The sequence below is a fragment of the Myotis nattereri genome (genome assembly GCF_964212035.1).
Source record: "Myotis nattereri genome assembly, chromosome: 18".
Lineage (NCBI taxonomy): Eukaryota > Metazoa > Chordata > Mammalia > Chiroptera > Vespertilionidae > Myotis > Myotis nattereri.
The window spans coordinates 13,996,049-14,133,076 of record NC_138093.1 but is presented as its reverse complement, the minus strand read 5'-3'; the positions used below and the strand labels follow the sequence as shown (position 1 = coordinate 14,133,076).

At 50.7% G+C, this 137,028-nt stretch overlaps 12 protein-coding genes across 27 annotated transcripts in view; 10 read left to right on the top strand and 2 right to left on the bottom strand.

Annotated features, from left to right (window-relative positions):
• Positions 1-5,165, bottom strand: part of CHTOP (chromatin target of PRMT1) — a 9,588-nt gene extending 4,423 nt beyond the window's left edge. For 4 of the 7 annotated variants that reach the window (XM_081112468.1, XM_081112471.1, XM_081112472.1 and 1 more), the window contains exons 1-3: positions 4,875-5,161; positions 3,789-3,870; positions 2,333-2,486 (exon numbers count right to left, since the gene is read on the bottom strand). In XM_081112468.1, the coding sequence (XP_080968594.1) occupies positions 2,333-2,486; positions 3,789-3,853 (219 nt within the window). In that variant the 5' untranslated portion in view covers positions 3,854-3,870; positions 4,875-5,161. Of the gene's footprint in view, positions 1-1,655; positions 1,740-2,332; positions 2,487-3,788; positions 3,871-4,874 lie in introns of all 7 variants that reach the window. The other 3 variants (XM_081112467.1, XM_081112469.1, XM_081112470.1) reach the window with 3 other exon arrangements.
• A 1,303-nt stretch (positions 5,166-6,468) lies between these two features.
• S100A1 (S100 calcium binding protein A1) lies at positions 6,469-11,374 on the bottom strand. Of its 6 annotated transcripts, none has more exons than XM_081113050.1 (4): positions 11,237-11,374; positions 10,268-10,340; positions 7,907-8,059; positions 6,469-6,794 (listed from the first exon to the last, which is right to left on the bottom strand). In XM_081113050.1, exons 3-4 carry the CDS (start codon positions 8,045-8,047, stop codon positions 6,651-6,653), a joined length of 285 nt encoding a protein of 94 aa, XP_080969176.1. In that variant the 5' UTR covers positions 8,048-8,059; positions 10,268-10,340; positions 11,237-11,374; the 3' UTR covers positions 6,469-6,650. The 6 variants fall into 6 exon arrangements, with proteins under 6 accessions (XP_080969176.1, XP_080969179.1, XP_080969177.1 ...); XM_081113053.1 differs by having other exon boundaries at positions 10,272-10,340; XM_081113051.1 differs by lacking the exon at positions 11,237-11,374 and adding an exon at positions 10,620-11,225.
• S100A13 (S100 calcium binding protein A13) lies at positions 11,201-18,440 on the top strand. Of its 3 annotated transcripts, none has more exons than XM_081113046.1 (3): positions 11,201-11,340; positions 12,597-12,794; positions 18,226-18,440. In XM_081113046.1, exons 2-3 carry the CDS (start codon positions 12,642-12,644, stop codon positions 18,376-18,378), a joined length of 306 nt encoding a protein of 101 aa, XP_080969172.1. In that variant the 5' UTR covers positions 11,201-11,340; positions 12,597-12,641; the 3' UTR covers positions 18,379-18,440. The 3 variants fall into 3 exon arrangements, with proteins under 3 accessions (XP_080969172.1, XP_080969173.1, XP_080969174.1); XM_081113047.1 differs by having other exon boundaries at positions 11,204-11,340; positions 12,600-12,794; XM_081113048.1 differs by lacking the exon at positions 11,201-11,340 and adding an exon at positions 11,402-11,513 and having other exon boundaries at positions 12,600-12,794.
• A 3,517-nt stretch (positions 18,441-21,957) lies between these two features.
• Positions 21,958-24,196, top strand: S100A14 (S100 calcium binding protein A14). 2 transcript variants are annotated; one of them, XM_081112886.1, is made up of 4 exons: positions 21,958-22,089; positions 22,479-22,590; positions 23,051-23,197; positions 23,404-24,165. In XM_081112886.1, the coding sequence occupies exons 2-4, from the start codon at positions 22,561-22,563 to the stop codon at positions 23,539-23,541; spliced, it is 315 nt and encodes a 104-aa protein (XP_080969012.1). In that variant the 5' UTR covers positions 21,958-22,089; positions 22,479-22,560; the 3' UTR covers positions 23,542-24,165. The 2 variants fall into 2 exon arrangements, with proteins under 2 accessions (XP_080969012.1, XP_080969011.1); XM_081112885.1 differs by lacking the exon at positions 21,958-22,089 and having other exon boundaries at positions 22,283-22,590; positions 23,404-24,196.
• A 1,177-nt stretch (positions 24,197-25,373) lies between these two features.
• S100A16 (S100 calcium binding protein A16) lies at positions 25,374-31,863 on the top strand. Its single transcript, XM_081112864.1, has 3 exons — positions 25,374-25,569; positions 30,755-30,930; positions 31,156-31,863. Exons 2-3 carry the CDS (start codon positions 30,778-30,780, stop codon positions 31,312-31,314), a joined length of 312 nt encoding a protein of 103 aa, XP_080968990.1. The 5' UTR covers positions 25,374-25,569; positions 30,755-30,777; the 3' UTR covers positions 31,315-31,863.
• Positions 31,864-56,139: 24,276 nt separating this feature from the next.
• S100A2 (S100 calcium binding protein A2) lies at positions 56,140-60,206 on the top strand. 2 transcript variants are annotated; one of them, XM_081111862.1, is made up of 4 exons: positions 56,219-56,266; positions 56,420-56,868; positions 58,860-59,013; positions 59,947-60,206. In XM_081111862.1, exons 3-4 carry the CDS (start codon positions 58,873-58,875, stop codon positions 60,097-60,099), a joined length of 294 nt encoding a protein of 97 aa, XP_080967988.1. In that variant the 5' UTR covers positions 56,219-56,266; positions 56,420-56,868; positions 58,860-58,872; the 3' UTR covers positions 60,100-60,206. The 2 variants fall into 2 exon arrangements, with proteins under 2 accessions (XP_080967989.1, XP_080967988.1); XM_081111863.1 differs by lacking the exon at positions 56,420-56,868 and having other exon boundaries at positions 56,140-56,266.
• A 10,760-nt stretch (positions 60,207-70,966) lies between these two features.
• On the top strand, positions 70,967-72,066 carry S100A3 (S100 calcium binding protein A3; the record flags this gene model as incomplete). Its single annotated transcript, XM_081111861.1, has 2 exons — positions 70,967-71,107; positions 71,532-72,066. 2 exons carry the CDS (start codon positions 70,967-70,969, stop codon positions 71,694-71,696), a joined length of 306 nt encoding a protein of 101 aa, XP_080967987.1. The 3' UTR covers positions 71,697-72,066.
• An 844-nt stretch (positions 72,067-72,910) lies between these two features.
• S100A4 (S100 calcium binding protein A4) lies at positions 72,911-75,742 on the top strand. Its single transcript, XM_081111860.1, has 3 exons — positions 72,911-73,432; positions 74,298-74,453; positions 75,447-75,742. The coding sequence occupies exons 2-3, from the start codon at positions 74,313-74,315 to the stop codon at positions 75,609-75,611; spliced, it is 306 nt and encodes a 101-aa protein (XP_080967986.1). The 5' UTR covers positions 72,911-73,432; positions 74,298-74,312; the 3' UTR covers positions 75,612-75,742.
• Positions 75,743-78,350: 2,608 nt separating this feature from the next.
• Positions 78,351-81,861, top strand: S100A5 (S100 calcium binding protein A5). The gene is made up of 3 exons (XM_081111865.1): positions 78,351-78,370; positions 79,813-79,964; positions 81,643-81,861. Exons 2-3 carry the CDS (start codon positions 79,827-79,829, stop codon positions 81,784-81,786), a joined length of 282 nt encoding a protein of 93 aa, XP_080967991.1. The 5' UTR covers positions 78,351-78,370; positions 79,813-79,826; the 3' UTR covers positions 81,787-81,861.
• A 20,922-nt stretch (positions 81,862-102,783) lies between these two features.
• Positions 102,784-104,030, top strand: LOC308533779 (protein S100-A7-like; the record flags this gene model as incomplete). The annotated part of the gene is made up of 2 exons (XM_081111892.1): positions 102,784-102,924; positions 103,848-104,030. The coding sequence occupies 2 exons, from the start codon at positions 102,784-102,786 to the stop codon at positions 104,028-104,030; spliced, it is 324 nt and encodes a 107-aa protein (XP_080968018.1).
• A 10,755-nt stretch (positions 104,031-114,785) lies between these two features.
• LOC308534604 (protein S100-A15A-like) lies at positions 114,786-116,979 on the top strand (the record flags this gene model as incomplete). The annotated part of the gene is made up of 2 exons (XM_081113152.1): positions 114,786-114,956; positions 116,803-116,979. 2 exons carry the CDS (start codon positions 114,786-114,788, stop codon positions 116,977-116,979), a joined length of 348 nt encoding a protein of 115 aa, XP_080969278.1.
• A 10,077-nt stretch (positions 116,980-127,056) lies between these two features.
• FCGR1A (Fc gamma receptor Ia) lies at positions 127,057-136,790 on the top strand. Its single transcript, XM_081111799.1, has 6 exons — positions 127,057-127,156; positions 127,792-127,812; positions 128,561-128,815; positions 133,794-134,039; positions 135,061-135,345; positions 136,102-136,790. The coding sequence occupies exons 1-6, from the start codon at positions 127,126-127,128 to the stop codon at positions 136,281-136,283; spliced, it is 1,020 nt and encodes a 339-aa protein (XP_080967925.1). The 5' UTR covers positions 127,057-127,125; the 3' UTR covers positions 136,284-136,790.
• Positions 136,791-137,028: the final 238 nt, after the last annotated feature.

The window sequence follows — 137,028 nt, the reverse complement described above, 5'->3', positions numbered from 1 at the left end:
GGCAAAATTCTGATCCAGAGCTTCTAAGAAGCTTGAGAATGGTCCTATGAAATTGGCATTACAACAAATTAGCTTGCTAGTTTGCCTATAAGTCTTACACCACTACTTGAAACTTAAGTTTTAGTAAGAACACTCTATATTCCAAATCCCGATTCTGTTGTTTTTAAATCACAGATTGATAATGATATGACTTGATTCTTGATTAATACTTGCCCAAGGACTACCACTGTCTTCAAAGGTTTACTCAAACACCATAGGAAGTTCATCCACGCGGGGCAAAATTTAAATTAAAAATTCATCTGAATTCTTGTGACTTAAGAACAACATTTGATTTCTCAGAGGCCAATGTGTTCCATTTTTCCTGAGTACATATCCCCAGACAGTCCACTTTTTACCTTAAGATGTAAATAAACACAAAAAGTCAAACCTCCTTTTCTCAATTTCTTAAATAGCCTCAATTCCATGTCTACCCTTGCAAATAGCTCCATTAAACCAGTATAATGACCTTTAATTCAAAATGAACATATAACTCAAATGTATCTCCAGAGAGAGACAGGCCAAATTTGCATCAGAATAAAGACAGGTGAGCTATAATCACAAAACGCAGGTCCACACTCCAGGACAAAGACATATCAGAGACAAAGATTTTCAATCATTTGTCCCTAGAAGAAAAATTATAAAGACCACATACCAAAGAATTAAATTTCTTCAAAGAAAAAGGTAACTGTAGCTTTGAACACAACCAAGACCTCAGCAAACTTGTTTTTCTATAAAGCCATCAGTCAATATAAATTAAAATAAATTCTATGTATCTAGCACAAGATCATAAACTGCTTCTAATCAGAAGGCCAGGCTTTGAACATTATGCACCTAGCGTGAGCAGGTAAACCAATCATAAAAGCCCATGACATCACTCTCCTGACTGCATACTATTATAAGGTCAGGACTTCATTCTACATGTCGTTTTGTTCAGGCATCCTGAGAATACTCTCCCAAGACCTGTGTTTTACAGGGAGAATGTACAGCACTTAGTTCTTCTCCCTTCCCAAGCCTTACCTGCCACCAATATTGGTCTCTAACATTGACAGGAAGCTTAAGGATGTCCACTATATCACCCAGTTTCTACTCTAGAACTATGCTGTATGCTAAGGTAGCCACTAGCCACATGTGGCTAATTCAAGTAAATAAAATTAAAAACACAAAGAAACACCTGCCCACCCCCTACCCCCAACCAACTAAGCTCCTCAATCGCACTAAGCACATTTGAAGTGTTCAAAAGTCCCTTGTGGCTAGTGACTACCGTATTGGAGAGCACACAGGACATTTTCACTACTGTAAGAGTTCTATTGGACAGTGCCACTCCAGAGGCTATTTCTGCATAGCCTATATTTAAAGCTTATTGAAAGACCCTTTGGAATGATCTGTCAGAGACTTGTTTTCAACCATTTCTTATATTTACTCCTAGAAAACGGTGGTGCCTTTTACTGCCTTCCTGAGTCAGGGACGAGCACAGTCACTCCAAGGCTTAAGGTAGCTGAAGCAGAAGGCCTTGTTTATTTTTGGTCAGTGAGCCCAATGGTTCTGGGTGGGGGTGGGTGTTATATTTAACTGCTGAATTTATGCACAGCCATGCAGTGCTACCAGTTAGTCCTTACAGTTGCATGGCACCGCCCTTCAGACGCCCAGCCACAGCTTGGACATATCCTTCCACAGCCACTGTCCGGACTTGCATATAAAGTCTATGAATAATAAAGAGCAAGTTTTTATTTCAGGTCTGAATAGGATTATCTCTTACTGGAAATCTGAAAGCAAACCCATTAACTTTTAAATTACTCAGTGCTCTCGCTGGACTTTACTGACAAAAATTTAGGTGCTGCGGAGATGAGGGTCATCCTATTATTTCTATATGTTAGCACAGAAACCACTGACTGAGGCCATTCAGACCCCTGGACTAGGGGAGAAAGCACGTCCCTGATTTGTAAATCATGTAACAGGGAATAAAGGAATTTTTGAAGGTCATCTAAAACCAAAATTTCTTTGTAGAAAAAGCCAGTGAATTTACTTTAAGGGCAAAGGATCAGAAAACAGGAGATTAGCACTCATTGATAACAGAGAAACAGGCCACATTGATGGCAAACACCCTAAAAAAGAGAAAGACAACAAAGAGTTACTTATTGGTACCTGACAAAATGGGGATTCTCTGAACTTCTCTTTCTTGCAGAGAAGTTTCAGCTTTTGCCCTGAGCCACCTTGTATCACTCCTGACAGTCTTAGTGGACTGCCTGACAGAAATCACCAGCTGCTTCTGGAATGTTCAGACTCATTCTCTCACCTGCTTCAGCTTTAATGCTGCCTGGACAGAGGGTCTATTTTCCATCTGCTGGGCCAGTCTTCTGTTTCTGGCACTGGCTAGCTGCTGCTGTTGCTGCATCGAAGCCCGAATATTCACTGGCATCGGCTGTTTGTTCTTCAGCATATTAGTAAAGCTTCAAGGTCGAACAAAATGGATGTTTAAATAAAAGCTTTATTATAAAACATTTATTGGCATTTTCATGGCTTGCTAGACCAGGAACTCCAGATCCCACGAACTTTTAAGTAAAGCGGTACACTTAGATCAAAGCTGATGTGGGTGAAAGACTCCTCTGCTTCCATCAACTTGCAAGAATCAGAAACTTAGAAATGCAGCTAAGTGCAGCACATTCAATCAAAAGTGATAACAAGGGCTCAAGTAACGGCTCTGAGAGAGGTGGAAGGTATGAAAAACACGCAGTAAGCAGATATGATGACAACAAGAGACAAAAGATGTAGCTTCAAAGACAAACAAAGAAAGTCAAAACCCTGGGAGAACTGAGGGTGCATTTTAAGGGCAAATATAAGGAAGGACTAGAGCACCTTCAAAGCCCGTGGAAATAATGCGCCCATGTAAGTTATAGGAATGCATCACATTTTCTTATGTATTTGTCCACTTAGTTATGTGAATACAAGGAATTAGTGTATCCAAGAGAAAAGGAGCACATATGCTTCAAAAAAGGCAAAAATATACGTGGTCTAAAATCACTGGCCAAAGGCTCTCAATGAACAGAGCCCTCATAGACAGAAACCACCTTTTAATATCTTTGATTTTCTTAGTCTGAAATGATTAAATTTTTTTTACTTCAACTATTTCTGGAAAAGTTAGATTAGTTCAACTGTTTTAAGAGTTTGTGAAGACACTCTATTATTTCTGTAAAATAAGCTTAATGGAATGGAAGAGAAGAACACTTAGCTGTGAAAGAATCCAGAACAAAAACAAACGAAAAGCAGAATGGAAAGAAAGTGAAATGGAGCAAAAGCAAGTGCCTCTTACAAGGCCCAAGAATGGCATTCAAGGGCCTTCGGACATATTCAAAGCTTGCGACCCGCCTCTTACAGGCCAGACACAACACTGCTGGCCTTGGACTGGGCAGCAAGCCTACTGCAGCCAGGGTACCGTGCTACCAAGCTGCACCATCCCCGTGTCAATGTGAAAAAAATGTGAAGAAAAGGGAGGGTGTGAGGAGTCTTTTTAAAATACATCCCACCAAATCAATATTTCAGACAGCTTAACATAAAAATCTACTGGTAAGGGGTTTTGAAACAACTGCCCAATTTGCTCTGTGTACCACATAAATAAGATGCAACTAAGAACAGAGGTCTGTAGCCTTCTGTTGGTATTTAGTTTTAAAACCGGCTTTTGTGCATTGGACCCCAGGGCCAATTTAAGGAATGTTTTCTTATGAACGAGCTGAAGTTGCTGTTCGCTGCCTCACCGCTCATTTAGAGACATCTTGGTGGTGCTTTTTAGCACAACTTTCGGTGCTGACTGTGCAGCCATCTTCAAATCCCGAGGATCTACAAAGGACAATAGGCAGAATGAGCACATCAGAAACAACAAGGGCCTCATTTCTACCGGGGCCCGGGGCCCAAGGCCCAAGGCAGCAGTGAGTGCGTGAGTGAGTGAGTGAGTGAGTGAATGAATGAATGAAAAGGCCTGCATCAAAGACTCCTGAAGACCACACTGAAACTCATTCCAGGTGCTTAAGCTTCTAAGACAGTCATGTCAAACTAGCACACTTCAAGGCCAAGGACCAGAAAATATCTGCCAAAGCCTCCCAAACGGCAGACCCAGGCCTAGCTGAAGGGAGTGTTTAAGACTCTAGTCTGGCTTTCCATCTAGCGCAGTCCTCAACCACCTTGGCTGCAAGGAGCTTTAAAAAAAAAAAAAAAATGCAGGAACCTGGGCCCAAGCCAATTAAACCTCGATATCGGGTGGTGAGGTCTGGGGATCAGCAACCGGAGAGGGGAAGAAAGGCTACCCGGCGCTTCCCACGTGCAGCCCCGACCGAGAACCACCGGCGCAGAGAGGACACAGGCAGGCCGAGTTTCAAACTGGCACCGACTCCAGAACGAGAGGGGGCCTGGGCAAGGGGCTGGGGGCCTGGGGGAGGGGTGGGGGGAGGGGGCAGGCCAGGCTTCCCGATCGGGCATTCGCCTGGGCGTGAGCGCCCGGAGAGCGCTCGATGACATTTAACCTTAAAGCTGCCATGACTTTCCAGCGTCCCCCCAAACCCCGCAGTCCTCATTTCACCTCCCTACCATCTCGAAGTCCCGGCAAGACCGCCAACTTTGCTCCACCCGCCAAACAACTCTCCTTTCTATCCACAGCAAACCGCAACCTCTCGCCGCAGTCCCGCCGCCAGTTTCCAATCCGGGCCCCGCCCCGCCTCGCGCCCCGAGGCCCCGCCCCTCCCCGGGCTCCCACGCGCCAGCACCCTCTCGGCTCCCACATCCCAACCCCGTCCGGTTCGCCGGCCCTTCCGCTCCCCGAGCCTATCCTTCTCACCACAGAAACTTACCGAAGGAAAAGGACGCCAGTGCTCCTCCCGGGGCTGCCACGACGGCTGCGGAAGGGGGGCCGGGGGCCCGCCGAACCTGAGTTGATGGTGAAGGGGCTCGGGCGAACTGGTTTGGCTGGCTAGATGCGTAAGTGGTAGACGGCTAGGTCAGTTCGCTGTTGGCTGTCTGTCTGCTGGGCTCAGCCGGTCCACCTGCCCACACGGCCTGCCCTTTCCTGCCTTTCGTCGGTGCCACCGCAACCGCCGCCACCAACTCCCGCTCGGTGCCCAAACAAAATGGCCGCCACGCCCAGTGCGGAGTGGGACCGGCTAAAATGGCGTCGACGCAGTTACGTCATACGTCAGAGCTGCGCACAACTGGGGGGCGGGGAGGTTTGTGCTACGCCTGCGCGGGAATCGGGGCGGAGCCGTAGAGAGAAGGCAGGGCTTTAGCGAAGCCCCCTTCTGAGAGCTCGCGGTGCTTGGCCCACGGAGGGGCGTGGCCAAGGCCTTGCATTTGGAGGTTCTTCTAACCGGCAGGGTTGTTAGTATGAGATCTGGGCCCCTCCGAGCGGTTTTGGTCCCCGTGGGAATCGTGTTCGTATTTCCTCGCGCGTCTGCTCGCTTCCCCAAACTAAGGCAGAGCGTCTAAGATGCTTTATGCGGGCCCGGCCAGTGTGGCCCAGTGGTTGAGCGCCAGCCCCTGAACCAGGAGGTCACCGGGTTCGATTCCCGGTCAGGACGCGTGCCCTGGTTGATGATGTTTCTCTCCCATCATTGCTGTTTCTATCTCTCTATCCCTCTCTCTTCATCTCTGAAATCAATAAAAGTATTTTTAAAAAATAAATAAACTTATTAATTTGCACTGGTTCTCCCCACCTTATCATTTGCTCTCTCCAGAGAGTTGTGGAGTGCCATGAACGCCCAGCCACCTCTACTGGATCCTGCTCCAGTCACCCCCCCCTCCATATTTTCCTCTTCACTTTCTCCCCTCCCCAACTTGGCCTGAATATTATTAAATTGTTAAATCCTTATTTGGGTGGAATCTTTGAGTCCCTGATCTCCCTTCCAGGTCTTCCCCTCATCAGCCATCTATGTGGATTTTGATACAGACATAAATGAGGTTTTCTAATGCCTGGATACACAAAATGCTCAAATGTTTGATGAATGAATGAATGAACACATCTTCAACCCTCCACCCTCTTCAACCCCCAAGTGGGCCCATCAGGATCCTAGCATTTCTGTGTATGTGGTTAATGGTCGAGCGTCCTTACTGGACTTTATCTGTGTGAGGGTTAGGAGTGTGTTTGTTTTATTTACTGCTGTATCCCCGGTTCCTACACGATGTCTAGCACATGGGAGATCCTCTAAATGTTCTTTTAAGGGAAATTCTCCTTCTGGCTTTTATAGCTGAGAAGCTAACATCTCCTTCACTTCCAGCTGGAACCTTGAATCCCTCCCTTCCTGGGCCTTCAGACTCCCTCAAGTAGGAAGAGGCAATGGTTCTGTGACCTCTCTCTACATAAGATTCCACCCCAAACAAGGCAAGTTGGAAGTGAGCCACCTTTACTTCCCCCACCCGCGTCCAGAGCCCAAAGGAGACCGACAGCAGCTGTTGAGAGAGAAGCCTTTAATGAAAGACGAGTTGCAGGTCTGGCCCACTACTCTTGCGCCCTTGTTGGAGGGTGGGCAAAGGTGGGACTATGGGGAGGGGCAGGTGGGGAGGAAGGAAAGCAGGGTGTAGGGGCAGGTACGGCAGGGCAGAGGGGAAGGGCGCGGCCCACTGGGGCTGTCTGCTCAACTGTTCTCCCAGAAGAAGTTGTTACAGGCCACCGTGAGGGCAGCCACCAGCACCACGTACTCCTGGAAGTCCACCTCCCCATCTCCGTTCTCATCCAGCTCCTTCATCACCTTGTCCACAGCATCCGCATCCTTCTGGGCCTGCGAATCGAGGAGATAGAGAGAGCACTGTATGGCGATGTCTGTAGCTCTGAGTCAGAGGCAAGGGGGTGGTTGATCGGGGAGAAGGAGACAGAGATGAGCACGAGGGGGAGCTGCGTCTAAATATGGGACTCTTCTGCTGCCCTCCTCAAAACCGACACCCGGAGTCTCCTGTTGCCCACAGAATAAGCTCCTCAACAAGGCAGAGTAATGATAACATCAGGTATAAGTCGAGTGCCTGCAGTGGGGTAAGCACTACACCTGGAGTTCAGGAGCCTTGTCTACCGTAACAGTATGAAGCAGGCTTCATTATTCCTGTTCTAGAGAAGAAACAAGTGGACAGCTGGTGGTTAAACAACGTGTCCAAAGTCACATGCTAGGAAATGGCAGTGTCACAATTGGAACCCAGGTCTAATAAAATCTCAAAGCTGTTTCACTTTTTACTTCTGCTTTAGCTTTTTTTTTTAATTGATGAGAGAGAGAGAGAGAGAGAGAGAGAGAGAGAGAGAGAGAGAGAGAGAGACATCGATTTGTTGTTTCACTTACTTATGCATTTATTGGTTGCTTCTCCTACGTGCCCCGACCAAAGATCAAACCTGCAACCTTGGCATTTGGGGATGACTCTACCTGGTCAGAGCTAGCCTATTTTTCTGCATCCTTCACTCTAGTCAAAACTGCTGCGCATGCTGCGTATTCTTCCTGCCAGGCTTTTGTTCATGCAGACACCTCCTCCTAAGATGTCTGCATTCACCCTGATAGCCTTCCACTGGAAATCTATGGCTCCAGTGCCACTTCTTTGGAGAAGCTGCCCCACTTCAGCCAGGTTAATATCCTCCCATAATATTTTCAGCCACTTCTGTTAAGCGTCTCTGTGCTTCCTGGTGTTCGAGGTTTACTTTCAGGTGTCAGTCTTTCCCTGCTAGGCTGTGAGCCTTGTTTCTGATGTACTGACACAGGGCCTGGCACCGGTGATGAATAAATCAGGGTATTTTGACTTGAACCAGGAGAGGAAGGAGATGGGTGAGCTGGGCTGGGCTGGGCTGGGCTGGGCTGGAGAGATGGCAGGGAGATGCCCACTCCGTCCCCCCCGCCCCATTCCACCCTGTGCTTACGTCCAGGAAGCCAGAGAGTTCGGTCTGCAGCAGCTCTTTCAGCTCCTTCTTGTTCAGCTTGTACTTGTCCCCCTCCTTGCCCGAGTGGGCATGGAACACATTGATGAGAGTCTCCATCGCCGTCTCCAGCTCAGAACCCATTGCGCAGCTCACCTACCCACCCCCCACCATGGAAGTGAGCTGGGAACCATGCTCAGGCCCTCACCCCGACCCTGGTTCCACAGCCCCAATAGCCTTGAGATCGGAGCCCCATCACAACGTGCCTTTCCCTGGGACTTTATGATGTAGGGCAGTGATGGCGAACCTATGACACGCGTGTCAGAGGTGACACGTGAACTCATTTTTTTGGTTGATTTTTCTTTGTTAAATGGCATTTAAATATATAAAATAAATATCAAAAATATAAGCCTTTGTTTTACTACGGTTGCAAATATCAAAAAATTTCTATATGTAACACGGCCCCAGAGTGAAGTTAGGGTTTTTCAAAATGCTGACACGCCGAGCTCAAAAGGTTCGCCATCACTGATGTAGGGGAACCCGAACAGATCTAAGTCCAGACCGTTCTCTGTGTCCCTCAATCCAGACGCCAGCCAGGGGAGTCGGGGTTTGGGGCATGGAGGTAGGATGGCGGGAGCGGCTCTAGAGGCCTGCAGTGGACTTCGCAATGTCTCCGGCTGCCTGGGCAGACACGGAGGAGGGTGTGGCAGGCAGGCAGCGGTGGTCACAGGACCCAGCCAGGCTTCCTCTGGCTCTATTTTTACCCTGGACGTTGCCTGCCTAGCACAGCCAAGCTCTGCTGTTGGGGGTGGTGGGCTGGGCTCCTCTCTACAGATTCGACTCTGCTGCCCACCCCTGGCAAAGAGTCCGTCTGATGCCCCTGGACACCTGGTGGAGAAGGTGCCAGCCCGAGTGGTGGGCCCAAGGTTCATGGGGAGAGGGTCTCCTTGCCTCTGAGCTTCCTGTCAGCAGACTGGGGGCCTCTTTTGGTCTTTCAACTCTGTTCTGACGTGCACATGGCACTTTGGCTCCCTGGGGTGAGCCTCCATCACCTCTAGTTTGGTTCCTCTTACCTCCCCTTCCATCGGGTAGTGGTGGGAAGGGAGAGAGGAATGTCTGAGCCTTTGCCCTGAAGCCAGAGCTTCCAGGGAAGAGGAGAGACCTGTGTATGGGGGGCGGGGGGGGGATGTTGTCCCTGCTGCCGGCCACTCCCACCCCAAGGCCCAGCCTGGTAGATGTGGGGACAGTGGCAGCAGGGAGAAGGGGACTGGCATGTATTGGGGGAGATAAAACGCTGAGCGAGTAAGGTCCTCTGAGTTTAAGGGGCTGGGAGAGAGGAGGAGAAAAATGAAGGGGCCCGTTGAGGAGAGGAGATTGCCAAGCCAGGGGTCTCTTTCCCTGGGTCTTAGGACAGGCAGCCCCTTCACAGCCTCAGGGGGCAGCTCAGGTATCTCAGATCAGGTGTCCCCATCCTGCCCCAGGCCTGAGGGGCTGGACAATAGGCCCTGATCAAATGACATCCCTGCTCTTCAATGGGGCCCTTGTGCGTGTCACCTGAACTCTGGACATGAGAAGCGGTTGTCACAGAGACCTGGGGGAGATGGAACCCAAGCCTGGCTGATGGAGGGGATAAGGGGCGTGTGAGGGAGGAGTGCTGGAGGCTCAGTTACAGGCCCCAGCCCGGAGGGGCACCTGGAGCTCTCTAGCCGAGCCCGCAGAGCAGCCAGGCATTTTATGTAGGGGCTGTTCAGAGAGGACCTTGACAGGGAGGGGGCACCTGGGAAAACAAAGAGAAAAGAATTGGGGGAGAGAGGAGTCTGGAGGTCTGGGCAGAGAAAGCGGAGGAGACGGGAGGCGACACGCAGGGAGAATTGGGAGTGGGTGTAGTTCCCTCGCGCCCCCTCTTCCTGATATCTCTCGGTGTATGCCCTGCCACTCTCAGGCTGCCCTGGGTCGCAGCTGGCTGGGCAGGGGTGGCAGAGCAGCTTTTCCATCTGCTCTCGTTCTAATCTCACTGGAAGTGAGCCCAGGGTGGGTCCCTCCCCAGCAGCTGGGAGATGGAGGGAGCCTTGGGAGGGCACTTGAGGGCTCCCCGGTTGGAGGGCCCGCTCTCCTGGAAACTCAGTGACTGGGCTCCCCACTGGCTGCCTCACCCACTCACCTACTTCCCAGATATCCCTCTGCCCTTCATTTGCCTCCTCTCACGACCCTCCAAACCCTGACTCCCCCAATTCCCAAACTGCTATCATCCGAACTCCCCCCAGACCCTCCGTGCACCACAATGCCACCGTCCCCAAACTCTTGGAGCCCGACTGAGGTCCCTTCCCCCCAGCTGGCCAGGGTTGGAGCGGGCAGGGTACTTACTCACTGTCAGCTGGGCCTGAGGCGGGAGCAGGTTCCAGACAGACGGACAAGGCTGCGACTGTGGCTCCTGGAGCTGTGTGGGGAGACCTGTCTTCAGTCCTCCTTCCCCACTGACCCCCCTCCATCGGCTCCACCCCTTCACAGATAGACACCCAGTGGGGCAAGGGGCCAGGGGTGGACAGAGGTGCCCTCTGTCTTCTGGGCTGGAACAAGCTGCCCTATGTCTTCTTTTCCAGGCTTGGTCGCCTCTCCCCCACTGCTGGGCCCCAAGGCAGAGCCTAGGAGGAAGGGGAGTGGGAAAGGTCCTGAGAAGGACACGGAGTGCCCCCCCCTTAGCCCCCCCCCCCAGTACCTGGTTGTGGCCAGCTAGGCAGGGAAGGGGAGGAGCCCACTGAATAATTTAGTCTTGGAAGGCTCCCCCAGGGCTTCCAGGATGAGACTCCAGGAGAGATTGCAACCTGGGTCCCCTCTACGGGTCTCAGTCTGATCCCATTGTCTGTGGCGCCTCAGTCTGGGACTCTCTGAGGGGATCTGGGGCTGCAGGGTCCTTAGAGAGACCCCATTCTGGCGGGGGGGGGGGGCTTCTTAGATCGGGCCTCTCAGTGCTGAGCGCCCTCCCTTGTTTCTTTCAATCTGCAGTCACCCCCTCTCCCCCCAATACACACTCCTGATTAGACGTGGGGGTGTGGTGGGACTCAGGCCCCCGGTTTGGGAGGGACAGGACCGTAAGCTGCAGGCTGAATGGGATCTGGCCAGGCAGTTCCAGGCAGGTCCTCTCCCCCCACCCCACCCCCCACCCCAGCCAAAAGGGGGTCTGCGCGTGGGCTGGGCTAGCGCGGGGCTGGAGGAGAGCCGGGCTCCAGGGCAGATGGCCGGGCGTGGGTGGCGGGGTGGCGGGGTTGGGGGGGGGGGGGTGCGGGAGGGGCAGCAGCCGTGGGCGTCTCCTCGCTCCAGAATCAACAAGGAAACCTGTGTCCTCCGGGTTTACAGCGGCGGGCCTCCCGGCCTGAGCGCTTATAAACCTCAGCTCCGCTGCTCGCCCGCGCTGCACCCCATCTGCGCGACTCGCCCCGGTGAGTTGTGTCCCCCGAACTCGGGAGGGAGCCCGAGGAGCCTTTTCCTCCCTGGGTTCCCAGGCCCCGCCCCGGAGCCCTCCGAGGGGATCTGGAAGAGGCTTGGGGCCAAGCAGCCACAGGCCCCGGGAGCGGAGCGAGCGGAGGGGCGGCTGGCAGAGGACGAGCGGCAGGTCCCCCAGCCCTCCCCTGCCCCTGGGCTGTGGGTGCGGGGCGGAACCCCTCCTGGGTGGCGGCAGTCGGAGCGGGGCGCTTGCAGACCGGGCTGCTCTGCTGGGAGGGGCAGGCCGAGTGCCTGCGGGTGATGACTAGGGCCCCGCACAAGCAAGCACGCTCTGGAGGCAAGCAGCCTCCTGGCCCTCTGAGGTTGGGTGAGGTTCCAGCAAGAGCCCTGGGTCTGAACCCCACAGAGGGGTCAGGAGGCTGACAGGGCTCCCCTCAGCCTGAAAGCCTCCTCCCCGAGGTGCTGTGACTGCAGGCGTGTGCACCATAGTCTCTCCTGCCCACCCAGCTCTGAGGGCCTATGGGCCTCCTGGCAGGAGCTTTGGGCCCAGTCCTGTGTGAGGGAAATGAGGCCAGGGAGGCACAGAGCAGACACAGGAACCTACAGCATCTTCTGATGGGAGCACAAACCCCATAACACTTCCCCTCACACAGACACAGAGTTGCCTAGTCACACACACACACCAGGCAAGATCAGCCAGGACCACTCGCACAAGCAGTCGACTACACTCTTGTCCACAACACACCTGTGGTCAAAGTTCAGGCTGAGGGACCACCACAGCGCGGTCCTTAACACACAGGCACTGCAAAAGGACCCCTGGGGTGGCTCAGTGGTTGAGTGTTGACCTATGAACTAGGAGGTCATGGTTCGAATATTGACCTGGGCACATGCCCAGGTTGCAGGCTCGATCCCCAATTGAGGACGTGTAGAAGGCAGCCCACCAGTGATTCTCTGTCATTGATGTTTCTCTCTCTCTCTACCACTCCCTTCCTCTTGGGAGTCAATAAAAATATATTTAAACAACAAACAAACAAACAAAAGAGAAGGACCCTGGACTGAGATCTAGAGAGGAAGGGGTTTCTGGAAATGAATACCCTTCCCTGCACCTGCACTGAGGTACTCCCCTGCCCAAGCTCCATCCCTGTCTTCTCCTTCCTTCCCCATAATGTCTTGTCCAGACAGAGGCTTGAGGTGGCCACCAGGACAGGGGCACTCTGGCCTATCCTGACTCTCTCTTTCCTTCCCCTCCCAGCAGGTCAGCCCCCAGAGGACATCAGCCATAGTCCGCAGGATCCTAATGGCAGCAGAGCCACTGACTGAGGTGGAGACAGCCATTGACACATTGGCCCGTGGCTTCTGCACCTTTGCAAAGCGCGAGGGCCAGAAGGGCGGCCTCAACGTCAATGACTTTAAGGAAATGGCCACTCAGCAGTTCCCTCACCTGGTCAAGGTAGGTAGGGGTCTCTGGGCCTGAGGTTTTGGCAGATAGTGACTGTGAGACTCTGTATATGTGACACGACATTGCTGGGCACAGTCATGTGACCACAGGTGTGTTGTGGAGAAGAGTGTAGTCGACTGCTTGTGCGAGTGGTCCTGGCTGATCTTGCCTGGTGTGTGTGTGACTAGGCAACACTGTGTCTGTGTGAGGGGAAGTGTTAGTGGGCTTTGTGCTCCCATCAGAAGATGCTGTAGGTTCCTGTGTCTGCTCTGTGCCTCTCTGGTCCCATTTCCCTCACACAGGACTGGGCCCAAAGCTCCTGCCAGGAGATCCACAGACCATCAGAGCTGGTGGCCAGTAGAAAATACGGTCCACATTCCTCACTTAACAATGATGGAATCTGAGGCCCAGCTGTGGGGAGGGGTTTAGAAAAAACACAACAACAATAACAACAACAAAAACAAAAAACCCCACAGTCCAATTCATGTACTCATAGGCTCTCAGCAGCTGTGCTTCCTGCCCACCCTCTCTGGGAATCCCCTCAGTCATGTGCCTGACAAGGTCATTCCTTCTTTCCTCACTGGACAGAAGAGGGATTTAAATGTCATCGCCACTGGGTTGGTACATCCTCCCCAGGCTGCTAACAGTTTCTTTCTGAAAAGTCATGGGCACATAAAAGTGTGTGAAGATGGGTTTAAAAGCAAGCAAACTGGTCTTTGAAACTCATAGTCTATCATTTGCAAAATCCCCTCCATCAGTGGTCAGCAAACTGCAGCTCGAGAGCCACATGCGGCTCTTTGGCCCCTTGAGTGTGGCTCTTCCACAAAATACCGACTTCTGCGCATGGGCCACGAAGTTTCAATTGCACTGTACATGCGCGCCCACACGTGGTATTTTGTGGAAGAGCCACACTCAAGGGGCCAAAGAGCTGCATGTGGCTCGAGAGCCGCAGTTTGCCGACCACTGCCCTACATCCTTAGATTTCCCAGACCTTTCCCTTCCTCTTCTCACAGGAAACTTTAGATTCTCTCCTGAAAATACAGCATATCCTGTAGCCTCGTCACATAGCGAGTGGTTTTTCTTCCAAATCCAGCTTCCTCTGGGCCTGGAAATGCAGGAGTGACCTCTTTGCTTTTCATCGCTGCTTCCGGATCTTCGTTTTTACTTCTTTCTAAATGCCCTGCTCCTTGGAAGCTCAGATACCACCTGCTTTTTCTTAGAACTTTTCAGCTCCTTGCTCATTGTTTTATTCTCATTGCTGGTACTGTCATTATCCTTAGTATCCACCGAGACTGCCCATCTAGCACTTGGCCCTTTCCTTTTCTTGAGAATGCCTCACTTCCAAAGATTCTGTCTTCTTGCATCTCAGCATTCCACTCCTCTGTTCAGGCTTCAGATCTTGTTATTACCGAAATAACGCACCACTTCCAAAGTCTCAATTTTAAGCCTCCCTTTCTCTGCCTTCTACCTCCGGTCATTCTGATTTTGCTTCTCCGTAGGGGAGTAAAAATGAATGTTCTTCTGGCTATCGTAATCAAATTAACATGCGATAGATTAAGAGGAGAAACTAACCAAATTTAATACATGTGTATACATGGGCGTTCCATAAGAAATTGGGGCCCTAGAAGAGTAGAGGGTTATATGCCATTCTGGAGCAAGAAGTGGGGATTGTGATTTGGGACTTGAAAGGGCAGGAGGGCAATTCCCATTGAGACAGAAGAGCAAGTGTTTGGCAAATAATGTTTGCGGGGCCATCTTTAACAATGGGGCACAGAGAGGACTTTTACCAAATGGGCTTTGCCAGGTTCCTCACTGTCTATCACACAATATTCATATTAAACTATAGTCATCTATCATGATAGTTCCTTTATGGAGCAGGTTCTCTATCTAAATTCTTTTAGGCATTTAGGGGGAAGGTCAAAGGTCTTTTCCTGAGTCTTTTTTTATTTTTTAAAATCCTCATCCAAGGTTATGTTTATTGATTTTAGAGAGAGAGGAAGGGAGGGAGGGAGGGAGAGAGAAACATTGATTGGTTGTCTCCCTTATGCACCCAGGGTTGTCAGTGGGGCAGAGTAGGGGGAGTGGGATATTTGTGTCTCCTGTAAAGTTTAGGGTAACCAGTCGAACCAGGTGTGGGCAGTCCACTGGAAACTGGGTGAGGCGGTTTACTGGAAACTGAAAGCTGTGTCATGTCTAGCAAAACCTGAAATGAGAATAATGGGAAAACTGAAGGGAGGGTGAGAGCCCCAAGCAGGGGGTAATGGTAGAGAATATGCCTAACAATAATCTGTAGAGTTGGCTTTCTCTCTCTCTTCAATCCTCAACCAACAATATGTTGCTTATTTATTATTTTTTAAAAAATAGATTTTTATTGATTTTAGAGAGGAAGGAAGAGGGAGATAGAAACATCAATGATGAGAATCATTGATTTGGCTGCCTCTTGCACGCCCTCTACTGGGGAACAAGCCCTAACCCAGGCTTGTACCCAGACCAAAAATCGAACCCAACCAATGTTCAACTACTGAGCCACTAAGGCTGGGCTGTTTTTTATTGATTTTTTTAGAGAGAGGAAGGGAGAGAAGGAGAGGGCTGGTTCTCTCGTATTATGCAGATTTTTACTGGTGGATCTCACATGTTTATTTTTCAATAAGAATTTTAGTAACACTTAGTCATGGTGAAAAAGGACCCTATAGCCCTGGCTGGTGTGGCTCAGTCCAGTATGCGGAAAGGTTGCGGGTTCGATTCCTAGTCAGAGCACATACCTAGGTTGCAGGTGAGATCTCCAGTTGGGTGAGTAGGAGAGGCGACCAATCCATCGATAGTAGTTCTCTCTCCCTTCCTCTCTCTCTGAAAAAGTCAGTAAACATATCCGCGGGTGAGGATTTAAAAAAACATACAATAAAAAAAGAATTCTGTAGATTGTTAGTTGGGATCATGTAAATAAATTTTAGGAAACATTTACATGTTTACGCCATTGAGCCTTTCTTTCTAAAGAAAGGTATGTTTTTATATTTATTCGAATTTTCTTTTATATTCAATACATGTTCTGAGGTCCAGTTGCTAATGTGTCAGGGCCTCATTAACATAACACAAGACACCTTGATCATGCTCTACACTTAGGATATTCCAAAGGTTTTGGGAGTTCTGAGTCAGGAGCTGTGGGAGACCACAAGCTGTATATATTAGAATTATATTTTGATCAGTCATCTGAAGGACCGAATATATATTTTTTGTAAATCACAGTGTTGCATATATCCTTCGGTTCAGTTTTTTTCACAAAACCTAAACAGATTTCTACATTTATGCTAAGTGCTTTATTTTATTTTATTTTTTACTCTCTCTCCCTCTCCCTCTCTCTCTCTCTCTCCATATATATATATATATATATATATATATATATATTTGTTAATATTTTTCCATTGGTTTTTAGGGAGAGTGGAAGAAAGAGGGAAAGACAGAGAGAAACATTGATGTGAGAGAAACACATTGACTTGCTGGAGCTTGACTAGGGCCCGGGCGGGGAGGAGCCTGCAACCAAGGTACATACATGCCCTTGACCGAAATTGAACCCGGGACCTTTTGGTCTACAGGCGGAGGCTCTATCCACTGAGCCAAACCAGCTAGGGCTATTTTTTACTATTTTATTTTATTTTATTATTTTTTTAAAAATATATTTTATTGATTTTTTACAGAGAGGAAGGGAGAGAGATAGAGAGTTAGAAACATCGATCAGCTGCCTCCTGCACATCTCCCACTGGGGATATGCCCGCAACCCAGGTACATACCCTTGATCGGAATCGAACCTGGGACCTTTCAGTCCGCAGGCCGACGCTCTATCCACCGAGCCAAACCGGTTTCGGCTTTTTTACTATTTTAAATGTGATCTGTCTTATTATAGTTTCTAACTGGTTAATATTTATATACCTAAATATTACTTTATCACTTCTAATAGTCTTTTTTGGGGGGTGAGGGTAGACATACAGAATAGTGGATAAGGACATAAGCGCTGAGTCAGACAATCTAGGTTCAAATGCAGGTTCTAGCATGTCATCCTTGGTTAGTTATGTAAGCTTTCAGAGCCTTAATTTCTCGTCTGTGAAATGGACTCATAATAATGTTTTTGGTTGGATTGGTCTTGCATTTGTTCAGTCAGCGTTCTGTCCTGTCCTGATGCTGTTCTAGGCTTTGGGTTACAGTGGTGAACAGGCATCTGCTACGGGCCAGACATTCTCCCGGGATTGGCATTACAGCGGTGAACAAGATGGGCAGGGTCCCTGTGCTCATGGACCCTTTCATGCCAGCAGATTATGAAGATTAAATGAAGCCAGCGAGTGTAATGTGTTATCATAATGCTTGGAGCAGTCAGCACTATTAAGTGCTTACACCTGTGGAAATGTTAGCTATTATCATTCTTTTGTGTTTGTTTTTTTCTAGGTGTACAATGATGTAATTGCTGAGATAATAAGAAGTGAATTTTCCTCTTCTTTCCTAATACTTATTATACCTTTTATTTCTTTCTCTTGACTAGTTGTATGTTTTCTCTCCTCCGATACAGTGTTACACTGGGCATCTTTGCCTTCAATTGGCAATGCTTATAGTATTCTACAATTAAACATGATAGTAGCTTTTTTAAAAGTCTTGTGTAGCTCTTATACGGATCAGCTTTGCGCCATCTATTGAATAGGCAAATCTTCTCTGTCTTCATCTAAATATTGATTCAGATATTCAGCATCAAGCTGTGCCTGAGGCACCCTTCTCTGGTTTGACAAGGATGCATTGTTAAACAGTCCACTTTTTGGTTGTGGTTGTTTATCTGGCAACAAATCCTTTGATCATGACGGTCCGGTCCGGCTTACAGAATCCTTTGATTTCCCAGGCTTGTCATGAGAGATTTAGTCAAAGGCCCTCTAGGAAAACACCTTGTGTCTTTGCCATTCCCCCAATCTACCAGGCTGGTGGCTCAAGTGGAAATATGAGAAGACATCAGGTTTAGGCAAGTGAGCAGCCACAACTTTCTGTGGGTGAGGAGGGAGGCCTGAGAAGGCTTTGAGGATGATCAGAGTGGGTCCATGCCTACAAGGGCTCCCCGAGTATCCTTGCACAAATCCCAGGGCTGGTGCAGTCGTGTTCAGAACCCACCTACACCTGCATCTCTTCCCAGCTCTATGTTCATCGCCATGTCTGTGGTTCCTAGTCTGCTGTGGCGGGGGTATTTCCACCCCAGCAAACACTATGAATCAAGTCCCCACCTCCCTGTGCTCCTCTCCCTTGGAGTTGGGCCCCCCGGCAATCCTGTCTTGGGGCTGCAGCCTCATCTCGAAGGTCTGGGTCCGGTCCTCACACTCCCTGAGGGAAGGAGGGAATGGCAACCAGCCGTTCTTCCCTCTCTCCCTCTCCAGAACCATTGTTTCTAACCTCACCCTTCCCTTTGGTGTCTCCTTAGGATGTGGGCTCCTTGGATGAGAAGATGAAGAGCTTGAATGTGAAAGGGGACTCAAAGCACCTGTTCGATGAGTACTGGAGTCTGATTGGGGAGCTGGCCAAAGAGATCAGAAAGGAGAAGGAGACGCAGAAGAAGTCTGGTTGGCTGGGATAAGATGGGCAGGACCAGGCAGAACTCCACTCCCCGCAAATAAAGCCTTCTCCTTGACACACGAATGTCTCTTACTCGTGCCCACCCTGATTTCTTCTCTTGAGACCTGGGGGTGGGAAAGCTCTGCTCTGACCTGAGGGTGGGTCCAAAAATTATGGGCTCTTTGAGGACCAGGAATGTTACTCATCTTCAAATATTCTGCAGCATCTAGCATCTAGGCCTCGCGCTCAGGTTAGGTTGCTCGACAAATAAATGGTTGGTGAATGAATATATGAAAGGTAGAGACGGATCTTTGGGCCAGATGAGGTGACTCATTCTACTGGTGCCTCCTAGGGCTCAGGGGCATGGTCTTAGCTCCCATTTTTCTTATTCCTGGGCTTTGTGTCCTTGGGAGATGATAGTCGTGACTACGTGCTGATGGCTTGTGTGGGGAGCCCGAACTCGGGCCCTGTTCCTCATAACTCAGTCCCTGGTTGCAGACTTCAGCCCCTGGTTGGGCGCCATATGTGGGGAGCTGGCACGGCCATGGCATACTCATGCCAGCTCAGCCTGGTTCAGTGAGCCTGAGTGGGGGCGATGAAAGGCTTAGAAAAGACAGACAAGAGAATGAAAGCTGGGTCTCGGTGGGACACTGCATCTCTGGTGGACAGCGCCAGCACCCACAGCCATGTCACTCAGGCACCTGGGGCCACGTGTTCGGACCATAGGTTCCAGCTCATAACTATAGCTGTTGGCTATGATTGTGCTGGGAAGGCTCTGCCCTCCAAGCTGGGACTGGCACGTGGCCATGAGAGGACTGTGCCCTGTCCTCAGTCCAAGGCTTGAACCTGTCCAAACACTGTGGCCGCGCCCCACAGGCTTGCTGGATGCCAGGCACTTTGCTAAACATGCTCTTGCATTACCTCAGTTACTTCTCACAGCCCTTTGAGGTTGGTTCTATTTGTAAGTCCCGTATTCAAGAGGCGGAAACAGATTTTAGAGAGGTTAAGCCATAAAGTCATGAACAGGTGGGACTGGATGGAAATCCCAGTGCCTCCGATGAATTGGCTGGATGGGTGCTTGGGAACACTGGGCCTTCCCTCCTTCGCTCCCTGCTCCCTCCAGAGCGGGGGTGGAACAGAAGGATGGACACAGTTTCTGGTTTGAGGACTGCAGGGTAATGATGGCGGAGGTGTTGCAGGAAGCAGAACATTAGAGTACCATGGTGCCCCTCTCTCTGTCCTTGGCTTGAGTGGCATGTGGTTTGCACTGCCCGTCACCAGAGGGGGCAGGGGTGGGACAGCCCAGTGGGTGCCGACTTGCAGGGGCTGTTACTGCACAACCATCAGGTGTCCATTTGGGGCAGCTATTAGTGCAGAGGCACATGTACATTTCCTACCTCGCACCATGAAAGGGCCCTAGATTGAGACCTTCTAAGTGCCTCCGAACTGAGAGGGACCCCCAGACTGGGACTGCCAGGGGTCATTTGTCGGAGGTACTCTAGTGGGGCTCCCACAGTGAGTGACCCCAGGAGGGAGCTCCAGAAAGTTCCTCGGAGGGACCCCAGGCTGAGGCACTTCTGGAGAAGCCCTCAGATTGAGAGACTGTCAGAGGGTCTCCAGAATGATGCCTCTCCGAGGAACTTTCAGAATGAGACACCCTTAGAAGGGCCTCATTGGACACACACAGACGCCTTTCACCGAGGCCACAAGTACAGCGGGGGCCTAGAAGGGGCCTTCGGAGGCCATTGGAGCGGTCACCTAAAAATAAAAGGACAGAGTGAGGCAACAAGCTCTTATTTGAGACTCAAAAGAATCATTCTTTTGGAAGCACTGATTTAGGCAGAAACCCAGATAATGTTCTGATTAAGAGGTGAGGGGGATTTATGAGAAAGGAAAGGGGAATAATTACAGGTGGAGAGAAGGAAGGATTTATTTATTTACTTATTTTTGTTGATTTGAGGGAGAGAGGAAGGGAGAGAGAAACATTGATTTGTTGTTCCATTTATCTATTCAGTCATTGGTTGATTCTTGTATGTGCCCTGAAGGGGATTGAACCCACAATGTGGTGTATTAGGAACATGCTCTAACCAACTGAACTACGTGGCTTGATTGATGAAGGAAATTTATTTTTAATCTTTTTTGTTGAAAGCATTACATATATTTACCCCCTTTACCCCCATTGACCCCTTCTAGCCCACTCTGTTCCCCTCCCCCAAGGAATTTTTAGTGGAGTTAATAAGCTAAGGAAGGAATTTCTATAGGTGCAGTAAGCTAACATAGGGATGCTAATTCTAAGGAATGTGTTCAATTTTCTATTTTCTTTCTTGTTACCTTTGCAAACAGTTTGGGATACAGTGCTGCTAGGCCCAGTCCAAAGGTCATTTTGCCCAGTTTTAAAAGGTTTGAAGAGTGAGATAAACAAGGCAGTTCCTCTGGAATGGCACCCTGGACTCTATTTAAAAAAAAGTTTTTACAGATTGCAGAGAGAGGAAGGGAGAGGGAGAGACAGAAACATCTATCCGCTGCCTCCTGCACACCTCCTACTGGGTATGGAGCTGGAAATTCGACATGTGTCCTGACCCAGAAACGAACCAGCGACCTCCTGGGGCATGGGACTCTTTGAGCTACACCGGCCAGGCACCCTGGACTCCATGTTAAAGTGGTTCCATTTATATTATTATTATTATTATTATTATTATTATTATTATTATTATTATTTACAGGAGGTATGCTCTGATCTCAGAATTTAGGAAAGGAGTCCAGGAGCTTTGACTCTGGGCCCCACCCTTGCCCTGACCCCCTGCCCTTCTCCATCAGGTGAGGAGAGCCTTTGGGGTTGGGCTGAGTCCCTGGATCTGCTCCCTGGGATGCATCCTCGGTACTGGATTGTGTGTGTGTGTGTGTGTGTGTGTGTGTATGTGTGTGTGGTTGCTAAGGAGCCACTGAGGTAGGAAAGGCATGAGGGAGGGAGGAGAAGGCAGCCCAACCAGTTTGGAGAGGTCATTAGCTGCCAGGTAACTCATTCGGGCCTTGCACATGTGCATGCTGGTAGAGGGAAGGCAGGACAGCTGCCCCTCTCTGGCTCCTTTCTTCCTGACCCAGGCCTCCTTCATCCCTCTGCTACCGGGACTGAGGAAGCCGGTGTCTGGGATCTGGGCAGGATCCAAACTGGCCCTGGTGCATGTGTGTGTGTGTGTGTGTGTGTGTGTGTGTGTGTGTGACATCAAAGTACAGAGAGGTCCCTGAAGACCTCTCAACCCACGTGTCTCTCGTTCCCTCTGGGCCGCAAACCCTGCTTTCATCAGCCTCTACTTCTGGTTATTAGCTCAGGGCCCCTTCACTTCCCTGCCCTACAACTCCTCCAGGTCTTTCCTCCCAAGCACGACCCTATAGTGCTTCCAAGCCCTCCCCCTCTCCTTTCCCTGCCTCTCTTCCCCTATCTTTTCCCGGGACCCTGCCTCCTGGTCTGGGGCCAGGGGCAAGCAGACCCAGCCCTCTGTGACTCTCTCTTCCTGGCAGAGATGGGGCGGGCTCTGGAGCTCTGGCCAATGGAGGGTGGAGCCCACACAGCTGGCTCATAGCCCTGGCAGCTGCAATTGCCGGGGTGGCTTAGGGATGAGGCCCAGCCCCCTGCCTCGCTTCCCTTCCCCCTGTCTCCCCTCCCTTCCCCCAGGTATAAGAGCTGAGCTCAGATTAGCTGGCTCATCCTGTCCTGCCTCAGAGGTGTCAGCAGGTAAGGAGATCCAGAGCTTTTCACCCAAAATGGGCTGCCCCTGTCCAGAGGGCATGCTTAGACTATTCTACTCTAATCTGCCAGGGAAAGGGGCGCGGGGGTAGGGGGTGGGAGAGTGGGAGGGTGGGGGGGGCGGGGGGAGGCCCTGGAGGCTGGTATGTGTGTCTGGAACAGAAGTGGGTGTTTGGAGGAAGAGGAAGAAGTAAAGCTAAGATGAGGTCCAAGGGATTCTCTCTAAATGGGTTGGCCTGGGAGTTGGCCTGCAGCCTGGGTGGGGACGGGGCTTTGTGTGGAGCTGACCCTGACCCCTTAGATGAGGCCAGAGTATCTGGGGTGGAGCCAAAGGGGGTAGTTGAAAAAGGAACGCTGGGATTTCCCCTCACTTCTAGGTAGATCATGAGCCATCGGCTTCTCCGGGGCAGGCTGTAGACTACACAACTCTCAACCAAAGGACCAAGCACACCAGGCACCATGGGACAGTGTCGGTCAGCCAATGCCGAGGTGAGTCCATTCATTCCTGGCCTGTCTTTCTGTTCCCACACTCCTCTCCTTTACCCTGAGGGTCTGTGTTCCCCCACTGACCTCTGCCCTCTCGTCTTGGCCGTGATCTACCCTCCAGACCCTGGCTCTGAGACCTGAACCTCCTTTCTGGTGCCCACGCAGGGTGATGCAGTAGGAGGCCTCCCAGGAAGAGGGTGCCTGGGCCACGTGCTGAGACCTGCCTTGCCTGGGGAGGGGAGGGGGGGCTGTGGGTGGTGGGAGGAAGCCTTGTCCAACCTGTGGCTCAGGGCAGAGGACAGTGGGGGTGAGGAGGGCTAGATGTTGGGCTCTGGAGTGGGCGGGAGCCTGTGTGCCTTCCAGAGTCTTCTGCCCTGTTGGCCTGGCTAGGTTCCAGGGGAAAGCAGGGTGTCATAGGGTGGGGTGGAGTCTCCCTGATGTGGGTGATGTCCCTTACCCGCAGGATGCCCAGGAATTCAGTGACGTGGAGAGGGCCATTGAGACCCTCATCAAGAACTTCCACCAGTACTCGGTGGAGGGTGGGAAGGAGACGCTGACACCCTCCGAGCTACAGAACCTAGTGACCCAGCAGCTGCCTCACCTTATGCAGGTACTGAGGGGGTGACCCCACACCAGGCAGGACACTGACTTCCCAAGCAAATGCTCCAAGACCCCACCACCCAGCCACAGCCCCTGGCACTAGCAGCCCCGAGCCAGTGCTGGGGAGGCTCAAGTCTTGCTTCGGCCCCTGGGCAGGGTGGGGTGGGACGATTGGAAGGTGCTTGCTTGCTGAGCTGTTGTCTTTCCTCTCCTCAGAACAACTGTGGGCTGGAAGATAGAATCGCCAACCTGGGCAGCTGTAACAACTCTAAACTGGAGTTTGGAAGTTTCTGGGAGCTGATTGGAGAAGCAGCCAAGAGCGTGAAGCTGGAGAAGCCTGTCCGGGGGAGCTGAGAACCTTCCCCTGGGATTCTTGGGGGGATGCTGGGGAAAGGGGACCTTAGAGACTGTGGGCCTGGAAATAAAACTCCTCTTTTTACCGTCACCACACTGTTCCCCAGCCTGCGCCTGCCTCACCTCTGCAAGGTTTAGCTTCATAGCGGCCCCTCCTGGGGTCTCTGCACTTCATCCCTCGCTCTGTGGAGAGAATGGGTCCAGGAATCCCCACCAGAGGGAGGCTCAGGGGGCGGGCTGGGGCCAGGGATGGTGTGGAGGGGTCAGGATGGTTAAGGGCCATGCCATTTGGTAGTGGGTACTGGGCAGAGAGGAGCTGGACTTTGGGAAATGATTTGAAAGGGACTGGGAATAGGGCTGGATATTTGGAATTAAAAAAGGTCTCTAAGAACCTACCCCTCCTACTCTCTTCCCCAACCCAAACAAGCTGTCTGCCCAATGCTTTACCTTCCTGCCTCCAGCTCTGCCCCAGCCTCCTCCCAAGACTGTCCTTGGAAGAGGGCAGGGGAAGTGGGAGAGCAGTGGGGAGGGGGAGCAGGCTAAGAAGGGTGTGACCTTGGGGAGCGAGAACCAGCTGGGTGGTTGGGCATTTAAAGAATGATGGCTGTTTTGTATATCTTGATTAATAAAAATAAAATGGAAAAAGTGAAAGATGTCTTGTGTCTGCATACCTTCTTCCCAGGTCCATGGGCCGATGGGTGCGAGGTGGTTGGGGTGAGTGGCAGAGTCATCGGGTAGCATGTTCCAGGTGTGGCTGCAGTGGTTGTCAGTAGAAGTGAATAGGGACCCACTTTATCCCATGGATTTGGGTTGAGGACAGTGCCAGGCCCCAAAGGTGGGAGACCTGGTCCTCTGTGAGTGCCGAGCTCCTCTTTGCCAGGGCCTGGCACTCGGACAGGAGAGGACATGAACCCAGGTGTGCCGGATGGAGCCTGGGTGAGGAGCAAGGCAAATGTGGGGCTGGTGGCCTCCGTGTGAGTCTCAGGGTCAGTTTCCTCATCTGTAAAATGGGGATATTAACAGTGCTTCCCTCAGAGGATTGTTAGGATAATGTGAGGCCTCATGTAAAGCACTTATCAGAGAGCCTGGCACAGTGAGTGCCCGGTGAACTGCCAGAGTTGGTGAATGGGTCCCCCCTCTTTTCAGCTGCTGCCTCCTCACGGGGATGTGGAACTGGCCAGGTTCCTTGGGTTCCTTGGGGAAGGGCTAGAGCAGGGGTAGGCAAACTTTTTGACTCGAGGGCCACAATGGGTTCTTAAACTGGACCGGAGGGCCAGAACAAAAGCATGGATGGAGTGTTTGTGTGAACTAATATAAATTCAAAGTAAACATCATTACATAGAAGGGTACGGTCTTTTTTTTCAAACGGGCTGTAGTTTGCCCAAGGCTGGGCTAGAGGGTATTTCCAGAGGAAACATCTGCACAAAAGCAGTCCCAGGGATGAGGGGCAGGAGAGCTCCTGGTGGGCTGGCCTGGAGGTGGTAGCTCAGGGGGCCGGAGTCCGGTCCCTGGTGCCTGCCTTCTGACTTGTGCACACAAGCCGGCATTACTCCTGAGATCCCAAGGGCAAGGCCGTTTCTGAGGCCAGCCAAGCTGGCCTGGAGTGCAACCCGCACATGTCTGCTTGGGGCCCCTGACCCTGAGCTCCAGTGACCTAGGTGAGAAGGGCAGGTGACAGTCCTTCCCTTTTTTTCTCCACCTGGTAGGCTCTGTCAGGCCCTGCGGGGCTAGGAGGGTGGGGTTGACAGAATGCCAGCTTCCACCCCTCCTGCTGGGGTGGGGTGGAGGGGTGTTAAAAAAGGTGTGTATCCCTTTAACGAGGGCCCAACCCCAGGGCCAAGACAAGAGGGAGCTCAGTCACTACCTCCCCACTGAGCCAGCTCCGCCAGGCAGGGAAGGAGGGAGTGGGACCCATTGGGGAGTGTGGTGGGGAGGAGTCCTGGCTGGGCTGAGTGAGGGTTGCTGCTTGGCGGTGCCAGAGCCCAGGCCCCAGAGCCTCGCTGGAGAGGAGTTGAACCGAGGAGGCAGGTGAGCACGCCAGGCCCGTCCTGGGCGATCGGCGGCGTTTGAGGCCCGGAGAAGGGGCTGTAAAGGGGCCTGAGGAGGGAGGGCCCTGCCAGAGACTGGGCCGGGAGGTTTCGTTAATTCACTTTCCCAAAAGGCTGGTTTGCAAATGGAGAATTCTGGTAAGATTAGGGACTGGAGTGGCTGTCAGAGGAGCGGGTGGGGTGGCGAGACCCCCTCCCCAGCCAGGAGCTGCCTGGGCTCCTCTCCAGCGGCGGGGCCACCGGGAAGGGTGTTTGGGAGCTTTGCCCGCGGCTGCTCCGATCCTTTCCTAACAAAACGGGGCAAATGCGTGCAGCTGGGGCTTGGGGAAGGTCGGACCCTCGCTACAGGCCTCCCTGGCCTCTGGGAGCAGTGTCCTGGGAGAGGTAATGGGGTCCAGGGAGGGCCCAGGGAGTCTGGGAGCCTGAGGAGGGGGGGAGAGGTGGCTTCTCTCCACCTTGGGACTCAGGAAGGTCCCCGGACGCAGGCCCCATTGTGCTCTCAGAGCCGTTCCCAGGGAGGGCAGACGGGACCTGAGGAACCTGGGTGAGATCCCGGGGGCGCCGGGGAGCTCTGGGATAGGGGCCAGGAGTCTGGGCAGCTTCTCCACCTCAGGACCGAGGCAGGTTCTGGCTTGACTGGCTTTGTTTGGTGGAGCCACCTGCGGCCGTGGGAGCATTCCCCTGCCCAGCCCTGTCCGGGTGGGGGTGAGGGCAGGGGTTCTGGGGGAGGGGGCACTGGAGGTGCGGATGAGCAGGCGCAGCCTTTCCCTATCCAAGAGTAAAGAGCCCTCTGGGTATTGGTGAGACTAGGAGCAGAGGAGTGTGTGTGTGTGTGTGTGTGTGTGTGTGTGTCCACACCAAACTCCTCCAGCTTACTTGTCCAGAAAAGAATTTAGAGGAGCAGGCTTCTCCTCCCAGCTACATTCTCTAAAATCACAAGTGGGCGGAAGGCAGATAGGTTACCCAAGTAGAGGGGGGCAGGAATGGCAGAGTGCCTCACGCTGTGTACCCATGTGTGCGAATTAGATGCAGTGAGTCCTGTGAGGGTGGGGAAGGGCGAGGCAGGGACACTTGTGTGAGAGAGTAGCCTCTGGAATTGGGAAAAGACCGGGAGAAGGCAGAGCAGAGAGTGGGGCCATGGAGGCTGAAGAGATCAGTTAGAAAGAGTCTTGCAAATCGAGTCAAGCATCACCAGCCTACTTCAGATTGCACCTTCCCTGCATATTGACGGGAATCAAGGAAATGCATGAATGAATGAGTCAATAAATGAATAAATGAGCCAATGAGTGAACAAGCAAATGAACGGTGAATAGAAGAGTGAGCACATTTGAGGTAGAGGGAGGGACACAGATCATGCCAAATTTAGGCTGGGGAGTGGGCTAGGCTCTAGGGAGGATGGTGACCAGGAGAGACAGAGTCCAGCGTCAGCGGTGGTCAAGGGCGCCTCTGGCCAGAGATAAGTACTCTGTGCCTTCAGTTCTTACCTTGCTTGTAGGAATGGATCCAAACAAGAGACAACTTCATGGCAGCAAAAGCAGGCGAGGATTTATTTGTAGGAAAGAAATACACTCAGGTAGGACCTGAATGGGATGAAACCAAACCAAGTGCCCTAAGTGGGCAGCTCAGCTGGCTGAGCCCAAATACCAGTATTGGGGAGTGTAGAGGATTTATACCTCTAGGCTGGCATGATCCTAGGCAAGGAGCAAGTCATTCCCTCCCTCATGTCTCAAAAAAAAAAAAAAAAAGCATCTGTAAGCTATGAGGCTCCTTCGTCTAGGAGTTATGCCATCGCTTAGAGTTAGGCCCTATCTTGGAGGGCTCTGAATCTTTCCTGCTCACAGAAGGGCCTGGTATCTCCATTGTCTATTTTCAGGTTGTCGTGTCTCACACTTGCTTTCTCCAGGCCCCAGCTGCCTCTCCCGACCTCTCCCAGCTCCTATCTGTCTCTCGGCTTACTCTAACACAGGACATTTGGAAACAATTTAAAACTCAAGAAGTGTGTGCAGAAGCTGGGAGGGGGAGGTGAATTTTGAAGAGTATGGTGGATGGATGTTCAGGGCTCCAGATTGAAGGGGATTGGAGACTTGAAGAGATGGGGGATGGTTAGGAGGCACCTGGAGGGGTGGGGCCCAGAACCTGTGGGTGGAAGGGTGGGGCTGGAGTGGCTGAGTCCCAGGGCATGGTGTCTGGGCAATTTGCGCTTTTGGAGAAGTCATCAAGCTGGGCTGAGGTGAGTGGGGGTGGGGTTAGGGGCTTCTTGGTTGCTCAATAATGAATCCCTCAAGGAAAAGACAATGAGAACATTGGGGGAGGGTTGAGGGTCCCAGGTGAGGGGTCCTTTGGAGAACCAGTGGCCTCCCCATTCCCACTTTTTGGGAAGGTTCTAATGGACATGTCTACCTCCCCCGAATGCTTAGGCCAGGATCTACCTGTAGCAAAGTCAATGCAGGACCTACCTTCTGATGGAACAACATGTGGCCTGCCCTCACTGCCTCCATCCTGTGCCTGGGACCATGCTGCCTCCTTGGTGGGGGGATGGGGCAGGCAGGGAGGAGCAGGTGTCTATGACATGGGTGTAGTGGCAGAGCCTGTCTCCCAGCCCCTAGGGGAGGAGGAAGGGCGGAAGAGGGTGGAGACGCCTGACTACCCCACTCTGGCATTCTTCCTTCAGAAAGGCACTTATCCAGATGTATCTCCAGAGATGTCCATTTGATTTAAAAGAAGGAGAAGGTGTGGATGAGTGATGGGCAGACTATTGGGAGGTCTGGGGACTGAAACCCGGAGCTGCTAAAGCTCTCTGGGGTGATCGCACACCTGACAGCAGGTGGCTGACTGTCACCCAGGTGCTCACCTGGGTCCTGCCTACTTGGCTGCCAGAGACTCAGTAGGGACTGAGGTGTGGTATCAACGAAGGCCAGGAGGTTCCTCTGGTCAGAGAAACAAGACTCTAAGAAGACAGGTGGTGGGAGGGATGGGCAGGCTTTGGGGGAAGGGGCAAGACATGCTACCCCCTAAACTGGATTTCTTTCCATTTCCTCTTCTTATTTTCCACAAAATTCCTCACTTAGAGAACAAGGTCTGGGATGGTTAAGGGTGGGGCACTCTCTGAACTCTCTTGCCACTCGCAAACCTTGGTGGGGAGTACACTTGGCACGATCCTTGCTGAAACAGGATTCCTGCCGTGCTGCTTCCACACTTCATCCTTTCGGTCACAGACCAGGGCAGATAAGAGAAGGATTCCTGGTCAGAGATGCCCCAGCCTGACACCTCTCTCTCTCTCTCTCTCTCTCTCTCTCTCTCTCTCTCTCTCTCTCTCTCTCAACTTTCCTTCCTTCCTGCATCCTGGTCCAGTCTCATTCTACCTCCCAAAAAAGCTTTGCAAACAACAACAACAGAAACCAACAGACATTAGAAGAGTGGTCAGGGGCCTTTGCACACCTGGTTTCAGGGCTGGAAGGAAGCAGGGCATTTATGGAACATCTTCCTTGAACAAAGCACTGGGCTGAGCAATACAGGCTAGAAGAGATGCAGAGATTAAAAAAGCTTTAAGCCCTGGCTGGTGTGGTTCAGTTGGTTGGGCGTAGTCCCATGCATGGAAAGGTTGCTGGTTCGATTTCAGGTCAGGGCACACGCCCGGTCTTTCAGGCTTGATCCCTCCTTGGGGGGTGGAGGGGGTGCGGGGAGGGGTGGAGGGTAAGATGTGAGGCTGCGGATAGATGTCTGGCTCTCACATCAATGTTTCTCTCTCTCCCTTGCCCTTCCTCTCTCTCTAAGGGATATATATATATATATATATATATATATATATATATATATATATATATTAAAACAGTGAGGTTGTCTATCCAGGATTTTTTAAAAAAAGGGCCCCAAAGCCTCGTCCTTCTGTGTGGTTCAGAATACACAATGGCTGTGTGTCAGAAACACACTCCTTGCTTCCAGGAATGTCTGGTGTCTGGGGAGATTATAAGACCCAGGAAAAGGCTGCAGCCGTACCAGTTAGTGAGCCCCTGCCAATGCCAACTGAGAGTCTATGGGAGCCAGGGGAGGAGGGCATGGAGGGCATGGAGGGCAGGGGGCAGGGCAGGCTTCCCGTGGGAGGGGCAGTTCCAGTAGGCTTTAAGTAGGCAGTGAGGGCAGGGCAGTGGGCACAGAGGAAGACGGCCTTCGAGAGCAGGTGGGAGGGACAAGGACTTGAACTGTGGATGCCCAGGCCCTTCCCTCACCAGGATCTGATGGGCAGGGTGGCTGCAGCTCCTTCCTGGGCTTGGGGGCGTGAGTGGAGGCTCATTGCCCGGGTTCACTAGGGGGGGCACTGGGCATGGGCGGCGACTCAGACTAGATCCGCCTGTCCCATATCCTGTTATTCAGAGAGCTGTATACACTGGGAATGTGAGTGTCTTTTGTCCCGGGTGAGGAGGTGACTGTGTGGCCTCTGGCTGGCTGGCTGGGGGCAGCTGTCTCCAGCTGGGGCAGACCCGGCCTGGCTCCTCTTTAGGTAATCGGGTGAAGGGTCCTTGGGGCCTGTTGCATATTTTGGGGTGGGTCTGAGGGAGGCTAGGCTAGCGGGGTGTGGCTGGGAGTCTGCAGAATGTCTGACTCAATGAATCCGGACATTGTCCTTTCCCAGCAGCGGCCATGGCCTGAGAGTCTGGACTCCCTTTTCTGGCCCCTGGCCGGATGGATTGCGGAGGGCCTAGGTCCTTGCCTCTGCTTTGTTGCCTGGGGCTGGGGTCTCAGCCTATCTTGGTGTCTTGGTAGGGGACTATGGCTCCTGTCCCAGCCATCTTGGCTCATCCTAGCTGCTCCTAGCTGTGTTTGCCCCCAGGGCAGAGGGCCTGGGTGAGACAGGTGTGCAGATGGTGGAGGGATGGGCACTTACTCTCTTCCCACGGGAGCCTCTTGCTCTCACTGGGACTCTGACAAGCCCAGTGCCTGGGGCTGGGGAAGGGCCGGGAGAACCTGTTAAGGCAGTTGAGCTGGGGAACACCTGGATTAGAAGAGCCACATAGTACTCATTCCAGGGCTACCCCCCCCCCCCTCCTTTTTCCTGCCTCCTCCTGGAGGACCTGTCAGCTTAGAGGACCCAGGGCCCAGGGTGCGTGTGGGGGAAGAAGAGTGGCCTGTCTGGGGCTCTTCTCATCTGTGATTCTCGTGGTGCCCAGGCCCCTCGAGGAGTGAGGCAGTGATGGCGGACTGCTACACAGAGCTGGAGAAGGCGGTTGTAGTTCTGGTGGAAAACTTCTACAAATACGTGTCTAAGCACAGCCTGGTCAAGAACAAGATCAGCAAGAGCAGCTTCCGAAAGATGCTTCAGCACGAACTCAACCACATGCTGACGGTAAGGCCCCCACGCAAGGGCCCTGCCTCTCCCCATCCCCCGAAGCCCTGTCCCTCCCCAGTGCAGCCCCTGTTCTTTCAGAGTTACCCCACAAACCAGGGTCTTGACCCTGCCCAGGCCTCTGTCCTCTTGGGGTACCCAGGCCTGAGCCAGATCCAGGGCCTCTGCCTAGGGGGCTCTGTGTGACTGCCACTCTCAGCATAGCTGACCCAGGTTCCTCCCCAGGACACAGGGAACCGAAAAGCTGCTGACAAGCTCATCCAGAACCTAGACGCCAACCACGATGGACGCATCAGCTTTGACGAGTACTGGACCTTGATAGGAGGCATCACCAGACCCATCGCCAACCTCATCCGCGAGCAGGAGCAGCAGAGCAGCAGCTAAAGACCCCCCACCGTCCCCTCATGGCACTGCCCCAATGCCCGGCCCCTCATGCTCTTCCCAGCCTCCTGCCCACCCAGGCCCTGCCCTCACTTCTCCCTCCAGACCTTCTGTTGATCATGCTGAACAGGGGGAGGGGGTGATGTCAGGGCCTCTTTGTGAGCATATCTCAGTTTGGGGGTGCCTACCTCAGGGTCTCAGTCCCTGGAGCCAGCAGACGCGGGGCATCCAGGCCCTCAGTGCTGTTTGGGGAACCCGAGAGTTTCCTCAGTCCATCTGCCCTGCCAACATCTGATGTTCCTGCCTAATTCTGAGTCTCTCTTGACCTCTGGAGGTCAGCTCGCTGCTCCAGGTCTTCCTGCTCCTGGCATAAGCACCAGAGACATCTCCCCTTTCCCTCAGCCCCTGGGCTGGGGAAAGACTTTCAGGGACTGCCCTCCAGCTAGCTGCCTCTGGGTCTGGAAAGAGATAAGCAGGGTTGAGCCTTTTCCCTCCTCCTCAGCCCTTGAAGCATGGCAATAAAGGCTGGATTTGAAATTTGTTTTCCCCTCACCCAGTCCCTTTGTGATGCTCATTAAAACCTTTCCACATCCTGGCCAGTGATTCCTGGTCAAAGGCACATACCTGGGTTGCAGGTGCCATCCCTGGCTTTGGTCAGGGCGTGTGCAGGAGACAACCAATTGATATATCTCTCTCTCTCATGAACATTCTCTCTCTCTCTCTCTCTCTCTCTCTCTCTCTCTCTCCCTTTCTCCATCCTCCCCCCTTTCTCCCTCTCCCCCCTCCTTTCTTCTCTTTCCCTCCTCCCTCCTTTCTTCCTTTCCCCTCTCTTTTCCACTCTCTGAAAATCAATGGAAAAAACATCCTTGGGCGAGGATTAAGAAAAAAACAAAAACAACTCCCCCCCCCCCCGCCCCTAAACAAAACACAACAAAAAACAAAACACACACGCACACACACACACACCACCAAACACCTTTCCACTCTTTGGAACTGTTAGGTCGGAGAGAGCCCAGGATCAGATACATGCAGACATGTGACAAGATAATGGACTCTCCCTGGCATTTCTAACAGATCAGCATGCCAGACACAGATACTGGCTTCTCCATGACCCCCACAAAGATACTGACTCCTTCCTGAATACCTTACTGACCCCCTGCAGCTGAAACTTCCTCAGCTGAATACCTCAGCTCATGTCCCCGCCCTTCATCAAACCGCAGTATAAAAAAACGCACCCCCCCCCCCCCCACTGGCGTGAATCCACGTGCCCTGTCTTTGGGGGTACGTGGGTCTCCCAGGGACACAGAAATAAACCTTTTCCTCTTCTTTTTCTGATTCACTGGACTCTATTTCCTATGCTGCCTCCTGAGCCACCTAACCTAACAGGAACCTTAGAAAGAAGTAGAGGTCCTACATCCCCATGGGTGCTGTGCTGTAATGTACTCCCATGTACATTCACCTTCCGTGAATCACAGAAGGACGCCTCAAGAAGTTTAATTAAAGAGTCACATTTATTGCAATCTGGGACTATGAGGGGCCATTCCTCAAATCTCATAGTGATAATGTGCTAGGGGGAGGGACTGCGGCATGGAAAGATTACTGAATGTGCTAGGGGAGGGACCATGACGTGGAAAGATTACTAATTGTCTTAAGAAACAAAGTGTTATGATATGCTCCAGCCAGGTGTGACCCTGTTTTCCTACTGAACTTTTACCCTGCCAGTTAATGCTTTGTAGTTCTCCCAAATAAAAGCCTTGTGGGACCCTTGGTCTGCACTATAAGCTGCAAGGCTCCCAGAGGGGGAGGGACGCGCTTTAGTCAGCTGGCCAGCTTAATAAAGGCTCCTAAATTTAAATTCTGAGTTGGTGGTCTATCTCGCTGAGTGAACCCATAACATTTGGAGGCCCCAGCGAGATCCCCGGCAGGGGTGAGAGGGACCCCCTATTTAAGGCAGGAGGCTCTCCCCCATTTATTGCTGGGCACGCAGTGAGATACCCCACACCTATGGGGAATGACTACCAAGGAGGCCTCCAGTCTCTGTCCTGGGTCCCAGGGAAGTGGAGGAGACTCCACCCAAAACTTTTGATTCGGAAACCGAGCCACCTGGATTCTCGAGAGAGGTAAGGAAGACCAGTTGTTAATCTGGAATTGGGACGTCCCACGGAAGGACCAATTCGGAGGGCTGGCCGCAGCAGTACTCCTGGTCCTGACCCTCGGCCACGACGGTGGCTGGGGTCCCTGGTTCGTGCGTCTTTAGGCTGCACTGGGTTTGTCTGTCTGGTGTTTGTTTGTCTTGGTGTTTGTTGTCAAAAAGTTGTCTGCTTCCGTGTGCACCCTGTTGCAATGTTTTTTGAAAAATTTTCAGGACTTCAAGGAGTGAGCTGCAGGTTCCGGGCAACCTTAGGTAGTATTTGTCTGGTTTGTTTTGTCTTTTTTCTTTGTTGTCTTTGTCTTTGTCAAAATGGATTAGGGTCAGTCATCTTCATCGACCCCCTATCAGTCAGGCCCACTCCAAGTGAGTGGAAGGGGAGCTTGATCACCTACTGGGAAACTATAGAGCTCCCTCAGGAATTGGGAATTAGTTAGGAATTGGGTGGATTGTTTAAGCTCTGAGTGAATGTCTGGTGAAAGTGTGTGAGTGTGGAGGGAGGGGGCCTGCCCTCTCCTCTCCTTTGTGTGGCTCCACAACTTTGGTTACGGAGTCCGAGTGGGCCCCAACCTGCGGTTCCATGATTCATCATATGGCATAACGGTGACTCACCCCCACGTGGAGGTGACCGGGCCCGGGGTTTATACGGGTGCACCTTTGCTAAGACCAATCTAAGCTCCCAAGGGACGTGGCCAGGTGGGCATCTGCATGAGGATCTGTGAAAACAGGTCAACCCCTTCCTTGTCTGTCTCTCGCCACCAATCATCATGGGGTTGGGACAAAGTAAACCCACTGTTCTCAATTGCATATTGAAAGAAAAAAAAAGTGATTCGATTGAGGAATTATGAGTAAACAGCTGTTTGTTTGTGTGGGACTAGCCAATTTACTACCGAGAAGAGGGACTGGATACAGCTCCAGCCTGGGCTAGTCTACTAAGAGAGTGTAAGTACGGGTGTTTGTCTGCCTTGGCTGCTCATTAACTGGTCTGTGTGAAGTGAAAGCTACTTTGATTTATTCTGCTTTTCTGTTGATACGCTTGGCTGAACGTTTGGGCTGGACCCGTGATGGTCTGCAAAAGTCTCTTGCAGCTGCGAGAATTATTTTTCTCAGAGTCTTTTGCTCACTATTAAAGGGGAACCAGTCCACTTAGCTAATAAAGATTTCTGTCTATCAGTTGCTCTTACGTAGGTTGTAAATTTACTGTATTAAATTAAATTTCTGGGGTAGATTTAAAGGTTATAATGTTAATGCTCTTGATTTGCAGAAATTCTGTGAACGGGAGTGGCCCACTTTCAAGGTGGGATGGCTGGACGTAGGGACTTATGATTTAACCACTGCTTATCAGGTTCACCATGTTGTCTATGGCCGGCTGGGTCATCCCGACCAAATTCCCTATATTCAAGTGTGGGTTGATATTTTGACTGAAAAACCAAGATAGTTAAGGAGTTGTCAGAATAAGGAAAAGAAATTGGGACAGAGACAGACAGTCCTCTTGGCTTCGGCCCATAAGGGCAAAACTCCCCCTGTTCTCCAAGGTCCAAGTGAGGAGGCACTCCCCAGGGTCAGGCCTCCCCCGTATGCTCCTCCACCCACCGGTCCCACGGTGGCTAAAGACCCTGATCCAGAACCCCTGCCTCCTCTACAGCCGGTTTCCTTTTGTCCGGAAACACCAGTCCAGGACCCGGCTCCATTCTCCTCTCCTCACACTAGGCAAGGGACACCGTATGGAGAGAGAGAGAGAGAGAGAGAGAGAGAGAGAGAGAGAGAGAGAAAGGGAGGAAACTTGTTCTGGGTCTGGATAGACAGCCTACATCTGACCAAGACAGATTAGAGGCTGTGTTTCCCTCCAGGTGATCCGACTGGAACCCCTATAGTGAACAGGGGAAAGGAGGCTCTCGATCAATCGGTATCGCCAGACTTTATTAGGGGGCATCCGAGCTGCTGCTCGGAGACCCACAAACCTCTCTAAAGTGACAGAGACAGTCCAGGGGCCTAACCCTGATGCCCCGGAAAATCGGAGGGCTGTCAATGTTGCATTTGTTTCCCAGTCGGCCCAAGATATTAAAAAAAATTTATAGAAGTTAGAGGGCTTTAAGGGGAAATCAATCTCTGAGTTGGTTGAGGTGGCCCAGAAGGTTTTTAACAATCGGGAGGACCCGACAGCAGGTTTAAACACCCGGATGGCAAAGGTCCTCCTGGCCATAAGCGAGGAAAAAGGCCCAAGGGGCCAGAGAGACAAGAAGGGCAAAGAAAAGCCTTGCGGGAGAAAAGGAGTCTGACTTGGCTTGGGAAAAATCAGTGTGCATTTTGTAAAAAGGAAGGACATTGGAATAGCGAGTGCCCTGAACGTGCGGGGGAACCGACTCCCTCCTGTGCTGGTGGAGGAGGTGGATCAGGGTTGTCAGGGCTCAGCTGGCCCCCAAGAGGCCAGGATAACCCTGACAGAAAAGGTGGACTTCCTTGTAGAACTCATAGCACTCACTCAGGCCCTCTAGTGGGGAAAGGAAAAAGGAGTGAACATTTCAGCTTCCTGAAAACAGCTGCCTTGAACCCTGCCACACTCCTCCCTGACGAAGAGGCAGAGGCCCGTTTTCATGACTTCGAGGAGACACTGACTACCCTCACTTCCCTCCGCGAGGACCTTGTGGACCAGCCCCTGCAGAATCCGGATGAGACCCTCTACACGGACAGGAGCGGCTTCATAGAGGAAGGTACTCGGTATGCGGGGGCGGCAGTAGTGACATGATGAGGAGCCAGGGGAAATCTACAATCTGCCAGGATTAGAAAGAAGCCCTGGTGAGCGCCCCTGCAATCGCCCTGCCAGACCTACCCAGGGAATGCAGGGATATATCTCCTCACACTGCACTTACAGAGGACATGGGAGCCACCTTAAAGAGGTCTCCTGACATCAGAAGAAAAGGAAAAATGCTCCTGAGATACTCAACCTCCTGGCAGCCATATAGGGGCGAAGGAAGTGGCTAAAAGACTAGTAGGGCCCCTAGAAGTGCTCATAGCCCTGCCAGCACAAAGGCTCCCAGAGAAGCCTACTCATCTGCCAGAGGAGCAGAGGCTAGCTGAGAAACTAAGGGTCCAGGAAGGAGAGGCTGGATGGCTAATTCTGCTGGACAGGAGGCCTATAGTGCCAGAAGCCCCGGGGCGGACCATCGCTTCCCAGACCCACCAGAGTACCCACCTGGGGGGAACGAAGCTATCAGAACTACTGGGAAGAGAATTTTACATCCCAGGGCTCCAGAAAATATCCCAAGACTTGGCTCGAAGGTGCCAAGTGTGTGCCCGGGTGAACCAAGGGCCCCCTGTTGTGGCCGCGCTGGGGCAGCGATTCCGAGGTCAGAACCCCGGAGAACACTGGGAAGTGGACTTCACCGAGATACCAGGAGGACAAGAGGGTATAAGTACCTGCTGGTTTTCATTGATACCTTCACTGGCTGGCCTGAGGCATACCCAACCAAGGCAGAGACAGCACAGGTAGTAGTTAGGAAACTCCTCACTGAAATTGTCCCCCGGTTTGGCCTGCCACTATACATGGGGTCAGACAATAACCCAGCGTTTATCGCCAAAGTTACACAATCCATAGTTAAGGCCCTGAGGGTTACTTGGAAATTGCATTGTGTCTATAGACCACAGAGTTCTGGACAGGTAGAGAGGATGAATCGGACCTTAAAGGAAACATTAACTAAGTTAAAATTAGAGACTGGCGAAAACTGGGTTAAGTCTCCTTCCTTTTTCCCTCCTCAGAGCTAGGTGCACCCCATACATAAAAGGACTCACCCCCTTTGAAATTATGTTTGGCAGGCCACCACCTCTTCTTCCCCGCCTAAGGGAGGAAGAAATTGCCCGGCTGTCTACCCAAAATTTGCTTAAGTCCTTACAGGCTTTGCAGAGCAGCGCCACGTCGGCACAACGGGTGGTGAGAGCCGTAGGGGAGGAGGACGCACCGAGAACCAGTCCAACACAGCCTGCCTTCTTTCCCGGTGATCTCGTCTGGGTGAAGCGCCATGAACCTGGCAGCCTGGAACCTAGATGGGATGGACCCTACCAGGTGGTGCTGAGCACTCCAACCGCCATCAAAGTCACAGGAAAGAGGAACTAGAAATTGTAACCCCGCCCTCCTCATGCCTCTCCCCTGGTGGACTGACCAAAGGGGAGGGAAAAGACATGGGGACTAAGACTCTATGTCAGTGGCCGAGACCCTGGCCAATTCTTCACCATCTAATGCTGGACTCTTCCCCGGTGGCTCAACAACTACCCTGCTCTCCTCCTTGGCAGGACCAGTCGTTCTGCTCCTCCTCGGGCTACTATTTGGCCCCTACATTGCCAAATGCCTCCTCAATTTCATATCGTCGAGGAGGGCGCTGAATCAAAGATTTGATTCGGGCATAAGACCAGTAGGGAATGTGCTGGAGGGAGGGACTGAGGCATGGAAAGGTTACTGATTGTGTTAGGGTCAGGGACCGTGGCAGAGAAAAATTACTAGATTGTCTTAGAAAAACAAAGGGTTATGATATGCTCCAGCCAGGTGTGACCCTGTTTTCCTACTGAACTTTTACCCTGCCAGTTAATGCTTTGTAGTTCTCCCAAATAAAAGCCTTGCGGGACCCTTGGTCTGCACTACAAGCTGCAAGGCTTCCAGAGGGGGCGGTACGCCCTGTAGTCAGCTGGCCAGCTTAATAAAGGCTCCTAAATTTAAATTCTAAGTCGGTGGTCTATCTCGCTGATTGAACCCATAACACTTAAATATATTTTTTTGTTGATTTCAGAGATGAAGGGAGAGAGAGAGAGAGAGAGAGAGATGATGAGAACGCATCATTGATTGGCTGCCTCCTGTACGCCCCGCCCTGGGGATAGAGTCCATAACCTGATCATGTGCCCTGACCAGGAATCAAACCCTGGTTCATAGGTCAGCTCTCAATTACTGAGCCAATCCGGCCGACCGGGAAAATATGAATATATTTAAATGGATAATGGATATTGTTGTCGCTCTTGCCCCACTTCGGGAGTCCATTTATGCCGGGGTTCATGTCCCAGCATCAAGAAGGGTTCAGGAATCTGGAAAAGGGGCTGTGCTCAGATGACATAGGAATTCAGAGATTAATAAAGAGTCCGGAGACGAGATATAATTTTGAAAGGGATTGGGGGGTCAGAGGACCTTCAGCTAAAGGAACTGGAGACTGTCTCCTTGTCTAGGACCCTTGCTTTTATTAACACAATTTGTCCTAAGGCAAGGTGGAGATAATACACTTCAAAGGGTAAGGTTTCAGAGGGTACAGAGGCATTGTCAGTTTGGGGAATAGCCTACGGCTGTTCAGGTGTTTGGCCAGTAGGAGGCAATAACATGTAGATTAAGATGCCCTTTAACTGTTTGGCAGCCACAATCAGTTTACTATTCAGGTTTGGTGAAATGCCTTTAGCCATTCCCAACAGGTGACTACATGTGTGACTCAACCCTGTTGAGTCCCCAAGTCTCATCAACCTTTTGATGAAACTCTTGAAATTATGACATACTGGAATTGGTTTATGGCAAATGGAGAGCAATACACCATTGTGATGTTTAGATTTCATCAAGCACGAATTTAAAAGACTCAAGGTTTTATTTAAAAAGTCATAATATTTAAAGCATTCCAGAATTTACACACTCTGCAAAGATTTAAACTTGTGACAAAAAAATCTGAGCTGTCCACTTAAAATATATGTGAGTCAGTACATACCACCACCTCCAACCCCCTAATTCCTTCAGGGAGCTCAGAGCAAACCCCATGAAGACAGACTATTGCTTTAGAGAGCAATAGTGGTGTTGGGGAGAGAGGGGGGCTACCGGGGGAAGCTTTGGAGGCAGGATGAGCTGAACTAGAATGGAAGCCTGAGGTGAGCAGATCAAACAGGGGAGAGAAAGGAGTCTTGGAGAATAGGACAGAGGATAGTCAGGGGCCCAGGCCTTGGTGTGGTGGAGGAGGCAGCTTCTCAAAGCCAAGGTGTGAGGGATGCACGGGAAATACCAGAGGCACTTCCTGCCTCCTTTCAGATGACCGGCTCCTCACGTTCCAATCCTCCACATTGAATGTCTTAGAAGAGGATGGTGGTGGTGGTGGTGTGTCGGGTGGGCCAACCCCAGCCCTGTCCCTCAGGACCCAGCTCCTGCCCCCTTGAGAGAAGGGGCTATGCCCCCTTCAGTGCTCTGGTACATGCCTGGAGTTCAGCACTTCCATCCGTCCAAGACTTGAGAACAGCTGGCAGGAAGTGAGAAGGCGTGTGACCCCAGCTAGAGGCCTGTTTCTAGAAGATTTAAGCTGCAACCTACAGTGCTGGGGAGGACACTGAATTTTAGTGGAGGTCAGAGAATCTAAACCACAGTCAGTGCTTTGGCTTCAGGCACGGAGCCAGATAGGCCCCAGAGGGACAAAAGCTGTCACTGCAGAAGCAGGCACTCAGCTGAGGCCTCCCTGGGGAGTGGTAGGGCCAGGGGAGGGCAAGCCTTCTTCTCTTACCCACAAGTTCAGGGACTAGACAGCCTGAGCTAGGACTGAGCAGAGGCGGGAGGGAGGGTCAGAGGCAAGTCCCACAGGACTATTGAGCAGGGCCCCTCTGCCTGGGTCTTTCCCTGGCCTGGCCTAGTATTTAAACCACTTGGCTGTGAGGTGGTGGGTGCCCAATACATTGCGCCTGCCAAACTCCTCTGTAGTCAGACTTGCCATTCTCTAGGGTGAGAACCTGGCTTATTTTGTCACATTAGGGTAAGAAGACCCAAACTACCCGTGTCAGCTTTTGACCTTCCTGTGCATTTTGGTTTTTCTTTCCATTTAGATTTTTAGTAATTTCCTTTTGAAACCTGAAGAATCCTTTCTGCTTGTCCGATGTTAAAAGTGTTACAAACACGTTCTCATTCAAGTCTCCTTTGGTCCTGCGGACAGCCCCGTGAAACAAGAATCACGACCCACCTTTTACAGGTGAAGCTGTCAGAGGTGACGTGACTGGACTTAGCCCAGGACACCCTGACGGTGACCCGATCCCGTCTCTTATGAACTCTGTGTGGACTGCCCCAAGGCCAGAGGCGCTTGCCTGTGTCTTAGCCCCAAAACTGATGAAGGGCCAAGAGCGCCCCTCACATGCCCAGAGGCAACCGCAGCATGGTGGCTGTGATGCTTCTGCTGCAGAGGATCCATTCATTCCCCGTTCTCATAAACACCCCTTGTCATCACTTTCTAAGCTAAACACCTTTTGAGTTTCTGCCCAAATCAAGGATTCTTGAACAGCTCTTCTTTTGGATCTCAGCTAAATGCTTGTTGCCTCTCCCTTTGGCCTTCTCTTTTGAGGTTAACAGGATCTGAGGTGATCCACTTAGTACACAGATTTGGCTGTGTGTAACACATACCAACTTAGAGCAGTGGTTTGAATGAAGGAGTTTATTTCTTGGTCATATACTATCTGGAAGTAGCTGGTTTACGCCTGGTTTGGTAGGTGGTTCTGCTCAGCCATCCTCAGTTTGTATAGTCCAAACGTTTCATCCATTTTCCAAGCAGCAAGGTGAAGAAGTGGCCTGTTCTCTGCCATTAAGGGCAGAATTACAAGTCACTTACCTCATTGTTCTGCTTATTTTGGTCAGAGCTTAAGCATGTGGCTACACCTGCTTGCAAGAAAAGCTGGGGAGCATGGCCTTTTTTGAATTTAAAAGTAAGTTTTGTTTTGAAAGTATACAGAGTCCTTTTTGCTATGAGAGATAAGGGGAGAAACGGTAAGGAGACAACTAGCAGCAGCCTTTACTACAAATATATTTTACACCTGCCACAAAACATAAACTGGGCAGTATTTCCTCCTTTTTTAATTTCTGGAAATACGTATAAAATGCCCTGCATGCCCTCCCGACCCCTCTTGATTTGGTAAACTTTCCCAAAAAGACCATCTGGGTCTGTTTTATTTTTATTTTTTTATATCTTCCTTTGTGTAGATTTATACTACTGAACAGTTTTTCTTTTTTACTAATAAAAATTGTATTACTTAGCAGTACTTCTTAGAATGTCAACAAAATGGCTGCAACTTTTTTTTTTTTTTTTGCAATTAGAGAGTGGTATTCAGTTAAGAGAACAACAATTGTTTAATAAAAGCTGCATCAGAGACAACTGAAGATGAAAACATCCCCATCCCCACATATAACTAATTTGTGCTGCGCACCAAGAGCCTGCTTTAAACTTCCATGCCAATGTACCACCCCCATACTGTGCCGGCCAAGGTTAGTGGCCATTGGAAGTACCACCAGCACAGGCCTATCTGGACACACACTGGGCCCTGCCAACGTGGCTCAGTTGGTTGGAGCTTTGTCCTGTGCATCGAAGGGTCCTGGGTTCAATTCCCAGTCAGGGCTCATACCTAGGTCTAGGTTCGATTCCCCGTTAGAGGCAGCCGATCAACGTTTTTCTCTCTCCCTTCGTCTCTCTCTAAAATAAATAAAGACACATATCATCAGTGAGGATTATAAAACAAAAAGCATTAAAAAAAGACATTTGATAGTGTGTTAATTATACACACAGAAAAAGACACTTTATAGTTAGTTTAAAAACAAATCTTTAAAAAATATATCCTATATAATAAATAGTTAATATGCAAATTGTCCCCTAGACCAGGAGTTCAACCGGGAGTTCGACCAGGGTCAGGGCCAGCCAACCACCAGCAGCCCCTCCCTCCAGCCGCCCAGCTCCCAATTGCCCTGATCAGGGCGGGCTGGCTGGACCCCACTCATGCACAAATTTGTGCACCAGGCCTCTAGAAAAACAAAAACAAAACTAAAGACAATTCTTACACAGCCTTTAATTTCAGTTTTTTTCTTTAAAAGGAATGAGTTGTGTACAGGGTAGGTAAATGCTTTATAGACAAGAAAAAAAGTTTCCTAGAACCAACTTATCATCATCTTCTTCTTCATCTTCATCTGCCTCCTGTTATAGGACAGCCAATAGTTAGAAAATTCGGGACAGGCAGAAATAGGGAAACTAAGACAGAAGGTTAAACAGCACTTTACAGCCACATCATAAATCTTATCTTCCCTAAACCAAGGACACTTAAGAGTAAGTGGTTTGCATTTCTGCTCCCAAACCAGAGGGTAAATAGCTTAAATCACCCTACTCAGGAAGATAGATAAAAGAAATCCAATTAGCCGGAACCGGTTTGGCTCAGTGGATAGAGCGTTGGCCTACGGATGAGGGGTCCCAGGTTCGATTCCGGTCAAGGGCATACACATGGGTTGAGGGCACATCCCCATTGGGAGATATGCAGGAGGCAGCTGGTCGATGTTTCTCTCTCATCGATGTTTCTGACTCTCTATCCCTCTCCCTTCCTCTCTGTAAAAAATCAATAAAATATATTAAAAAAAAAAAAAAAAGAAATCCAATTAATGCCATTTGCCAACCACACCCATGAAGTTAAGAGAATAAATCTCATTTTGGTACATTCTCATAAAGCTGATGATATTCTATTGATCCTCCCCTAAGACCTCCCCTAAATGCTAAGCCTTTAAAAACCCTGAAACCAAAGTTCCTGGCGGGCTCTCCCCCCACCTCCCAGGAGCATGCCCTGTCATTCCCTTGCCCCTCTCCTTCCCCCACAGGCACAGCTCTTAAACTTCAAAGGACCCCAGGAGACGTACAGCCAAGGGAGCAATGGGCAGTGGCAGCTCGTCCCAGGCTACCCCCCTGAACCTTTTCTCTGACTTCTCAGTGAGCCAAAGCAGCCCAGCCTGGGCCCTCCTGTTGCTTCTTCTATGCACTTTCCTGTTTCACTGTTTTAAGTGGGTTTTTGCTGCGGGCCATAAATTCTTGCTTGCTTTTCTACCCTTTGTGTCGATTGAAATCTTTCCTTTAAGAAGACAAGAACCAAGGTGTCACAGTCTCCGTGGTAATACTCCTGGCCCCTCATCCTCTTCACCTTCCACGTCTTCCTTCTTTTTCTGCTTTTTTCAGGCTTGATGACTCTTTTTTTTCAACATCCCACATTTCTCCCAGCTTCTTTGTAATATTACCAATGGACAGGCTAGGATTGGATAAAAAGTAAAATGATAGACACATGCTTCTTTTACATAGGTGGGTACAGGAGAGTTAACCGTCAGCAATTAACATGATAACAATAACGATGAGGGGATTTGTGGTCTCCTCACTGGCACCCTGGTGCATTGGTTGTGCCTTGTGTGATCCGGAAAAAGGGAAGCTACAAGTTACCCTGACATTACACAGGTATGTTATCATAGATGCAAAAAGATAATAGGCTCAGCTCTTTGCTAGGGAACATACCGGCCTAGGATATGACTACCCACTATAAACTGCTTTTTAATTTAAAAAGTTTTCATTTCAGACCATCCCTTGTGGTTACTTTAGGTCCTTGAGTTTGCAAGGCCACCAGGCAGGCCTTCCCTGCGTTAGTCAGATTAGCATGTGGCCCTTTTCCTCCACAGAAACATTAAAGAGTTTAATGGATGAGGTAGTCAGTAGAGAGACCCAGAAAGTTTTTGAGCAAATGATCGACAACATGGACAACTATGACCAGACGGGTGAGGAGGGGAGAGGCTGCAGTCCAGAGGAGGTTGCTGTGTCAGGACAACTGGGAGGAGGCAGTAACTACAGGCACAGAGAGAAAGGGGTTATTCGGCGAAGTGATGTTGCAAGGAAAACTCAACAGCACTTGGGGAGGGCCTGTGGCGGGCAAGGCTGCTTGGACACATCTGGGGTTCCACAGAGCAAGGCGGAGCTGATGGGGATTGGGGCCTGGACGACTAGGGGAGCAGTGAGAGTTTGGTGCTGGAAGGATGGGGCTGGCTGAGTACAGATTCAAACCCTTGGATCTTAGGAGTTCTTTAAACTGAGGCGATGATGATGCTGTGAGGCAGAGGGAGAGAGGGGAAGGATCCAGAGAGAAGCAATCAAGAGAGAAAAGGGTAGAAGCCAGGCAGGGTTAAGGAGAGGAGGAGGAACCAGGCAAGTGGCCAGAGAAGGAGCTTTGGGTGAAGGAGTAGCTGTCAGGGTGATTGAGGAGTGGTGCTCTGTTGCCAGGCCAAACTGAGTTCAAATCCTGGCTCTACACTTAATTCCTTGAGCTTCTGTTTCCTGATCTATTAATCATAGACATTGCCCACGTTATAGGGTGGTTGGGAGGGTTAAATTAGGTGATGTATCCGCACACAGAGCACTTAGAACAATGTCTGTACAGAGTAAACACTCAGTAAACTTTAGTTTCTTCTCCCTTACCTGTCTGCCGCCCTCTTCCCTTCTTGGAAGATGTTTATCTGGCCCAAAGCTGGGCAGGTTCAGAAAGTCTTTTTTTTTTTATTTTTAATCACTGCTCTTAGGGATGATCTTGTTCTGAGAGACGAATTCTTGTTCATTCTTATGACTGCATGGTAAACCCAAACTTTCCAGAAATCAGCGCCACCACCCCTCCCCCCGCCCCCGCCCCCCGAAGGAAAGTCCCTTTGAGAATCTAAATGCAACCAGACCTGGTTGGTGAATAAAGAGCTGGGGTGACTGGAGGTGAAGGGTCATAAAGGGGTGGTTGCATAAGTAAGCTGGGATGATCACGTGTGTATCTGCACCGCGTAGGGAATTGATTTCCTTGCCTATGAAATGGGGTATGGAGAGGCATCGAACTAGGTCAAGCGAAGTTGTCAGCAAACTCCACTATTTTTGAAGCCGGACCTAGGTGTTTTGCCAGCTACTATAGAGGGAAACATATGATCATTTCCAAGCGGGGAGGAAGGATGAAACCAACGAACAGACTTTTCTCACTTTCAAGGTTTTCTTGATTGTTTTGTTCTCAAACTGTTAACACCTGACATTAGCAGATGACAACACGAGGGCTCAAAGGACAAACAAGTATTGACAGGGGGACCAGAGGTGGATTATTCTTGTCTTTGTGTTTCAGCGCATGTGTGAGGTTGGATCGTGGTTTCATGTTGCCGACATGTCACACTGCCTCACTCGGCAAGAATGCTGGCTCTTGCTGTGTGCCATGTCTTCTTCTACTGCTGAATCTAACAGCATACACTGAGTGCTCACCATGTGCTTGGCTGGTGTGATCCCATTTGATCTGTGAGGAGAGTGATGGTATCACATTACAGAAGAGCAAACCGATGCTCAGAAGGAGGTTAAGAGTGTTTATAAGGTCACTTGGTGAGTGCAGAGACTGAGGTAACTCGCTTCCTTCTTTTGGTAAGAGGCGCTGGACGACCGGTCTGAGTGCATTGTGGAGGCCCGCTCCCAAGTTCCCGCAGGGTAGAGGTGGCGTGGGATTGAAGAAACACAAGGACCGGGGTTAGGAGGACTGGCACAAGGCCCCAGCAACTTTATTTTTTACAGACAATCTTTTATAGCTAAGCTGTGGCTGGTCATGCTTCAGAGATCACTGCTAGGGCTTGGCCTATCATGGGGAAGTAGCAGATCGTTACAGACTGGGCAAGCTTTGCCTAGTTCCATCGATGTTTGACAGTTGCTATGACAGAATGTCTGCTTGCCTAAATCACAAGAACTGGGGTGCAAGCCAAGTTCATGTCCTTTACATGACCTGGAGTGGGGTCAGGCCGTGCCTGCAGCCCCACGGCCTCTTACCTCTCCCCCTTCTGTGTGCTTTAGGCGCAGTTCGTGCACAGTGGTGTGCAAGGATTGGAGGCTTCCTCCAATGGCTCGGATGCAGACTGGAAGAAGACAAAGCAAAACAGTTATACATATTGAGAGCATAATGCCTGAGCCCAGCAGAGAAGTCCAACGAGTGGATGAGAACCAATTTTTAATTTCCTCAAATATTTTCCCTGCTGCCTCTGCAGGAGGGAGCACAGGTCCCTTTGCATTCATAACGGCCTGTATCTCCTCGTGCAGCTTTATAATGTCCAAGGAAGCATTTGAGGCTTTCCATATGCCCATAAGATGGCCCTTGACTCTATTCCATTTCCATGATGAGGCATTCTATGCCTGAGGGGTAACACATATGTTATCAAATTCCGCATGGCACCGGAGCCCAGCACAAAGCTTTAAGCTTTGTAGCTGGTCCCCCAAAAGCAGCACAGTTTGTTCCAGTACATCTATCTTCTGCTCTAACTTTCTGTCTATCCTTTCCTGAGCTCCTAAGGCCATGCTCATATTTCTTGCTAGATCCTCTACATAATGAGCAGTATGTATCCCCTGAGTTAAAGCTATGGCTGCTGTGGTAGCAGTAGCCATTAAAGTTATTACAGCAACTAATCCTGCTATTAGCATGCCTATAAATCTTTTGGGCCTTACCAATAACTCATGCAATCACTTTAAGACTTGAAGACCTGAATGCTCATACCAAGTTCCATTAACTTGTACAGGTAGCATAACAAAAGAAGGCTGATGTAACACTACAGCATCAAAACTACTGTCAATGACAGAAATACAATTAGTAAGGTTGCATCCTTGACAACCAACAGAATACCCTTCTTTTTCTGGGTGAATGTGGATGATTCCCGTCAATAATGCATAAGGTGGAGGAACACAGGCAAGTATGCGAAAATTCTTAGAATAATTTCCATGCCTCAAGATAATAGGGCCAGTGGCCGCCATAAGCCTCCAGAGCTTCTAGTCTAGCCATAATCTGCTGATCAATGGCTACCTGTGTTTCCCAGTTAGAGGTGAGGTTGTGTAACCTACTATCCATCTGTTGGGCTGTAAGAATAGAGGTTTCTAAAGCAAACCCTGACACTACAGCAGAAGAGATAATTACTATAGTAGACACAATAAAAGCTATTAAGGTACATACAGAGAAACAGTGGGTACATTCCAGGTGAGGGTCTTGTTAAACAATGCTTGAAAATGAGAGTCCCCCAAATGTCCATTACGCCTCACCCACGTCCCTTGAGTATAGTCTGAGTCGTTAGTAGTCAAAGGAGGATCAGGATCAGTCCAAGTCTGCAGAGTGAAGGTTGGTGGGTAGATCACATGAGCCCAGTGAACCTCAGCCGAAGTCACCGGCAAGAGTCCAGTCAAGGCGATCAAAGCCAAAATCAACCTCCAGGAAGAGTTCCGAGTGAATGCTTTGAGCTTCCGCATCTAGCCTCTTCAAAGAGCCCCAGATGATAAGAGGAGCCATCTCGGTCTGCTGACGACCCCTCTGCTGGAGCGTGTCCTGAAGGTTTATGGCTTCTATCCTCTTCCTCAGAGATTCGATCGCAAACTTGGTCGTTGGGGGCTGCATCTGGAACTTAAACACAAGCATACCCTCTCCCCCAAGTTAGCAACTCCCCCGGGCCTTTCCCAAAGGAGGACTCCTGATCCCGGTATATCACCTTAGGACTAGGCTTATGTTCTTGAGGAACAAAGTGTTTTTCAGCAGCCATTTCCCCATGCTGCTGATTTAAAAAAGTTAAAGGATATAGTGCCCTATTTAGCCTATCTCTAGGGGTCATTCCTCTACTCCCCCCTTTTTGTTTTAACAACATAACCTTTAGGGTAGAGTGGGTATGTTCTACAATACCCTGACTAGTGGGATTATAGGGGATGCCAGTAACATGAGTGAAGAATTGGGGAAATGTTGTAATGCTAAAATTAAAGCTGTTATCTCAGCTTGCTGGGTGCTGGAATATCCCTTGGCAGTAAATTTTTTCTAGCTTCTATGCTTATTCCAGCAAATCCTAGCTACTCCAATCTTACCGGAGCTATTAGTAAAATTAGTCATTGTATTCTCCAAAGGAATAAAACAAATAACTCTAAAAGGTTGGCATTGAACATGCTGAAAAAATTGTATTAGCTTATTACTAGAATAGTAGTCTATACTTGATTTCTCCCATAAAATCAGCTATAGCTACCTATGTATGCTATGAAGAAGATAAGTCTTAAAATCCTCCTGGCTGATGACTGAAACGTTGGCTCCAGTGTCTAATATGCCTTTAAATTTTTTCCCTTGAATGATTAAAACTTGTTCAGGTCTGGTTTGAGATATTGTCTTAACCCAATAGGCAGCATCAGAGGAGCCAAACCCTTCAGAAACAGATTGTGTGTGCCGCAGCTGTTCTGCGAGACGAGACGCTGGCCTTCTGGTGTAATGTCTAAACAATCCTTTACCAGCTGCCAAAGGAGAAACGCATCAGTTGGTGTCCGAGTGGGAGTTGCAGAATGAAAATCATGTAACCTTTGTCCGACCTTCTGCCAAACTCCCATATTTACCGTCCCTTCCTCCGAACCACGGGCAGACTTCCTGCACAAAATTTAAAAAAGGCTCTAGCTGTGAAGTTGTTACACGAGCCCCTCTTGCCTGCAGCATGTTCTTTAACATCTGCGCACACAGAGAGCGCTCTTTGGTCTCTAATTGCCCCATTTTACTCCTAATTAACACAAATGCCCCAAAACTTACTATTACTTGGTTGACTCGGCTGAATATGACTCCGGGGTCCTCACGAAGCCCACCTTCAGTCCCTGTCCGGGCAGTGCCAAGCGTGGAGGCCCGCTCCCAAGTTCCCGCAGGGTAGAGGTGGCGTGGGATTGAAGAAACACAAGGACCGGGGTTAGGAGGACTGGCACAAGGCCCCAGCAACTTTATTTTTTACAGACACTCTTTTATAGCTAAGCTGTGGCTGGTCATGCTTCAGAGATCACTGCTAGGGCTTGGCCTATCATGGGGAAGTAGCAGATCGTTACAGACTGGGCAAGCTTTGCCTAGTTCCATCGATGTTTGACAGTTGCTATGACAGAATGTCTGCTTGCCTAAATCACAAGAACTGGGGTGCAAGCCAAGTTCATGTCCTTTACATGACCTGGAGTGGGGTCAGGCCATGCCTGCAGCCCCACGGCCTCTTACGGTGCATGACCCACACGCTCAATCGTAGCATCCTGACTTCTTAGAATTAGGGATTGGTTCATGGCTGAGTGCACGAACCAAGCAGGGCCAGCCAAGGCTCTTCCCGGGACACATGCACACTGGGTTTATAAAGCTGGAGTAGTCTGTGACCCTGTTTCTCATTATATAGAGAGGTCCCGCCACAGTAGGAGGAAAGCCCACATGCAAAGGGAGACAGACAGTGATGAGAGAAGGATGGACAGAAGGGAGGATGGAAGGATGGATGGTGTTGAGTTTCCTGTTCTAGCCCCCCCCCAGGCTGTGGTTCACTGAACCTGCAAACCAGTGATGTAACAACGATACATCCCTTTTTTGCTACTTCAGTAGGCGTTCGTTGACCTTTTGTCTCTTATAGCTGAAAGGTCTTGATGAACAGAATAGAACATGGGAGAGTCAAGATTCAAACTCAGAACCCAACATCTTAACTTCTCTGCAGTAGCTATTTCCTAGCATTACTCATTGCTCTCTTCGAATGTCACCTTCAACCACTTCCTCAGGAGCAGCAGCCTATAATTCTTACAATCACTGCTCACTCTCCCTTCCCCTTCCTTTCACGGAAGCTGGCCTGAGTCCCTTTCTGAGATTTGCACAATTCCCTGGGTTTGTCAGGACACATCAGAACATATCTCTCAAGGTGAGTGTTTCTGGGTGATGGTTAATCACGCTGATTTATGTTGATTCCTGTTAGCACTGGTTTCACTAAGTGACGCATTCCATCCTCGGCCCTCCATTTTAGCAAATGGCAGAGCCCAGCTTCCGACCCAAGTTTGCCTGACACCGAGGCCTGAGTGTTTGCTGGGACAGCAGCTGGCCTCCAGGCTGTGGGAGGCTGTGAGGAGTCTGCAGGCTGGGGTGCAAGTGTCCCGGGCTCCGGACTCAGTGTCAGACCTCAGGAACCACCTACCTCTATACACGGAGTCTCTGTGAGGAGCTGTGGGTCGGGGAGACAAGTCCCCAAACTTGAGGTCCAGGGGTGCAGGGGAGGGCCCAGAGTGGCCGTGCTCCCGTGAGCCTGCTCGGCTGAGACCACACAAATAGTGGTGAGGGTGGCCAGATGTTGGGGGCACAAGCAACAGCTTGTGCTTGACCAGATTCTCTGAGGGTGCTGATTGTTCACATCTCCTTCCCTCCTGAGTTCTGATAAAATCTCCAAATCTCAGCCGTGGACCAGAGGATGTAATTTGGAGCCGAAGCCAAAAAGATCTTTATATTCTAATGTTGCTGCTTCCAGAACTGACCTACCCCCACCTCAACGCAGAAAGCAGCTGCCTGACTGTATCCTGCCCCGTGGGGGAGGCGGGTCACCTGGGAGGTAAGGAGGGGGAGCGCAGGGTGGTTGAGAAAGTCTGCAGTCTAGAAGGGGCAGAGCCTCACCCCTCTCTTCCCTCAGAGGAGGGAGGGGGTGATGGAGAGAGGAGCCCTTCTGAGGAGGGAGGTGTTAAATTGCTCCCTCCCCCAAACAGTGCCATTGGCGAGAAGGAAGTTTCTGGAGCCACTGGAGAGAGCTGGGTCCATAGGCTATAGCAAGTGAGCTTTTAGAAGGCTCAGGGGTGGGGGTAGAGAATTTAAGGCCATGCCTGGAAATGTATTGAAGGGAGGAGAGAGGATGTTGGCCATCGGGACAGCACGGGTGCGCCCCCATCTGGTCATTCACCAAACATCTGCTCTGTGTCAGGCCAGTTTAGTGGGGGAGACACATACATAATCCCAATTAAACTTAAAATTTTTTATTTTTATTTTATTGTATTTTTTAAATATATTTTTTATTGATTTTTTACAGAGAGGAAGGGAGAGAGACAGAGAGTTAGAAACATCGATGAGAGAGAAACATCGATCAGCCGCCTCCTGCACACCCCCCCACTGGGGATGTGCCCGCAACCCAGGTACATGCCCCTGACTGGAATCGAACCCGGGACCCTCCAGTCCGCAAGCTGACGCTCCATCCACTGAGCCAAACCGGTTTCGGCATAATTAAACTTGAAATTTTTTAAATGTTTCAATTAAAGTTGACATTCAACTTGTTTTATATTAGTTTCAAGTGTACAGCACAGTGGCCAGACATCCATGTAACGAAGCGATTCCCCCATGACTCCAGCACCCACCATATACAGTTATTACAATACCATCGACTACATTTCCTAGCCGCCACTCCACACCCCCTTGACCACCCTGCAACTATCAATTTGTACCTCTCAATCCCCCCTGTCCACCCAGCGCCCCTCCCCCCCATCTGGCAACCTTCAGTCTGTTCTGTGTATCTGTGAGTCTACAATTAACCGTAAAAGGTATTGTTATAGGGTTATGGGCAAGAGGCTGCAAAAGTACATAGAAGAAACACTCAGCTGTGTGTGTGTGTGTGTGTGTGTGTGTGTGTGGGCATGCTTGTGTGCACACTCATGTGTTCTGTGTTCTGGCATGTGGGAGGCTGGGAAGTAGATTCAGGGATGCTGTACAGAGGAGATGGTATATGAGCTGAGTTTAAAAGGTGGTTGGGAGATTGACAGGGGAGCAAACTGAGGAAGGGCTTTCTGAGAGAATGAATGGCGTAGGCAGGGCTTGCAGGCATGGAGGGCCTGGCATGTTCATTAGTGAAGCTTCGGACCTGGGAAGTGGTGCCATGTTCATCTTCTCCTGAAAGTTATGGGGATTCACTCAGTGTTTCCACGTGGAGAACAATGTGCTCAGGTTTGAATTTTGAGATCACCTTGGTGGCAGAGCTGAGAAGGGGTCAGAGTGGGGGCCAGGTCACCCGAGGAAGGAGAATCCAGATGTGCTTGCAGCTTCCAGGGGCAAGGGGGCGCTGCAGAGTCGCAGGCAGTGTGGAGGGAGCGGGCGTCCGCAGCAGGCAGGCAGACTGGTCTACCGACCAGATGTCTGGATGGCAATGAGGAGGAAGCAGGATGCTAGAGGACAGCCACGTTTCTGGCTTAGGTCACTGGGTGGACGGTGGTGTTAATTGTGGGCTAAGGGAGATGGGAGGTCTGAGGAAGGTTTCTTTTAAGCTTCTTTTTAATCCAGGCCAGAGTGCTTTTGGAGGCAAGAGGAAAGGGGACCCTTGAGAGTGACAGACCAGAGCAGGTGAGGAGGTGGGCTCCTGGGCACCAGGGGAGGTTGAGAAATGAGGCTGAGTGGCTGGGTGGGGAGAGGATGGGCAGAGAGACCGAGGCTGGTCTGAGGAGAAGTTGGAAAGTTAGGGATTCTCAATGATTGAGGCAATACAGGAGGTTTACCTGTGCTTAAGCCACAACTCATTCGTTGTGTGAACTTGGGCCAACTTCCCTGAGCCCCAATTTCCTTCTCTGTAACCTGATTTGAAATTGTACCAACTTCCTGGGAGCGTTGTGTAAATTAAAGAGGAAAATATACGGAAATCACCCAGCACACATAGGTGCTCCATAATGTCACATGCACAAACCCAGCACATACAGCAAATCCAGAATGACCCAGATCCACTGTTCAAACACTCTCATGCTGATCATGCTATCAGGAGGTAGTTAGATAAATTATTTAATGCAGTTTTAAAAGAGAAAATGTTTCCAAGCATATTTCCGAGGGCAGAGGAATAATCAAAGAGAGCCTTGTTTAAGCTCAGAGAGGTGTGGTGCAACTCATCTAAGGTAAGTCAGAGAGAACATCAGGACTTAAACCTGAGCCCCAACAGTAAGGGCACTTCCCTTTGCACCTAGCTGCCCCGGAGAAAGGGTGGGCGGGCAGTGTTTGGCCCCTGGCTTCTTTCTTTTCTTTTTTTAAAATATATTTTTATTGACTTCAGAGAGGAAGGCTGAGGGAGAGAGAGATAGAAACATCAATGATGATAGAGAATCCTTGATTGGCAGCTTCCTGTACGCCCCACGCTGGGGATGGAGCTGACAACCCGGGCATGTGCACCAACCAGGAATCGAACCGTGACCTCCTGGTTCATAGGTCCATTGAGCCACACTGGCCGGCCGGGCTGGCCCCTGACTTCTGCCACCTAGTTCCATCTGCCCCTATTCTAAGGCTTTTAAAATAGCTTCCAGGCATTTGGCTTACTCCCAGAAGCCCACCTGGGCTGCTCCGCGGGGGCTGTCCAGGGAACACCTTATATGTGAGGCAGATGTGAGGGCTGTGGGTGTGGGAAGGCTCCTTGGAGATGAATCAGCACTGCCTCCTCCAGTGTGAGTCAGGTGCCAGGCATGGCAAGGGCTGCTCTACAGGAACAAGAGGAAGGGAAAGAGAGCAGGGAGCAGCTTGTAATGACATATCTCAACCACCAGGGGGCATGAATCAGATGGGGAAAAAACCAGCAGCTGCTGGTGGAAAATCTCTGGGGTGTGTGTGTGTGTGTGTGTGTGTGTGTGTGTGTGTGTGTGTGTTGGACAGGATGTGAGGACCCGGCTTCTTAGGCTGGGCATGGGCAGACTCATTCCTGGGAATGGCCCACTGCCTGTCTGCCTTCATGGAGAAGTGAAAAACCAAAGAGGGATTGGATGTTAGGTTGGTTCTATTCAACCTTCCTGTTCTGCTGAGCGGAGGGAGTGGCTCCGGATCACACAGCAAGTTAGTGGCAAATTAATGTGATCGTCACCAGCCTCAGCCACGTGGCCACTTGATGGGCACCCTTTGGCTTCGGCTTCTGGGTTAGGGACAAGTCTCTAGATGGGGCCGTCGTAATCAGCGGCTCTGCTTCTGTCTGTCAGTGTGTCTGTCCACCTCTTTCATCTTATTTCCTTCTCCCTCACATTTTCTTTGTTTCTGTGACTATTTTTCTCCGATCTTTTCTCCCAGTTCCCATCTGACTGCCTCTGTGTTTCTCCTTCCTGTCTCCCTCTCTCCCTGATGGGGAGTTTGCTCATTGGGTCCCTGGAGGGAGATGTTTCCTGCAGTCTCTCCTCAGGGATTTGGAGCTCTCTGAAGCTCCGGTTTCCACCCCAGTGTTCTCAGTTCCACTCCTGGGAATCAGAAAAGAAGTTATGACGTGGTAGCATAACTTGGGGAGGTCAGAAGGCCTCCAGCTTCCTAAATACTATCGCTAGTGCCCCCTCCCCCACTGCCATTCAATAACCATGAACACTGGCTGCCACCTGGTGCGGGAGAAACCCTTTGCTCATGCAGAAATGAATAAGACCCAGTCCCCACCCAGTGAGCTCATCATGTGGGGGTGAAGGCAAGAGAAGACAAGTGATTCCATCTAGAGAAGAATGCTCTAAGTACACAAGGACAAAAGGAGTGCTTTGTATGAGGCAGAGCAGGTAGAGATGGAATCTGGTTGGGCCTGGGGAAGGCTCTATGAGGTAGTGGCATGTAACTGGCCTTTGAGAGGTAGGTGGGATTCCAACAGGATCCCTCTGTACATTCTGAGCAGCGGGATCAGAAGAAGAAAAGGGTTTCAGCCACACCACGTGCAGCGCACATACGCTCAAGTCCCAGTGAGCCAGACAGGTAGGGTATGTGCAGGGGAGGCTAGAAAGCTGGTGAGGACGAGCACCTCACTGCTGGGCTTCATAGAAGAGCAAGGGGTACACAACTGCAATGTCTGAGCAGGAGAGGCATCTGCTAAAGCCCTCAGTTAAAAATGGAAGAACTGCTGAGAAAAACAATGCATTGCACCTGTGGAGCACAAAAGGGTCAGGAGGCCTGGGGTAGAAATAAAGGACAAAGATTTATTCAAGGGTCTTAGGATTTGCAAGAAGAAAACACAATGAGGCAATCCCCCAAGTGCTCTGAAGAAGAAAGAAGCGCTGAGAGTTCCAAAGGGAGAAAGTACATTCTTGAGAACAATCAGTCCTTCGTTCTGAGCCTCTGGATTGGTCTGGGACAACAACCTTCCAGATGTTCAGTGGTCTGGATGATGGCTGTCAGGTGGGCTGGATACATGGACATTCTTTCCTACGTTTTTTATTCTTTCCTGAGTCCTTCAGAAGCCTATCTGTAGGAATGTATTTATCGCCAGGCATTGATGCACAACTGGGAAGTTCAAAAGCTTAAGTCCTCAGGCCTTTTCATCTATCCCTCATGCTTCAGCCCATTTGGTCTGAACCAGTTTTGTCAGCTTGACTATAAACAATCAATTTTAAGTCAGCTTCGCTGTACTGACTCCATGTTGTTTTCTTTTTTGGTTAATCCTCACCTGAGGATATTTTTCCATTGATTTTTAGAGAGCGGAAGAGAGAGGGAAAGACAGAGAGAAACATTGATGTGAGAGAGACACATCGATTGGTTGCCTCCTGCACACACCCTGACCAGGTCCGGGCCGAGGAGGAGCCTGCAACCACAGTACATGCCCTTGGCCAGAATCAAACCTGGGACCCTTCAGTCTGCAGGCCCACACTCTATCCACTGTGCCAAACTGGTTAGGGCTCCATGTTTTTTCTTCATTCATTCCTCACCCCCATTACACTTAGGGTGAAGGATTTTTATTCCAAGCTCTATGTGAATAGGAAGGGCAGTAGCATGGGAGGTTCAAGTGTGTTGGGGAGGAGGGGACACTAGATGGTGTGCAGGGTGTAGAAGAGGACATTTGGCTCCAAGGCATGAGGTTATCTGTGGTGCTCATACGGCCCCCAAGTACCAAGGTGACCCCAAGAAGAGACAAGTCTGATTTCACATTGATCCTAGTCAGTTTTCAGTCCGAACTTCTCCAAACTTCTCTGTGGTGTGGTAGTCAGAGTTCCCCAGCGTTGGCCACTAAAGGGTCCCTGTACCACACTCTCCTTGCTGGTATGGAGTTTCCGCCTGCTGCCCTGGCCCTGGGGGAGGGATGTGGTGAGGGTGCTGCTGAGTCACTGCCTGGGCATCTGGGCCTGCACCACAGGGTGAGTCACCTCGGACTGGGGGGAGTACTGGGAGGAGGTTGGGAGCTGGGGGGAGGGCAAGAAGCTGCTGGACATCTGTGGGGGGGAGGGGAGCTGGGTCTGCAGGAAGGGCAGTGCCCAGACTGGCAGGAAGGGCGGTGCCCAGACTGGATTGGGGATAGACCAAGAGCAGCAGGTGAGGTGGGCCTGGGAGGGGGCAGCTTTCTAAGGGTGATCCCAGATTGCTTCAATCTCTCTCTCTCTCTCTCTCTCTCTCTCTCTCTCTCTCTCTCACACACACACACACACACACACTTTCACACACACTTTCACACACTTTCACATCTAGGCTTGTGAAGTCCCAGTGTGTGCCTGCAGCCTGTGACACATGAGTGAGCTCTGACTCACAGGCCTGTCATGAGAACAAGGCCTGGTATGAGTCTCCAAGTCCCACAAACAGCGGCTCCCTCCCCTCGCCCTGGGCGTAGGCTGCCCCTTCCCAGTGACACTTCCCAACCCCCTTTGGCCTGGGTAGGCCCAGGGGCTGCCTTTGAGCCTAGAGCCCTCCTCCAGCTGATCTCACCTGGTCCCCTCCCCCTCTCTGAGAGGGAGGGGACCAGGTGAGAGGGGAAGGGGTTGGCTGGAGGCCAGGTTTGGCAGGATCAGGTTAGGGCAGGTTCGGTTTCCTGAAAACTGCCACGTCCCACGTCGAGGGCCAGTGAGGCCAGCGTATAAATCCCCACTCTGTGCACCTTGCTCTTTGCTTTCCTTCCGAGTCTCTCTCTGCAGCCTGGTCTGGTGAGTACCCTGTGGTGCTGAGGGCTGGGTGGGGAGGACCCTTACAGGCCTCTGCCCCTGTCCCTTTGTCCTGATCTCTTTCCTATAGTTTTCTTTTTCTGGCTTCCTCGGTAGATCAGCCTGGGGCCTCTCTGCATCTCTCCCATTGTGGGATGGTGGTGGTGGTGGTGGGGGGTGGTTCTTCTGTGAAGTGTCAGTTTGATTTTTACTTCCCCAGTTCCTCTGTGCGGTCTGTTCAGGGGTGATTCTGCGGCCCTCTCTTGGATTTTAGTCTGGGGGTCCCCTGTGGGTCTCTCAGTCTAGGTGTCTTAGTCTAGAGGCCATTCTTGGAGGTCTAGGCCTAGGAGTATGAGGGGTGTGTATGTGGGTGCTTTAACAGGAATCCTGAATTTTGTTTATCTTCTTCTTCTTATTATTATTATTATTTGCAAAGTTCTGGATTCTAGCCGGAGTAAGGAGCAAGAGCCAGGAATCTCAAGTGTGTGGGCGCGCTGGGGTCTGCCCTGAATAGCAGCATAGCTCTGCCCACTACAGCTTCCTGTCTTTTCCTGCCCCGTTGCCTGCAGGCTGGCAGGATTGACCCCGGGGTTTTCTTGCCTCCCTTCCCAGCTCCCCTGGCCTCATCCTGGGATCTGCCTAACCCTCGTGGGCTGGTTTGAGCATTTTCAGAGTCAGGGCCTTCGGAAAGGTGACCTCTGAGGTCTGTCCTGTGTCCCCAGATTCTACCCTTGTGTCTGCCCTGATCCCAGGGCAATGGACATTTAATTTCTTTAATTCCAAACCCAGTAGTATCCTCCCTGATGGGGAGGGTGCTTATGCCCCGTCTGCAAAGAGCCAGCACCCCAATATGAAAGGAGACACATTCCCTGCCCTCTAAGAGCACCTAGTCTGAGGGAGACACCATTTCTGCCTAAGGGAGCTTCCACTTATTTATTTTTTTGCTTTCACTTATTTTAATTAAAAGAAAATTTAAAAATATGTTTTTTAAAAAAATTATTTCAGAGAGGAAGGGAGAGGGAGAGAGAGAGCAACATCCATGATGAGAGAGAGTCATTGATTGGCTGCCTCCTGCACACCCCCTACAGGGGATTGAGCCCACACCCAGGCATGTGCCCTTGACCGAGAGTTGAACCATGAACTCCTGGGTCATGGGAGCTGAGCCAGGCTAGATTTTTTTAATTTTTTAAAGCATGTGTTTATTTAATTTATTTATCTTTTTATCTTTATTGTTGAGAGTATTACAGATATCCCTCTCTCCCCACTCCCATTACCCGCCTCCACCAGTTCCGCTCAGGCTCCAGGCCTTCCCCACCCTATCGTCTGTGTCCATGGGCAGTGCATACATGATGTAAATTCTTTGGTTAGTCTCCTCCCGGCTGCTACCCCTCACCCCCTTCCCTCTGAGATTCATCAGTGTGTTCCATGTTTCCATGCCTCTGGTTCTATTTTATTCATCAGTTTATTTTGTTCATTAGATTCCAGGGAAAGCGACATCCTTCGGCCTTAGGAGCCCCATCTGGGGACAGAACCAACTCCTCAGGGAACCTTGTACCCCTAGGCTGTAGCCATGGTTACTGCCCTAGTCCAGTGAACCCCCATTAACTAGCTCACGGATACACCTGTCACCCCAGTGTTGGCACAGAGTCCACTGGCCTGAGAAGGAGCCAAATGGGACTCTGGTCACTCTGTCATTTCCCTTCCCACAGATACTCAAAGGGGGGACCCCTACCCTCAGGGTATGTCCCAAGGGTGATCAGAGGAGACATGATGCTCTGCCCTTGGTGACTTCCAAACACAGGGGAAGGTTTAGCATCTGCCCTCAGTGAGAGGTAGAGGTGTGGTCCCTGCCCAGGGAGCCACAGTCTGAGGGGGAGAGGCAGCCCCTGCCTTCCCATTCAGAGAGGGATTTGGAGAGGTAGTTTGGGGCACGAGGGCAGAAGTGGGTCCTGTAGGCTGGGCTGAGGCGTCTCCAACACCTGTCCCTCCTTTAGCCCCAGATCCAAGATGTCCAGTCCCCTGGAACAGGCGTTGGCTGTGATGGTCTCTACTTTCCACAAGTACTCTGGCAAGGAGGGTGACAAGTTCAAGCTGAGTAAGGGGGAGATGAAGGAACTTCTGCACAAGGAGCTGCCCAGCTTTGTAGGGGTAAGTGGGGCTGGCCGAGGGCGGGAGGCTCCTGGTGTGTGAGTGTAGGGGCACCGGTTAAATCTATTCTCCCTTCCTCCGGGGTGCCTGCTGATGCAGACACTGGGGTGAGGCCAGGCCCTTCATGATCTCACTGAAGTGCAAGTGAGGCCCAGGTGTGAGAGCCCTCTTATTGGCTGTTCCCTGCAGCTTTCCAGAGAATGGATGTGCTATCAGTGCCTTCAAAGTCCATCTGTTCAACCCCCTCATTGGCGAGTTGAACAAACCAGAGCCCAGAGAGGGAAAGTGCGTGGCCTAAGATCACACAGATCTTTCTCTCTCTCATTTAGAATATTTATATGCCAAACTGAGGTGTGCTGGGGAGAAAGGTCCAGCTAAGACATGCACCCTGAGACATTTGCAGAGAAATGCAGTCAGCTTTCCATTTGCCCCTCGCCCTCCCCATACCAGCAACTAGATAGTCCCAAAGTCAGGCCTCAGGCTCTGAACCTATGAAGCAGGTCCTTCTTTCCTTTAAATATTTTTTGGGGTCAAACTTTTAAAATTTGATTTCATTTTGGCTGGCATTAAAAAGAGCTTGCCTTTTCTGAATTCACCTTGCTGGTGCTGGAGAGTGGCTCCAATAGCTCTAGTTTCTTCGTCAGCAAAACAGGGCTTATGATGCCCATCTCGCCTGGCTCCTGTGGGGAGGAGAGCTGATCCTGTACTTAGGGGGTGGGAGTGCCTGGCGTGCTCCCTGTTCCCAGCTGAAGACTCCCACCAATGAGCATCCATCTGTTCTCCCTCATGGGCCTCTTAGTAGCTCCCAGGGACTCTCTGCCCACCACTTACTGCTGCCCAGTTCGAAGGGACAGCTGGGCTGTGAGTGTGTGTTTGGGGTGGAGGTGGGGTAGAGAGCGGCCTGGCGATGACACCATTCTCTCTTGCTTTCAGGATAAGGTAGATGAGGAGGGCCTGAAGAAGCTGATGGGCTCCCTGGATGAGAACAGTGACCAGGAGGTGGACTTCCAGGAGTATGCTGTTTTTCTGGCCCTTGTCACTATCATGTGCAACGATTTCTTCCAGGACTTCGCAGCCAGGCCCTGAAGCAGAGCTCTCGGCTCCCAGCCATGGGCCTCCTGGGCCCAGGAGGACTTCCCATCCTTTGTAGTTTTGTACTCAATAAACCTGTGTTTGTTTGTTGATAATAGTTTAATTGCTCAGTGGTGCTCCGTAACCTGGCGGGCAATGTTGAAAACTGACGGCCCCCTAGATCTCCTTTCTGACCCCTGACTCTCCATCTAGAAGTCTCTCCAAGGCCAGAGCTGTGCCGTAGGTCCCACACTTTGGGGTTTCAAATACCAGTAAAAATTTGGAAATTGAGATAGTTTGCTAACATTAAAAAAAATTGATTTTAGAGATAAAGAGGGGGGAGGCAGAGAGAGAGAGAGAAACATTAACATTGGTGTGAGAGAGAAACATTGATGGCTTGTTTCCGGTTTGGGACTCAAACCCACCACCTTATGGTGCATGGAAGATGCTCCTACCAACTGAGCCATCTGGCTAGGGCCATTTGCTAATATATATATATATATATATATATATATATATATATATATATATTCAAATAAAGATATTTAAAAAGGCAAATCCCATCCACCATCACTATCATTTCACAAAAAAATTCCAACAAAGAAAGATATAGCCCTAGCCGGTTTGGCTTAGTGGCTAGAGCATCAGTTGTTCTCAACCTGTGGGTCGTGACCCCTTTGGCGGTCGAACGATCCTTTCACAGGGGTTGCCTAAGACCATTCTGCATATCAGATATTTACATTACAATTCATAACAGTAGCAACATTACAGTTATGAAGTAGCAACAAAAATAATTTTATGTTTGGGTCACAACATGAGGAACTGTATTTAAAGGGCCAGAAGGTTGAGAACCATTGGGCAGGGGTGGGCAAACTTTTTGATTCGAGGGCCACAATGGGTTCTTAAACTGGACCGGAGGGCCGGAACAAAAGCATGGATGGAGTGTTTGTGTGAACTAGTATAAATTCAAAGTAAACATCATTACATAAAAGGGTACGGTCTTTTTTTATTTTAGTTTTATTCATTTCAAACGGGCCGAATCCGGCCCACGGGCCGTAGTTTGCCCACGGCTGGGCTAGAGTGTCGGCCTGGGGACCAACGAGTCTCTGGTTTGATTTCAGTCAAGGGCATGCATGTACCTTGGTTGCAGGCTCCTCCCTGGCCCGGGCCCTGGTTTCTCTCACATTTATGTTTCTGTCTGTCTTTCCTTCTCAATGAAAAATATCCTTGTGTGAGGATTAACAAAAAACCCAAACAAAAAACAAATAAACAAAAAAAGCTGTTCTGATGATCTATTTCTGCATAACAAACAACGTCAACACTTGGTGAATTAAAAAGTAAATTCATTATCTCTCCAGGTTCTGTGAGTAGCCTGGGGTTAGTTGATGGGGTTTCTCTTTGGGATCTCTCATGCAGTTGCAGATGAAAGTTGGGGCTGGAGTTATCTGAAAGTTCAAATGAGCCCGGCCAGAGTGGCAGTTGGTTGAGTGTCATCCTGTGCACTGAGAAGTTGCCAGTTCGAGTCCCTGTTAGGGCACATGCCTGGGTTGTAGGTCAATCCCTAAACAGGGTGCATACAGAAGGCAATTATTGTATCTCTCTCTCTCTCTCTCTCTCTCTCTCTCTCTCTCTCTCTCTCTCTCCTTTCCTCTGTTGAAGCATGTCCTTGGGAGAGAATTGTAAAAAAAAAACACATTAAAAAACAAAAGGAAGTTCAAATGAACTCAACTTCCAAGGTTGCTCACTCAGTATACCTGGCAATTGATGCTGGCTGTCAGCCAGGAGCTAAGCTAGGACTGTCATCTGGAATACCTTCCCATGACCCCTCTCCATGTGGCTTGGGCTTCTCAGAACTTGGTTCTGAGAGGGCATGTCTCCAAAGTGAGCATCCCAAGAAGCCCAAATAGGAGCTGCCAGCCTTCTTAAGATTTAACGGAGAAATCCCAGAACATCACTTCTGCTGCATTCTATTGATCAAGGAAGTCATTAAGGTTGGCTCATATTCAAGGGAAGGAGAATTAGGCTCCATCTGTTAAGGTGAAATTGACAGCAACTCTCTTGGAGACTATATGTCATAGTCTGTCTTCTAGCAATCACAGTTCACAGTTCATTCCATATGCAAAATGAACTCAACAGCATCTCATCCCATTAAGGCAGCAACTTGAAGCTCAGGATCTTGTTATCTAAGTCAGGTTGAGATATGAATGAGGCTTCTCAGGGGCAGTTCCTCCAGTACAGCTTTTCAAGAATATTTCCCCTTGGCCCGAGAATCTGTGAACAGCACATTCAATGTACAAAGGAGAGACAGAGATAGGTAACTACAATAAACACTCCTATTCAAAAGGGGGTGGTGGTGGATTGGAGGCACAGAGTGTTTATTGGTCTGTAGCAATTCTGAAGTTGAGTCAAACATATGTCACCAGATTCTTGATTATGGTTCAGCTCTTCTCCCTATAAATGGTTCTTGGGTCTACCCTAAGCTCTTGGTTTTATTTTCTGAGCTAACTCTTTTTCATCAGAAATGTCTGTTTGCTTCTTGCCCATAGAAAGTTTAAGACTCAAAGATTCTTTTATTTTTGAGGTGTCTCTGTCTCTTTCAGTCCAAGATCGTACAATTCTTTTAAAAATGTTGTAGGCTTTCTATGTATTAACTTACTAGAGGCCCGGTGCATGAAATTCGTGCATGGGTGGGGTCCCTAGGCCTGGCCAGAGATCAGGACTGATCAGGTTCCTTGACTCCCAGCCTCCCTGCCTCCCTGCCTCCTCCTTCCCTCACTGACCACCTGCGTTAGCTGCCACCCATCCCCTGGTTCCCTGTTCCAACCCCCGGGGGGCCAGGGGATGGGGGGGAGGAACGGGGAGGTTGGCTGGCAGGCCCCATCAGCAATCAGAGCCCGAGGGCTGGGGGTAGCTCCTGCATTGAGCGTCTGCCTCCTGGTGGTCAGTGTACATCATAGTGACCAGTTGTTCCATCATAATGGTTGCTTAGGCTTTTATATATGTATATGAATTGCAGAGAACCTGACTATTAATAGTGGCTTTACTTGTCCTACATCGTAAAAAGTCTGGGTAGGCAGTTCAGGATTGGTTCAGGGGCCCCAAGATCCCAGAGATCTTGTCTGACACCAAGTGTCTTTTTATTTTTTGCCCTAATCTATAGCATATATGCTTTCCCACTCATGCTTGTTGCGTTATGATCACAATATGGCTGCTATACCTCCAGATCTCACCATCCATGTTCCAAGCTGGAAGACAGAGAAAAGGTTAGGTGCAAAAGGTTTTCTCCTTTGCCTTTTTATTATGCAAGAAGTACTCTCTCCAGGTATTTCCACCTACATCTCTTTGGCCTCAACTATGTAATATGACTAGCCCTAGCTGCAACCAAGTATTTTTAGCTCAACATGTTCACACTTTGAAAAATAAAAGAATTTTTAGAATAAGGAAAGAGAGGATGAAAAGTAGACAAGCATAGACAATATTTTCCTGAATTGTTTTCTTACTTCCCTGGGAAACTCTGCTGCTTGGGAACCACTTACAGAGGAGCTCAGACTAGCGCTCCCCAGAGATGGAGAGGAGCTGAGTGAGACCGTTCTGGGACAACTTGCTTGTCCTCGCTTACTGTTCTGCCTCAACTGCATGCCTGGGGCTGGTGAGGCAAGGCCAGGCCGACTCTAGCAATAAAAAGCGAGAAGCCCACTTTGCTAATATCCTGTAGGAAAGGGAGCCGGTGAATATAGGTCAGGGAATCATGATCATGGCCATTAACATTTTCACAGCCGTTCTCCAAGCTCTGTTGGTGCACATTGTCATTTCAGCTTCCTGGTAACCCCGGGAGGAGCTATCATTAGGCCCTTTCACAGATGCGGAAACCAAGAGGGAAGAGCACCTCCCACTCATGGAGCACTCCCTCTGGCCAGGCTTTGTGCTGAGCCTGCTCCAACACCATCTCATTGACTCCTCAGCAATTGGATGAGAGATGTGCCATGAGTTTCTGCACTTCAGAGAGGGGCTGGGAGAGGTTAAGTAAGGAGCAGGGCTGGAACTTGACCCGGGTCTCTAAGAAAAGGTCTCAAAAACCCCCACAAAAAGCCAACCCCCAAAACAGAAAAGGTCTCACTCCTATGTGACATGGGGGTGGCCATCTGGGCCTTTGTCCCCTCCTCACTGCCATCTTCAAAGCCTTGGCTTTGTGTCAGGTGAAGGGGACCCTGGGTGAGCCGAGTCCAGATGCTCTGGATCAATGGAGAACTAGGCCACTCGGGGGCATTATTATAGACTAATCGTTTACCATGGATCCCAGTCTCTGTTGGGGCTCAGATCCAGGTTCTGGGGCTGTTTTGGCTGGTGGAGACGGGCCTCAGCTGACTGCCTCTGGAGCTGCCCCCAGCTGCCTGGGGATGAATGGGGCTAATTTCTTTTCCTCCTGCACATGTGACAATCTAATACTTTCTTAGCTGATCTCAACAATCTTCCCTTGCCGTGTCCCTCCCCGCACATCTCTGTGCTGAGGCAGAGATCACTCAGGGAGGGTCTGGAAAATGGCACTGCTCACAGGACCGTTGGCCAGGTTCTCTCTCACTTCCCACTGGGATTGTGATTGGGGGGAGAGCCTCAGGAATACATACCTCATCTCCCTTTGGGTCTGACTGTCACTTTGGCCTTTGGTCTTTTGGGTGAACCCCTGGTAGCCTATTGACCCTCCAAGAAAAGAGAGACAAGGCAAAGGTGGTTCCTGAGACAGGGGAATGACTGAAATAGGGCTTTCCATGCCTGTTTTCAGATCACTTATCTCCCCACCAAGTCACTGCTCCTGTCTGGGAAATGGGCACAACTGGGCATTAACTGGCAGTCAAAATGGGTAGTAGGTCTAAGCCCCACAGAACTAGACCTGACCTTCAGGGTGCAAGGCATTTTCCTGGGGGGCCTTTATAAGGCGATGGTGGTGATAATGGGGGACAGAGAGAGTGAGAAATGGGGAGAAGGTCAGTGCTTTAAGAAGCCCTGCCAGGCCAGATAGCATCTGCTCTCACCCCTCATACTCTCATGCTGCTTCTGTGGGGAGAGACCCTCCTCGGCCCCATGTGGTATATCTCTCAGCGGTCAGCTCCACATCTCACCCTGAGAGGTCTGGTGAGAAGCGGAGGGTAAGGCTCCCCCCAAGGGTAGAGAATCCAGTGGGCAGCGTGGACAGCAGGGGTGGGAAAGAAGGATTGGTCCCTGTCAGGTGCTCAGAGGGGCAGTTACTGGGATGTGCATTTGGAACCACTGCAGAAAGAGGGATTCAAGGTGGACACTTGGCAGAACTTCCAGCAAGGCGAGAAGATTCCAATCTCTGCTGGACAAAATGACCTGGCGAAGAGGGCCTGGTTGTCTCCCTCCACCTCCCTTCTCCCTGCTGCCTCCATTGAGGGGACAGTGTGGGGCTGTTGAGTGAGACTCAGAGGCCTCTGCCCTGACATCATCTACGGTAACAGCAAGCAATACAAAGCACTTTCACACTGGAGTCCTGGCACAGGAGTCCTCCCAACGCGTCTTGGAGAAAAGGAAAGGCCCAAACGAGGTAAAGGGTGTGCTGCTCCAAATCAGGTGACGAGAGGATGGTGGAGCTTGGAGTAAGTGTCTGACCAAGGGTTCTTTCCACGATGGTCCTCCAACCCCAACATGCCTCTGCTAAGAACCCCCTCTTCATCCCCCACCTGCTCCTGCCTGCTCTGGAAGTCTCCGCCTCTCCCCGTGGGCAAACGTGGGACATCCAGGCTGAGAAACATGAAAGGCTGAGGGATAAGGATGTAGCTCAGGAGCCAGGAGACCCAGCTGTGCTCTGACCACACATATAAAGTTCCCTGCCCCCCGCCCCCCCATCATTTTCTTTCCCTCAGCCCTTCTTATTGTTCTCCCTGACATTTAATCTGTTTACAGTCTAGCATTCATGTTTTTGTTATTGTCTGTTTTCTCCACTCAATTGTCATCACAGAGCGGGGACTTTTTCTGCTTTGTTTACAGCTATAGCCTCAATGCCTTGGACAGGTGTTTCTAAAGATTTAAATGAATAACAAATGGCTCTTAGTCCTACCACTGAGTAGCTATGTGACCTTGGGCAAGTTAACTACCGCTCAGCTCACATTTAGCCCTTACCATGTGCTAGGCTACTTATCTATGAACTTTGTGTATATTAACTCATTTAAGCCCCACGGCAATCCCATGAAATGGTTACCATTATTATCCTCCATCATTGACAGACGAGGAAAACGAGGCCGAGGGTAGGGTAAGGGGGTGACCTGCTTCTGGGAGGCGGCTGGTGGCAAAGCTAGGATATCATAGATGAGAATAAGTGCTTGACCCAGAACTGAGTTAATTGCTGGTCCACTCTGGCTTCCACGTCGATGCCCTAATCCCTATAATTTCTTGCCTATAAAACAGGGCTGCCCTGTCTGGTGTGGCTCAGTTGGTTGGAGGGTTGTTCCGTGTATCGAAGGGCTGAGGGTTTTGATCCCCTGTCAGGATACATACCCAGGTTGCGGGTTCAATTCCCAGTCGGGGCATGTACTGGAGGCAACCTATTGATGTTTCTCACATCGAAGCTTCTCTCTCTCTAAAGTTAATAAAAACATATCCTTAGGTGAGGACTAAAAACACACGCAGAAACAGGACCAGTCACAGCCCACCCTTTCCTTCCCATTGCTCACTCCCCTCACCCATAGGGGCTGAGTCTTCAAGGAGACGATAAGCACAGGCAAGGTTCGGGTGCTGGGGGCCTAAGGTGAGCTCAGGATACGAGTGTTTCTCTGGCTACCACCACGAGCACTAGGGCTTCTTCCGAGGCCTGGGAGATGGCCTCTCCCCGCCTCCCACACTCTTCTGGGCCTTGGGTTCTCTTTCTGTGAAATGGGAAGGGGTCTCTCAGGCTCAGGGATGAGGGAGGGAATGGGGAAGGGATATGAAGTGTGGGGAGGAAGGAACTTTCCTCTACCTTCTAGGTTCTTCCAGCTGACATGGGACAGATGAGCACCAACAACAAAACTAGCCATGCACGGAAAAGCCATATACATGAGAAAGTCAGAGGCCCCACAGACATGAAAGGTTCAGAGACGGAAAGTTAAAATGAGGTGTGGATGACATTCTGAGCTAAGGATGAGGCCAGAAGCCTGGGGCTTCAGAAGGGAGGGTTATTGGCAGGATGATGAGCAGAGCAGGTGCTCAGTAATTAGATGTTTACCTTGCTATACAGGTAGGTCATACAAGTCATTTCTGGAGATAAAACTCTTATTATGGACAAAGCCCCTAATTTAAATTCTTTAAGGGAGAGGCAAATGTTTCTTGTGAACCCACAGGGCCTCGATTCAAAATATTTCACATGCCCCAGTGGCACATGTTGGGGAGACTCGTTCTGACCCCCTTTGGGGGGGGATTTCCATTTCTGGTGATATGGTAATCGGTGCCTGCTCCAGCTTAAAACAACAAAAAAGGGCTGCATAGAATAATAAAAAAAAAATCTTTTTCAAGTATTTAAGCGCTGACAAGGCAGTAAGGAATGAAGAAATAAAAATCTAAGTGAAAACAGACTCCAGGAAGCCGGCCGGGCACCAGGGCCTCTTGTTCCCTGAAGGCACTGGCCAAACTGCCAAAATAACCTTTGGTTTTGATGGTTTGTGGAGAGAAGGAGGCAGAGATCAAGCACAGGCCTCCCTCTAGGAGGGGAGACAGGGGAGACATCTCTCCATCATGCTGGGGCTCTAGTGAGCCAGGGGGCTCCATGTTTCAGCTAAAAGCCAGAGGAGATCCACCCCACCCCATGGGTCTGGAGAAAAGGTGGTGCTGAATGGAGCTGGGGAAGACAGGAAATGGGCTTAAGGAGCTCTAGCCGCAGGCAGCCCACGCAGGAGTCTGCAGTCCACATTCACTCACAGCGCTCTGGCTCTGGACACGTGTGTGTGTGCGCGCACACGCAGGCGCGAGCACTCAGCCTGCACTGCTGCAAGTGCCCCTGTGAGCAACACACCTTCCTCCTGTGCCTCATCTGTAGGGGTTCAGAATGAGTATCCCCACAATGGGCCACCCTGGCATGTGGATTATTTGAGCTGAAGACAACCGAGGTTCAAAAGTCTCAGGAAGAGCTTTCTCGTCCCTTTTAGCCGCCTAAAAGAACTTCGAGAAAGGGCCTGGCCAGGAGGAGCATTATCAGCAGAAGGATCTGCGAATACCGGCTAGATTGGGAGAGGAGACTCCGTGGGGCTCAGAGACAGAGTCCTCTCTGTGTCCCATTCTCTCTTTCTGACCCAGCAACTATTTGTTTTTCCATCTCCATGTGTATTGTCTTTCTCGCCTTTCAAGTCCGAGAGCCTAACCCCTTGTTCTTAGTTCATAATAGCACATGAGTCCCACTTGCCTGACCTCCTGTACAAAATTAATTTTTCTCTCCTGCTAATCTGTCTTATGTTAATTTGATTACTAGACCAGCCAAAGGGCCTAGAAGGGTAAAATAAATAATTTTCCTCCCTGACACATCCTACAGATGTTCTTTCCAAACTCAAAACAATCTGGAGATCAGGGTTGGGGGGGCGGGGGAGGAGAAACAGGGGGGATGGGGGAGAGGGGTGTCCCTTACCTTCATTTTCTCACCTATAAATGAAGGCGAGATGCTCCGAGATCTCCTCTGGCACAGGGGTCCCCTGGGGATACAAACTTACTCCAGGTTGGAGTGTCTTCCCACTTTGTATTCTGTGGTGCCCGTTCAGAGTGAAGAATAGGGGATGGATGTGCTGGACAAACCCAGTCTGTCTCCTCCAACAACAGGAGATGGGCTGGAGGCTGTCCCCAGTTCCCAGCTCTGGGGTAGGGCAGAGGGGGAATGAAGGTGGGTGGTGTCTGAGGCCCAGATGGGGCCTTTGATGTGTGCATGGATAGGTGGGTGGATAAGCTTGTAATAGGGGCTGCTAGGGAAGGAGGCAGGGGAGCCCCCAAGGGCACCCTCATCTTGACCCACTTGGGCTCCCCTATAATTGCTTCCTTCCTTGGCAGACTACAAATAGGGGTCTGCTGCCTATAGGCGCCTACAGTGGAAACACCAGCACCAGCGGTAAGTGCCAGCTGAGTCCTGCTCTGCATTGGGTGTGGGGTAGCTCGGGGTCTGTCTTCTGGCCCAGGGTCTTGGATTGGGGCTGGCAGGATAACCAGAGCAGGGTCTTATGAGGTGCGGGAAGTCAGGGTTAGTGGACTCGGGGTTTCCCTGTACAGGGAAGGGCTGTTGGGAAGTTTGGGTCAGGGGGTGTGCAGAGCTGAGGTCTGGCCTTGGGGTGGGGGCATTCAACTAAAAGCACTGTGCTACCCTCAGTGACCTCCCTCCTCCTGCCTTCTTTCCTACCAATGGGTTGAGACAGGCCAGGCTGCGTGGGGAAGAGAGGATTCCCTCCAGTTTCCAGGCACCAAGCTTCTGGAAAAACAGGGTTGGCGCCAGGCAGGCTGGCTGAAGCCCAGAAGGGCAGCCCAGCACCCCCTGAGGTTCCCTTTTCCCTGGGACCATAGCCTTTTCCTCTCCTGGGAGCCCAGTCACTCCAATCCTGGGCTGTCTCAAAGAGTTGGACCTTTGGGGGTGCATAGCCCCATCTCCCCCTTCCTCCACCTCCCCCACAGCCACACATCATGTGCTGGCCATTGGCACCATAGGGCCAGCAGAGGGGGAGTCATTAGGGGCAGAGGCCTGGCACTGGCTCTTTAGTGTTGCAAGACTCCTGTCCCCCGGGGGAACCAGGGGTGAGTCATTGGGCTCACATGAAAACAACACTTTCCTTCCTGGCTGCCTTATGGTTTCACCAGGCTGGAAGTGCACCCCAGAGGGCAGTGAAAGGGGCCAGTGGAATTGCAGGGCGGGGGGCAGGGGGAATTCCAGGAAGGGCTTTCCTTTAAAAAAATTATCTATCTATCTATCTATCTATCTATCTATCTATCTATCTATCTATCATCTATCTCAGAGAAAGGAAGGGAGAAACATCAATGATGAGAGACAATCATTGATTGGCTGCCTCCTGCATGCCCCACACTGGGGATTGAGCCCACCCCCCGGGCATGTGCCCTTCACCCGGGCCCCTTCTGTCCATAGGTCGATGCTCTATCCACTGAGCCAAACCGGCTAGGGCAGGGCTTCCCTTTTAACAGAACAAGGTACCCCTATGCAGAGCCTTCTGTCTCAAGACCCCTACGAGCCAGGGGGATGGCCTCAGATGGGGAAGATTAAAGATAGGTAAATACCTGAGCCGGCTTCCTGTTCAGGCCTGTGAGTAAGATTGACCCCATTTTACAGATTAGGCAACTGAGATCCAAACAGGTAAATGGCTCATCCAGGGTGAGAGGCAGAGAGGATCCCAGCAGCATTTCCTTTGGATGCAGCCTCCCTGAGTCAGGGGAGGAGGGATGGAGAGGAATGGTGAGGCGATGGGGGTCCCTCTCAGACTTGACTCTTCCTAAGAACGCCCAGCTTCTCCAAGGGCCAGAGGACAGGCAGCACGGGCAGGGTCTCTTTGAGCAAGTTTCCACGGAAGCTCTGGGGTCTTGAAGGGGAGGAGGCTTCCAGGGCCAGGGCTGTATGTCCTCGGGTGGAGCCAGGTGGGATGAGTCCTTCTGGGTGTCCAGGAGGCAAACAGTTGAAGAGAATCAGGAAGTCCGTAGGGAGTTCTTGTGGGGTTTGATGAGATGTTGGAGAAATGAGACCTCTGTTGGGGGCCCACAGTAGGTGGCACTGGTGTGGTCAGGAGGGCTGCTTAGGGAAGGAGGGCTTGTGGGGCGAGAAACCTGGCGGAGATGAAGACAGGTCTGGAAGCAGCCATGGAAGCCTGGAGGGCGAGTGCAGGGGGTGACGTAGGCCTCTGCTTCTTCTGTGACAGTGAGGATGACTCGGCCTCTGGAGCAGGCGGTGGCTGCCATCGTGTGCACCTTCCAGGAATATGCGGGGCGCTGCGGGGACAAGCACAAGCTCTGCCAGGCAGAGCTCAAGGAGCTGCTGCAGAAGGAGCTGCCCACCTGGTTGCCGGTGAGCGCTTCGGGGAAGCACCGCCTGGACGAGCTCTGAGCATCGGACAGCAAGAGGGCGGGGAGGCTAGACGGGGGAGGGGATGCTGGGGAGGGGGTGCTGGGGAGGGAACTGACATGACAGGAATCTGTTTCCTCATCACACCTGCTGCTGGGAGGATGGAGTGAGCACTGTGAAGAATGCCTAACACCCAGAGGCCCCCAGCAGCACTAGCGGGGGCTCAGTAAATGGCTGAGGAGGAGGATTTGGGAGGGGCATTGGGATGGTGAGTTATCAGGGCAGGTGGGCTGAGATCGGCTCTCAGAAGGACTGTGGGTTGGAATGGGGTCCTCCAGGAGTTGGGGGAGGGAAGCAGTGTGTGTGTGTGTAAGGTGTTTTGCCCTCTTGACCTGCCCCCTATCAACCCCACCCATTGCCCCCACAGACGGAGTTGCGGGAGTGTGACTACAATAAATTCATGAGTCTTCTGGACACCAACAAGGATTGCGAGGTGGACTTTGTGGAGTACGTGCGCTCCCTTGCCTGCCTCTGCACCTACTGCCATGACTACTTCAAGGATTGTCCCCCGGAGCCCCCCTGCCCCCAGTAGCCTCGGCTCCAGCGCTGCCCCCACAGGTCTGCTCCGATCTGCTCCATTTCTGCGCTGAGGTGGCCCTGGGCATGACCCCCCACACACTCCTCCCCTCTCCTCTGCACCCTGTCCATCAGGAGACCCCTAGCGTTGCCCCTGATAGCTTAACCCATTTTGCTCATGGTGGGGGGCACATGAAGGGACCTGTTCCCAGGACCACAGCGGGTGGTATGTAGAGCAGCCACCCGCTGCCTCCCCACAGAGGCCCCAGATGGGCGGAGGTGGGGATCTGCTCTGAGGCTGCCCAGGCCCGGCAGAGTGTGTGCATGAATGAAACCACAACAGGAACAGGCCTGCTTAACTCCTAATAAAGAACTGGTGTCGCTTGGCTTGGTTTGGTTCTTTTAAGAGGACGGCGAGGGCCTTAGGGCAGAATCCATTGACGTCTTTGCTCCTCTCTGGCTTTTTCCATTGAACAGGAGGCCGAGGGCAGTTTCAGACCCTGCAGAAACAAAATGGTCTCCACCGTCCAGCAGGAGGGGGTGGGGATCTACACAAGGATGATGTTCAAGGGATGCTGGGGAGGGGGGTCTCTCTCCCTCTTGGGCTATTGAAGAGGGCGAGAGGGCAGCTGAAATCCCGAAGGATCTCAGTCCTCGGGACAGGATGTTCTGAGAGAGGGTGGGGCTGGGGGGTGGGGCTGGTTTGTTCCCTGCCTGGGGCTGTGAGAGCCCAGAGAGCAGCACTAATAGGATTAGGGTGCCAGAGGTCCGATTAGGGTGTTGTCCAAGCCAGGGAGGGCTTCCTTGCATTGGAGGGGAAGGGGGGACCTTGAGGCAGACCCCATCCCTGAAGCCACAGCCACCTGAGGGTCTTAACCCCCCACGAGTGACCCTCACTTAATCCCTGAATTCATACCTCACTCGGAGGGGCTAATCGTGATCCTTCACTCCATCCATTTGTGCCATTTCACCTCTAATTTTCCACCCCATTCTTCATTCCTGATGCCCACCCAACTCTAAACTCCCCTCCTGAGGCCCTCCCCACCCCACCTGCTCTGGTGCCTTCAGTCCATCCCTGAACTCCCAGGCCTGACGCCCACTCCCTAGTCCATCACTCCCTCACCCAGGACCCTTCTCCATGGAGAAGCTTGGGGGGTCCCAGCGCCTCCTTTGGGTGTTAGCCTGTCCCTTCTCCCAGACCTCTAGGTCCTGCCCGGGGTCTCACTCAGCATGGCAGAGAGTCCTTTGGGGAGGGGAGAAAGACAGAGTGAGCTGTCCCAAGCTCTGAGCCTGGGGTCCCCTCCATGAGTTCCTGGGCAGTCATATATTCAGGGCAATTTCCCAGCCACCACCCACCACACCTGTATCCCCTTTCCTAGCTGCTGGATAGAACCACTTGCTCCCTGTCCCCCATGCCCCAGGCATAGACTGCCCCTTCCTCCAGCTCCCTAACACTCAGGCCGTGTACATTGGGGCTATCCACCTCACTGAGGTCCCTTGCCTGTGCTCACGAGGCTCTCGCATTGTCTGTCTTTGGCTCCTCAGGGCAGGGAGTGGTGTTTCCAGGCTGGGCTATTGGAGGGGGCCCTGGCTCACACCACATTGGCCCAGGCAGGAGGGCTGACTCCCTCTCTCCCCCATCCTGCATGGGCAGGGCCTGGCCGGGGTATAAATAGGTCAGACCGCTGGGCTTTCCCCACTCTTCCTGTCTCCCCAAACTTCTCTCTTCAGTGCTTCCCCTCTCTTCAACTGGTGAGTTGTGGTTACCTGACTGGCATGCAAGGGATGTCAGGCTGAGGCTCGGGGCAGGAACCAGGGAGGCTGCTGGGGCCCAGATGTGCTAAATGGGTGCATAGATGAGATTCCAACGTGGAGGCTCCGGGGTGGGATGCGTGTGCGCGCGCCTGTGCATGTGCAAGAGAAGGCAAACAAAGGGAAAGGTGGCCGGGTTGGAGCGACAGTGTGTTTTATTGCTGTGGTATGCTTGGTGTGCGTGTGACCTGTGGGTGTGCACATTGGCTTATGTTTGCTGGCTGGCACAAGCCTGTGTGTGCATGCTCTGGTGTGGGAAGCAAAGTGAAGGCAAAAGGCAACCGTGGGCTTTTGGCTGGCAGTGTCCCTGAGCCTCTGCCCAGCACCCAGCAGCCCACCCAAGGGGCTTGGCCTCCCCTGCATCCCTGCCTCTGCCCCTCCACTCTGCCCCTCCCTGTGCTAGACCGCTGGTGTTTTCCGCTACAGGCTCCTGGGCAGGCCGCCAGCAGCCTCGCCCAACACAGGGCGGGAGAAGAATGAGCTGGGCGGGCTGCTGTGGGCTGAGCTGTGGGACGGAATGGACGCAGTGAGGCCCTGGGAGCTTGCTGCCTAAAGTTCAGAGTCTGCGCAGTGGGCCCTGCAAGTGATTGCCGCCCAAGCTCACATTTCCCACTGTGCACACCCTGGGCACCAGGAGCTGAGCCCCACCTTTCTGGGCTCCCCTCGTGGAGGGCGTGGTGGGCGTGGTGGGCGCAGAATGTCACCCAGTGCTCCTTGAGTTGATGGGAGTGGGGTGGGGCATTCTAATCACATGGCTGGGGAAGGATGGGGAAAATAAGGGTGCCTCTGTGACCCCCGCCCCTAGATCTCGACCGCCACCATGACTTCCCCCCTGGAAAAGGCCCTGGATGCGATGGTGTCCACCTTCCACAAGTACTCCGGCAAGGAGGGTGACAAGTTCAAGCTCAACAAGTCTGAGCTAAAGGAGCTGCTGACCCGGGAGCTACCCAGCTTCTTGGGGGTGAGTGACTACTGCCTGGGAATGAGTCCCCCTCTGGGGCGTTCCCCACAGGGGAGGGGTTAGGGCCCTGGGAGGCACCAGTCTTTCTGCAGAGCAGTGGCTCCGCACTGGCATCTGTCACTGGTTGGGGAAGCTCGCTCTGGTTGCCTGGGTTGGAATTAGAGTGAGCACTCACCATTCACATCCGCGCCCAGCACAAAGGTGGCTGAGAATGAGCAGGTAGGTTACGGGCGGGCGAGGCAACTGGCCAGGGGCTTTATGCAACTTAATTGAAGTGCGGCAACTAAAACACTCAGAGGGGCTAAGGAACGTCCCCTGGTAGTCAGTGTGCAAAGCTGAGATCGATGGACCAGGACGGCCTACCATCACTCCAGTAAAAAACAATTTTTGGTCGCTTCTCGGCCTTTTGGCTAAGATCAAGTGTAGTATCTGTTCTTATCAGTTTAATACCTGATACGTCCTCTATCCGAGGACAATATATTAAATGGATTTTTGGAGCAGGGAGTTGGAATAGGAGCTTGCTCCGTCCACTCCACGCGTTGACCCGGTATTGCAGTACTTCTGGTGCACGAAAAAACCCCAAGAAAAACAAACAAACAAACAAACAATTTCTGAGTTTCTATTAGGCTTTTAGATGTGAAGACACAGTTATGGAGACACTCACACACCTATTTCCCCTGATCAGTCACAGCTCCCATCCGTATCAAACTTGATGCAGTTTATCTATTGCGTTCATGACCATTGCCTACTTGGTTCTTAAAAAGTCCTTAGGGGAAGACGTGGTCCTCTTTTCCAGTTGCATCCTGGCACCCAGCTTCCCTCACCTGCTGGTAACCCACCCCCAGCCGAGCTTAGCCATGAGGGTTGGAGTTCCAAAGCTGCCCCCAGGAGTGTTGTGCCCTCCTAAGCCCCACCTGCAGGTGGAAACCTGGTCTAGTCATGGCTCTGTCCCCTGGACCGCTGGTGTCTACCTGTAGCCTCTTCCCCCCGCAGAAAAAGACAGATGAAGCAGCATTGCAGAAGCTGATGAGCAATTTGGACAACAACAAGGACAACGAGGTGGACTTCCAGGAGTACTCTGTCTTCCTCGCCTGCATCGCCATGATGTGCAACGACTTTTTCGAGGGCTTCCCCGACAAGCAACCACGGAAGAAATGAGGGCTCCTCAGATGCGGTGGGGGCCCGCCTGCTAGGGTCTTCCCTGTGGGCCGTGGGCACAAAGCCTCACCCTGGCTCCTCCAGACATGTGTAGGACGCTGAGCAAATTCAATAAAGATTATTGGAAACTATGAGGCTGATGTTCTGAGAGATACTGGGGGCATGGGGTGGGGGCTGAGGAATATGGGGGGACATGGGGGGTGGGGAGCACTAGGAGTTGAGCTGCCGTTTTATGGAGGGAAGACTAATGGAGGTGAAGGAGGTGAGGGAGGGATGTGGTGTGTGTGTGTGTGTGTGTGTGTGTGTGTGTGTGTGTGTGTGTGGCAGAGTTGACTCTGATGGGACCAAAGGCAGACAAAGGGGCCCCCAGAGGCTTAGAATGTCTCAGCTGTGGGATCTTAGCTAGGGCACTCACCCCTCCCGTCTCTCCAACAGTGTCTCTGTCAGGACCTCTAACTGAGGCTGGGTTGGGTTGAAGGTCACATCTGCTCCTGGTTGGTGTCTGGAATGGAATTTGTGTGCTGGGGATGGTGGAGGGGGGGAGGTGGGGGGGGGGGACACGGGGAGGTGGGGGAATGGGCTGAGTCATGGGGAGGCCAGTGGAGGAGGCTGGTGGGGGATGTGGAGAAGGGTTGAGTCCTGACAATACTTACAGCCCAGGCCCTGTCCTGCCACCCTCTTCTCGCACATGGCCCAAACCCTCAGGGATGGATGAGTCCTTCCTGGACATGGTCAGATCAGAGAGGCAGTGTGGAGGGAAGCCAGGCCGTGGGCAACAGCCCGAAAATATTATTCTTTTCTAACCTCTGTCTCTGTCCCAAAGGCCCAGCAGCTTCTTCCTGCTTGCTCTGTACTCTGCACAGATTCACCTGTTGCCTCTTTCCTCTTGAAAGGGGAAGTGGTTTTCAAGTCTGAGTCACAGGAACCGCAGCTGCCCCTTTCCTTGGGTGGATGCCACTGTGCTGGTGGCCAGAGGGCCCCATCCAATACCACCTCTGGACCTAGCTCTCAGAATGATCCTGGATATTTTATTATTTATTTTTTAAAAATATTTTTATTGGTTTCAGGGACACGAGGAGACCCAGGTCAGCCTCCTCAGACAGGCCTGGGAGAAATTCCCTCTGCCGATCTCACCTTCCTATTTCCAAACAGAGGGGACGCGACAGGCTCACCGAGCCCACGGTGGCATGCACATCTTCAGCCCCTAATAACATGAGATCCGTTATTAGTAGGAATCATGTTCCTTCAGAGAAGGACAAAGGACTTCAGAAGGGATGTGTGGAGGACAGTGGCTGGAGTGGGAGCAAGGGAGACAGGGGGAAGTGACCATAATTTTGAAGACAAAATTCCAGACATATGATCTGATAAATAAAATTGAGGTTTACCATATCAGGCATGGTGTTGCTTTTCCTTAGGGTAAAGGCCCGTGGCTACAGCCTCCAGTGGGTGGGACTGAGTTTAGCTATCCAGGTCACACCTGGGTGGGATGGGGACCTTTAAGAAACAGCTGAGTTAAAAAAAAAAAAAAGAAAAAGAAGAAAGAAACAGCTGAGTAGAGGGCAGGTCCAGAAGTAGGGAGGGTTTGGTCTCTTGATCTTTCAAGCTTTCCCCTTTTCTTCTCAGCACATTGTGTTTTTCTCTCAAGTTTCAGAAGAATGGGGTAGATGACTCAGATATTCCCTCAGAGGGTGACTACAGAGACTTTGGTAGAACTTTGGTCCACAAAAAAATTTGCCTCTTCCTCCTTCTCTCTCTGCCCTCTGCCCTGCCCAAATCCGCCCATCATCCTTAGGGGTGCCTGCCTCCCCAACCTCCTTCTGCTTCACTCTCCACTTCGGAAACTCCTGTTGCTAGGCAACCAGTCCCTACTGCCTCTCTAGCCTTGCCAGCTAGGGGTGGGGGTGGGGTGGGGGTGGAGTGGGGCCAGCAGGGAGGAGCCAGGCAAGTTGGGGTGGGGCTGCATCAGCCATAGGTACTAAGCCCCTAACCTGGTTCTGTTCTCAGACTTGGACTGTTGATGGTAGAAAATTAAGACAACTCTCCCTGACCCCCTACCCGATTCATTATTGCACCTGGAACCTGCTCCCCACCATTGAAACCTCTGCCTGATCACTAGGCCCTACCCTTCCCTGGGTCCCCTCCCCAATCCCTGATTCTCAGTCTATTCCAAGAGTCTCTGACAATTCTTTCCCTATGAAGTTGAGTGAGGGTTAGAAGAAAACATTCATTTGAAAGCCCTTCAAAAACCTCAGGCTCCATAGTAGTTAAGGACCTGGATCATGCTTTTGGCAAGAAACATCTTCCTCCACTAGTTCCCATATCCATCTGCTCTTGGTGGGGGTGGGAGGGCCCAAGTGGACAGTGGCCTGGGCTTGGGAGATACCCTGCGTTTAGCCCACACCTCTTGGGTCTTCTTTCTAGGACAGCCTGGCTTCTCTTCTGCCCTGTTGACCCACTAGAATTCTGGGTTTTGGTTGGGAAAACCAAGTTTCTGGGGCTGAAGATGTGCATGCCTCCGTGGGCTCGGTGAGCCTGTCGCGTCCCCTCTGTTTGGAAATAGGAAGGTGAGATTGGCAGAGGGAATTTCTCCCAGGCCTGTCCCAGGAGGCTCTGACCTGGGGCTCCTCATGTCCCTGGCCCCTTCTCATTGGCCCTGTCCCTCCCCTGATTTCCTGGGGACTGGAGAGAGGGAATAAAGGCAGAGAGCAGGGAGGGAGTCTGCTTCAGCTGTGTGAGCTCTCTGGATTGCTGCTTCCTCGGTGAGTCCTTCCTTCTGATCTCCCTGGTCATCTATGTGGTGAGCAAGCTGGGCAATGAGGCCAGAGAGTGACAAGCCGGGGCTGACCTCCACCAAGGAAGGCCAGGCCCAATGAGTGGGCATGTGTTCAGGGCAGCTTTCAGCATTCCCTGAGAAGAGGCTCTCGGGGTGGAGGTGGGGATGGAACCAGGTAGGATGTTGCTGCCATTGTCCAGAGGCCCTTGTCTCCACTGCCGTCCTGGCTGAGTCTCCTGGAGGTGGGGAGAAGCTGAGGGTTTTGGGAGGTGGGAGGTGACTGACAGGCCCAGTTCAAGAATCGCTGGGTGGTTTGGGGCTGAAGGTGAGAGCCAGCAGCTTCGTCCTGCTTGCTCTGTATCTGCACAGATTCACCTGCAGCCTCCGAGTTCCTTGGGTGTTGCCTCTTTCCTCTTGAAAGGGGAAGTGGTTTTCAAGTCTGAGTCACGGGAACCCCAGCTGCCCCTTTCCTTGGGTGGATGCCTCTGTGCTGGTGGCCTAGAGGGCCCCATTCAATGCCACCTCTGGACCTAGCTCTCAGAATGATCCTGGATATTTTATTATTTATTTTTTAAAAATATTTTTATTGGTTTCAGAGAGGAAGGGAGAGGGAGAGATAGAAACATCAACGATGAGAGAGAGTCATCCATAGGCTGCCTCCTGCACACCCCACACTGGGGACCCAGCCCGCCACTTGGGCATGTGCCCGACCAGAATTGAACCATGACCTCCTGGTTCATAGTTTGATGCTCAATAACTGAACCACACCTGCTGGGCGATCCTGGAGATTTTAATAAGCCCATCCCCCTCACTGCCTTGTGGTCAGTCTGCATGTGCAGTCACTGGGCCAGAGGCTGGAGACCAGCTGGACAAGTCTAATCACCTCTGTTCCATTTCCTGTTGAGGCCTGTCGCCCAGTTCCAGCCCTAGCCCCCTCCAACCCCTGGACTCTCTCATTGTCTGGTTCCCCACTCCCATAATGGCACACTTCCCAATATCCGGAGATTCAGGCAGCCAGGCAAAGGAGGGGGACTGGGTGAGGATTATCTCTGAAAATGAATGCTCGGGCTGGATGGGGCAGGGAGAAAATCCTGACCCCTTATCTGCTCCATCATCTCTCACCACTTCTTCTTCTGGGGAGGTCACCTTGTCATCTCTCTGCCTGTAGAACCCCTTTTCAACATCCCCCAAGCAGGTCAGTGCGCAGTCTCCTTTGGGGGCTGGCCAGTCTCCCCGCTTTGGCTGTTCCAAGTGAGCTTTGGGTCTCACTAGAACCTGTCTTGACACATTTGGATCCATCTGTTGGTGGATATTGGTCTGATCATGGAATCCAGTCTCTGGTTCTTAAGGGAGGTCTGGGAACTGGGCTACTGATAGGGGGCAGCAGAAGGTCTGGCTTGAGATCTCCCTCCTCTCTTCCGTCTCCAGAGTTGCACACCATCATGGAGACCCCTCTTGAGAAGGCCCTGGCCACTATGGTCACCACTTTCCACAAATATTCAGGGAGAGAGGGCAGCAAACTGACCCTGAGTCGGAGGGAACTGAAGGAGCTGATCAAGAAGGAGCTGTGTCTTGGTGAGGTAGGTGGCTGTCCCCTCCCCTCCTCCCCAAAGTTCAAGTGCTCCCAGTGGCTACTGTAGGAGGGGAGGGGGGAAAAGAGGAAGCACTGATATTACTATCAGGGGGTCCCAGTGGAGGTGGGAGACCCGCCTGCCTCTACAGACCCAGAGTGAGGGGACACACACCTCGGCTCAGGGTACTCTAGCCTCAGCCAGGAGCAGGATGGCCAAAAGGGGCGGAGACCAAAGGACATCTTGGGCCAGCAGAACTCCAGACCTCTGTGCTGAGGATGAGTCAGGCTTCGCTGGTAAGAAGGAAGCTTGTGTGAGGGTTTAGAGAACAAAATCAAGGAGCCTTTGATGTTGAGGCCAGGCCCACACAGCTGCGGCAGAGCCTATGTGGGGCATCATTAGGGATGGGGGGGGGGGTGTCCAGGGGTCTAGGTGGGCTGTGCACAGCTCAAGGGCAGAGCCCCCACAGGCAGAGCTCTCAGCTGGTGCTGACATAGGAACCCAAAGGCTCATTCTCTTAGTTTGTGAATGAGACAGAACTGATTCTTACCAGACACAGATGGTGGAAGGGAGGTGACTGGTGGAGAGGAAGGCTTATGAGGTAGTTATAATATTATTTTACAGTAAAAGAAATAAAAATCGAGGCTTAGGTACATTATATGCCTTGTCTAGGAATACCCAGCTCGTGAGAGGCTGAGCTGGAATCCCAGGCCTGGGTCTCACTCTCCCCTTTTCCTTTAAAATTCAGCCTGGGTGCATCTCCTGTCACACCCTGAACCCCGGCGGGCCTTCTCAGAGAGAAGCTCCCCTGAGTGTGCCCCTCTGGGCAGGGGACTGAAGCAGATGAGGGTGTCACAGGCCAGCTCTCTGGCCTTCCTGCCGTTTTCTCTGCATCCTGGAGCTAATGAGGGTGGAGGGAGGGGCCTCCGGTCCAGCAGGGGCTCATTACAGGAGGACTCAGGCCCTGGGGAGGGCCTGGCTATAACAGGAGCCCAGACTGGGGACAAGGATTGCATCACAGGGAGGCTGTTTCCATCTGTGTATGTCCCAGTGTCCTGTCTCCCGCGGAAAAGCTGGGGCTGCTGGCAGAGGAGAGGGGAGGGCAGGATGTCTGTGTTCTTCCTGTACCACTCGGAGGGTGCGGTTCCCCTTCTCTTGCTGGAGCTGGGCTGGGCGGGCAGGGGATCAGACAGAGATTATACTGGGCGCCGGGCACTCGTCTCCACACAGCTGTCCGCACGCTGTCCTAGCAGGGGAAGGACACCGTGGCTTCTCAGCTCCAGCACAGAGATGCGTAGTCTGGGCCAATCCTCAGCTCTCCCCAGTCAGAGACTAGGACCGTGCTCCACGCCACTCTGTCCCCAGTGTTACCACCGGGTGTTGTATAAAATCTAGGTTATTATTTGTTTGGACAGTGGAAAGTGGTGAGGGGAAGGGAGGCCGGCCTTGCCTTCCTATTGTATTAAGTTCAGGATACAGGTCCCCACACCCCTGCTCGGTGCCAGGCCCCATGTGGGGAGTGGGGTGGAGACCGGGGGGTTGAGATGCTCAGAGTGTGGCTGACGCAGCGGGGGATCCTCCTGAGGCTGCCTTCCCAGGGGATGGGAGGCACAGGTCGGTGGGGTGGGGGGTGGGGGGCGCAGGGCGAGAGGGGTGCTGACCGGTCCCTCTCCCTGGGCCCCCCAAGAAGATGCAGGAGAGCAGCATTGATGACCTGATGAAGAGCCTGGACAAAAACAGCGACCAGGAGATCGACTTCAAGGAGTACGCGGTGTTCCTGACCACACTGTGCATGGCCTACAATGACTTCTTCCTGGAGGACCACAGATGAGGCTCAGCCCCGCGCAGCCTCCGCAGCGCCTCTCCCGGCGCCCTGTGCCCTCTCTCCCTCCCTCCCTCCCCATGCACCCGGTCAGCTGTCCCGTTCAGCAGAGGAAATAAAGATTTTCCATGGCGGGTGCCCGCAGGCCGGTTTTGAGTGTTTTGTCCCCTGTGGCTGGGGGCGGGGCAGGCAGAGCTCAGCCTTGAGTGGGTGGAGAGCCTCCGGGTGGTAGGTCCTGGCTCCCACTCCACTCCATGGTCTTCTTCACCGTGGATGTGGCTTAGCTTGTATCAGGGCTTAGTGGTGCCCCGGTGGGAAGTGGGGAGGTGGGGCCAGGCTTTTGCTCGCCTTCCACCCCGATGCTGCTCAGAGGCAGAGGAAGCTAAGGGGGGAAAGTGCTTTGGGAGTGAGGGCCAGGGTGGCTCCTGAGGGCAGTGCTGGACAAGCCAGTCTGACTGGTCCCAGCTCACAGGAGGCCACCCTGATAACACTGATACGAAGGGCAAACTGGGCAGCACCCTTCTCCCTCCTCCATTGCCCCCTGGGCGGCAGCCAGCCCCACCTCAATCATCACCTTCCAGCGGAGGGTAAATCACTAATGATGCTCACAGGCTGGGCTCATTCCCCGAAACTCCAGGTGGAATTCCAGGTAGGTGGGGAAGGGAGTTGGATGGTGGTAGGAATTTATTTTTGCTGGCAGATAGGTGTTGTAGAAGTCCTTTAAATTGCATCCCATGGACCACTGGCTACTCCCCCACACCCGCCCCCTTCATCTAGGTTTGAGTCTGAACACCCTCTGGGGGCACCCTTTTCCACCCTCTTTCCCCTACACGTGTACGCACACACTGCTCTGGCTACTCACCTCCTTCCCCCTGTGTTATACGGCTGGCAAACGGAGCAGGGGTCTCCCCTGGATCCCCCATCTTCCTGCTAGCCGCCCCACCCAGAACAGCCCCAGGAGAGGAGGCCTGAAAAGTTGAGTGAGCCGGGTGGGGTAAAGCCAAGTGAACCCACCAAGGTGGACTCATATCTTTGGTGACAAGTAAGCACCCCACCTCTCCCCGCCCCGTGAGCCACCATATGAGTGAGGGCTGACGAGGAGGGGGAAGGGAGAGAGCCCAGGTTCTCATAACCACAGTCTGGATTCCTCATTCTAACATGTTAGAAGTTGCAGAAGTCTGAAGCTGGAACGCTGATGGCCGACCTGGCCCAGAACAAGGACCAGATTGTGAGCTTCCAGGCATATGTCACTTTCCTGGGGGCCTTGGCTATGCTCTGCCATGAGGGTCTCAGTGGTTAAAAATAAATCGGGCCTGGCTGGTGTTGCCCATTGACCTGTGAACCAGGAGGTCACGGTTGGATTCCCGGTGGGGCATAGGCCTGGGTTTTGGGCTTGATCCCTAGTGTGGGGCATGCAGGAGGCAATCAATCAATCAATGATTCTCTCATCTTTGATGTTTCTATGTCTCTTTCTTCCCCCTTCCTCTCTGAAATCAATAAAAATATATTAAAAATAAACAAATCAGGCATGTGTGTGTGTGTGTGTGTGTGTGTGTGTGTGTGTGAAATCGACTCCTGTGTCCTGGCTTCCCAATGATTTCTCTTTCCTCCTCTGCTTGGTGCGGTAACAGCTGACTAAGGGTTTGTCCAGTCACTTCTGGGAGTGACTCAGTGACTCACCAGCCAGGGGACTTGGTGGGAAGGCCCATAGATGGACCCAGCTCTGCAAGGCTGCTGCTGGCTCATCAGGTGCCTTTATGTGAATTAGAAAAGATGTCCCCCTCTGGAGGAAGCCATCTCCCTGCCCCCGCCCCCCGCCCCCCCAGAGTAAAGCAACATTTAATATTTTTTACAAGGTGGAATTTGTGACAAGTTCAAAAGGAAAAGTTGCTTTGTTTTTATGCAGCTGTGCTCCGAAGTGTCCCAGCTTTCCTCCTCCTAAGGAAGGGCTCAAGTGGTCCCCAGTAGAGAGAGTTCTGGCATGTGCTTGGGAATGGAAATGGTGCTTGAGCCAGGCTGTGATGGGTCCCGAGTGGGGTTCTTAAAGACGTGTTTTGTTCTGGGTGTGGTGAGAGGGGAAGAGCCAGGAGGGCCCTGGGCTGGGGCAAGTCCAAGTCCACTTTCTCACCACAGTGAAGTGGGGGCGAGGGGGTCCATCTGGCCTGGCCCAGAGGTGTTCTGTCTGAGACCACTGAGCAGCGCTAAATTCACGGCAGCTGCCCACGCCCTGGTCTCAGGTGGGAGGCATGCGCTAGGAGTCTGTCCCTGAGTTCAGAGACAGGGTTCTGTGTGTTGGGGTGGTCTGAGGAGCTGGCAGCTGCATGAACACATGATTCATGGAGTACTCACCCCGCCCCGCCCCCCACCCGGGTCGGGTTGGGGGTTCTTGGGGCTGGGCAAACTACAGCTCAAGCCTTTCTGTCAATATTGAGCCTTGCCCATCCCTGCAGCCTCAGCAGAAGGAACCACCCCAGTTATTCCCTGGAGCCAAGACTCGATCCCCAGCAGGGAGGATGACTAATTGTCTGAGTCCATTGTTTGCATGCGTGTTTTCAGGCAGGGGGTGGAGGTGGGGGGCAGAGGGGTAACCTGTGTCTCGGGGCAGTGGAGCGTTTGTCCCGGTTCTGTCCCCTCCAGGCCCCTCTTACCCACCTCCCCACTTTCCTGGGGGCCCAGCTTTGTGGAAGTGGATCTTTTCCCTCCATGGGGCGGCGGTGAGTGGACAGCCCTGAGAAGGCTGGAAGCATCACCTTTTGTAGCCCCTTTCTCTCTAGTTGTCTCTGCCCCCAGGGAGGAGAAACTTGCAAGGGTGGACAACGGAAAGGGACCCTGGGCCTGAGCTCCTGGTCTGCCCAGCCATGGCCACGCCTTGGCTCCATTCAACTGCCTTTGGAAAAGTACCTCCTGGCGGGCAGTGGCCGGTTATTTGGGGTGTGAAGCGAGCGCCCTCATGTGGGCAGAAAGCAGGACACTGTGGGGAGAGTTGGGGTTCGTTTTCTTGAACCCCTGAGGAGAGGCCAAAGCTGGTGGCACCACAACCCTGGCCATGAGGGAGACTTTCCTGTGAAGAGGAGGACAGGGCGTGGACGCCCAGGGAATGTCAGCAGGAGGATCTTTTGGCTTCTAGCAACCAACCCCCAAATAAAGCAACTCCCCTGCATGTAAGACACACCTCCGATGATCAAGTCCATGAAGGAAGGCGGTTTGCAAAGACAAATAAAATCTGCATCCTGTCCCACCCCATCCTGCTTGCAGAGCCAAGAAGACCTTCGTACAAAGAGGGGGGAGGGGTTGTTTCTGTGGGCAAGGACCCGCTGCTGAGGGGAGGGCTCAGGGAAGGCCGCCACCTCTTCATTTTCACAGATCTGCTGGGTGAGCCAGCCAAGAGGTTGAAGAGATTCAACAAGTGTGCACAGCCCCCCTGCTAAACCAAGAACCAGGCACGTCCACAGCACTGAGGGGGGACAGGAGCATGAATTTAAACAATAAATCAACCCCCCGAACAAATAGCAAATCTTTTGTTGGCTTTGAGGTTATATTTAAGGGCATTTTGTAGGGGGTGTGGATGTGTGAGAGGAAGCACAGGTTAATAATGCAGATTTTTTCAATAGATGGAGTTACACATATGTTGATCTATATGCGATTTGATATGTATGCTATTTTGTTGTATTGCTCCTTCAGATGACCACTTGTTCCGATCGATGGCACACGCACTTTCTGAGCAGCACTTCAAAACGTATGAAGAAGTGGAAAATTGGGTCTCTGAATGGTCTGCCTAAAACAAGAAAAGTTCTATTGGGACGGTATCCACAAATTACCTGACAGATGGGGGAAATGTGTGGCTAGCGATGGACATTACTTTGAATAAAGCACTTTTGATGTTTCCCTTGAAATTATCGTGTTTTCTTTGATTACAAAATCTGAATTATTAACCCTAATAATGCAGATTAATTATTAACCGGTTAATAGTGTGGATTAACTACTAACGGGTTAAAAATGAGGATTAACTGTTAATCGGTTAATAATTTGGATTTTGTAATCCAAAGAAAACACGATAATTTCAAGAGAAACATAAAAAATGCTCTTTTTTTGGCATGAAATTCGACATTTTTAAGCGTAAAAATATCTATGATATTAACACTTTCACAAATTTGACATCTGAAGTTTTGAAGCTGTTGTCAACACAACAAAATTGCATACATATCAAATCATATATATATAATCAATCAACATATGTGTAACTCCATCTAGTGAAAAAAATCCGCATTATTAACCGGTGCACCTAGTATACACATTCTTAAGGACTGATGCTTTTATTTCATTAGTACAGAATCCCAGGAGTGAAACTGCTTGGTTGAAGGACATATACATATTTAATTTAAGTAGCTATTGCTATATTACTTTCCACCAAGGCATTAGCAATTCACACTTCCTATTAGCAGGAAGGGAGAGCAGCCTTTCCCGGCATGGACAGCCTTAGGCAGTGTCACTTGAAAAACTTTTAGCCAGTTTGATAGGATCTGAAGCATAGTAATCTCCATCTTGGGTAAAAACTGCTGTTTAAAATTTAACCCTGCTATTCTGGCTTCTGTAAATGTTTGTTTGCTTAAGTAACAGGGAAAATTAGATACTCCCCATTCCAGAGAGGCCATAAACACTGCCCCAGACAGAGCTGTCAGTGCTGGCGCCAGGCCAGGCCTTGAGATACGGTCTCACGGCCCTGTCCCAGCACGTAGGACTTTTTCTCAGAAGGCCTGGAAGTCTCATTCCAAATTTGGAAAACAAAGAGCTGAAAAACATATAAATAGGAAAGACTTCCACCATATTGGGCCCCAGAATTTGAGAAGCAAGATTTCCTCTGGGCCCGCTAGCGCTAGCGCAATGAAAAGGACTCCAAATAAATTTGGCTTATTGATTAAGGCGTCTCCTGATTTACAATATAACAGATCTACAAACTACAAAAGCTCTAGTGAAGCCCCACAGGTGGCTTAGAGAGTTTCCCATAGTGGGGTTGCTGGCTCAGTGGGGGAGTCTCCTGGCCCCGTACCCCATTTCAGCCAGAGCTTCACGTTTTTCATATATCAGCTCCCCCGTAAGGCTTCACTTTAAGAAATGGTTCTAAGGAATGTTTGAAAGCCCTGTCTCTGAGCTGTGAGTGTGGGGCGGGTATGAAGATTTTGATTAGGGTGGTGACTTGGTGAAAGCCTGGACTCCACAGAGATCTGGAGCTTGGCGAGGGGGACTGGAGTGGGGCAGGCCGCCCACCCGGAAGCTGGGGGGTGGGGTGGGGGGGTGGGAGGGTAGTGAAGAGATGACCTGGACTGCAGTGCGGCGTCAGGAAGAGGGCAGACACGTGTGCAAAGATGGACATACAAGATTCAATGGGTGTGAGGGAGACGGGGTAGAGGGGTAGAGAGTCTAGGATGCCCCAGGTTGGCAGTGGCTGGCCAGGAGGCTGTGATGGCACGCCTGGAGATAGCACCTCCGTCCTCCTGGCATCTTGAGGCTTACCTAGGAAGCTAGTCCTGGGGGCAAGCAGGGACACACACACAGAAGAGCCTAAGAGACGCTGGGGGAGGGGCGGAAGGGTAGGGAGGGCCCTTTGCCCTGCTCCTCGGGAGAACAGAGTCAGCATTACCAGGCCCTCCTCCTGCCTGCGGGCTCAGATTAGGGCTTTCAGGTGGGGCAAGTCCCAGGGCAGTTGTGGATGCTCCTTCTGTGGAAGTCTCTTCTCCTCTCACAATTCTTTGAGCCTCCTAACTTTAAAAAATAAATATATTTATTGATTGATTTTTAGAGAGAGAGGAATGGGGGGGGGGCGAGAGAAACATTGATGTGAGAGAGACCCATTGATTGGTTACTTCCTGCATGCATCCCGGCTGGGGCCTGGGATCGAACCTGCAACCCAGGAAAATGCCCTTGACCAGGGATCAAACCCATAACCCTTCAGTGCACAGGCCAATGCTCTAACCATTCGCAACACTGGCCAGGGCCCACAACTGGACTCTTAATTTTAGCACCATCCAGCTGTGGTTGTGGTGTTCTTGTGGCAGAGGCCAGAATAAACAGAGCAGAAGTAATTATTTGCAACACAAAGAAAGGAAACACTCGTGAGCTGAAAAAGATACAAGAATGTGTAGAAAAGGGGCTTTCGGCAATCCAGGCAAAATTTAGAAAAACAAAGGTATGCCTAGACATGCTCTTGCAAAAGTATTGAGGCATAAGGAGAAAAATGTTATCTATAAAGGAACAATTTACGCCTGGCTAGTGTGGCTCAGTGGTTGAGCATTGACCTACGAACTGGGAGGTCACGGTTCGATTCCTGGTCAGGGTACATGCCCAGGTTTTGCACTCGATCCCCAGTGGGGGGTGTGCAGGAGACTTGGACCCTTCCCTACTGGCCTCTCAGAACCTAACCACCCAAACTCTTGAAGTTTTTGGATCCTCTGAGCTGGATTTGGGGTGTTGGCTCAGGCTGAGGACCCTCAGAAATCCCTGGTATCTGTGCCTACCATGGCCTGTGTGGCTGGTCCATGATGTTGCCTGAGGAGCCCGGAGGATATATGAGGAGGTGATGAAATGGGGTTGGGATGAAGCACAGGTTATTGGGGTGACAAAGACACTGCATCCTGGGGAGAGGTGAGGTCAGTGCCTGCTCTCATGGGAGGATGGGCGGGGAAGCCACACGGCAATTAGAAGGAAGCGTACCTGTTCCGCACTTTAATCATGGGATTAATCTCTGGGGAAATTCAGCACACCTTGGGAGTGGATCCTCTTTGTCTCAGCAAAGTTCAGAGCAGATGTGACCCCAGACTGTCCCTGGGAGCAGCCTGTCCTCCCAGCTGGGAGCTCTCCTATTATGGACAGTTAACCTGCTCCACTAACCCCTTGCTGGCCTTAGGAACCCAGCCCTAACCACAGAGTCACCTGAGGGAAGCTCCCCGTTCAAGAGGGGAGGAGCCAGTCCTGCTCTGAGAGGGAGACAGCCCCTGCCCACTGCAGCTGTTGGTCGAATGGTAAGATAGGGCTTCTCTCTGGGTGGGCCAGAGTGAGCCCAACATGGATCCTCCCCCGCTTGCCCTTCCCCTGGAAAAGCAGGCAGGACCAAAGCAGCTGGCTGCAAAGCAGCCCAGGGCCATTGCCAAGATAGGCCAGGAGGGGGCAGCAGCATTCCTCTCCTAGGAGGGAGGGCCGGTGGAGGAGGGAGGGAATAAGGGGGGAAGCTGGTTCAGATTTAGGAGGCTCTCAGAAGGAGGGTGGAGAATGGTTTGGAGGGAGCTAGTGGACGCAAAGGTGAGGGGAGCTAGCAAGGTTCCCATCCATTCTGCTACACATCTGGGATCGGGAGGGGGAAGTTGTATCGTTTTCTGGGCTGCCCACCAGACATTTTAAGCTTCTGTTTGACTAGATTCTGAGTGGGGGAAGTTGACTTTTCCTCCATCCCTGCCCCCCCTCCTAGTAACACCTGGTTTTGACGAAGAACATACTCTTCTAGAGCGTTCTGTCTTTTCTCTGATCTCAGGAGAGTCCGCTGGCTTTCTTTCTTGACTGATGAGAGTCTTCCCTGAGACTCTTTCTTCCAAATATTTAGCAGCATCATGTACATTGCATATTTTTCACTTGTGTTTTGTTTTGGATGAAATGGAGGGAAATACTGAATTCTGCATGTAACTCCTGGTATAGGACAGATATTTCATGCACGAAAACAGCCTCCAGAGGCAGAGATGAGCAAGAGAATGTTAAGTCTTCCAAAATCTGTAGGAGTCTTGGGGAGGGCTTTGGACTTCCGTGGATGGAATCTGCACAGGGTGGCAGTGGCAACAGACATGAAGACCCCTGTTGACCTGTAGTTAACAAATGCAATTTAGAAATTTTAATGTATAGATTCTGGTTGAGAAAAATACACAAAGACTTAAAATGTTTTGGAAGTAGGTGCTGGAAAAGTTTGAAATGGCTGGGGATGGTGTTTGTGGTATTATGGATGGATGATTCTCTAACACAGGATTTTCAACCTTTTTCATCTCATGGCACACATAAACTAATTGCTAAAAGTCTGCAGCACACCAAAAAATGTATTATATTTTTTGCTGATCTGACCAAAAAAATAGGTATCATTTTGATTCATTCATACCAGATGGCTATTGTTATGTTAGCTGTTGTCATTTTTTTTATTTGACAATCTAAGGGAAAAGAGGTCAGTGCCCCTGACTAAAAAGTCAGGTATTGCACATTTCAAAAATTCTTGCGGCACACCGGTTGAAAATCGCTGCTCTAATACCCGTGAACAGCACATACCAGAAGCTACCCCTGGTTTGTCAAACGCCTTAGTCATTATTTATGGGATGTGCTTCTTTGGATGGTGGCAGATTGGCTCTGCATTGGGAACGTCCTGGAGAACATGCCGTTCACAAATACAATTGTTGTGAACCTGTCCTTTGAGTCAGAATTGAAACAGGCAGAGACTTGCTCCCACGTGCTGGAGAATCGGCAAGCAGGTGGTCTTTATGTCCTCTGTCCTTGGGGCCATGACTCAGGGTAGAGTCCTGGTTGTTATGACAGGCAATGAATATTCATGGCAGGTCAACGATGATGACTGTAATTACAGACTGAATAGTGTGGGAGGAAGTGAAATCTCAAGCTGTGGTGGAAGAGGTCAAGCGGGGGTTGCTGTGGTGAGGGAGGCCTTGCAGAACGAGTGGGGCTTGATCTGAGCTTTCGAAGGTGGAGGTCCTGGGTGAGCGAAAGGAGGAGGGAGGCATTTCCTAGGGGCACAGCCTGAAGGAGGGTGTGGGGTGGGACTGTGAGACCTGTCAGGCCAGAGCAGAGTGAGCTGGCGTGGACTGTGGTGGACTGTGTGCGGAAGGCCTTGAGGACAAGGGCAGGAGGGGTTTGGAATTGATAAGATCAGAAGCAGTGACCTATTGAGCAGGAAGTTACAGAAGGAAGAGGTCACATGTAGAAGATAGTAGACATATATTTATATTCTTTAGAAGATAGTAGGAACATGACGCCAAGCTGCATCAGTGGAAAAAGCCAAACTGGATAATCTGGGCCCCGTTTTTTCCGACCTTATCGCTCCAGACCTCCCTTTGGGGTCTGATGATCCGATTCAAGGCTCAGGTTTCCATGTGTTTGCTCAGTCTCTCCTTCTGTTCGTGATATAAGCAGGAGGCAGGAGTGCAGCCCAAGTGGGCCCTGGACCGGAGAGCAGTTGGGATTTCTGGATGATGCCTGATGTCTGGGCTGCTACAAGGATGGCAGCTGGGAAGGAGTACTTTGTAGCAGTGAGGATACTTCTGGTTGCAAAAACACAGAATAACCAATTTAAAGTTATAAATAGAGGCTTGTTATCTCATATAACAAAAGATCTGGATGCCAGAGGGTCTTGCTTTGGTTCATTCTGCTGCTCAGCTATGCCAGTTATTCTGCAGTTCTTTTCTCTCCCCTCAAGAAAGGTGCTCGGCGGCAATAAGCATGGCTCCTCCAGTGACAGTAGCTGACGTAAGAAGGAAGGGCAGGGGACACAGTCTGCCAATGTCCGCTTCTTACCAAAGCAGGAAATCTTTCTCATAACCTTCCCAGAAGACTTTTCCTTAAGATCACTGGCCAGACCTGGTTCCACTGGCCCCTTCTACATGCAAAGGAAGCTTTGGAATGTTTTTGGCATGTCAGCTTTGGTCATGGAAGTAGGGGAGGGGGCACTGGTGGCCACGGAGGATGACTGCTGCAACCCCAAGGATGAAGGGGCCTCGGAGTTGGCACAGAGGAGAGGAAGAAAAGTAAATTCTTGGGGCTTGCAGGAGGAAGGGGAGGAGAGCTCTTGGGGTTAAAAATGGCCTATAAGTTGGGTCCCAAAGCATAACCGTGGTTGTGTATTGGGTGTGAGGAATGCCCTACCTGATTCCCTCACACGGCGCGGTGCTGGGGTTTACTTAAATCTGAGATCAAAGCCACCTCAGTCTCTCTTTTTTCTTGCCAGTTTCAACCTCAAGGACCCACCTTGAACCCACAGGGTGGAGGCTGGTTTGTATCATTGTATCCTCCTCTGCGGGGGAAACCCCCCTGCAGGCCAGACACTCCTGGACAAGGGTGGGAATGGGGAACTGGGACCAGAACCCCTCTCTCTTTCCTGAATTTTCAGATTCTAACATCTTGCCTTTAGCAGCCGGAGGAGAGCAGGGCAGGGGGGGCAAATAGCAGAGCCTGTCAGATGGGGAGGACATGGGGACCCAATGCTCTGGTAAGGCCTATGCTGGGGAGCCTTTGGGCGGGGGAGGGGGGGGCAGTGGAAGAGGATATAAACTGGATGGGGTGCTAGATGGAGGGAGGAGACCAGGTATACTCAGCAGGGAAAAGGCCTAACAGGAGGATTCAAGGAATGGACCCAAAAGGTGAGCGTTTAGGAGCAAAATAACACGTCTCCTAAAGTCAGCCCATTTTGCCACCCCAGGAGGTCCCAGAGCCCCTGGGGGGCCAGTGGGCTGAGCGGGGACCTTACCCTCCTTTGGCACCTGGAATGCTGGCCTGGGCAGGGCTGTACCCCAGGGCCTGGGCTGAGCACAGAGTTGGATGGAGGTGAGGTAATTCATCTTGGGCTTGAGATGGGACCTTTTAAACATGCTTGGGGGTGAGGGTGTGTTTTCCTCCAGAACCCAACCTCCACACACTGGGATCTCCCATCCTAAAGCCTCACCTCAGGGACCCCCTAACCAATCTTGTGGGTCAGAAAATTCCCTGCTTGTCAACTAAGTGGTCAGCAATTGCATAAGTATTGCCTCTCTCAGGAATAAATAGAGCCCCCACATTCCAAAAAAGGCATGGGTGTTGGGGTTAGGGTTCAGGACTCTGCTAAGACTTGGTTTTGGCCCTGGCTGGTGTGGATCAGTGGATAGAGCGTCTGCTGTGGACTGAAGGGTCCTGGGTTCGATTCCCGGTCAGGGCACATGCCCTGGTTGGGGGCTCGATCCCCAGTAGGGGGCATGCAGAAGGCAGCCGATCGGTGATTCTCTCTCATCACTGATGTTTCTATCTCTCTCTCAGTCTCCCTTCTTCTCTGAAATCAGTAAAAATATTAAAAAAAAAAAAAGACTTGGTTTTGCGCCTCACCAGCATTGTAGTCTCGGGCGAGTAACTTCATTTCTCCCTGCCTGAGTCTCACCACCTGTAAACCAGCAGCATGTCCCGGGCTGTGAGGAGACTGACTCCAGTTGGAGCCACAACTCAGCCTCTGTGTGACTATGGAGAGAGCCATCTCTTTCCATCTTTGGTTTCCTCGCCCAGAAATGGGCACTGGGTATTTAGAGAGTTAAAGCAGAGCCTGGCACCTCGTTGGCACTCTGGGTCTGTTAACTCTCCCTTCTTGCTGAGTTTTGTCCTGAGTTTTGAGTCATTGTCCACATCTGTTGCCCTAACTGCTGACAGGTGCAGGGTGAAGAGCAGGGGCAGCAGTGAAAACCCAAAACAAAGTGAGTCACGTCTCATTCAGTCATTCAGAGGGATTAACATTGGACTCTGAGGCTGGCTTAGAGCCAGAATCCAATCATCCTATTGTCCTGAGACTAAATGGGATTAAGAGGGTTTATAATCTGTGAAGAGCCACCAGGACTGATGTAAGAATTAATCTCCAGGAAGGGACCCCACCTGGTGGCGTTTCAGTGTCTGACCTGCTTCTCTGCCTGGTTGAGATGCGGGAGGAAAATCGAGTGGGTGAGAAATGGGGGAACAGCCTCGGTCCCTCTTTCAGCAGTTCGGCACCTCCTCACTTCTGGACCCAGAAGGAAAAGGACAGCTCAGCTTTTAGGATCAAGGGAGAACTTTAAAGAATCTCAAGGTTGGATTTTAGAGCCCCTGGGTTTTGCAGCTTCACTCTAGTGGTTGAATGTCCCCATTCATGCCCTTGAACTCTGATTATGACTTACCCTCTTGCTACCTCCTCCAACTGCCACTACCACTGCCACTTCTGCTACTGTCGAGTCATGACTCACAAAGAAGGTAGCATGAGACATAAAAATAAGCATATTTAAAATAGGTACTTAAGTTTAGCAATCAAGACCATTGACTCTAGCGCTAGACTGTCTGAGTTCAAATCCAGGCTCTGCCTTGACTACTTAAGTGATCTTGGGCAAATTACTTAACCCCGGTGTGCCTCAGTTTCCACATCTATAAAGTGGGGAGACAATAACAGTTCCTACCTCTTCCATGTAGTGTGACGGTTAAAGGAGTTAAAATACAGAACACCCTTAGAACAATACCTGACACCAAGTAAACCCTATGTAAGCGTTAACTATTTGTATCCTTGGAAGTCCTTCAGGATGTTCCATTGGAGATTGACACGCCGTTTCTCAGTAAGTTTAACACAGACACGTGTTTCAGTTGTTGGGAAGGATGGCTGTTTCCTCAGACGAGGCACTTGGCTTGGGGTGAGATGCCGTGTTGTATGACAGGGATGTTTCTTTATCATTAATGATGTTCTCTGTTCAGTGAGATGATCACCCATGGAAGCTGAGATGGTCCAAGGAGCTGGGGTTTCCCACCTCCCACTCCCCACCCAGGCAGAGTCTCTAGCACTGTTTTAATTGGCCCTTTTCCTCTGCTGCTTAGATGTAGGTGGAAGTGACTGGAAGCCTGATGCCATCGCATGGTCCTGCTGCTATTGCTGCTATCACCTTCGCCACACATCAAACTCTTTACTAACCACGTTACAGGTATTATCGTGTTTAACCCTTAACAACTCTGAGTGAATACTGTTAGCCCCATTTGAAAGGAGCAGTGGCTTGGCGAGGTCACATAGCGGGGAGGGAAAGGAACTGGGATTCGCGTGGTGTTCGGCCCTCAGGCTAGTGCTGTTCACCGTGAGGTTACACACATCGCTTCCTCCACTAGGATGTTTCTTCAGCAGAGGAACAGTGTCTCCCACGTCTTTCCATCACACAAAACCCTTGCATCATGAGCCTGGCACTTGGCTCGTGTGATTTTAAGATAGTGAAAACATTGGCACATCTGAGCTCCCTTCCAGGGTGTGTCTTCCAGAATGTTCTAATTATAATTTCTATAATATGTTCGAGCCCTTGCATCAGGAGGCCCAACTCTGGGTTTTTTTCTTTCCTGGTGACTCCAGGGCAAGGATTGGTGCGGGAGACTCAAGGGAAGAGGTTGGTGGAAGGGAGTGTCATTCTACCAACACGGACGGATAGCTGGCCTCTCTCACTCCCAGCGATTTGTGAAGAGCTGTCAGCTCGGTGCTCTTGGTGTTTCGGGTGACGAGCACGTGGATGGGTAAATACCCCATTCTTTAGATGAGATTTGCTTCCTCCTTGGTTTTACCTCAGAGACAGAGAAGAAGGCAATATCTGTAGAAAGATATACACGTGTGGATTTCTAGGTAGCAGCCCCAGAGACACTGACAAGGAGAGCTTGACCAGACCTCATCTCAGATGGTCTTAGAAAAGCAGGAGGAGCAAAGGAAGATGTATGCACACACCCACCACTCCATATAACAGATAACACAAGGATGCCCGGATTACCCACCAGCTTAAGATACAAACAATTACCAAAGACCTAAATGCAAGTGCTGAAACAATAAAGCTCATAAGAAAACATGGGAGGAAATCTTCCTGACATTGGATTTGGCAATGATTGTTTGGATACAACACCAAAAGCTCATGCAGCAAAAGAAATAGATAAATTGAACTACATTAAAATAAAATGTTGCCATGGCTGGTGTTGTGAAGTGGTTAGAGCATCAGCCCACACAAAGAGCCTCGGGTGAGGATACACACACACACACACACACACACACACACACACACAACAATAAAACTGTGCATCAAAGGACACAATCAAGAGAGTGAAAAGGCAACCTATGAAACAGGAGACAATATTTACAAATTATATATCTGATAAGGGGTTAATATATGCACGATATATAAAGAACTATCAGTTAACAACAACAAGATAAACAAACCAATTTAAAAAATGGGCAAAGGACTTGAATAGACAATCCTTTAAAGAAGATACACAAAGGGTCAATATGCACATGAAAAGATGGTTTACATCACTAGTATTTAGGGAAATGCAAGTGTAAATCAAAAACCACAAGGAGATATCACCTCACACTATTAGGATGGCTAATGTTAAAAAAACAACAGCAAGTGTTGATAAGGATAGGGAGAAATTGGGACTTTTGTGCTCTGTTGGTAAGAATGTAAAATGGTGTAGCTGCTGTGGAAAACAATATGGCAGTTCCTCAAAATATTAAACATATAAAAACCATATGATTCTATAATAGAAAATAGTAAGTGTTGGGGAGGATGTGAAGAATTGGAACCCTTGTGCACTGCTAGTGGGAATGTAAAATGGAAACAGTATGGAGTTTCCTCAAAAAAAAATTAAAAACAGAATTGCCATATTATCAGCAATTGCTATTTTCAAAAATAATTGAAAGCATGGTTTCAAAAAGTTATTTGTACACCCATGTTCATAGCAGCATTCTCCACAATAGTCAAAAGGTAGAAGCAACCCAAGTGTCTATCAATGGAGAGATAAACAAAGCAGAGTACATACATGCAATAAAATATCATTCAGCCTTAAAAAGGAAGGAAATTCTGACACATGCTACAACATGGATGAACTTTGAGGTCATTATGCCATTAGTGACCAGGAACGTGGTGGAGGACGAGGGGCTGGGGAGAGGGAGCTGGATGAGAGAGCTGGAGAGATTTTTGTGCCGAGACCGTGAAATTTCCGGGAGAGGAAATGGCTTCTGGTAAAACTTTCTGGAGATTTCTTTATGATATTTTTATTAAATCCCTAGATTGAGCCCTTTAAGAAAAGCTTAGCTGCCACTGGAGTCAGATTTGTGCCTCTTTTGACTGTAGCTACGTGCAAATCCAGCTACATTGCTGAGGTGAGGTTGTGGGAAGAGTCCGTATTAGTTGGATTAGACCTGGCTCTGAGTAGCTTACCAATAATTGCCAATTGAGGGATCACACCATGCCAGCTCTTGGCAACACTTGGAAGCTGACCTGCTCATCTCCTTTCTTTGCTGGCTCGTTGGGATCCTCCCCAATCTTCGATCCCTGGGGAGCTGGGATGAGGGCACATGTCTCCCTTCCTCTGCATTCCGGGCCTAGAGGTCTGAAGCAGGGTCTAGAGATAGACTGAGGCAGGAGAGGTCCCCAGGGACCCCCCCACTCTGAGTGGGAAGACTGAGCCCTGCCCTGAATCAGTGCCAGTGGTGGAAGTGCACAACCTCCTCCCAAGGACCACCCAGGGAGAAAGGAGAGCTCTCACCCTCGAAGGCGGTACAGTCTGAAGGAGGAGGACACTCACGGCCTCTGCTGAGAAGGCAGGAGACACTCTGGGTAGCAGATCGGGGGTGAAGTTCTGGGTGGCAGGGCTCTGAGATGGGGGTGGTGTGGAGGGACATCAGGGGTAGAGCTGTGGGGGGAAGGGGCAGAATTTGGGGCGGGGAAAGGCTTGAGCAAGGCCTAAGCAGAGGGAGGAAGGGCCTGAGGCCGGGCTCCACAGCGGCAGGTTGTGCCCCGGCATATCTAGGCAGTAAGATCATCGGACTCACCTGCATTGGTTGGTGCCAATATCCAAGTGCTAACCGTTCGCAGGAACCCTTCCCCAGCGGGGCAGTGCCTATGGTATGGCAGGTGTAGCCAAGATCCTGGGCTGAGAGCAGGGGTGTGGAGGGTGAGGTTCCTGGTTCCCAGGGTGAGGAGGGGCTTTAAGACATGCCTAAGGCTGGTAGTGGTTTCTCTGGAGTCCTCCCTACAGGGGAGCTGAGGAGGAGACAGAGTATCACCTAGGACCTCTCCCATCCCTCCCTCTATCCAACTCCTTTTCAAATCTCACCTGTCTTTCCCAGGGCCTTGCTCTCAGCTGGATGCTAATTAGTCACCCCCAAGTGTCAGCAGGTAATTAAGGAGTATTTACATTGTGATGACTTCCTAAAACTGAATACAGTTCCTCATGTTGTGGTGACCCCCAATTTAATTGTTACAAATTGAACAGAATTAAAGTATAGTGATTAATCACAAAATCAATATGTAATTATATATATGTGTTTTCCGATGGTCTTAGGCGACCCCTGTGAAAGGGTCATTCGACCTCAAAAGGGGTCGCGACCCACAGGTTGAGAACCGCTGCTCTAGGGCATCTGAAAGGAACATGGCCCTGCTGACACCGTGATTTTAGCTCATTGGGACTTATGACGTCCTGAACTGTTATATATTTGCATTGTTTTAAGCCATCAAGTTTGTGCCAATTTGTTAAAGAATAGGAAAGAAATACAGGGAGCTACGCTGTCTCTGGTCCCGAACTCTCATTCTCTGTCTAGTGTTACATTCCGTCCAGCCTTCCGTCACTCTCCTGACTCCCTCTTTCTACCCCGCTCAGCAGGAGCCCATTCTTGCCCCGAAGCAGTGAGACTTGAAGTTCTTTTCTGCTTATGGCATATCCCCTTTCATAAAACCACTGTCCCAGCAACTCCTCTTGTGGTTGGCCTCCTGCTCAGCTCTGAGGTTCAAGAGAGAAATGACACTCCCATACCAAGGCTGAGTAAGGTATTTTGTCCCTTCAGACTGATGGGACAAAAAACAAAACAAAACAAAACAAAACAAAAAACAGAAACTTCCATGAAGCAAATAAAGACCCATCTGATGAATGCTATTATTGATGGCGAGGAATTAGAGGAGGCTCACGTGATAGGTGGGGCTTGATAGTGACATTACGGGAAGGAACATTTCTCTGATGACTGCCTGTGTCCCGGGCCAGCAACCCAGGCATGGGTTGGGGCATGGCAGGGCCAGCTCTCCCTGTATCCTCCTGTCAGAAAAGCAGAGTCCCAGAGGCCTGGCCCACCATCACTCAGTTTCATTGGGCAGAACTGGTGGGACACATGTTCACTCTTGGTTGCAAGGGGCACAGGGAAAGCAACAACAGGACTGTCAGAATGGCTTAGAGGAGACCAGACACACATGGGGGTACTGGGCACCCTAAACCCCAAGCAAACTGGGCTCTGTTAGTTCAGAAGAGGGGTTGGGTACTGGGTGGGACATAGTTGGTGCCTGTCCCAAACCTCTCACTTTTACACTCTTGGCTCTAGACGTGTTTCTGTCCTCCTGATGCCATGTCTGTTCTGCGCTGTAGTTTTACTCACGTGTCATGGTCTGGAATCTCTTTCCCTGGTTTGCTTGCTTGAACACTAGGTGTTGACATTTATTCAAATGCCTCATCTAAGGTATCTCGGTCCACTTCTCCTCCTCAGAAAGCTACCCCTCCCTCCTGGGGTTATACTGTGTGTCACTGTACATCTCCAGCACCCACAGTTTCTATTTTATTCTTTTTGTCTTCACTTCTAAAGTGTGAGCATTGAGAAGAGATACATACGTAATAAAATTTTCTTGCCATATGTTCATCCTAAAGCACAGTGAGTGCTTAAATTTTGTACCTTGAAAAAAATGGTCCAGGTCTCAGCTCCAAACCGCCAAGGACAGCTGGGGTCCAGAGTCCATTGGGATGAATGAAAGAGAGGCTCAGGATAAACAGTGAATGCTTGCGAGATGGCTCCAAGTGATGGACCTGGGTGTGTAGCCCATGTTGCCAAAGGACTTTTGGCTCAGGGAATGGAAGATACCTACAGCCTTTCTGGTGGTGGTGATTGATAAGGGACATGCTAGGGTGTAACTTGGCTGTTAGTCACAAGAGTTGGAAACACTAATGTCTCTCACAGCAAACAGAGTTGTTTTGAAGTTGGTCCCTGGGACCTGGGCTCATCCCCCTCTCATTCATTGAACACCCAGGACGTACAGAACCAGGGCCTGCCCTGGGCCCTTTCCACATACCTCACCAAGCAGGATGTCTGATCCCCAGGGGAACATGAGGTCAGAGGTCAAAATCCCCGGTCACCTGAGCTGGAAACCATCCAAAAGACAAGAAAATGAAGAGCATGTGGTATCTGAAGCAGAATTATAGAAAATTATGTCACATCCACACAAAGGAATACTACACAATTAAGCCAGTGACCAGAGAGATCTGGTGCTGGTGCAGATGTGGACATAACTGGGGACAGAAAAGAGCTGCCTGGAGGCCCAGTGCATTGGGAGGGCCTGACCTGGGAGCTCAGCGGTGGGCCTGGTCCCAGGGTGCCCGATGTCTGAGCAGTCCCCTCACTCAGGGGAGGATGTTCCAAGGGGAGCAGAGAGCAGGAACAAGGAGTCCTCAGTGAGTCAGCAGGGCCGTTCCCAGAGGTTCCCAGGCTTCATCCTGAACTCCAGGCTCCTGTCTCCTGCACCTGAACTAGAGTTTCCACAGCAGGTTGGGACACAACAGACCCCAGGGCATGGCCACTGACTCCTAAGCAGACTGTTTTGCATAAGGGAAAGAGGAACATCACTGAAGAATTTATAGGAAGGCATCATCATGGGTGGGTAGGCAACTTTGTCTAATTTCCTCCTGGCTCATTTTATGGTGGTCACCATCCTTGAGTCTAGACAGTGGCTTCCTTGGTGGGCCCCGGTGGGCCCTGGAGCTGCGAAGCGAAGTTCAAGAGTGTGGGGCTAACGCCAGAGCTCAGAGCTCTGACCTCGTGTCTTCCCTCACCTGCAGGTGATGTGCTGCTCTCTCTGTGTTCCCTGGTGTGTCACTGTGGGCCATGCCACCTCTTTCCCTCCTAGCGCTCCAGTGAGGACCCCACACGAAGACAACCCTGCCTCCCTCTCTGGACTTGGAGTTCACCGGCCCTGCAGTGACCCTAGAGGTCTTGTAGTGGGGTTAGGAGTGAGGTTTTAAATCAGGCTTTTCTGGGATCATATCTTGACCTTGCTGTCTATTAGCCTCATGCACATAGGAACTTTGCTTACCTCAATTCCACATCCTCGACATGAGGGTCACAGCACCATCTCATAAGGTTATGAAGGTTTAAGAGGCATATCAATACAGAAGGTAAGGTGATGCCTGGCACAGGTAAGGACTTACTGACCACTGGAGAGAGTTTTGTTAGATGTCAGAACAAACTGTGGAAGGACTGGGTGATGAGTAAACACAGACCATGCTGCCTTTCAGAGTCCCATCCTTTTTATGTTCAGAAACCCAGTTTTCTCTACCAAATTTTCTGTCCTATTATGACACACCCCAATGTGTTCCCCACCCTAGCCCCAGGTTAAGTGAGGGACAGAAGAAAGTTCTAGGTGTTGTCCTTTGGGAGTTGCCTGGGATTTTACTGGGACATGCTGAACACACACTCCTAGGTGTGTCACACTCACCTGAGTAGGGCAATGGTCCAGGAAGGAGACAGAAAACATGACTCCAGGGCTCCCAGATCCTGGGATGAGCCAGACGGAGCCTTATAAAAGGACCAGTCTTTGCTCAAATTCATAGCACACTCATCCTTCTCCTCAGTGATACCTTGTCAGCTCTGGTAAGTATGCACCTGACTCGTTGCCGGGGGTAAGAGGGGGTGCTCAGGGCCCAGTGTGTTCTGCTGTCTGTAGGAGTAAGGAAAGCAGTGATGGGAGAGGATTCAGGAGCCTGGGTCCAGATGTAATGGGGCTCTGCCTGTTATGGGGCCGTGTGACTTCATCCCACGGGGTCCTGGGTCCTCATCTATACGATGACTGCACCGATGCTCCCATTGCTCTGTTGGCTCCTCTGTGACAACTCTTTGGAAACATCCCTGGTGGGAGTGGAGGACATGACTCTCTCTCTCCCCCTTGTCTTCTTTTCTCTCTGGACTCACCTGACTGTCAGGCCCCAGTTTGGTGAGGACCCACTGTGCATCCCAACCTTGGGAGAGTGGGCGTCTCTACCAAAGTCTTGAAGTTTCTCCTCAACCCAGGCCAGTGATACCCACTCACCTTGCCCTGGTGAGAAGACCTGCCACTACATGGTCAGAGACCCATCAACTAAGGTTTTGGACCTCCTCCCCAGCTGAGGGAATGACCGATGACCTTCTGTGCACAAGGCTCAGCTCTGGCCTTGGTCAAGTTGACAGAAGGCCTCAGGTGGCTCCACTTAGGGACATAGCAGCAAGGATCTTTCTCTCAGATCAGGAGACAATGGAAGTTTTTGTTAGATGCCCACATGTGTGATCCATGCACATTTCTTGGGTGCTTTGGAAAGTCTGGGGTGTGAGGGCTGCACTGTCCCATTTCTCTGCTTGGGGTCTAGACTATTGGTGGAGGTACGGGCTTTGGGAAGTCAGACCTCTTTACTTAAATGTGGTCTCGCCTTGGGGTTCCAGAGAGCAGGGAGGTACAAAGGTCATCTGAAGGAGCCTATCTCCCCACATTCCCCCCAAGAGTCTAAAACTGAAGCAGGTATTTCTGTTTATTTCAAATATGATGCCAATTCTGGTCAGCAGTCCCTTTTTCCCACTGGTGGGGATGGTCCAGGAAAACCTCTGTGGGAGCTCAGGACAGGGCCGTGCTTCTCTGTTCACACTCACCATCCTACTCACACTCCCCGTTGGGAGCCTCCAGGGCCCATTTCATTTAGAACTTGCTTTATGTTCAGGATGGGCTCCTCTGGGATCTTGTTCCAAGAGCAGCCCAGGGCGGGTCAGACCAGACTCATCAGGAAGTTATTTTGTCTCGGTGACTCCAACCCTGATGTTGACCCTGGAGGAGATGGATTTGATGTTCTTTGAAGAGTGGAGTCATCCTTAGTTGGCTCAGGTCCCAACTAAGACTTCAGTCCTTTTCCGTGTGGTTGACCCCTACCCTCTCGGCTTCTGCCTCCTGTGGTTCCGTCCACAGTGGGCTTCTGTGCTCTCCACCATCTCTTCTGGGCCCTGACCTGCATGGCCTTGGTCACACTCTCCTCCTTGTGAGCGTCTCATCCCACCTCCTAGGGTGATACAGTTCCTTCTGCTCCCACCTGAGCCTCACTTCACTGGATGCTCAGTTCCCACCCCGTTGTCCTGACTGATGGTCCCTCACCTGGGGGGAAGGATAACAAAGGTCCCCGTCTTTCTCTCTGGCAGCTTCCTCAAAAACCAAGATGAGCCAAACTCAAGTTGAGAAGTCCGTGATGGACTTGGTCGTCCTGTTCCACAAATACACCAAACCTGATGACAAGATTGACAAGCGGGGCCTGCTGAAGATGCTGAAGGAGAATTTCCCTATATTCCTCAAATCCTGTGTAAGTCTGGGTGACTTCTCCAGGTCCTGGCATGCCAGAGGACACTTTGCTGTGGGACCTTGGACAAGTCAACCCCATTCTCTGATCCTCAATATTCTCATCTGCAAAAAGGCCTAAGAGGACTCTCCTGACTTATTATCAGGATGAAAGAGATGGTACATGTGGCCAAGTGTAAAGGCATCTGGAGATCAAGGGTAGTTATCAGGTGGTGAAATAGGAGAGTAAAGAACGGGTCCCCTCCCACTTGTTACTCTCCATCCAGGAGACTGAAGCCTAGAGGCTCAGGCTCTGCCTCTAGAAGCCTCCATTCGGTTCTCTGAGACCCAAGGGAAGGTGATAGAAATTCTATGGCTGATAAAATTTAACACCTTTCATTACAATGAAAGAGCTCATTCATAGACCTGATTTAGTCTGACAGTTAGAATGCACTGAACTGAATACAAAAAGAGAGACTACTGGGTGACACAGAGAGTAGGTGAGCAAAAGCGGGCACTGAGATGGAAGATTCAGGAAGGCAAATAGGAGATAGGAGAGGAGGGTTAGGAATGAAGAGACAAGGATAGGGCCTATCTCTAGTTTCTGGATAAAAGTTAGGTAGATGGGGTCCTGGAAGTGGATGGGGGGAGTGGGTCTGGGTCTAAAGACCACCCACCCACCAGCTCATTGATCAGAGCCTCACCACTACTAGGTCTCTCATTCATGTTGACACTTGGGCCAAGGAATCTCCCTCAGTGACCTGCAGGGTAATGCTAATGTACCCCGCCCCCCCCCCCCCCCCCGCATCCCCAGGACCCCCACTGACTCACACCAGCTACACCTGTGCAGCCCCAGGTCTTCTCTCCCCATCTCTGCCTCCTTCTCCTCCTATTCTACCCATAACACTTTTGGGATTGAATTTGTCTTGTTTCGTGTCTTCCCCACAGGACAAAAAGGGCAATGATTTCTTGGACCATATCTTTGAGGAAAAGGACAAGAATAAGGATAAGAAGATCGAGTTTTCTGAGTTTCTGTCGGTGTTGGGAGTCATAGCCACCGACTACCACAATCAGAGCCACGGAGCCCCGCCCTGTTCCGTAACCCCGCCCTGTTCCGGTGGAGGACACTGAGCCCAGCCCAGCCTGAGGCCCCCAGAAACCACAAGAAACAATAAAGTGTGTCTTTTGCCCAGATACAGCCTGTTTCCTGCTTTTCTTTGGCTACTTATGCTGTCAGAACTGCCTCTTCTTGGTGAATGTAATTGTGGGTTCTCCATGGGGGGACTTTCCCAGGAATGTGCCAGGAGGGTGCCCTCCCTTTGGCCCCCAGCATAACTGACCACCTCTCTCAGCAGGGCCTCTGTCCACCTCTGCCCCTGCTCCCTAGTGCAGCCAGCGTGCCAGGTCCCAGGGTCAGCAGTGCAGAGCATTCTGTTGGCCCAGCCATGCTTTTCCTTCTCAAGCCGCGATCAGTATCGGGCGATCCAGGACCTGCAGGGAGCAGGAGCTGAGGTGTGAACACGGTGCCTCATGCCCACGCGCTCCTGCCCAGCATGACCCCAGGGACAAAGGGGAGATGGCACCACTGAAGTAGACACCCTGTGGAGGGCATTGGGGGCACATGGGCACTGGTCACTGAATGGGACACTCAGCAGTGCCCAGAGGACTGGATCCCTTGTCCTGTGTCCTGTGGCCTATCCCTGGGCGTGTGTGTGTGTGTGTGTGTGTGTGTGTGTGTGTGTGTGTTTTATCCTGTGCGGTGTCCCTGTGTAGGTGAGAGAGCCACCCTGTCTGCTGAGCTGATCCTCCCAATGGGTTGCTAAATGCTGGGAGCTGGGTGTCTGGGGAAAGCACAGAGGGATGGCTGCTCCAGGCATGAGGAGGAAAGCTAGCGCTGGAGTCCAGAGGGTGTCTGGGCAGCAAGTGAGAAGACAGGACTGAAGAGGAGCGGGGAGGAGAGGGCAGGAGGGAGGAGCGGAGAGCTCATGCTGAGTCATCAGTGACCGTCCACTCCACTAGCCGCGGAAAGAGACGTGCCGTTACCCACAGGCTCTTTCAGGCCAGGCAAGGTGGTAGAGGCCGAGCATTTAGAAAGAAGCAAGAACAGGGGCTGCCTGAGCAAGCGCTGGCTCTCCCACAGATGCGGCCTCTCCAGGTGCCAGGAGGCCAGTCAGCACTCACCTGCACATCCAGGGCCACCTCCAGGCATGTCCCTGCTGCTTCAGTAGCTCCCCTCCTTGAGGATCCCATCATCCAGCTGGGTCACTCCCTACCTCTATGCAGTCTCCTGCTAACCCCTCAATCAGGCCACATTCTTCAGGGAGAAATTAAGCAACTGCCTCCAAATCTCCTCTGTCCCACCTGCAGGAAACTCGGTGAGCGAGTCATTTGTCCATGTGGATGACTCCTTCCGCGGCTCCCTGATACTCAGGCATATTTCTCCTGACAGAAGGCACAACTGTGCAGACACTTGCAGGCAGAAGGTGCCTGGACAGAGAGGAGCTTAGAAAGGAGGTGGGCCAAAACCTGTTTGGCTCAGTGGATACAGCATCAGCCTGTGGACTGAAAGGCGGACTGAAAGGTCCCAGGTTCGATTCCGGTCAAGGGCATGTACCTGGGTTGCGGGCACATCCCCAGTGGGAGATGTGCAGGAGGCAGCTGATCGATGTTTCTCTTTCATCGATGTTTCTAACTCTCTATCTCTCTCCCTTCCTCTCTGTAAAAAATCAATAAAATATATTAAAAAAAAAAAAAAGGAAAGAAAGGAGGTGGGTGTGGCTGGAGGGAGCCTGGGAGGAGATGGGGGAGGGAGGGTGGGAGGGAGGGTGGGAGGGAGGAGGACTGGTCCAGGGCCTGGTGCAGGGGCAACCGTATTAGTGATCTATTGCCATGTGACAACGTTACCCATCACTTAGCTACAATCAGGAAACACTTATTATCTCTCAGTTTCTTGGACAGGGAATCCTGCGAGGCTCAGCTGAGTATTTCTGCCAGTGACTCCCAGGAGGTTGGGGCTGCGGTCTCAACGGAGGCAGGACCTGTTTCACTCAGGATCTGAGCTCATTCGGGGGTCTTGGCAGGATGCAGCTTGGATTGAAGACCCAACTTCCCCTTGGTGCGAGGCCATGTGGGTCTCTTCAGACAGCAACTCATAGCACAGAGGCCGAGTCCCCAGAATGAGGGACCTGAGAGAGATAGACACAGATCAGAGTGAGCAAGTGGTTAGGCACTGATATATATATATATATATATATATATATATATATATATATATATATATATTTATTGATTTTTTACAGAGAGGAAGGGAGAGAGATAGAGAGTTAGAAACATCGATGAGAGAGAAACATCGGTGAGCTGCCTCCTGCACATCTCCTACTGGGGATATGCCCGCAACCCAGGTACATGCCCTTGACCGGAATCGAACCTGGGACCCCTCAGTCCGCAAGCCGACGCTCTATCCACTGAGCCAAACCGGTTTCGGCTGGCACTGATATTTTATAAGCAAATCTTGGAAGTGACCTTGGATCACTTTGCTGCCTCCTAGGGAGTCACTAATGGAGGCCACACTTAAGGGAAGGGCACCATCCACATCACAGGAGGATGTGTCCTCCAGGAGGTGTGAGTCGTGGGGAGCCACTCGGGGGAGAAGTGGACGGTTCTGAAAGGCCCCTGCTCTGCCCAGAATCACAGAGATAACGGTGTCCTCACAGTTGGGGTCCTGGCTGCACCCAGGCTTTCTCAGGGGCTCTGGAAAAGACTGTGCTGATAGAACCATGTGCAGCCATGGAGATGGCACAGGGGAGAGGGTGAGCATTTGGCAGTCCAGACGAGCATTTAGCCAGTCCTTGTCTGAGGACAGGCCCGGTCAGGGAATATGGGGTGCCTTCCTCTCCACAGCCACCAGGGTGGAGGGAGCTGGGGGCTCCTTTGTGCAGAGCTCATGCTTCTGCAGGTTTGAATCTCACTCTAAATTGAATGATTGCTGCCCATAGTGAGGTGAGACTGGCCAAGGTGCATGACAGGCAGAGTCCAGAGGTCAGGCGTGTTGTGACCTTCCAGGCAAAGGCTCCAACCTGTCCCATAGGGTTGGTTTGAAAATTAGAAATCCTAACATTTGGGAAACTCTTGCCTATTCCTGCCTATGTGAGGACTGTGTTGTTTTTTTTTTTTTTTTCTAGGATCCAGTAAGTGAGCACTGACATGTGTGCGAGTGTATACACACACACACACACACACACTCTAGGTCAGGAGTGGGGAATGTCCGGCCCGCGGCCTGTATAAGGCCCACAAAATCATTCGGTCTGGCCCTGCCAAGGCATTAGGGGCGAGTTAATTAAATGTTTGACGAAATACAGCAGGCTGATTTTTAAGGTGACATTTTGCATGGCCCTTGGATGGTGTTGTAAGTATCCAGATGGCCCTTGGCTTTAGCGGTAATGACTATGGGAGGGGTACTAAGAAGAGCGGACATAGAAGAGGTGACAAGAGAAAGCAAAGACAGGTCGGAGGCACTTCTTCCACATGACAGCACTCCTCCAACTTTACAGCTGCTCTCCCACCTGTGCCTGACATTATTTCCAAGACGTACATGCTGCATAATCCATTGTACCAGCAGGAGACAGACAGGCCACGACAGCCACCGTGGCTTGTCCAGGATCAAGAAGAAGAAAGAATGAGGGGTTGAGTCTGAACCCAAGTCTATCTCCTCAAATCTTGGACCCTGGCTGTACCCAGACCTCCTAGGGGGCTGTGGAGGAAGGCGTGTTGGTGTCAGTGGGGACCGGTATGTATTCCATGGAGAAGGGGTGTGAGCAGTCAGCAACCCTGAGGACTATTTGGATATCTGTTATTCGAGGAGGGGACTCAGGGAAGGGGGTCACAGGAAGTGAGGTCACTTCCCTAAAGAACTTAGAACCCCCCGTAACCAGGCAGCCACACTCTAGCAGCAGCCCAACAGCCACTTCACTTGGCAAGAGACACTTGAGAGTTGAAGATGTCCTCTTGCTGGATCTCTTGTTATCGGGGCTCTTGCTCCCGGAGACCCCACAGTGGGAGTTTTTCGAAATTCTGGAGACGTTGGTTCAACCCTCATCACCGGCGTCTGTGGCCATTCTCCAGGAGATCCCCTCAGGTAACACAGGCAGCCTCAGGCAGCCCAGTTCAGGCCGGGCCACCTCTGGGAGCCATCCCTGGGCAGCCCCCATCCCCTCCTCTCCACGTGGGGGAAGGGGAACCTGAAGGGAGGACCCCTGGGCAGGTTGCAGGGCGGGGCATATCCTAGTGATGCTGTCATGACCACAGCCAGCACGGAGAGGGGCTTTCCAAGGGGCCTTTCTGTGCCAATGACAATCCTAGGCCCTCAGCCTGTCATGTCTTTTCTGTCCTTCGTGGGGGTCTGAGTAAAATGTGGTGTATGTGTCTGAAGTGGAAAGAACCACAGGGTCTGAGAAGCACAGGCTGGGCTCTGAGGCTTTCCGCCTGGCGGCTGGGCACTGTCTCCACAGAGCTCCCCACAGGAGGTCAGACAGGAGGTCAGGCAGGAGCCGACTGATGGGGTTCTCAACGCCATCCCCCAGCAGGAGGCACAGGGGCCCCCCGCTGCCAAAAGAGTGCCGCTCGGTCTCCAGGTGAGTGCAGAGGCCCAGGTGGCCCGACCTCCTGGACCCCAGGAGTCAAAGGGGCCCGGGTTCCAGAAGCCACCCTGCTACTCCCCGGAGCCCCTTCCTAGCGTCCTGCTCCCAAAGGGACCTGGGTTTCCATCTTCTCCCCCAACCCACCCTCACTGTCCAGCCCCTTCCTGCCAGGAGCAAAGTCACTGTCTGCGTATTTGTAGGAATATCAGGAAGGAGGCTTTTGTATCATTTCACCTCACGTTCAGTCAAGAGTATTTCTGCATTTTTCTACAGATTTTCTTGTTTAACACCCATCCCCAGGTGTCCATGTTGGCCTGACAATCCTTGCATGCCTCTCTCAGCCGTACCCACCATCATGAATAGTAGGGATGCTTGTCCCCAAAAAGACACAGGGCTGATGGTACCATGTCTTGTTGCGTTGCCACTTTCTGCCCCGGAGGAATATATCCTGGTGGCCCCTCCAGGTCAGGAGCTGGGGTCTCCCAGGGCTGTATATCATACCCCGAGGGGGACCAGTTACCATGGCGATCCAGCCCTTCCCTGCTGTGGGGCCTGGACTGAGCCCCTTCTGTTGCCATGTCAACAGTGCTGCCCTGAACATCTCACATGTCCTAATATCCTGGCCCCTCCCACCCCATGAAAAGCCTGTGTTCTCATCTTAGCATGGGATGCTCTGTCAGAAACCCCAGGGATGACACCGTTAACACAGGGACGTGCTGTCCATCCTCAGCCAGCAAAATATGCCCTAGGTTACTAATGTGCTTCATCATTCCCCTCCTCCAGTTCTACTTTGCTGCTGTTAATACTCACCTGAGGATATTTTTTTCATTGCTTTTCAGAGAGAGTGGAAGAGAGGAAGGGAGGGGGAGAGAGAGAGAGAGAAACAATGATGTGAGAGAGACACATCAACTGGTTGCCTTCCACACATGCCCTGACCGACAGGGGGTATGGGAAGCAAATGCGCAACCCAGTAGGTGCCCTTGACCAAAATTGAACTGAGAGATTTCGAAGAGGCCCGGGGGGGGGGGGGAGAGGGGGGTGGGCGGGGCGGGGGGGGACTCTAACCACTGAGCATACCAGCCAGAGGCAATTCTACTTTTCATGACAAGAACATTTTCCCTCCTGCAAGCATTGGTGTCCCCCCTTGCCACCAGTCACTGAGGGCTTGTGGGTTAGGTCTGAGCTGCAGCTGCCAACCCACCTGGTGGTCCATGATGCTGTTTTGACTGCGTGTCCCTCCTCTGTCCCACCCCAGGGGCAAACCGCATCCACCGGGAACACAAATAAGCTCTGTATGGTGCCGACCGCCCGGGCACACCGGCTGGCCAAGCTGGTGGAGTACCTTGTGCCTGCCTTCCTGGGCAGGGACCCCACCTTCGTCCCCACCTTTCTCTGGAACTACAGAGCGTTCGCCACCACCCAACAGGTGTTGGACCTACTGTTGACAAGGTGAGCACCTGCCCCTCCACAGCTCAGTGGTCATCCGGGCACTTGCTAGCTGTGAGTCTTCAGAAGGTCACTGCATCTCCCTGAGTCTGTGCGCTCCTCTGAACAGCAGGGTAAACCCAGGAGCAAACTCATAGGATTTTTATAGAAACCTGGTGGGGTCCTCCCTGTAACGTGCTCTCTGGGGGCCTGGCCATTGGAGAGGTCTGCGGGAGGGGTGGTGGTTGTGCTAACTGGTCATTTTCTCTTCCTCATGACGAAGCCTCTGCCTCGTCCTTCACTTTCCTCAGGGCCTTGGGCTGAGCTGTTTTCTCATTTGAAAAGGAGATTGGAGATTTCATTAGGGTTCTCTGTCCTGGGTGAAGCCAGAGCAGGAATCCCAGGGGTGAGCAGCGGGCTAACTGAGATACCTGTGATATATCGGCAGGTGCAGGCATGTTCTAGGCACTGACCATAACCCAGTGCACGGAGCAGACCCCAGCCCTGCTTTCCAGAGCTTCCTTGTAGTCGGGAGTGAGACAGTCACACTAGACTTCACAGGCAGGTGGTGTTCACAGGGCAGTCGATGTGACGTCCTCCTGGCCTCCTCTAGGTATGGCTGCATCTTCCCGTATGCTGAAGAGGATGGTGGGCCTGTGGACCAGCAGAAAAAGTGAGTGGGCTTTGGATCAGAGCCAGGAGGGGAGTATAGGGACTAAGAGTTGGAGGTGCTGGCAGAGCCCTGCATCCCACACATCGTGGGATTTCTGCAAGAGGGCCCGGGTCTGAGGACTTTACCTAGAAAAAAGGGAAGGAGTCATAGAGAGCGTTGGATGTGGATTGGGTGGTGGGAGAGCACTGGGAGGTTAGTGGACAGAGTCAGCCCCTCAGAAAATCCATCCCCATCCCCTCCCCACCCAGCCCTGCATCCACTCCCCAACCCTGGGACCCAGAACAAGGGGTGTGGGGGGCACCCTGCTCACTAATCTGGCAGAACCTCCATAGTGGGTGCTTGGCTGGTGCTCCCCGCCTGTGGGAGTTGCGTGTCAGTGGGAGGAGAAGAGCCACACGGGGCACCTAGTGAATTAGCAGCATGTCGGTGCAGGAGCTAAAGTCTGAGGTGCCAAGACATCTCTAAGAGGCCAGGGCTGGAAACAGAGACCTTTTGTTCTCCTACTGATCAGATATTTATGGAGCCCCTACTGTGCGCCAATGAGGGCAATGAGCAGAGCAGACACCACCCGTTCCTGCCCGCATGGAGTTGACATTCCGGTGGGAAGGGGCAGGGACACTGACTGTCAGGCCTCCCTGAAGAAGGGCCAGGTAGTCTCACTATTGATCAAGAGCTCTCGGTTACGAAGGCTTCAGCCAGCCCCTCCTTGGTGGCCAGGTTACCTCTGCCGGATTGAAGGGGGGCAGGAGCAGGAGGCACAGGACCCCAGGCTCCCACAGGGATGCTGGGGAGGTCAGTGTGGAAGGAGAGGCCAGGCTCAGACTCTGCTGCCCACGTCTCTCCCCAGGGCCATCATCTCCATCCTGGGCATGTGGCTGGACCAGTTCCCTCAGGACTTTTTCCAGCCCCCAGACTTTCCGGGCCTGGCGACGCTGCTGGCCTACCTGGAGCTCAACGTCCCAGGCTCAGCCCTGGAGCGCCAGGCCCGGCTGCTCCTTTCAGAGCTGGAGCGCCGCGAGCCCACAGACGCGGAGGGTGAGGAGGACTCGGAGCCGGAGCGCCGCGAGCCCACAGACGCGGAGGGTGAGGAGGACTCGGAACCGGAGCGCCGCGAGCCCACAGACGCGGAGGGTGAGGAGGACTCGGAACCGGAGCGCCGCGAGCCCACAGACGCGGAGGGTGAGGAGGACTCGGAACCGGAGCGCCGCGAGCCCACAGACGCGGAGGGTGAGGAGGACTCGGAGCCGGAGAGCCGCGAGCCCACAGACGCGGAGGGTGAGGAGGACTCGGAGCCGGAGAGCCGCGAGCCCACAGACGCGGAGGGAGAGGAGGACTCCGAGCCGGAGAGCCGCGAGCCCACAGACGCGGAGGGTGAGGAGGACTCCGAGCCGGAGCGCCGCGAGCCCACAGACGCGGAGGGTGAGGAGGACTCGGAGCCGGAGCGCCGCGAGCCCACAGACGCGGAGGGAGAGGAGGACTCCGAGCCGGAGAGCCGCGAGCCCACAGACGCGGAGGCGGAGGGTGAGGAGGACTCGGGGAGGTGATGTGGGCGTGTGGGGAGGAGATGGGGGTCGGCCACACAGAGACGAGCGTTAGAGGCCAGGGGCAGGGCCGGCTCCGATCACTGTCCCCACGGCCTGCAGTCTGGGAAGACTTCCTGGGGTGGCTCTGGCACTGGGACTCCATGGATGGACAGGAGGGATGTTCCGTCTTTGGAAGGCACACGGAGGCAGTCATGGGGGTAACATGTTCTCTTCTGGGATCTACAGAACCAGCCCCAGAGCCAGAGAAAAAAAGACCTCAGGAGGCAACGCCGACACCCGTGGCCTCTCCGGAGCCAGAGCGGGCTCCGGGCACAGCTTTCACTGACCTTCACGAGGCAGAAGAACCACCTGCAGCATGTGGGCAACTCCCCTCAGCTCCTGCGAGGCCCGTGGTCCCCGGTCCTGGGCCGCAGCCTGTGTAGCTGCCACGGCAGAGGGGGCTCCCCCTGCTGCTCACCCCTTTAAGTGCAGCTTTTACATTTTTGTGTTAGATATACTTAAATTTTTACTGTAGTTTCTGTAATATTCAGTTAAAATAAAATGTATTTCAAATATAATATAATAAAATGTTAATAAAATTATATTTAATAAAATCTAATAAGAGATGTCAGTGTTAAGAAAGAATTAACCTTGAATCGTATGAACCTAACATAATTTAAATGGCTACTGGTAATGGATTAAAGAACAAATGTTGACATATGCAAGTAAATGATCACTATGCACTCGTTAAAAATCAGGCTACATTGACAGTGTGTGAGCAGATGTCCACAGCACAGTATTAACGAAAAGACTAGTTACAGCACAGCTGTGGAAGATCATCACCGTGTATTGGGACTGTGTGTGTGTGTGTGTGTGTGTGTGTGTGTGTGTGGCGGGGGTGTGTGGAACGCGGGGGTTGTTTTTGTCCCAGATTGAAAAAAAGGCAGGGTGAAGGGGGTACAATATGAAACCTCTACCCCCAACAAGCTCTCTGTTGAAAATGAATTATTTTTAAGTGATAAGTTATCATATTGGCATACCAAATTCCTTAATTAGGTGGTTCCTAGGTTGTTTTTAAAAAATATATTTTTATTGATTTCAGAGAGGAAGGGAGAGGAGAGGGAGAAAGAGATAGAAACATCAGTGATGAGAGAGAATCATTCATTGGCTGCCTCCTGCATGCTCCCTACTGGGGTTCAAGCCTGCAACCCAGGCATGTGCCCTGACCGGAATCAAACCATGACCCTCAAGTTCATAGGTAGGCACTCAAACACTGAGCCAACATGGTTTCTAGGTTTTTATCTTCTCTATATGGCTATAGACATTGCTGTGGTGAACACCTACTTATTGCTTTTTTTTTTTTTTACCAGATTTATTGTTTTTTAATTACTTTCTTGGGATAAATTCCCAGGGGGATGATGGCTGAATCTAAGGTATTCCATAAATTCTCTGTGACTCTAGCTTGGCATTGCCAAATTGTTTTGCCTCTTAGACACGTGACCCATTTTTATTTTGGTGTATTGATGAACCACTTATTTGCCGAGGAAATCATTATGTTGGGTAGATGAAGGCTCACCCTGTAAACTGGAAAAAAAATTTGGCTTTTAAAAATTTACCTGTTTCTCTCAAACCTTCAGGAATGTGGAGGCTTAATCTCTGGTTCAATAACCTGCCCTTTGGCGCCCCCTTCTGGGAGATTCACTCCCCCGCTGCGTGCCCATCCCAGAGGAGAAGCAAGGCAGGGATAGAAGGGCTGGCTAGCTGACAGAAAGCTGGTTCACCTGCCACTCAAAGGCCCAGGTGGTAGCTGTCTGGAGGCCAACCTTTGACCATGCGGTCCCTCGTCTGGAGTGCTGGTCCTCCGTGCTTCTCCTCGCAACAACCTCTTTTCTTCAATCCCACCTAAATGTTGCCTCAACTGAAGTCTTCCTCAACTCTCCAGGCAGACGGTGTCCCTTCCTGGGTGCCCAGGGTGCCCTGGTTGTGCCACTAAATCAGCAGTGTTCACAGTGTGTGACTGTCCCCTCCGCTCGTTGCCGCCCTGTGAGCTGGCCGAGTGTCCTACTCATATTGCCTGGAGAGCCCGCACGCTGCGGAGCCTCAAGAAATATTTGTCGGATGAGTGACTGTCCTTCATGACTGTGGAGTCTGGGGGTTCACTGATTGAGGTAGGACATGCCAGGAGACGTATTGGAGCTGTGTGTGTAGCCCCACCCAAGCCCTGCAGCTGGGAGGATGAGCTGGAGGCAGGGAGATGGATAACCTTGTGACCTCGTGTGGGTCTGAGATGCGTCAGATCAGGCTCTGAGGGAAGGTGGGTCCCTGAAGCTGGCTGAGTGCATCTTAGGGAGCAAGTGCCTGTGATGTCATCCCAGGAATGCAGTGAAGGCTCAGCCGTGCTGCCAAGGAACCTGTGAGGATCACAACACTGGCTGCCGTGATTGGAGGCAGGGAGGATGGGCAGGGAGGGGCCTGAGACCAGGTGGGCAGGGAGGGAAGGGCAGAGGATGCTTGGGCTGGCCCAGAGGAGGTGCTGCTCTCTCCCTGATTCTCCGCTGTCTGCAGCTGCTCCACCTCCACATCTCTGGAGTTGGCCCTTGTCCCGCTGCCATCAGAGGGCCCCGCTGCCATGACGGACACGCCAGTCGAGGAATCCCTCTTCCAAATCATCCACAGCTACCACCAGTACGCGGCCCGGGAGGGGGACGTGGAGACCCTGTCCCTGGAGGAGCTGAAGGCCCTGCTCAGGGACAATGTGCCCCGCTTCATGGAGAGCCTGGTGCGAGGGGCCTGGGGGCAGGTGGGTGGAGTGGAGGGTGGGTTGTGGGGTTTGAAGTGAGGGTTTGGTACAGGGGGCATCTCCCAGGAGCATTTGAACTTACGGGAGGGGAGGGCTGAGGCAGGATCAGCGGGCAGAGGGAGGACGGCCCTTGGCAGCTTTTCCTCCTGAGACTCCCTGCCTGGCCCCACTCCAGCCCAAGCATCGCTAATCCCTGAGACGCCATCCGAACCCCAAAGCCGGTTGTTGCTCTGCTTGTTTTGCTTCCCCTGAGAACAGGTCCTAACCCTTCCCTCTGCCCCTCGCCCTGCCCAGCCTGCCCCTCGAGCCCAGCCACTTCTCCTGGGGTCCAGCACAGCCTCCTCCTCCCCACCCCCACGCTGGGGAGGATCGCTGGGTTAAAGGGGAGTGGGAGGGACGAGGTGTGGGCAGGGAGGAAATGGAGCTTCCCCTCCCCATCTTGTCCCAGGCCAAGTCTCAGACCAGCCTAGGGGCCCAGCCCCGAGTCTAGGCTGCTCAGCCACCCTGCTCAGGCCTGGAATCTCCTCTGCCATCAGGACGAGCCATGTGATTACCCGGCTCCGGGGGATGCAAGGCCAACCCGAGTGTCTGTCCTCGGTGCCATTCCCCCGGGTGAGCCAAGGCTGCTCATCCGGGACCAGCACCCCTCGTCCCTGCGGGTCTCCCTTGCCTCTCTTTGGGGAACATCAGAGGAGAGTCTGGTCCTGGGCTTATCGGAGCGCAGCCACCAGGTCACAGAGGGGGGACGGGAGGACTGTGGTTAGGCCCCTGTTTCTAGGGAAACCTTTCCACCTGGGTACGGGGCCCACGGGGCAGGCACCTGGGCACAGGGCGGAGATGGCGGCCTGGGCAGGTGGGCTGAGTGAGGGCAGCCTGGGAGAGCTGCCCCAGGCAGGAGGTCTGTGCACTGTGGGGTCAGCCAGCTCTGTGGAGGGGACAGATTAAAGGAAGTAGCTGGTGGAGGGTGTTGGGGGGGACAGAGGGTGCCAGTCCGCCCCAGGGTGGGAGCTGCCCTCCAGGCCCCCAGCTGTTTCCTGATGTAGTGACTTCCCTCCCCGGAGGCTTTCTGAGGGCTGCACCCCGGGTCCCCCGCCTCCAGCCCAATCCTGCTGAAACCTGCTTCACTGTCCCTGCCCTGCCCGGGGCTCTTCTCATCGTCGCCTGTCCTGTCTCCTCCATGCACGCTGACCATTGACCTCCTCCCTGCTGTCCCTTCCACCTCAAAGCTCCTTTGCTCTCCTTCCTACGCCACCCCCAGTCCGTAGCCCTCAGGGCCACTGCTCTGGGACAACAGACAGTCCCAGGGCCATGGCGGTGGCCTTCCCCCATTCTGCACTTCCCTGAGGACACAGGCCAGTTGCCATGAACAATCCTGGGCGGATGGCACGCCCTGCGGGAATCCGACCCACTGGGTGCCGACCTGCAATGGTGCTGGAGGTGCAGGCCTGAGGGACAGGTGGGCGGTGACTGGCAGCTCCCAGTGTGCAGCCCCAGGCTGGGCGGCCCCTGCAGGGTGTATGTGCAGCTGGGAAGACGGCTTAAAAGCCCCCAGCAGAGGGCCAGGCGCTCAGCCCCGCTCAGCCACTAGCCGGCCAGCCAGCAAGCGGTGCCCAGTCTGCACCACCTGTCTGCCCATGCGGCCCAGGTCCAGGTGCCCAGCTCCCTGTGCCCCTTCTGCCTGATTCTGCTGTGCAGTGTCCTGGCCACCGAGTGAGCGAGGAGCTGTTTCCCCGCCAGCCCCTGGCAGGCAGGGCCACACTCCGTTTCCCTGCGCTGGCTCCTCGCCAGCGGGACCATCTGCAGGGCCGAGTGCCTGGGGGCTGGCTGACCCTCCACCCCTCTTCAGGGCCGGGAGAAGCCATACTTCGTCACCGAGCTGTTCCGGGCAGCGGACAAGGACAAGGACAACCAGATCTGCTTTGACGAGTTCCTGTACGTCCTGGGCCGGCTGCTGAAGGACTACCACCTGCAGTACCACCGGCAGCTGTGCGCCCACTACTGCGCCCGGCACAGCCTCTACTAGAGGGAGCGGGCAGCCCCCAGGCCTGCCCCAGGAGCCACGTGACCCAGCCGGGCAGCCGAGTGGAGCTCTGCCACGGGTGTCTGCGTGTGCCCGATGTGTGTGCGCAGGCATGTGCATGGGTGTGGAAGGACACCCGGGAGGGAAGAGAATAAAGCAACTTCGCAGCAGTTTCTGGTGTCTCTCTCTTCATGGTTAGGGCGTCAGCGATGGGTCCAGGAGGGGAGGTTTGGATCCCCAAATAGGAGGTCATCTATTTTGGGTGAGAGAGAGGTCCCCTGCCCCCAGGAGCCCCTGTCTGAGTGGGGAGGCAGCCCCTGCCCCCAGGAGCCCCTGTTTGAGGGGGGAGGCAGCCCCTGCTCTTAGCCTCTGTCTGAGAGAGAGGGGTCTTCTCTTTGGGGAGCTGACCCTCTGACATGAGATGCTGATCACTCCTTCAGGCACCTACATGGTGGGACAGGACAGGAGGGCAGAGGCACCCCCAACATGGACCCTGGCTTGAAGGTCTCTGTCTCTGGATGACAGCCCCAAGGATCAGTGTGCAAAGGGAGCGCCTGGGAAGGGGCCAGGATGGGTGGGAAGATGATGCTGGCAATTGCCTGGGGTGGCAGGGTCAGGGCCAGTCTGGGAGACAGACAGTGAGGTGGGTTTTGTGCCGCTGAGTCGGACGGGGACCAGGGCAGAGTCAACAATCCAGCCTGTTAGGGGAAGAGTGATGAGTGGCACTTGGGTGACTGTCAATCAGGGAAGTCTTCCTGGAGGAAAGAGGGCTGGGTCTGGTTTTACTAATAAAAAATGATGATAGATGTGGTGTCACTCCAGCTCAGGGCTGCTTGTGACTCACGGATCCAAATCCTCCCTGGCCCCTGACCCCTCCCAGCTGAGCCCCGCCCCGCCCTGTGTTGTCTGTGTTTCTCTCTCCGAAAGCGCGCAGGAATCTGATGCAGGATCTCTCTGGGAGGGTCTCCTCCGCCTCGGTCCCTGCGACGCTCATCTTGGTGGGTTTCTTCTCTGAGGATTGTCTGGGAACCCACGCCCTAAAGTTACTGTGGTAGAAACAATGAGTTTTAAGGGAACGATGGGACATCTTCCTCATTGCTGCCCCCATGCAGATGATTGGGGGGGGGGGGGGGGCAGGGGGATGTGTCATTTAAGGGCCTTGGCTGGCTCTCTCCCAGCTGGGTCTGTGTATCACAGAGGAGGAGTGCCCTGCAGGTTGAGCGGGGACCTTTGTGTCTGGTCAGCCAAGCTCTGAAGGGGGGTTTTGCCCTGCTGCTCCCTGGTGGGGCCCCGTCGCCATCCCTTCCACACTTGCCCGTCTGCCAACACTTGCCTTTTGGGACTCAGCTGGGCCCCTACCCATTCCCCGCGGTGTCTGTCCTCCACCAAGCCAGGGGCCACCCCTCCCACCGGCCAGTGTCAGCACACAGCGGGTGGTCCGTGTCGGAGGGCGGAATACAGGAACCTGCTTGGAATCCCCGTGGGCCTCGTCCTCACGTCCAGAGACCCAGGCTGTCCTTCCCCGGGCCCAGGGGGGATGCTTCCTGCCCGTTTCATCGGAACCGAGTTGGGTTTCACAGGCCATTGAGTACTAAGGGGGCATCTCAGCCCCGTCCTCCTCGCCTTCCTCCAGCCCTGCCTGCTGGGCCTGATTTCGTCAGCCTGGGTGGGGCCTGCTCGGATCTGTTCGGACACACACACAGGACGGAGCTCTTTCCTGTAAATGGGGCCCCGTCACCATCCCTTCCACACTTGGCCGTCTGCCAACACTTGCCTTTTGGGACTCAGCTGGGCCCCCACCCGTTTCCCTCTGGACCTTCCTGCCCTCCCTGGGGCCTGAACTCTCCGTGGAGATGTGTGTCCTGCTGCACCGCGGTGGGGCTGCTGTCTGTCCTCCACCAAGCCAGGGGCCATGTCCTGTCACCTCCATGTCCTCCCAACAGACCCAGTTGGGAGGCACTGTTGTAAGCACTTTAAATAGTTCGACTCATTTAATAGCAACAAAAAACAGTATGTGGTCACTCTTATTATTATCTCAATTTGGAGAAGCGGAGACACGGATATATTAAATAACAAAATGTTTTATCGATTATTTCTTAAATCTATTTACATGGACACGTTTTCCTTTCTTTTTTTATCCATCTGACCTTCTTCAGGTCCTTGATTTTTTATTCCTAAGAAAATATTTTCCTCCTTAAAAAAAATCTCAAAAAAAAAAAAAAAGCTTCATTCACGTCAGTTGACTCTGAAAGTAGCTTTGGGAGCTTATTTTGGAAGTCAAAAGCTGAGCAGGGCTCTTTCTGCATCTCAGCACCCCTGGCAATGGACGGTGATTCTGGCTGTACAGGGGAAAAGTCACAAATAAGTGAGAAAAGTTCGCGACCATATTTCAAAATATTTCAGAATAGAATCTGGTTAATGAGATGAAAAACAGCAACACACTAAGCAAAGTGCAGAAAGGACACGAGTACAGTTGGGAACAGGAACTGAAGTGCTACCAGGAGTCTGTCTTTCCAGCTCTAAACGGTGGGCTCCCCTCGCACTGTGGTCTGGGTTCCTTCCCGCCGGGCGCCCCGGGGCGCTGGCATCTGAAGCAGAAGCGGAGCAAGGCCGGGCACCACCTGTCACGCCTTCGAGGTTTTAGAGTCTGCACGGCATCGGTCCCGCAGCAGGGGCGGCTCCTCGGAGCGGAGTCTGAGAGTCTGCCTGCTCTATGCTGCCCCGAGGCCCGCTACTCCCGTGGGTCTCTGTGGCGCAATCGGTTAGCGCGTTCGGCTGTTAACCGAAAGGTTGGTGGTTCGAGCCCACCCAGGGACGCCTCTGTTATTTCTGAATTAGGCCTTGCTGGCTGCTCTCCACATCTTCTTGCTCATTCATTACCCCCTAGAAGCCATTTGTCTTCTGTGTCTCTTGCACAACAGGAGATCCGCAGCCAAGGTTTTTTTAAATTGTGTCCGTCGTTGTGGGGTTACAAATAATGCGTCTGAGTCCCAGGCATCCCTGCCTCCCTCCCCACCGGACTCCCTCCCCCAGCAGTGTGGACGCCGCCCCTCCCAGGCTTCGGACCCGCGCCGCGAGGGCCGTCGGTGCTCTCGGGTCTGGACCAACAACCCAGAAGCCGCTCTCCACGCCCTCTCTCCCCTCTGCGCCGATGTGCCCGACCTGTGCGCACAGGTCAAGCTCTTTTGTCTCCGAGCTTCTTTGGTGTCCTCCGGTTCCTGCTGTCGTCGCTTATTTTGTTCGATTCCATTCCAGTTTAACACTTTAATCACTCTTTCACGCTTCAGCAGGTACCTTAGCAAAGGCTGACGTCTCCAGGCATTTTTCTGTTTGAAAATACTGAACGTTCAACACAGGCCCCAACCATGCTTTCTGAAATGAACTGTTGAGTTCACGTGAAGATGACCCAATATAAACCACCAGGATTTCAGGACCACCACCTGGTGGAGGACCTAGAGCAGTGGTTCTCAACCTTGGCTGCACATTAGAATCACCTGGGAATCTTTCTAAAATCCTGATTTCTGCGCCTCATCCTCCGAAAATTCTGTTTCATTGTTACTCATGTTATGGCCCCACCCCATAACAAAGAAACAGAATTTCCGGAGGATGAGGCCCAGAAATCAGGATTTTAGAAAGATTCCCAGGTGATTCTAATGTGCAGCCAAGGTTGAGAACCACAGCCTTATAAGTACCGCGCGCTAACCGATTGCGCCACGGGAGCTCCGAGAACCACAGCCTTAGAGAGAGATTTTAAAGCATTGCAGCTGCGGCCCTCAGTTAATTAAACTCCACTTATTAGGAAGGTCTGCAAGGCAAATTCTCATGGCGTCACAGCAGCCAAACCCAGAATAGATGTAAGGCCGCACAAAAGTATTCGCAGTCAGCAGGCAGGGGGAGTAGAGAAAAGAGCAGCGACGGAGCTGCTGCTTCTCCTTTCAGTTCTGTGAAAGCTCAGGTCAGCCACCACTTTTTCCCTCTGCTTTCAGTTTGCGTTATAAGTGGCAATAAGGAATGAAGTGGACTCAAGAGACACAGGTGTGAGTACCTCTGTGCCGGGGGCTTGTGAAAATGAGGGTCCTGCAAATGGTATAGGAAATGGCCTTTCCCCATCTGAGTTTTTTCTTCTTCTTTTTAAAAAAGTATACTTTTATTTATTTCAGAGAGCAAGGGAGAAGGAGAAAGATAGAAACATCAATGATGAGAGAGAATCATTGATTGGCTGCCTCCTACACACCCTACACTGGGGATTGAACCTGTAACCTGGGCAGGTGCCCTGACTGGGAATCGAACCTTGACCTCCTGGCTCATAGGGTGACGCTCAATTACTGAGCCATCTTGTCCGGGCCCCATCTTAACTTTCTAAACTGAGCCAAATGCCCTCTGTTTGAGCTAGGATAACCATATTCCTAACTAAAGCCAGGAGAATGTGGACGAAAGGGGCCGTATGCTAACCTGACAAGCTCAGGGGAGGCCTGCATGGCAGTCTTGCAAACTCAGAGACCTAAATTAACCACAAAAGATGGTCTGGAAATTAAATATTTAACTACAAACAGGTTATAGTGGGTAGTCATGTCCTAGGCCAGTATTTTCCCTGACATCAACTTAGACCTTCACTGAGCCCATTTATCTTTTTGCCTCTAAGATAACATATCTGTCAAATGTCTGGGTAACTTGTAACTCCCCCCCGCCCCCCCCTCCCGCCCCCGACTCTCAGGGCACAACAAATGGCACCAGGACATTCCCTCATTGTTATCAAGTTAATCATCAGCAACTGTTATTATGTTAAACTAGCCTGTGTCTATCTGTGTAAGAGAAGCATCTGCCCATCATTTCACTTTTTATTCCATCCCAGAGGTCTCTCCCCCGCCCCTTTGCTTTATCCCACCTCTTTAATCTGTTACCAATGAATTTCATGGAACCCACCTACGTATTTTCCTTTTGATGATAAATTTATAAAAACAAGGTATGAACTCCCCATTCTCCAGAGCATTATCTCAATTCGTTGAGGTTCTGCTTCCTGGCATATGTCGACAGTTTGGCTCAAATAAACTCACAAAAATTCGTTACAAGTTTCAATTTTTTTTTTTATGTTAACAAAAATAATGATATGATCTTAGGAAATTCTTGAACTCTTAGACTTCTAATCTCATTTGTTTCATTTAGTCTCATAGACCATAGTTTTTGAAACGGTAGAGACCAGACTAAAGTGTGGGCCATGTTGGGTACTGCAGTGTCTCTAAGATCAAAAATACCAACACTTGAATCTAGAAAGTGAAAAGTGGAATGGGAAAAGATATGGTTATGACTTAGGAACCACCTCAATGCTCCCTTCCTTCCTTCCTTCCTTCCTTCCAAGACAGTGTTCAACAGAAAACCTTGACATAAACCACGAATTACACCTGTATTGTAGCTTCCTCATGGAGTCAGGTGCGAAGGAGGGAGGTCAGAGGATCCAGTCTAGAACACTCTCTTGAACAGGGCCTTATGGAGTTCTACCCTGATGTCTTAAATTGTAAAGAAAATTTGTTCCTTTTGACTACACAAAGCCTGTGCTCACCCTCTGACAAGTCAGAAGATAATACAACACTTACTACCCCTACCAAGTGCTAAGCCACTGAATATAAATGCTTTATTTCTTGCCTCTCACTACACCTCTATTGCCAGGAACAAATTTTCCCCAGAAAGAACCTGGCTTTGACTAAATTTCAGCTGCTTCCACTTCCACACGATAAAGCTGCTAATTACCTGAGAAAAGACTCCTGAGTTGCAGTGCAGAGGGAAGCATACTCGGGTCAATTAGCAATAATTCTGTTTCTATTAAATCTTATAGTTATTATATCACTACTGCACAAAACCAGACTTGGTTCTAGTTTATGTCTCTGCACCATTAATTAACTTTTTGACAATAATCAAGTTTCTTGATCCCTTTTAGCTTTATTTCTCAAAGGTAAAATGGAGGTAATAGTAAGATGTTCTCATCTAGGTAAAATGTTGGAGTATTCCAGCCCTGTTTAGATGGATGACTCTACTTAAATTTTTGTTATTCTGCCTTTAAAATAAGTTTTGTTTTCACTTCCTGCTAAGAATCAGCCTAGAGGCTATTTCAGGAAGAGAAATTAAGTTGTGGTGGCAAGAAACAAGTTACACTATGAGTAAAAGCCAACCTTACGCATGTAGACTAGATACAACCATAAAAAACAAAGTCACTGTGCAGAAATTTGCAAGGATTAAGGCCACTTATGTGCTTCTTATGATTTTCCCAAGTGTAAGATTTTCATTCAAATAACTTTTCCCATGACAAAATTTTGCTGAGCCCATCAATCCACACCCACCCACCCCTAGTATTTCTGTGAGTTGAGAGCTTTTGCAAGTTCGGAAAAACTGGTCTGACTTCCACAACCCTTGATCACAGAGTGAAGGTTACTTATTGTCTGAATGGTGCGGGAGGAACTGTAGCCACGAGAGTGGAAGCTTCCAGCTGAAAAATAGTATTGCATTGTAAAATGTTCTTCAAACTGTCCATTTTACTCACAGCAACATTTCCTTACCAGCACTCCAATATGCCACCTCTCATTGGTTATTACAAGGAAAATATCACCACTATTTTCATCATCAATTCCTCAGAATATTGAGGGACAGAGCTATATTACTCACAGTAAAGTTCTTAGAGAAATTCTGGGTTATGTTGCTATAAAGGAGGTTATTATTTTTTTTGGCATATCTGTCCAATGTTGAAAGAATTGATAGTGTGCAGATAGTCAGCATATTCATAGATAGATTTGCCATAAGTTAAAATAGTTTAGGGGAAAAGATGACAAAACAGAGGTACAGAAAACATTCTACACGTTAGGATTCCACAGCCGTGAACTTTTGGTAACATGCCGTTGCCACTGCCGAGAGCATGGAATTGGTGAAAGGATTCTCCTCTATTTCATCTTGGTGATTATCTTTATAATTTCTTTTTTTTTTAAAATATATTTTATTGATTTTTTACAGAGAGGAAGGGAGAGAGATAGAGAGTTAGAAACATCGATGAGAGAGAAACATTGATCAGCTGCCTCCTGCACATCTCCTACTGGGGACGTGCCCCCAACCCAGGTACATGCCCTTGACCAGAATCGAACCTGGGACCTTTCAGTCCGCAGGCCGACGCTCCATCCACTGAGCCAAACCGGTTTTGGCCTTTATAATTTCTTATATGAAAAACATATAAGCCGAAACTGGTTTGGCTCAGTGGATAGAGCATCGGACTGTGGACTGAAAGGTCCCAGGTTCAATTCCGGTCAAGGGCATGTACCTGGGTTGGGGGCACATCCCCAGTAGGAGATGTGCAGGAGGCAGCTGATTGATGTTTCTCTCTCATCGATGTTTCTAACTCTCTATCTCTCTCCCTTCCTCTCTGTAAAAAGTCAATAAAATATATTTTAAAAAAAGAAAAACATATAAGATACACTTGTAGGAGAATCACTAAGAATAGAAATAGTGTGTAAAAATTACAAATGACGAGAAGAGGGAAATGGAAAAAAGAAAAAATCGCAAACAATATAAAAAACTTAATTTAAAAAGTCAAGGAAATTTAAAACACTTATTAGTAACCAATAATTGAGACATTATAAATCCAGATTTATGGGTTTGGCTAAAATAGTACTTAGGATAACAAAGAAACTCTTATATTAAAAGTGAATACAGGCTAAAATTGATCACCTAAGCATGAAACTTAAAATTAGAAAAAGGATAAAAAAAAATCCAAAGAAAGAAGAAGGAAGATAAAAAAGATAAGAGCAAAATAATGAAAATATAAAACCCAAGATACAATATATGTAATCTGCAAAGTTTAAAGTTGGTTTTTTGAAAAGACTAATAGCATTGACAAACTTCTGGTGAAATTTATGATAAATATAAGTGCAGAAATATTAAGTACAAAACACTAACAAGTCAAATCCATCAGCACTGAAAAATTTCTAATAAATCATGATAAAATTAGATTTACTCAGAAATGTAAGTTTTTTTTAACAGCAGATACTCTATAAATATAATTAGCCACATTAATAGATTTAAGAAGAAAAAGTATCTTCTCAATTTTTAGAGAAAAAGCATTCAGTGAAATGATTTAGCAAACTTAGAAAGCATCATTTCCTAAAAAAATGTATCTTCTAAAATCCTACAGAAAATAGTCATATATGTATTGAAAAGGAAGAAATAAAGCTCTATAACAAGTAAAGATAATATGAATGTCTACCAAAAAGACATGAGAATCTGCAATTAAATAATCTGAAAAACATTTTAAGTATTCTATATAATAAAAGGCTAATATGCAAATCGACCTACCAGTAGAACAACTGGTCGCTATGATGCACACTGACCACCAGGGGACAGACACTCAGTGCAGGAGCTGCCCCTGGTGGTCAGTGTGCTCCCACAGGGGAAGCACTGCTCAGCTAAAAGCCTGGCTCACGGGAGCACAGTGGAAGTGGCGGAGCCTCTTCTGCATCTGCAGCAGCACCAAGGATGTCTGATGGCACTAAGCCGTCAGTCAGATATCCCCTGAGGGCTGCCGGACTGCAAGAGGGTGCAGGATTGAGGGGACACCCCCCAGGGCACGAATTTAGTGCACCGGGCCTCTAGTCTGGATATAAAATCATTGCTCCCTAAATCAACTGCATTTCCATTACACCATAAGCAGACATTTAGAAATTACAAATTTTAAATTACCATTTGGATTAGCAAAGATCACACACACACACCTCTAAGAAGAAATCCCATAAGATCTGTCCAAGACATATATGGAGAAAACTATGCAACTTATGAATGCTATGAAAGGAACACCAAAAAATTGATTAGATTTACCAAATTTATGGTTTGAAAAACTCAATGACATAAAGATACAAATCCTCCCCCAAATTAATTTGCATATTAATGTTATTCTAATTCAAAGCCCAACAAATACGTTTAAATGAGCAGAAACACAAGAATAACTATGATACTCCTGAAGATGGGTAAGTTAGAGAGACAGGCACTACCAACCATAAGTTAAGATGTCCTGTAAAGCCTGTCAACAAAAGGTCACTGCCACCAGCCCAGTGCCTGTAGGGAGCAGCTATGGGGTTAAGCCTCGGACTGACCTGTTGGCAAAGCCACAAACAAGTCCCAGCTTAGAGGGCACAGCCCTCTTAGCATAATTAGGCTTGACCTTATGATGCTCCCTAGATCTTATCTGGGCTTGATCTTATGATGCTCCCTAGATCTTATCTGGGCTTGATCTTATGATGCTCCCTAGATCTTATCTGGGTAGCTAATGGGCTGCGGGGTGAGGGGGGTGGGGGGAGGCTGGTGAGGGGTGGGTGGGGTGGAAGGGGGGGATGCAGCAAATGCTGCCAAAACAAGTGAAACTCACAAGACCATTGTAACCATGGTGACCACTACCTTGTTTACCTCTGGCTATAAAATAAAGGCTCAGCTTGCTGGCTGGGTCTCTCTCTGTGGCCTTAGCCAGGCACAGGAGATCCACCTAGACCCAGCTTATTCTCTTTGTCTGTCTTTTCTACATCCTTCACCGCCCCGCCAGGCTCACCGAACCCTTGGCTGTGCTGGCACGGCACATGCCAACAGGAGTCCCCAACTTAGGGCGCAGTAAGAGGAGAGACTTTGTTCAGGCAGGTAAACAGTTTGCGAACCCAGGAGGCAGCAGCCTCTGGTGTAAACTTTAAGTACCTCCCCTTAGAAAACAAGGAGGCCCACTTATATAAAGTGCCCACCCTGGTGGACTTTTGGAGGGCTCAGCCAGGCTTAGAACCAATTTTAAAAATGGGGATTTGCCGTATCCTAGCCCCAAGAAACATAATTAGTAGAAGGAGAATATAATCAGAATAGAATGGTAATAAAACATTAGACCTTCCCTTGGATTCTTAGAGATTCATTAGCCCAAAACCCAGACTTTCTAAGTAGGGAAGGTAGGCTAAGAAGTGGGAGAAAGGGGAGAGCGTGCTTCAAGAACTCTGGATGCATTTCCCAGAAAAGGAACATGATGAACATGGTCGGGAGGAGTAACTTCCTTCCTCTTTTCTGATCGTGGCTCAAGATCTCTCAGCAGCGTCTTTTTAGTGTCTTACATGTTACAGTTTTCACTGCTCCCACCACCTTGGGGATAACATGTGGCTCTTAACAGCTCTGCTCCTTTGGGGTAAGTTGGGCATAGAGAGGGTAACTAGAAGGGTACAGGCACTGGCTAAGGGAACTTGGGATTTATGTTAACATAAACTTTTATTGATTTCAGAGAGGAAGGGAGAGGGAGAGAGATAGAAACATCAATGATGAGAGCGAATCATTGATCGGCTGCCCTCACAGGGGATTGAGTCCGCAACCCAGGCACGTGCCCTTGACCAGAATCGAACCTGCGACTCATCAGTCTGCAGGCCGACATTCTACCCACTGACCCAAACCAGCTAGGGCGGGACTCGGGATTTTTTTTTTTTTTTTTACTTTCTTTAGTATCTCAGCTAGAACTCATGAATATGGAGACGGCTATGTCTGTGCTTCCATGGTTTATTGGTGTTCATTATATCCAAAGGATGGGAAGAGAGACTCTGGGGTAACATTAAGCCTGGCAGCATCATTTCAGAATAAAGCCCCATCAATAACCACCTGTTGACTCTTCGGTACCATTGGTACCTGATTTTGGGAAAGGAAGTAGAGAGAAACTAAAGAAACCTAAGCTGGCCCCTTAGAGCCTATATTAATTCTGTCTCTCTAATTCTCCCTTCCTTGCCATCTTCCGCGGGTGAGCTGATGATATCTCTCTTGTTTGGTGTCTTACAGTTCCAGCTTGTGGGCAAACACGTGAGTACTGTCTGACTCAACTTCTCTGGCACATTTCTGCTTCCAAAAGCTAGGTTTCATTATCCTAAAGAAGAGAGTAGGGAGAGAGGATAGAAAGGAGAAAGATTTATAAATTATATGAAGTCCCCAACATTCAGAGTATGATTTTGATAAAATCCTGGTTTGTAAGGTTTCTCACTAAGATTTTCTAAGTGAGTCCTGACCTCTGGACTAAGTGCCTAAATAGCAGGAAATGGCCAAAATTGCAGACATACAGAAGTAGTTCTGCTGGGTTTTGCAATTTCCCCCAAACTAGTCCCTTTTATGAGAAAGCGAAGGTGTTTTTTTTTCTTCTCAGAGAGAATCAGGCAGGCACTAAGAGGCTTTGAAGTGGGGAGTTTGAAACTTATTTCCAATATAGATGCTAATTAAGGCTTGAAATGAACCCTCAGAGACAATATAGCAAATCGGCTCCAATTGAGTTGCAACCAGTTTAAAACCCTGTTTTATTGTTTACCAACAGTGGTCACTAAATTGGTCATTTAATTCTCAGGAACCCAAATCAGCAACACCCAGGTTTAATAACGACAGATCCCTCTGCAGCTAGCTCTGGACATTCTTAATGGCTCGCTTTTGTAGGGTTTCACTTGCCTGTTTTACAGTCTAATCTAAATATACATTGTTTTCCTTGCGCGAGCCAGAAAACCTCGCCCAGTGTTCAGAGCCTTTCCTTTCACTCCATTTGTTTGCGATTTTGTTCCCCCCACAGACACTGCAAAGTCCGTGATCACTTTGCAGCCTCCATGGGTCAGTGTATTCCCAGGGGAAAGTGTCACCTTACGGTGTGAGGTATCCCACCTGCCTCGGGACAACGGTACACGGTGGTTTCTCAACGGCACAGCCATTGAGACCCTGACTGCCAGCTACGTCATCGCTGCCGCCGGCGTCAATGATAACGGTGAATACAGGTGCCAGAGAGGCCTCTCAGCGCCCAGTGACCCGGTCCACCTGGAAGTCCGCAGAGGTAAGCAGGGCATGGAGCAGGAGCGCTGGAAATTATGTCTTCCTTTGTGTGTTCTCCTTTTGGGATGTCAGGTGTGTGTGTGTGTGTGTGTGTGTGATTGGGTTGGTTTATCTGAATATGAGTCTCAGCTCTATGAGCCTATCAGGTGCAATAAAGTCAAGATAATGAAAAGATCACCTTAGAGTTCTTTACCTGTGTCCCCAAAGCACCCCGACCGGGGCAGGTGTGAGTAGGGTATCTAGAGTAAAATTCACCCTATGATTTTATCATTCAAAATTATCTAGTTTTCTTGAAAAAATGTTATACCTGCCCATAGCAAATGATATCAATTTGGAGAAATGTACAAGGACAAACAATAAAGTCTCCCTTCCACCCCAAACTCCTAGTCCAGCAGTCAACTTCCACAGAAACAAAATTGTTAATAATATAAAAAAAGAAAGTGGTTGGTAGAATGCTCTATAGACTATTCTACACCTTACTTTTATTGCTTAAATTACTGTGAAGGTCTGTTTATATTAAGACATCTACCTCATACTTTTAAATGTCTGCCACAAGGCTGTGCTATAATTGATTGAACCATTTTCCCTAAACTTCTAGTGTGTTTCCATTCTCTGCTTTTACAAGCAATACTGCGGTAAACATCTTTATACAGATCATCTGGGGCATAATAAGATAATATCTTGGACATGGAATTACTGAGAGACTTTAATCATTTATTTATTTATTTTTACTGCTTGATGAATAGAAGCAGATAAAACCCTACCTTCCGCTTTAAATCTGTAAGAAGTTTCTACTGTCAAGAGATGGAGACTGCAATACTCCAGAGGGCAAAATGTTTCATTACTCAGTATAAACCGTTCAAATGGGTTAGTTAGTTATTCAAAAGCATTAAGCTAAAACTTCTGTGTGATTGATAATGCAAAAGCGAACCCATGCTGGTGGCAGAATTAGATTTCTGTGGACTGGTCTGCTTTTGGAGGAAATGTGGTTTAGCTAAGGAAATGTTGAGAATGTCAGAGGAAAAGCTCACTGTTTCTCAAGTCTCTTCGGACTCTAGGAATCGGTTCCTATACTGGAGAGGTGAGGGGAGCTGGCAGCTGCTTAAACAAGAGACTTCGAGTAGTTCCAGCAGAAGCAGAAGTGCTTCTTAGTTCAGGTGACAAAAAACGAACTAGAGCTGAGTAGAGGTCATTTTCTTTGCCTCTCCAATCCCCCCAGTGTTGGTGACTTACTGAGAATGGAATATCCATTCTCAAAGTGGATTCCAGGAACTGCTGTAGATGGGGCCTGCTTAGCCAGCAGGAACACAGCGCAGGAAGCTGGCACTTAGTTTGCAGCTTTCCCCTGAAAGGCAAAGTGTATGAGAGGCCCCCGTTCAGCAATGGCTGTTAGACTATGATTATGAATTGGAGCCCAATTAACCCCAAAGAGTTTTCCTGGGCAGGTATTTTACATTTTTATATGATATTTTAATGTGAATTCTAATATACAATAAACCTTAGTGAATACCTTAGTGTATACCTTAGTGAATTTTCACAAAGTAAACTGCACCCAAATAAGTGTTTTCAGAATCACAGAAACTCCCTCTAGTTCATTTCTAGTCACTACTCCCAAATTGACTTCTAACACCATAGGTTTTCACCTGTTTTTGTTTGTTTTTTAACTTCATAGAAATGGGTATAGTATGTATTCTTTGTGTGTGGCTTCTTCTCCTTCTACTTTTTTTGTGTGTGCATCGTTCCCAGAGGTACTGCAATACCGGGATGATGTGTGGAGTGGACGGTTCAAGCTCCTATACCATCTCCCAAAAATACATTTCATATAATGTCCTCAGATAGAGGACATATCAGGTATTAAACCGATAAGAACAGATACTACACTTGATCTTAGCCCAAAGGCCGAGAAGTGATGTGTCTGGCTTCTTTTATCACGTTGATTGTAAGATTCATAAATGTTGTAAAGTTGCAGTTTGTTCTCATTATTGTATAATGGTCCACATTTACCCATTTTATTCATGGACTTGGGCTGTTTCTAGTGTGGACCTCTTACAAATACTATTAACGTGGACATTTTTTGTACATTCTTTTGGTGCACATATATACACATATTTGTTGGGATGTGCCTAGGAGTGGAATTGCTGGGTCACAGAATATGCAGCCTTACTTTACCAAGGTAGTTAGGCCACATCACACTCCCTGTGTGAGAGTTGTGGTTGTTCCTCAAGAGTAGGTGTTTTCTGTATTTTTCACTGGAGCCGTTCTGGTACATGTGCAGTGGTATCACACTATGATTTCAGCGTGCATTTCCCTGATGACTAATGATATTGAGCATTTTCCACATGTTTATTATTTATTTGGATATCTTAGTTTTTTTTTTTTTCAATTAAAAAAAATGATGGTTCCCTGCCTTTTCCTTATTGACTTGTGGGAGCTCTTTATATATTCTGGCTATGAGCCCTTTTTCAAGTGTAGCAAATAACTTCCACTCTGTGGCCTGCCTTTTTGCTATGTCATCATGTTGTTTCCTGTTGCAATGAGCAAAGGTTTTTAATTTTACTACAGTACAACGCATCAAGTTTTTTGGTTGATGTTCTCTATACCTTATTTATAAATGTTTGCCACAATCAGTCAGCAATGGAAGATTTAATTGCAGTTATATTAGCTCTCAGTCACTTCAATTAAATCTGTGTGTGCTGAGACCAAGAGAGTACAGCTGGTTCGTGGCCCCAAGTCCTAATTCTGTGGTTTAAAATGAGCGTTCCCATCCTACTGCAAAGTGATAAAAATAGGAAGAAGGCGGTTTTTTATTTTTTTAAATATATATATTTTTTATTGAGTTCAGAGAGGAAGGAAGAGGGAGATAGAAACATCAATGATGAGAGAGAATCATCGATGGGCTGCCTCCTGCATGCTCCACACTGGGCGTCAAACCTACAACCAGGGCTTGTGCCATGACTGGGAATTTAACCGTGACCTACTGGCTCACAGGTCAGCCTCAACCACTGAGCCATGCGGGTCAGGTGAGAGAAGGGTTTTTGAATAGAAATGTCTGCTAAAAGCTGCATCCCCCAATTTTAAATATGTAATAGTCTTGTTATCTTTTAAGGCTAAATATTTTAAATTTCATTTATATTCTTTCTTTGATTCATGATTTATTTAGAAGTGTGTTTGGAGGGTGTTTTTGTTATTGATTTCTACTTTAATGGTATTTTGGTCAGAATTTGTGTTAACTATATCAGTTCCCTGGTATTTGTTGAAAATTGCTTTGTAGCCTGATATGTGCTCAACTTGTATAACTGATGCACGTGTATTTGGGAAGTATGTGAATTTTCTCTAAGGTACAGCATTCTATGTAAATCTATGAAATTAAGTCTACTGATTTCATTCAAATCTTTTATATCATCACTAGTATTTTGTATCTTGGACAGTTTCTGGTGGAGGTTAAAATTCCCCACTGTTTGTGGATGTATAAAGCAAAGGTGCCTGTGTTTGGGTAGGGCAGTCTTTGAGCACCTCTTGGTTGAGAACAGGAATAGGGAGAACAGAGTATTCGTTACGTTTGGAAGCAACTTATGGCAGCATCCGAGACTGAAAATCATGCTACACGTAGCACTGAATGCCTATCTTCTGTTCTTGGATGAGTTCTAGAGGAGGGACAGGCACTACCATCTCTTCTCCACTTTTGTCCTCGAAGAACCTCATTCTCACTTAGCCAAACCCACTGCCCAGGGAAGGAAAAAGTAAAGGAGGCATTTCTGGTTATGTGTAGAGGTATCCATCAATAGTGAGCCCCCCCCCCCCCCAGCCCCTGCCAACCCTCCCCGCCCCTCCCCCCAAAAGAAAAAAAAAAGTGAGGGCCCATTTGACTTGGAGCTTGTTTTTATGAGCTCTATCACTGATCTGCACATAAGAGAATATTTCTATCAATTTAGAAGCATAAATACATCTGGATGTGTTTGCCATTTTGTGAGTTTGGTCTTAGCATGTATGATCCCATTAACAAATCAGTCAGGAATTAGTGTGTATCAGTTTTCTGTTGCTACATAACAAAACACTTAGCTTAAAACACCATCATTAATGATCTTCCCATTGGAGAGGAGTCTGTACATCCTAGCTCGGTGTTCTCCTGAGGCACCATTGGGTGCTGACTGGGCTGTGGGCCTTCCTGCGGTTCTTCCAAGCTCACATGTCATTGGCAGAATGTACAGTGGGGCCTCGACTTACGAGTTTAATTCGTCCTGAGACCGAGCTCGTTAACTCAAATTACTCTGTCAACTCAATGCAAAAAATCGGCGGAGAGACACCTGGTATCTCAAAAAACTCGTTAGTTGGGACACTCGTAAGTCAAGGCCCCACTGTAGTTCCTTGTGGTTTTAAGACTGAAGTCCCTGCCCCGGCCCCCATTTTTTTTTGAGGGAGGGAGATAGATGATAGATAGATAGATATCTAAAGGCCCGCCTTTTTGCTGGCTGTCAGCTGGAGCCGCCCTGCCATATGCCTCTCATAGGCCTTCTCACAACATGCTAGCTTACTTCTTCAAGGCCAGCAGGAGACTCTCTTTGTCCAGACAGCCGAGATGGAGTCTTAGATAATGTAACATCATCATGGGAGTGACAACCCATAACCTTTGTCATATTCTGGTTCTGGAAACAAGTTATAGGTTCCACCCACTCTCGAGGGGATTATATAAGGGTGTGACTTGTTGGGGCCATCTTAGAACACTGCCTACCACGTAGGATAAACTGTTTCTGTCCCAACCAACTTCTAAGATCTGAAAAGGGGAGATAGCAGGGGCTGTGTACAGGGCTGCAGGTAAAGATTACTTTTCTTCCCAGCAAAGCTGAAGATATTTGAGGAAGAGGAGGTAGGCTTCTGATTCAGCAGGGCTGTAGGTTGGAATGTTCAAGGAGAAAAAGCAAGCTCTGGCTTCCTTGTACCTCTGTCACTGCGTATGTACATGTTGGGTCCACATTTTCCAGATTGGCTGCTCCTCCAGGTCTCTAGCAGAGTCGTCGTCGAAGGAAAACCTCTGGCCCTGAGGTGTCACGGATGGAATAACAAGAAGGTGTACAATGTGCTTTTCTACCACAATAGCAAGACCTTTCAGTTTTCTTATCAGAATTCTGAATTCACCATTCCGAAAACCAACCTGAGCCACAGCGGCCTCTATCACTGCACGGGAAACAGGCACTTCACGTCGGCAGGAGTGTCTGTCACTGTGAAAGGTATGGTATCTGAATAATCACAGATCTATAGTTTTAAGGACCAGTGAAACCATCATCAATCATCCCCGTAATTTGCAGGTAAAGAAACTGAGCTGCAGGGAGGTAAACTGCCTTACCCAGAGGCCACAAGACGACCAGTGGCTGGGTGGGGACCAGAACTGAGGTTTCCTGGGTCCCGGGCCATTGCTCTTTCCAGCATACCACGGTGCCGCTTTAATAATCCCAGGAGCTACAGTCAAGGCCAGGGCATAGTGAGGAGCCATTTCATCAATTTTATTTTAGCTATAAGGAATAGAGACACACTCAAGGTAGGTAGGGAGTTATTAGAAAATCACCCACGGAATCTCATAAAAGCTCCATAAGAAACAGAGGCCAGGAAGACTTTGGGACTTAGTTACACGTTCCCTCTCTCTCTCAGGGAAAACGGCCTCTCTGGTTCCACTTCTTTCTGAACCTCTGCAACGAATTAGCTTCCTGTTCCAGTTACCTGTGGCCTTTGTTGTGACTCTTTAATGGCCTTTCATCTCAGTACTCATAACCACTGTCTGAGGAAAAAAAAAAAAAAGGGCAAGAAATTATTGTCCTCTGTGGTCGGCAAACCACGGCTCGCGAGCCACATGCGGCTCTTTGGCCCCTTCAGTGTGGCCACGAAGTTTCAATCGCACTGTACGTGCGCACCCGCACGTGGTATTTTGTGGAAGAGCCACACCCAAGGGGCTGCAGTTTGCCGACCACTGGTCTAGATGATCATTTGAGACACTGAACTGGCTAGTGTGTGGGTGTGTCCACAATAAGTCACAGTCAGGGAAGGATGAATCATGTGGAGGATTTTCCCCAGTAGGATGTGAGCAAGCTGGTTGCTATATCTATGCGGAAACCCCAAAATTGCCTCTCTGCTGGAAGTGGGAAAAATTATGTTTGATGGATGCACTCTCCAGGGACTGGTTCCCAAAGGAGGGGGTGTATCTTCTGCAAAAAGAACCTTGAGTCTGAGTCAGGTAACTGTCAACATTTTCTTTAGAGCTATTTCCAGCCCCCGTGCTGAGAGCATCGTCTTCATCCCCCCTCCTAGAGGGGGATCCAGTCACCCTGAGCTGTGAAACAAGGGTGCTCCCACACAGCCCTCTGGTGCAGCTCTACTTCTCCTTCTACACGGCAAATAAGACCTTGGTGAACAGGACCACGTCTTCTGACCACCAGATACTGACTGCGAACAGAGAAGATGCCGGGTCCTACTGGTGTGAGGCTGCCACAGAAGATGGAAATGTCATCAAGCACAGCCCTGAGTTGGAACTTCAAGTGCTTGGTGAGTGAGAACGATGGGAACTGACAGGCACAAAGGATGCTTCCTTTTCTCCTATGGGACTGAGGTCTGTTTCAGGGGATTCATGGCCCGGACAGGACAAACCTATGAACAGGCCTTTCCACCCTTGAGTCAAAACTTCACTATTCTCCTTATAAACATCATTGCATCCCCTCCCCTCCCATCTCCTTCTCTTCCTGTTTATTTCCTTCTTTTCTCTCCTATATTTTCTCTTTCTTTCTCTCTCTGCCTCCCTTTTCTCTCCCTCTCTTTCCCTGACAATTGAATCAGCAATATATAGAGTTCCTCCTACCTATCGTCACAGGTTTTGGAATACAGTTCTTACGTGAAGGAACTCACTTGATAGGTTGGCGGCTGGGGATTTTGTGGATTGCACATAAATTCCCAAATGTCTGTATCTTTTGAGGTGAAGGGATTGTGAGCTCCAGAAGAAAAACTCCTTGGAGGGAAAATGTTTATCTTCAATCCAAATTCATTTCAAGCATTATATAGAAATAGCGGTTGTCTCTGTCCACTGACAGGGCCCTGGCAGTTCAGGTCTTATGAGGAGCCTGCCCCTTGTCCATACGCCATGTAGCCCAGCCGGAGCCACCTCCAGCTCCTTCCTGCCCCTGAAATGATCAGTGTCTCCACTGGGGACAGGCATAGCAGGTCTCAGCCAGCCTTGTCTTCCACATAACTCAGTCAGATCCCTCTGGCTTCTGAATGGCATTTCTTCTTTGTCATTTTCTTTTACAGGCCTCCTCCAGTCACCAACTTCTGTCTGGTTTCATGGTCTGTTCTATCTGTTAATGGGAATAATATTTTTGGTGAACACTGTTTTGTGTGTGATAATACATAAGAACCTGCAAAGGAACAAAACGTGGATTTTAGAAATTCCTTTGTACTACGATCATGGGAAGAAGGTAACTTATCGTTGAGAAGATAGACATTTAGAAGAAGAGCTGAAACAGCGGGAACAAGAACAGCTTCAAGAAAGGGCATTCCAGAAGCTCCAGGAGCAGCAGCAGCAGCTCAGCGGGTACCCATAAACCAAGGCAGTCCCTACCTCTTCCTCTTTGTGTGACCATTGGGGCACAACCTCCAAAAGTTAAAAGACACTAGAACTGTGAGTCCCATGGCACCTAACTCTTAAATAAAGCAAATAAATGAGCTGACTTCAATGATGATAAACTCGGAAATTTTATAATCGGATGATTTGATGTGAGACCTCCTCTAAAGCAATCTTTAAAAACTAGAAGTCAAGTCTAACCCAATTATCCTATTAAGTATTTTGAGCAATATTCCTGGGGACAGGGTGAAAAGGTAAGTCTTTTGCACATGTACAAGGGATTAAGCCAGAAAGAGACAGAATGAGAGAGAGAGAGAGAGAGAGAGAGAGAGAGAAAGAGAGAAGATATGAGGGATACAAGCAGGAATAGTAGACCAAAAAGGAAACATAACTTGCAAATGACTTCTGAGACACTTTGGAAATGAGAACTCACGTCTCTGTGGGGCTCAGGATGGCTACTTGATACCTTTTCTTCTTTAGCGCACCAGCAGGGAAGGTGTCCATACATCTTTCAGGGATATGAGGGGGTAACTCATGAGAAATGGGCGCATTGTTTTTGCCTTTTCATTTGAGGCTTCCTCATAACCTCCATGTCCAGAGATAACCAGGGTTCT

Excerpts from the sequence above, each read along its gene's own strand:
- S100A1 (XM_081113050.1), bottom strand. The coding sequence starts at position 8,047 with ATGGGTTCTGAGCTGGAGACGGCGATGGAGACTCTCATCAATGTGTTC. Across the intron at positions 6,795-7,906 it reads AACTCTCTGGCTTCCTGGAC|GCCCAGAAGGATGCGGATGC; the intron begins GTAAGCACAGGG and ends CTCGATTCGCAG.
- S100A13 (XM_081113046.1), top strand. The coding sequence starts at position 12,642 with ATGGCAGCAGAGCCACTGACTGAGGTGGAGACAGCCATTGACACATTG. Across the intron at positions 12,795-18,225 it reads AGTTCCCTCACCTGGTCAAG|GATGTGGGCTCCTTGGATGA; the intron begins GTAGGTAGGGGT and ends GTGTCTCCTTAG.
- S100A14 (XM_081112885.1), top strand. The coding sequence starts at position 22,561 with ATGGGACAGTGTCGGTCAGCCAATGCCGAG. Across the intron at positions 22,591-23,050 it reads GTCGGTCAGCCAATGCCGAG|GATGCCCAGGAATTCAGTGA; the intron begins GTGAGTCCATTC and ends CCTTACCCGCAG. Across the intron at positions 23,198-23,403 it reads AGCTGCCTCACCTTATGCAG|AACAACTGTGGGCTGGAAGA; the intron begins GTACTGAGGGGG and ends TCCTCTCCTCAG.
- S100A16 (XM_081112864.1), top strand. The coding sequence starts at position 30,778 with ATGGCGGACTGCTACACAGAGCTGGAGAAGGCGGTTGTAGTTCTGGTG. Across the intron at positions 30,931-31,155 it reads AACTCAACCACATGCTGACG|GACACAGGGAACCGAAAAGC; the intron begins GTAAGGCCCCCA and ends GTTCCTCCCCAG.
- S100A2 (XM_081111863.1), top strand. The coding sequence starts at position 58,873 with ATGTCCAGTCCCCTGGAACAGGCGTTGGCTGTGATGGTCTCTACTTTC. Across the intron at positions 59,014-59,946 it reads AGCTGCCCAGCTTTGTAGGG|GATAAGGTAGATGAGGAGGG; the intron begins GTAAGTGGGGCT and ends TCTTGCTTTCAG.
- S100A4 (XM_081111860.1), top strand. The coding sequence starts at position 74,313 with ATGACTTCCCCCCTGGAAAAGGCCCTGGATGCGATGGTGTCCACCTTC. Across the intron at positions 74,454-75,446 it reads AGCTACCCAGCTTCTTGGGG|AAAAAGACAGATGAAGCAGC; the intron begins GTGAGTGACTAC and ends TTCCCCCCGCAG.
- S100A5 (XM_081111865.1), top strand. The coding sequence starts at position 79,827 with ATGGAGACCCCTCTTGAGAAGGCCCTGGCCACTATGGTCACCACTTTC. Across the intron at positions 79,965-81,642 it reads AGGAGCTGTGTCTTGGTGAG|AAGATGCAGGAGAGCAGCAT; the intron begins GTAGGTGGCTGT and ends GGGCCCCCCAAG.
- FCGR1A (XM_081111799.1), top strand. The coding sequence starts at position 127,126 with ATGTGGCTCTTAACAGCTCTGCTCCTTTGGG. Across the intron at positions 127,157-127,791 it reads AACAGCTCTGCTCCTTTGGG|TTCCAGCTTGTGGGCAAACA; the intron begins GTAAGTTGGGCA and ends GGTGTCTTACAG. Across the intron at positions 127,813-128,560 it reads TCCAGCTTGTGGGCAAACAC|ACACTGCAAAGTCCGTGATC; the intron begins GTGAGTACTGTC and ends TTCCCCCCACAG.